The following is a 144,179-nucleotide window of genomic DNA, read 5'->3' as shown; positions in this document are numbered from 1 at the left end:
CTCTTCCTTCAGTTAGCCCTGACTAAAGGTTTCGGCCTGAAACGTCGACTGCATCTCCTCCTAGAGATGCTGCCTGGCCTGCTGCGTTCACCAGCAACTTTGATGTGTGTTGCTTTGATTTCCAGCATCTGCAGAATTCCTGTTGTTTTAGTTCCTCTAATATAGTTTTAAAAAAATCATTAAGTCAAGCACCTGTGTATTTTTAATATAAAAGCTATTTGACTGACATGCCAAAAGGTGCTGAGATTTTTTTTTCCAGATTCATTTAATTATCTTGTTTTTAAACATGGATGTGAAATAGAACAAAGTTGGTCTGAATTGAGCTCAGATCTTTTTCAGTGTATCTGAAGGATAATCCTGTGACAAGGGTTTAGAACAAACTTGTTGGCCTAGTGCCAGGGATCTGGGGATTCAGCACGTGCACAGGTTGATGACACTGATATTTTTTACTTTTGACTGGAGGAAGTTAAGAGGAACTTCAGTTCTGTTTAAAAATGAGCCGAAAGGTCGAAAAGCGAGTAGTAAGCTTAAACAAATTTTCAAAAAAGCCTGAGGAGTAATGGGACTAAAAGGATACAGTCACATGGGCTTTCACTGCAGCTATCTTTTGGTTGTCCAAACATATCCCTGTACACACCTTCGCCTTCCTCTCCCTGGCATCAATAATATCAGGGCTGCTTCATACTCTCGTGTGGAGCCCAACATTTTCATCACCTTTGTCACCAACTTTTATCTTGCCGCAGAGTTACCTGGATTTACAAATTTATTCTGACACTTCGCTTCCTTTTCTGAATCTCCAACAGCCTCTCATTGAGATCTTCTGCAAACTCTCCAACTCTTTCATCTATCTCCTCCACGAAGGGTGCTATTTCCTTACTTTCACCTCATCCCAGTATCAGGTTTAATATCACTGGCATACGTTGTGAAATTTGGTTGTTTTATGCCAGCAGTACAAAGCAGTATATAATTTTAAAATATTACTATATATATTAAATGTGTAGATATTTAAAAATTACTGAGGTAGTGTCCATGGGTTGATTGTGCATTCGGAAATCTGATGGCAGAGGAGAAGAAGCTGTTCCTGAAATATTGAGTGTGCCACCTGTACCCCCACCTTGATGGTAGCAAAGAGAAGAGGGCATATCTTGGGTGATGGGGCCCTTAATAGATGCCCCCTTTTTGATGCATTGCCTTTTGAAAGCGTCTGGATGCCAGACAGGCTAATGCCTGTGATGGAACTGGCTGATTTTATAACGACTTGCAGCCTTTTCTGATCCTGTGTCGTGTTCCCTCCATACCAGACAGCAATGCAACCAGTTAGAACATTCTCCGTGGTACACCTCTAGAAACTTGAGAGTGTCTTTGATGACCTGCCAATTCTCCTCAAACTCTGAATGAAATGTAGCCACTTCTGTGCGTTTTTTTTTGTAATTGCATTGATATGTTGGGCCCAGGACGATCCTCAGAGACTTTGACACTCAGGAACTTGAAACTACTCACCCTTTCCACAGTCCCCTTGATTGGGACTGATGTATGTTCCCTTGACTTCCCTTTCCTGACGTCCGCAATCAGTTCCTTGGTTTTACTGTCATTGTGGTAAATTTTGTGATGTAGTGCATTAATTAAATGCTGCTTAAAGCTTTTGATGGACTGGACCTTGCTGGTTCCTTCCCACTGCTGACTTCACACAGACCAGGTATGGTGTAGGGAGGTGGTGATTCAACTTCACCTTCCTGTGGTCCACAATCAGTTCCTTGGTCTGACTGACAAGTGCCAGATTGTTGCCACACCACTCAACCAGCTGATCTATCTCACTCCTCTTCGGCTCCTTGTCACCATCTGAAATTCTGCCAACAATAGTTGTGTCATCGGCAGATTTATAGCCCTTAAGAGCAGTCTCGGCCTGAAAGATCGACTGTTTATTTCATTTCCATAGATGCTGCCTGGCCTGCTGAGTTCCTCCAGTATTTTGTGCTGGGTTTCCAGCATCTGCAGAATCTCCTGTGTGTTTATAGTTTTTGAACCAGATGGTCTTTGTTCTCAGTATAAAACTTGTTGCCTCAGGCTTCCTCCTGGTGCTCCGGTTTCCTCACACAGTCCAAAAGCATTCCGGTTAGTATGTTAAAGGGTCATTGTAGATTGTTGCACAAGTTGGTGGCTTACTGGCGGTGCAGTTTGAAGGGCCGGAACAGCTTGTTGCGTTCTGTGTCTCCAATTAAATCTATGCCCTTTAGTCTTAGACTTTCCCAGCCTGGGAAAACACTCGGATCTATTGAAATCAACGTGCTTTTCTCACCGCAGTGTAATCCAAATCTTCAAGGTAAGGCACATTGCCTACATAGGTTAATTGCAAACAATAACAATCAGGTTAATATTATTTAACAATCAAGAAACATTGTTTAATGATTAAATAACATTATTTAGTTGTTTTTTTGACCTGAGAAACTGGCTGATTACAATTGCCCACGTTGTTGTCTGTGTACCATACTTTCGAATTCAGAGCCATCAACGACAATATTTTCTCAACTTTGCCTTTCTTTAAAAATTTAAAATTCCGTCTCTTAAGGCCAGAAAATTCCGGTCCCACCCCAAGGCATTGAGATTAAATCTTTCTGTTCTCTATGAGTGTAAAATCTGTACTGAAGCAGCTGGTTTATCTGTGGATATATTATCAAGGATAGATCATTACAGCTGTAGACACCAACAGAATCAACAAACTCATTCGTAAGGCCAGTGGTGTTGTGGGGATGGAACTGGACTCTCTCACGGTGGTGTCTGAAAAGAGGATGCTGTCTAAGTTGCATGCCATCTTGGTCAATGTCTGCCATCCACTACATAATGTACTGGGTGGGCACAGGAGTACATTCAGCCAGAAACTCATTCCACCAAGATGCAGCACAGAACATCATAGGAAGTCATTCCTGCCTGTGGCCATCAAACTTTACAACTCCTCCCTTGGGTCAGACACCCTGAACCAGTAGGCTTGTCCTGGACTTATTTCATAATTTACTGGCATAATTTACATATTACTATTTAACTATTTATGGTTCTATTACTATTTATTATTTATGGTGCAACTGTAATGAAAACCAATTTCCCCTGGGATCAATTAAGTATGACTATGACTGTGACTATGTTTTACCTGGGTAACACTAAAGAATACTACTTCTAAATGGACATCATTTATCTAACCATTCCCTTTTTCTCCCCTCTCATTTATTTCTTTACCAGAGCATGAGGTATCCAATCATTGATAAACATCTGAACACAACGGCAACATTTCTCTGGGTTTCTTTCCTCTTACCCCATGGCTTCACGTGACCCTGATTGCAGGTGGGGGGGTGGGGTTGGCTAAGCAGGTGCTACACCTTGCCCAAGGGTGACCTGCAGGCTAGCGGAGGGAAGGAACGCCTTACACCTCTCTTGGTAGAGATGTATTTCCACCCCGCCACCCATGATAAAATTACATAATTCAAAACTGTAAACCTAATCGAAAATTAAAGCAAATTACAGATGGACCGGTGTTCAAAAGGACACAGAAAACACAGCCATTTTGTCAGCTTAGGATTGTTACCCTTGGAACAGGCAAAGACTTTATATTGTTTGTCTTTATAAGATAACTAACCCGTGTTCAAAAATAAGCTCTATGTAAGGTAACACACACAAAAATGCTGCAGGAACTCAGCAGGTCAGGCTGCATCTAAGGAAGTGAATAAACAGTCGACGTTTTGGGCTGAGACCCTTCATCAGGACTGGAAAGGAAGGGGGAAGATGCCAGAACAAGAACGTCGGTGGGGGGTGGGAAGAGGAGAAGGGGAATATTCTAGAAAGTGATAGTTGAAGGAAAGTTCATGGGAAAGGGTTCACACAAAATGCAGGAGGAACTCAGCAGGTCAGACAGCATCTATTGAAGTGAATAAACAGTCACATTTTGGGCCAAGACCTTTCATCAGGACTGGAAAGGAAGGGGGAATATGCCAGAACAAGATAAGGGTTGCCAGAGCACTTGTGAAATTGGCACCAACCCATTATTGGAAAACAATTGCATTATACTGGTACAGAGTTTATTGTATTTATAATGTTCTGCTATCATTGCTAATGACAAACCATAACAAAAGGCACTTTCTATGCTCAAGACCACATATAAACTAATCTTGCAGTGAAGTCCGTAGCTAAAGTACAGTTCAGATTTTCAATTTTGAAGTTGCTATTTTCAGAGTACATACAGGTTTCCCCCGCCATTCGAAGGTAGAGCGTTCCTATGAAACGGTTCGTAAGCCGAAATGTAGTAAAGCGAAGAAACAATTACCATTTATTTATTTGGGAAAATTTTGTGAGCGTTTGCTAACCCAAAAATAGCCACCAAATTATGCCAAATAACACATAAAACCTAAAATAACAGTAACATATAGTAAAAACAGGAATGATATGATAAACACACAGCCTATATAAAGTAGAAATACCTTTCCACAATCATTGCCGGCAGTGTTCTCCGTAGCAAAAATCTCACGCAAGCGCCATCGGCAGGAAATCTCACGCAAGTGCTGTTGGCAAAAACACTCTCTCCACTAACCTTTAAGCTATGAAGCTGCCAAATCATACCAAATAACACATAAAAATACACAGCCGATACAAAGGAGAAATAATGTATGTACAGTGTAGTATTACTTACCAGAATCGGGAAGGCAGCGCCGAGCACACTGATGATGGTGTGTTAGGTTGAGTCAGAGTTTGGATGGTGCAGTGGCCCCCACCCTCCAATCTGCAGAGCGATACATTGCTGCGAAGCAGGCAGGAATGCAGCAGTAGCCGGGAGGCACACAGCACATCTTTAAGAAAAAAGCCGAAATAAACAAGCTAATTAATTAGGTGCCGCCCGACATGTAACTGTTGGCCCAGATCAGTGCCGATTTCCGATTGCGTCATCTCTGATCTGGGCCGGCAATTACGTGTTGCTGGCACCTAATTAATTAGCTTGTTTATTTCGGCTTCTTTCTTAAAGATGTGCTGTGTGCCTCCCGGCTACCGTTGCATTCTCCACAAATCGATATCTGTCCGTGGCCTGGGGGTTGGGGTGGTGGGATACTGGGGTGTCATCTCATCATCGTCTGTTTCCATTAGAGCGGGCAGCTCATCTTCTACCTCTGCCCGCCTCGGTGTCGAAGGTCGAGGTTCGTCGTCTGCTGTGGCTGATGTGGAAGGCTTGCTTGACTGCTGAGCCCTGCGCACTTTTCTATCACACAGTTCTTTGTAAGGACTCAAACCATCCTGCAAATATCTCCTAAACCGACGTACCCTTTCAAAATTAAAGTCGTACTTTATCATTACTCATTCGGTTTCCATTGTTATCCTTTTCTCTTCCAATTGCATCAGGTCTTCATCTGTCAGTTCTTGGTCATGGGATGCCAAAACCTCTTCAACATCATGTCCGTCAGCTTCCACAAGCCAAACTCACGTTGTTCTTACTTCGTTCACCACCATCGAAACGCTTAATTATGTCTAGTTTTACACTAAGTGTAACACCCTTACGAGCTCTTTCAGGCTTTTCCGATACCTTAGAACTCATCTTGCAAATGGCTGCTCACAGGCTCGTGTTTAAGCAATGCCATTCCGAATCCGGGGGAGAGCAGCTACTCAGATCGTGTGCTGCCTTTTATCGACTGCTGCCTTTTATCGCCCGCTGATTTTTTTTTCTTAACAGTGAAAACGCCTTCTGAAAGCGAAAACAGGGTACTAATCTAGGTCTTTCGTAACAGTGAGGTTACCACACACAACCCTGAGATTCATTTTCCTGTGGGCATACTCAGCAATTTCTATAGAATAGTAACTGAACAGGATCAATAAAAGATAAAGTACAAATGCAAATATAAATAAATAGCAATAAATAACAAGAGTATGAAATAACAAGATAAAGAGTAATTAAAGTAAGATCATTGGTTGTGGGAACATCTCAATCGAATGAGTGTACTTATCCCCTGTTGTTCAAGAACCTGATGGTTGAGGGTTAGTAACTGTTCTTGAACCTGGTGGTATGGGTCCTGAGGCTCCTGCACCTTCTACCTGATGATTGAGAGGTAGTAACTGTTCTTGAACCTGGTGGTGAGGGTCCTGAGGCTCCTGCACCTTCTACCTGATGGCAGCAGCGAGACGAGTGTGGAAAAGAAAGATGGTGTTGTCTTTGTGATTCCTCTGTTCACGTGTTAATGCACAGATTGCTGCTATTGAAACCCGCTCTATCTTTGTTACTCATTTACTTTCTCTTGCCTTTAAAGCTTCAGAAAACCGTGGGTCCTGAAATTGCGGAAAATGATCTGGTTCCTGCTTTCCAAAACCTGTTGAAAGATTGGGAGGCTGAAGTGCGAGCAGCTGGGGCCAACAAAGTTAAAGGTTGGTTGGGAATTCTCATTCTTGTCTTTTCCATCCGGTTTAAGATGTTGTTGGTGAAGCACCGTGACAACTTTCTGGCAGCAGAAACAACTATCAATTACTTTACTAATAGACTCTTGTTCTGGGCAATGACACTGCAATCTGTGCCTGTAACTTTCCTAGTGGAGACGAGCCTTTGATCCAGCTGTACAACCTGGCATTTTGCACCAGATACAATAGGTGATCCCAACAGACTCACGGGTGAAGTGTCTCCTGGCATGGAAGGGCTGTTTGAGGCCCTGAATGGTAGTGAGGAAGGAGGTGTAGGGGCAGGTGTGGCCCTTGTTCCGCTTGCAAGGATAAGCGCCAGGAGGGAGATCAGTGGGGAGGGATGAGTGGACAAGGGAGTCGTGTAGGGAGTGATTCCTACGGAAAGATGTGCTTGGTGGTGGGCTCCCTTTGGAGATAGCAGAAGTTGCAGAGAGTTACGTGCGGGATGCAGAGGCTTGTGTGGTGATAGGTGAGGACAAGAGAAACCCTATCCCTCGTGTGGCAGCAGGTGGAAGGGTTGAGGGTGATTTGTGCAATGTGGTTGAGGGCTGTGTTGATAGTGGAGGAAAGGAAACCCTTTTTTTTGAAGAAGGAGGATATCTCAGTTGTTCTGGAATGAAAAGCTTCATTCTGGGAGCAGATGCAGTGGAGATGGAGGACTGAGGCTAGAGAATGGCAATTTTGCAAGTGATAGGGTGGGAAGATGACTTTTCCAGAGAGCTGTGAGAGTCAGTGGGTTTGTAAAGAGTATCAGTAGATAAACTGTCTCCAAAGATGGAGACAGAGATCGAGAAAGGGGAGAGAGGTGTCAGAAATGGGCCAGTTGAGGGCAGTGTGGAAATTGGAGAAAGTTGAGGAAATTGATGAGCTCAGCATGGGTGCTGGAAGCAGGACCAATGCAGTTATCTTTGTAGCGTAGGAAGAGTTGTGGAGTGATGCCTGTTTAGGTTCGAAACATGGACTGTTCCACGACTGTTAACTCTTTTCCGTAGCTGTTGCTTGGCCTGCTGAGTTCCTTCAGCATTTTCTGGGTATTACTTTGGATTTCCTACATCTGCAGATTTTCTCATCTTCAATGAAGAGTTCAGCAGTTCCCCAACCAATGGATCTGATCAAAGTTCTGCCACCCTGGTTCACACAGTCGTGATGGTGATAGGTTAGCTAACATGAGGACACTTTTCCAGTAAAGATCCCCACCTTCAATTAAACCAGAGCCTGGAATGAACTTTGTGAAACTATATTCAACTGGAAGAACTGAGTGAATGATGCATCTGTGCTTCCTCCCAAAGTCCTCACTGTTATAATGGTAGTTTTCAGCCAAATCAAAGAATGAGCAAGTAGCAGGAACAGCAATAATAATGAAAATGGGTAACCTCCGATGTGCCGTGCTTAAAGTTGCACTTCAGAACTAAATGCCTAGCATGCCAAGCGTATCCAGTACAGGTCTGTCAGTAGCAACTACATGTCCCTAGTTACATTCTATCCACCAAAAACAGAGTATATCCGATCTGGCTAATTACTGTCCAATCATAAAAGTAATGGGAGGTGTCACCAACAGTGCTCTTAAGGGGCATTTGCTCTTCAGTAATCTGTTCCCCCATGCCCATTTTGACTTTCCATGGTCAGAGTTAGTGCAGTATTTACAGGTGATTTGAGTGACTGCCTTTAATGAGGCTGTATTTGACAGGGTGTGGGATTAAATAGCCCAAATCAAATTGAACTCTGGAAATCAACGTGAAAACTACACTGGCAAGATTTGTACCACACAAAGGAAAAGGTTTAAAAGCAGTGGTCAGTGAGTTCTAGCTTTGGTTAGTGAAATGTTGCATGTAATCTATTTTGCAGCAAGTGTTTCTCTGCCTATTGATGCAATGCTCACCATTAGCTTCCATTTTTTTAAAATCTGATTTTATATTTAAATTGTTTCCTGATGTTTCCCTGCTTATGATCTCAATGAGTCCACAACTGTATTTGCTGTTGAGAGTGTGAGCCACGTCTCCAACGAGGCCGTGACTCTGGCCGGTCAGTGTCCGACGAGGTTGGGGCTTTATGTGCGTAATTGGTATTTTGGGGGATATCAGTATTTCTTTCCTTCCCTGTTTGCCCTTCATCTGTCGGCTTACTGGGCCAATTAAGAAGACATTTAAGAGTCTATTGCTTTGCTCAGCTGTGTGTTAGTAGTACTCTGAGCTTTAAGAGTGCATTTAGTGAGTTATGGATCTGATTGCACTGTACAGTGACAGCTTTTGATTATATTTACAGGAGAATGGTACCAGGAGGACAGTGTCAAAATCAAAATGCATTTCCTGCCACTGGGGATCTCAGGACATGTGTGATAAACAAAACAAAATGGTATGTGAGAGTTTCCATTTAATTCTTGCAGCTATTACTGCATTGAAGCAGGTGGATTTTAATTGGAAATTTAAGCTTCAAGTAGCAATAAATGGATAGAAACTAAGTAAAATTGTTAGTTGATTTCACCCTGCTGAGATATGTATTTTGAGTGATAAATAATTGGTTGAATTGGAAGCTACTACCTATTATAACATTGATTTCATTGCATCCCTAACAGAGAAAGTATCTGAGCAGAGTGATATTGAGGGCAGGATTCATGCACTGAAAGATGATCTGAGGAAACATAAATCTGTTGTAAACAAATTGAAGAAAGAGCAGAAGCTTCGGAAGGAGAGATTGAAGGCAGAGGAGGCCAGTCTCATTAAAGAGCTAAGGGTAAGATTATCGTCGTACCTTCTTACCTTGACTGCCCTGCCAGTCTTTGATGAGGGCAATAAGAAAGTTGTATGTATATACTACTCCAAAATCAATTTGCTCTCCACAATATTCATTGTTTAACTTGGAAAATTGTTGAGGAAATTAAGTAACATAAAGTTTGCTGGTGAACGTTTATGTGTGTTGCTTGAAATTCCAGCATGTGCAGATTTCCTGGTGTTTGAGGAAATTAAGTATATGATTATTCAAAGGACTTGATCTACCTTTATTCTTTTTGTTTCTGTTTCATTGTTGGAAAATCCTTTATATCACCCTCAACTCATTGCTATATTGCTTCTGACTTCCAAAGGTCTTTGAAATGTATGCAGCATTCAATAGTGTGTTCGGTTGTCTCTCCTCAATTGCTGCTATTCTCCTGCTTTGTATCTGCTATGTTAAAGCAGCAGGAGGCAATGCTTTCTGAAAGTTTGGAGAAATCTGGATTGTTGCAGTCTTTACAATTTATTTTTTACAGCATTTAGCCAAATTGATTTGCCATCCTCTGAATATTTTCAGTTGTCAGCCTTGATTAATTGACCAACTAAAATTGGATTTATTAAGTTGAAAATGCTTTTGCTGATTTGTTGAGTTTGCAGCCACTGCCTTCGTATGCCGATGGAAAGCTGTTTCCAATATTCTGAGACATATGTGAATTTTGGACTGTACTTCATATTGGTTTCCTTCAGGTTTTTGGTGTTTTGTTAATTGTGGCTGGTTGGTGGGTGGGTGAGCTGTAAATATTTTGTGTGTAAGGTGGGGGTTGGGGGTTTTGATGTTACTGTCATTGGTCTGTTTTGCAGGTGAGGGGGTCGGGGATTGTTATTGTAATTTTTTTTCCTGTGGGGGAGCAGTGTGGATTTAATGCCATTGTCTCTGCTTTTTCTGCAAGTGAGCAGGTCAGGGATTGTTATTGTCGCTGTTTTTCTCTGTGAGTCAGGGGATTGCAGATTGTTATTGTCGCTGTTTTTCTCTGTGAGTCAGGGAGTCAGGGATTGTTATTGTTTCTTTTCTTTTTCATACTGATGGTGGGGGAGAGTTGGTGTCTTTCATCAACTCTCATGGTCTTTCTGTATTTCAGGACTATCTGGAGAAGACAAATATCAGAGTTGTACGTGCATACTTTGACAATAAAATGAACCTTTGAACATTTCACCGTTTTCTTTCTCTTGTATTACCAGTCCTGTGATGAATCGATTAAAAGGACTCCAGCAAAACTAAGCAAAGTGTCCAGTTCCACCAAACCACAAATCAAAACCCCTTCCTCCATTGCTGCTGAGAAGCCCAAGGTTAAACCACTTTCTCTACAAAGGTAATGTCACTGGGCAATACAGCCTTAGTTGGAAAAGGACTTCTCAGAATATTGGTAGTGTCACTGTTTTATAAGTTAAACATAATGGGATGCCTTCTCCCCTATTGAAAGTACTTTTTTTAAAATTAGGTTGCACGTGACTGTTGTTCATTTATTTAGCAGACTTCTTTAAAGAGTAGTACAGTACTTTCTCCTGAGGAGGTGGAGCATGAAACAATGACAGTGACTTTTGAAATATTATTTCAGCAATTCTGTTTCTCTCTTTTTAGACACTGCTTCACCTGCTGAATATTTTGTCATTCTCTTTACATTTCCAGCATCTGTGATATTTTGATTTCTGTTTTCAAAAAGTTTACCTAAATTTCTAGCAGGTTTTCTTTCAATAGCTGATTGTTCCATCCAGTGACATAATTCATTGTATTCTGCAGTTTAATGATAAACTGTAAAATTTGCTGTGCTTCTGAGACTGTGGGATTTGGCTCAGAAATGTTGTGAGTAGCTTGCTGTAACACGCACGGAATCAGGCAGAATTTGTGAAAAGAAAAGCAGTCTACAATGTCGATCTGCGATCCTTTGTCACTGCAAAATTCCAAAGACAATATGATATTTATCTACCAAGCTCTTAAGCTCAAAATTAGTTTTCTGCTTTTTGTTTTCAGGACTGAATCTGCAAAGAGCTGGAAAGGGTGAAGGATCTAATGTGTCATTGAGTTGCATTGTTAAAAAGGGTACATCTGCATCTCAAAATGTTCTCTCTGTAAACACCTGAGATGACACATTCCAAAAAAACTTGATAAAAGAAAGTTTTTTAAGTTGAAAGTTTACAAGTATAAACACTTTTAAAAATTAATTGAACAACTAAATTGTGTTTCGAAAAATAAAACTTACCTGCCTATTTTCTAAGCCAAGCTCATAGAACCATAAAAACTGTATCTGGGATGGTCGAGAAAAGAGCTACCCATTCTAATTCCACGTCCTACCTCAGGCTCTGTAGCCCAGTTGATCACAGCTCTTTAGATATTCATCTACTTTTTAAATATGCGTGGAATTCATGCCTTGGAAGTATTTCAGATCCCTCTACAATCCTCTGAGTGAAAATACTTTCAATACTACCAGCAGTTACTATGCTCCTCAGTTTTTTTTTTTATTCCCCGTTCGGGAAATAAGTCCTTCTCATTTCTGCCATTTAATCCTCCCAATTTTATACATCTCAAGACTAGAAAACAACCCAAACTTATCCAATCTTTCCTCCATAGCTACAATTTTCCAGGCTTAACTATATCTCTTGTAAGACCGACCTGGAGTCCCACAATCCAGGCTATTCACATGGTACGGTATTGAAGGATTACTCTACCAATAGAGATGCAATGGTATTCGGAAGCCTGTCTTGTTTTAGCAATGTAACAAATAATGTTATCCTAATTTTAAAAAGAAGTAGGAAGTGTTCTTCCTCCAGTTCTTGCCAATGTTTTTCTGGCAACCGACACTTAGAACATTATCTGGTCTGTAATCTCTCCATCACTTCACGTGGTCCCCAATTCTATCCAGCTATTAAATGATTACACTTTATATCTCTTATTTTGTTGTGTGGTTAGTAGAGAAACCAAATATAAAAGACAAAGACGCCACTCTTGTTAAAGTTAACAGTTTGTGCACAAAAATCGTTGGAGCTCACGCCTCCGGTGTTCCTCCTCAATGACCTCCGCCGAAACGTTGCCAATCTCCGGACCCTCGAATTCCCGTAGACTCCGTCCAGTGATCACCGAGCACTTCCCGCACTCGTTCCACCTCCTCACTCGCCTCGACCGAAAAACTGCAAAAGCTCGGTTCCCAGACAAACAAGATAGAATAATGTGTCTTACTACTGTCTTATAGAATTTCAACATAATGTGTAGTTAAAACCCAAATATTGCAGCTACAGAGAAACTATTACATCAGCAGTTAGCATTACAGAGACGCCATTTCATTAGCCTTAGCAGTTAACATTACCAAGAACCCTACATGTGTTAGTCGGTATGTGTTCTAAGACTGGGGCTCTCAGTACATGTGTGATAAACAAAACAAAATGGTATGTGAGAGTTTCCATTTAATTCTGGCAGATATTACTGCATTGAATCAGATGGATTTTAATTGGAAACTTAAGCTTCAGGTAGCGATAAATGAATAGAAACTAAATAAAATTGTTAGTTGATTTCTCCCTGCTGAGGTGTATATTTTGAATGATAAATAATTGGTTGAATTGGAAGCTACTACCTATTATAACTTTGATTTGATTGCATCCCTAACAGAGACAGCATCTGACAAGAGATCTATTGTAGACAATTTGAAGGAAGTGCATGAAAAGTATCAGAAGGAGAGATTGAAGGCACAGGAGGCCAGACTCAATAAAAAACTAGAGGTAAGATTATTGTTATACCTTCTTACCTTGACTGTCCTGCCAGTCTTTGATTAGGGAAATAAGAAAGTTCTATGTATATACTACTCCGAAATCAATTTGCTATCCACAATATTCATTGTTTAATTTGGAAAATTGTTGAAGAAATTAAGTATATGGTTATTCAAAGGACTTGATCTAGCTTTATTCTTTTTGTTTCTGTTCCATTGCTGGAAGATCCTTCATATCACCCTCAACTTATTCTTAAGGCCCTTTGCATTGCTATATTGCTTCTGACGTTCACAAGTCTTTGAAAAGTATGTAGCATTCAGTAGTGCATTAGGTTGTCTCACGGACAATGTAAACCGCATTTCAAGGGGGAGAGGGGAACCTTCAGGGACGGCTTCTGGGTCAGCCGTGACCGGACTCGTATCACACCCGAGCCCCGGAAAAAGACCGCCCACGCTGCACCCCGTCCGTCGGCGCCGAGTAAAACGAAGTTGTGGCCGGTAATTGCGCTGCGGGACTGTCTCAGGCCAACAGGTCCTGAGAACGACGCGTGTAGTGGGAGTTCCGGCACCGTCCACAGGAGGGCGCTGGAGCTGGTCAGCCCTCTCGGCGCCGACGCCTGCAGTGGGAGTTCCGGTATCGTCCACGGGAGGGCGCTGGAGCTGGTCAGCCCTCTCGGCGCCGACGCCTGCAGTAGGAGTTCCGGTATCGTCCACGGGAGGGCGCTGGAGCTAGTTAACTAACTCGACGCCGATGCGGCCCCACTGCCCCAGTCACAGGAACAGAGAAGACGCCAGGTGAGCCCCTCCCCAGCCATGAGCCCCTCGGAGAAGACGCAATCCAACCTAGGAGCAGGGGAACCCCAGCCCGCCACCCCCACGGCCTCCCCGACCCAAGACTCCAGGGAATCAGCACCCCACCCCACACCAGTGCGGATGGGCAGACAGACAAGGGGAGCCAGTACACGAGGACCGAGCAAGTCTTCCACCCCAGGGAACCACACAGCCCGAGAGTCGGAGGACGTGGGACAAACAAGAGGACAGGTAACCCCTATTTGCAACAACCAGGAGGGCCAAGTAAGGAGGCATCCTCACTCTAAACAGAAAAATGTAACTTGGGAACTAAGGCCCCTTAAACCTATACTAATTATAGGGGACTCTAACATTTCCAGGATCAAAAGATGCCCTAATAAGGATGTTCAATTGGACAGCTTTCCGGGAGCCAAATTCACCCATGCCACTGCTATCCTGACAAAGTTAAAGCCACAACTGGAAACTAAGAAGGTTATCCTTTCCTTTGGAATAAACAACAGATCACATCAACCAGCAACAGCGACTAAACAGCTTCAGCAACTATTAAGAATGGCCCATATTAAATTTCCCAATGCCAGTATCTGGGTGCCAGAACTGAACTTTAGCCACTGTTTGACAGAGGCAGAACAAGCAACCCTGGGCCAACTAAATGAGGTTATTAGAACTAAGAATTATATCCCTGCAGTCCTGGCGAGGCAGTTTAAGGTAGACAGAGACCACATCGATTGGACAGAGAACACAGCCCTGACCATAGTCAAGAGGTGGATGCAGTCTTTAAACTAGAGTGGAGACAAAGCCGAGAGAGGCAGGGTCCACGACTGGGAGAGACCATCGTGAACCTCTCCCGTACGTTCATCCCTACAGAAACCCAGCAAAAAGTTCTGAACAGGGGCCTCACTTTTGTACCAACTGCAAAACTCCATAAGGAGCAGATTGAGGAGGACATGGATAAGTTCGATAGGAGATTGGTACTCGTCCACTTTGTTGCGGAGGCAGAAGGTAGAAAGACCCATTTCACCCCTCGCTCAGACTGGAGCCCCAAGAGGAGGTACAGGTCAGAAGCGGTCCTACAATTCGAGAGCACACTGGATGAGATAATGGAGAGGGAGGGAGAAGTACAGGATAAGGCCAATTTAACTAGGAAGGAGAGAACAGCCCTGAAAGAGCTGAAGGAAAATATGGATATTGTTATCAAACCAGCAGATAAAGGGAGCAGCATAGTTATCATGGACAAACAGCAATATCTATTTGAGGCACACAGAGAATTAAACAACACCGAACACTGCACTAAACTAAAGGAACCCATATACTGGGAAACACACACAGAAATTAGGAACATTCTGCGAGAACTAGAAAGGACTAGATACCTGGGGAAGAAGCAGGTGGAGTACCTGACAGGGATACAGCCACGAGCAAGAAAGTTCCATATCCTCCCCAAAATACACAGGAACCCAGAGTCATGGACTGTTCCGGGAGAAATACCACCCGGCAGGCCCATCGTGTCGGACTGCAGCAGTGAGTCATACAGGATAGCAGAATACATTGATGCCTTCCTTAACCCACTATCGCAGAAACACTCCAGCTACATCAAGGACACGTACCACTTTGTCCGGATAGTCAATTCCATGTCAGTGTCCCCTGAGGCCGTACTCTTCACCATGGACATTGAAAGCCTGTACACCAATATAGAAACGGACAGGGGTATACCGGCAGTGAGCGATATCCTTCGGGAGAACCCTCAGCTGGAGAGACCAGACGAGGCCTTGATAGAACTCCTTCACCTCAGCCTAACTAAAAATGACTTTGAATTCAATAATGAATTCTACTTACAAGTCAAGGGCACAGCGATGGGAAAGAAGTTTGCTCCAGCCTATGCCAAAATATACATGGCAAAATGGGAGGAAACAGTTTATCCAAAGTGCCCCAAGATACCCATGTGTCTTTATAGATACCTGGATGACATCTGGGGAGTGTGGACACACTCGGAGGTAAAATTAGAGGAATTCATTCAAATCCTAAACACTCATCATCCATCGATTAAGGTTAAGGCCGCAATAAATAGGGAGAAAGTTGACTTCCTGGACACTACGGTATTTAAACTAGCACCAGAAAATGGCAGCCAGAAACTAGCCACCAAAGTATTCTTTAAAACCACAGACACACACACCCTCCTACACACAGGGAGCCACCATCCCAAACACACCTTCAGAGGCATTGTCAAGGGACAACTGACCCGGTTTCACCGCATTTGCACCAGGGCAGAGGACTTCCACCAAGCCACTACTATCCTCTTCTCTGCACTTAGACACAGGGCTGCAGCAGACAGAGACTCAGACACATCAAATCTGACTTTTTAAAAAGTATCACAAATCCCCCAACACAGGACAACACAACACGGAAACTACCCTTGATAACGAGATACAGTGGGATGGCAGTGAATATTCACAGACAGTTAAAACACACTTTGAAGAACTAAAAGTGGAAGGTAGGGACACTGGGACAATACACCATAGTCTCAGCCTTCAAAAGGGGTAGAAACTTAAAAGACATACTAGAACCCGAACCCGAACCCCGATGTGAGGTTATTAGCTTTGCTGCTCTCTTGACAGTCACTTGTATCTATCATCATCATCATCTCCTCCTCCTCCTCCTCCCCCCCTTCCTCCTCCTCCTCCCCCCCTTCCTCCTCCTCCTCCCCCCCTTCCTCCTCCTCCTCCCCCTTCCTCCTCCTCCTCCCCCTTCCTCCTCCTCCTCCCCCCCTTCCTCCTCCTCCCCCCCCTTCCTCCTCCTCCCCCCCTTCCTCCTCCTCCCCCCTTCCTCCTCCTCCCCCCTTCCTCCTCCTCCCCCCTTCCTCCTCCTCCCCCCTTCCTCCTCCTCCCCCCCTTCCTCCTCCTCCCCCCCTTCCTCCTCCTCCCCCCCTTCCTCCTCCTCCTCCCCCCCTTCCTCCTCCTCCTCCCCCCCTTCCTCCTCCTCCTCCCCCCCTTCCTCCTCCTCCTCCCCCCTTCCTCCTCCTCCCCCCCTTCCTCCTCCTCCTCCCCCCCTTCCTCCTCCTCCTCCCCCCCTTCCTCCTCCTCCTCCCCCCCTTCCTCCTCCTCCTCCCCCCCTTCCTCCTCCTCCTCCCCCCCTTCCTCCTCCTCCCCCCTTCCTCCTCCTCCCCCCTTCCTCCTCCTCCCCCCTTCCTCCCCCTCCCCCCTTCCTCCCCCTCCCCCCTTCCTCCCCCTCCCCCCTTCCTCCCCCTCCCCCCTTCCTCCCCCTCCCCCCTTCCTCCCCCTCCCCCCTTCCTCCCCCTCCCCCCTTCCTCCCCCTCCCCCCTTCCTCCCCCTCCTCCCTTCCTCCCCCTCCTCCCCCTTCCTCCCCCTCCTCCCCCTCCTCCCCCTTCCTCCTCCTCCTCCCCCTCCTCCCCCTTCCTCCCCCTCCTCCCCCCTTCCTCCTCCTCCTCCCCCCTTCCTCCTCCTCCTCCCCCCTTCCTCCTCCTCCTCCCCCCTTCCTCCTCCTCCTCCCCCTTCCTCCTCCTCCTCCCCCTTCCTCCTCCTCCTCCCCCCCTCCTCCTCCTCCCCCCCCTCCTCCTCCTCCCCCCCTCCTCCTCCTCCTCCCCCCCTTCCTCCTCCTCCTCCTCCCCCCCTTCCTCCTCCTCCTCCTCCCCCCCTTCCTCCTCCTCCCCCCCTTCCTCCTCCTCCTCCTCCTCCCCCCCTTCCTCCTCCTCCTCCTCCCCCTTCCTCCTCCTCCCCCCCTTCCTCCTCCTCCTCCTCCCCTTCCCCTTCCTCCTCCTCCTCCTCCCCTTCCTCCTCCTCCTCCCCTTCCTCCTCCTCCTCCCCTTCCTCCCCTTCCTCCCCTTCCCAGCATCCAGTGGCAAATGCTCAAATTAAAACTGAAGATGTTGTCCAATCTGAAACTGTTCTCGGATGGGGTGGCAGAGGAGGGGCCCAGTGAGGGGTCCACGTTGGATGGGTTTGGCTTGGGGAAGTGGTCCACATTGATGGGTCCTGACCCTGATGTAGGAGAGGGTTTTGCATTTGATGGGGCCTGGTGAAGGGGTGGAGTCCACATTGGTGGGTCCTAAGGTGGGGCCCACATTTAATGGGGCCTCATGTGGGGAAGGATGTCTGCACTGTATTGTCCCCAGGTTGCTGAATGATGTGCTATAAGTTTTGACCTACCTTCATTTCCCTTTAAATCATTTTTAACATTAAAAGAAAGAGTGCCCGTTAGACAGTTATTGAAATGACTTTCAATGCCGACCTCATTATTCCAGTGACTTGAACAGCAGTGCCAGTGGATGCTGTGATTACCTGATGGTTTGGTTAGGCAGCCATTGCTTCTGTACGTATTAGTTAAAGTAGATTTTTCAATAGCTGAGCTTCTCCTCCCGACCAGAACTACACAATATTGTATCATTCCAGTGGTCTAGTCACATTTGGGATGCCATTTCAATATTGCAAATCACGTAATTTAATGTCTGTTAGCTTTCTGAATGATTTTAGAGATTGTGTTAGGCACGTTTAACCTGTTACCAGTGGACATCTTTCTCCTAATTTGTACATTACATCGTTGTTTTGACTGGTTTCCCTAATAAAGTGGATTAGGGTAAATGCAAACAACAGGAATTCTGCAGGTGCTGCGTTCACCAGCAACTTTTATGTGTGTGGATTAAGGTAAACGCTGCCTTGTGTTGCACACCAGAGAGGTGCAGGATTTACCTCCTTGAGACTTTTGCAGAGCAGAAACACATAAAAAGCATGTCATGTGTTTCATTTCCTTGTCATTTTTTCCTTCTGTTAAATTTCTTTTTGAGGTAGCTTTCTGTGCTGTTCACCTGGTTTCAGAGAGCAAAGTCTTGCACACAAATCAGAGTTAGTCACTGAAGATTTAGTCAACGTGGAGAGACAAGTACAGCAGGGGAACGGGCCCTTCACCTCTTCTCTCTGGCGTCTTCTCTCTTCATCTCTTCCTAACAAAAGCCTCAAGCCCAACCTTAGTGCCCCTCACCAGAGAAACCTCCCCTTAATCATAAGACCATAAGGTGGAGGAGCAGAAGTAGGCCCATCAGCCCATCGAGTCTGCTCTGCCATCCAATTCTTCCGGTCATTCCCATTCCCCTTGCCTCCTCCCCATACCCTAGCTAATCAAGGACCCATCGATCTCTGCCTTAAATACACCCAATGATTTGGCCTCCACAGCCGCTCATGGCAACAAATTCCACAAATTTACCACCGTCTGACTAAAGAAATTTCTCTGCATCTCTGTTCTAAATGGATGTCCTTCAATCTTGAATTCGTGCCCTCTTGTCCTAGACTCCCTGACCGTGGGAAATAACTTTATCATATCTAATCTGTTCAGGCCTCTTAACATTTGGAATGTTTCTATGAGATCCCCCTTCCCTCATTCTCCTGAACTGCAGGGAATACAGCCCAAGAGCTGCCAGACGTTCCTCTTACGGTAACCCTTTCATTCCTGGAATCATTCTCATGAATCTTCTCTCAACCCTCTCCAATGTCAGTATATTCTTTCTAAAATAAGGAGCCCAAAGCTGCACACAATACTCCAAGTGTGGTCACACGAGTGCCTTATACAGCCTCAACATCACATCCCTGCTCTTATATTCTATACCTCCAGAAATGAATACCAACATTGCATTCGTTGCCTTAACCACCAACTCAACCTGGAGGTTAACCTTTAGGGTATCCTGCTCAAGGACTCCCAAGACCCTTTGCATCTCTGCATCTTGAATTATCTCCCTATCTAAGTAATAGTCTGCCTGTTTATTTCTTCCACCCAAGTGCACGACCATACACTTTCCAACATTGTATTTCACTTGCCATTTCTTTGCCCATTCTCCTGAACTATCAAAGTCTCTCTGCAGGCTCTCTATTTCCTTCACCAATCTTGGTATCATCGGCAAAATTAACCACAAATCCATTAATCCCATGGTCCAAATTATTGACATACATCGTAGAAAGCAGCAGTCCCAACACCGACCCCTGTGGAACTCCACTGGTAAGCGGCAGCCAGAATTGGATCCCTTTATTCCCACTCTGTTTTATGCCGATCAGCCAATGATCCACCCATGCTAGTAACGTCCCTGTAATTCTATGGGTGCTTATTTTGCTAAGCAGCCTCTTGTGGGCACTTTGTCAAAGGCCTTTTGAAATCCAAATACACCACGTCTACTGCATCTCCTTTGTCTACCCTGCTTGTAATCTCCTCAAAATCTTGCGGTAGATTTGTCAGGCAGGATTTTCCTTTCAGGAAGCCATGCTGGCACTGGCCTATCTTGTCATGTGCCTCCAGATACTCCGTAATCTCATCCCTAACAATCGATTCCAACAACTTCCGAACTACTGATGTCAGGCTAGCAGGTCTGTAGTTTCCTTTCTGCTGCTCCGACCCTTCTTAAATAGCAGAGTAACATTTGCAATTTTCCAGTCATCCGGTACAATGCCAGAATCTATCGATTCTTGAAAGATCATTGCTAATGCCTCTGCAATCTCTCCAGCTACCAAGGGTGCATTCCATCAGGTCCAGGAGATTTATCCACCCTCAGACCATTAAGCTTCCTGAACACCTTCTCAGTCGTAATTTTCACTGCACATACTTCACTTCCCTGACACACTTGAGTGTCCGGTATACTGCAGATGTCTTCCACTGTGAAGACTGATGCAAAATACTCTGCCATCTCTGCGTCTCTCATTACAATATCTCCAGCATCATTTTCTATTGGTCCTATAGCTACCCTTAACTCTCTTTTGCCCTTTATATACTTAAAAATGCTTTTAGTGTCTTCTTTGATGTTAGTCACCAGATTCCTTTCATAATTCATCGTTTCTTCTTCCATAAAACTGCAACTTTGAAGCACAGTCGTTGTATGCACAGACTTTCCCATCTCAGCCTCTGAAGCTTGTAACTTCTCCAGGGTTGTCACAGGTCTCTTCATGTACTCCCTCACTACTCCCCTTCTTGCACGGTCACTCAGTTTTCGAGAACGGCCTACTCCCTTCAGATTTACAGCTGTGCCATATCCTTTCCATTTCTTGATGATTGACTTAACTGTACTCCAAGGGCTATTCTGCGACTGAGAAATATTCTTGTATCCATCTGCTGACCTGTGCTTTTCAATAACCTTTTCGCGGAGTTGCCTGGAGTGTTCTTTTGTCTTCGTGGTGTAGTTTTTGCCAGGATACTGACTCACCAGCAGTTGGACCTCTACTACTTCTTCTTTTGTGTTTTATGGCGGTTGGCAACCAGTTTTTCAGTGCATTACCGCCATCTGCTAGACTCGTGGTGTTCCAACCAAATATGTCCTGGAGTTCTCTACTTTAGACAATCTAGTTCAGCCTGCAGTTCTCTATTAGCATCACTCTGTAGTTGCAATTCCTGGTGACTGCTTAATGTGCTCATTAGATAATGCCACAAACTGCTATCCCTCCCTAATTTTCTCACATGCTTTCATGTAGTTGCATTACCTCAATTACATTGATTTCATCTGCATCACTTGTAAGACTAAAATCGTCTTGTTAAAGAATAGTAACTATTGCACGTGATACTTTTAAAATTGCTGTTTTTCCAAGTCTGCTGCTTCTTCAGGTTTTCCTTTTCTTGGATCGTAGCCTGCAGTTGTTTACTGAGACCTCGGAGTTCTTCTTCATTTGCTTCCATGTTTTCATGTTATAATCCAAATGTAGATAATTCGCTTTGCAACACACTCCTTTTCTTTTTGTATCCTTGTAATAATTTCCTCCATTTTCCAATCTCCTTTCCAATTCACAGTTGTTCTTGTCGACTACTTCTATTTGTTGTTGCAGTTCTGCACCCTGGGCTTCAACCCTAAAATCTGAGTATTTTCCTTAAGTTCTAAAACATATTTCTTAAATTCTTTTTTTTCATATTATTTTTAATTTTTTTTATTGTACAAAAAAAAGCACATCTACAAAAACCACGACCTTAACAAAATCTAATTAAATATCGAGCAGCAAAAGGGAGAAAAATATGAAGGCTAAAGTAAACATACACAGCAGAGGTGCACCGCACCAAAAAACCTCAGTCCTCACCCCGTGAGAAAGTCCAATACAGGGCCCCATATCCTTTCAAAGATGTCCCCTCTGTCCTCATTACATAGTTTCAGTCTCTCCAAATGTATAGTATTTGCCAGTTCTCTCAGCCACAGATCGTACGTAGGCACAGAGTCCATTTTCGGCATTTGCAGGATTAACTTCTTAGCAATCACCCTGTCAAACAATACAGCCTTTTTTTCATACCTATTGGCTGAAGATAGGGAGCTTGTTGCTCCAAGGATGGCTATGAGCGGGTCTGGTTCCCGTCGCTTCCCATAAGCCGCAGAGAAAGAGTGAAAAATACTTTTCCAGTATGCATAAAGCTTACAACATGACCAGAATGAACGTGACAAGTTACTGCTCACAGATTTACATCTATTACAAACTGGGGAAACTTCAGGGTAGAAACTGTGCAACTTTACTTTGGAACAATGAAGTTTATGTATTGTTTTAAACTGTATAAGTCTGTGTCTGACGTTGACGGAACAATCATGTATACTCTTTAAACACTCATCCCAGACCTCCTCTGTCAGTTCTATACCCAGTTCATCCACCCATGCCTGTTTAAGACCTGCAGTATTCACCCGAGCTGCATTCTGTAGAATCTGACAAAGATAGGATACCGCACTACGAGTAACAGGATCAAATTTATTTATTGCCTCCAGGGACTCATGTTTGTCTAAAACTTCGAAGTTAGGTATATATTTCCTAACATAATCTGAATTTGTAAATATCTAAAAAAAACTAGATGCAGGGATATTATAAACTGCTTGTAACTGTGCAAATGAGGCAAAGCTTCCATTACTATATAGGTCACCTACACTACAGATGCCTCTCTGTTTCCAGGTAGAAAAAAACAGTATCATTCAGGCCAGGCAAAAAGGAATGATTGTCACAAATCAGAGTGTTAATATAAATTTTTGCGGCCTTAACGTGGAGTTGAATCTGCTTCCAAATTCTTGTAGTGCTGCCAACCACGAAGCTGTTACTAAAATGTGACTTATTAACTGCAGTGGGGCAAATAAGGAGAGCTTGTAAGGAAGTCATTTTACAAAGCACTCGCTCTCTGAGTAACCATGCTGGGCACGAGTCTGAGGTAGAGGGTGGGCCTTTTTTCCACCATGCAAGCATGGATAGGTGGGCAGCCCAGTAATACATTTTAACGTCCAGCAGGGCAAAACCACCTGCTTCCCTGGGCTTTGACAAGTGTTTTTTAGTAATTCTAATAGCTTTATAATTCCAAATGAAGGGTATAATAATTGAATCCAATTGCTTAAAATATGACAGAGGAATAAAACATGGAATTGACTGGAAACGATGAAGAAATCGTGGCAGTACAATTACCTTGATTGCATTAACCCCCCCCCACCAAAGAAATCGGAAGGGTTTTCCAAAAGTCAATATTGCATTTAACCTGCTCACCTTTGTTTCGCCAATTCACTTGCAAAAGGTCATCTGGGTTTTTTGTATTAGTCACACCAAGATAGGAAAGATTATCATGAATTATTTTAAAGGGAATGGACTGTAAATATGCTGTATTAAACCACTGCAGTGACTGGCATTAGTTCACGCTTATCCCAATTAACAGAGAAACCTGAGAAACTACCAAAATGATTAATTAGAGTCAGAAGGGCGGGTATTGATGTTTGTGGGCTGGAGATATACTCATAGTCATAGTCATACTTTATTGATCCCGGGGGAAAATGGTTTTCGTTACAGTTGCACCATAAATAATAAATAGTAAAAAAACCATAAATAGTTAAATAGTAATATGTAAATTATGCCAGTAAATTATGAAATAAGTCCAGGACCAGCCTTTTGGCTCAGGGTGTCTGAACCTCCAAGGGAGAAGTTGTGAAGTTTGATGGCCACAGGCAGGAATGACTTCCTATGATGCTCTGTGTTGGATCTCAGTGGAATGAGTCTCTGGCTGAATGTACTCCTCTGAAAACCCAGTACATTATGTAGTGGATGGGAGACATTGTCCAAGATGGCATGCAACTTAGACAGCATCCTCCTTTCAGACACCACTGTGAGAGAGTCCAGTTCCGTCCCCACAACATCACTGACCTTACGGATGAATTTGTTGATTCTGTTGGTGTCTGCTACCCTCAGCCTGCTGCCCCAGCACACAACAGCAAATATGATAGCACTGGCCACCACAGACTCGTAGAACATCCTCAGCATCATCCGGCAGATGTTCAAGGACCTCAGTCTCCTCAGGATATAGAGATGGCTCTGACCCTTCTTGTAGACAGCTTCAGTGTTCTTTGACCAGTCCAGTTTATTGTCAATTCGTATCCCCAGGTATTTGTAATCCTCCACCATGTCCACATTGACCCCCTGGATGGATACAGGGGTCACCATTACCTTAACTCTCCTCAGGTCTACCACCAGCTCCTTAGTCCTTTTCACATTAAGCTGCAGATAATTCTGCTCACACCATGTGACAAAGTTTCCTACCATAGCCCTGTACTCAGCCTCATCTCCCTTGCTGATGCATCCAACTATGGCAGAGTCATCAGAAAACTTCAGAAGATGACAAGACTCTGTGCAGTAGTTGAAGTCCGAGGTGTAAATGGTGAAGAGAAAGGGAGACAAGACAGTCCCCTGTGGAGCCCCAGTGCTGCTGATCACTCTGTCGGACACAGAGTGTTGCAAGCACACGTACTGTGGTCTGCCAGTCAGGTAATCAAGAATCCATGACACCAGGGAAGCATCCACCTGCATCGCTGTCAGCTTCTCCCCCAGCAGAGCAGGGCGGATGGTGTTGAACGCATTGGAGAAGTCAAAAACCATGACCCTCACAGTGCTCGCTGGCTTGACATCATCAGCGTATAACGAAAGGTGATGTTTATGTCCATGCATATCAATAGGAGCTATCAAAGGGTCCTGTCGGATGCTAACAGCCAGTGGCTCAATGATAACTGCAAACAAAAATGGAGAAAGGGGCAGCCTTGACGAGTCCCACGATGAATTGCAAAAGGGGAGGAAATATTCTGATTAGTGATAATAGAAGCAGATGGGTGTGAATAAATTATCTCAATCCATTTAATGAAAGATGGTCCAAATCCAAATTTCTTAAGTGCAAACATCATATATGGCCATTCCACTTGGTCAAACGCATGTTGCGCATCTAATGAAATGACTACAGCCTCTTCTGCATGTTTTGTGTATAAAGTATTGAAAGGATGTCGCAAATTAAACTGCATATATCTACCTGGCATAAAGCCAGTTTGATTTGGATGAATAATAGAACAAATGCATTGAAATCATCAAGAGATCCTTCATATGAAAAGGTATTCAGAAACCAAGACAGGGTCAGCAGGACTTGCGTCAACTTCTGACATGCTTGCAGAATCTTCTCCTGTTGCAGTCAAGGGTGTGGATGTTAGGGAGGAACACCGAGAAGTGGAGAGCCAGCAGGCCTCAGTCTTTGTCTCAGAACCCTCCAAGATCATCTTCCGACTCAGAATCCATTCCATGAAGTGGGATGAGATGTACTCACATTACCTCTTCCAAAAGGTAGAGGGGAGCACTTTGATTCACAGCTTTAAGGAAGAGGTCCGGTAGCACCCTTGCAAATGGCCATACTGAGGAGCTGCAAATGCTTCTATGCCATACTCCTTAGTTACTCCCATTGACTTCCATTGACTTGGCAATACAGGGGATTGATATCAAAATTCATGCACTTATTTACAAATCCTTCCATGGCTTCATCCCACCTAGCCCACTTAGCCTTTCCCGGCCAAGTATCCCAAATCTTGTCTTCCCCTGTTCCAGCTCTGGATTCTAATTCTCCAGATGTTCCCACACTCTGAGACTCCCACCTTGCATTGTTATCTCTGCACCTCCTTCCAAAAAATGTCAAACCACCTGTCCAATCTCCTGTTTAACAACTAACAATTTTTAATCGTCCAAAACACTGCTGCCTTGTTCTAACATGCACCAAGACCTTTCATCCATCTCTTCTGTCCTCACCAAACAACCTAAACTCCTGGTTAAACAACATTTCAATCTTAAGACTCTTGCTTTCAATCCCGTCTGTTTCTGCAACCTCTCCCACACCTACAAATCACCCCACCCCCAATCTCTGCACCTCCAATTCCAGCATCTTGTTCAACCATGACTTTAAGCACTCTGCTATTGATGACTGTGCCTTCAGCTGTCTGTGTCTCAAGCTCTGGAATCCCTTCCCAAAACCTTTCTGCCTCTCTCCCCACCTCTGTGATGCTCCTATGAAACTTCCCATCGACCAAACGCTGGTCACCTGTTCGAAAATCTCCTTTCACGGCCTGGTCTCAAATTGTGTTTGATGCTGCTGCTATGAGTGTCTCAGGACCTTTTGCTGTGTAGCTGTCAGTTCCAGTTCCGTCATAATTAACCTTTAGGCTCATCGGCCACTACAGCACAGAATCAGGTCCTTTGTCCTGTCCAGTCCGTACCAAACTATTATTCCACTTAGTCCCAGCTGCCTGCACCTGAACCTCGCCCTCTGTACCCCTCCTATCCATGTACTTATCCAAATTTCTCTCAAATGTTGAAATCAAACCCTTATCCACCACTTTCTCTGGCAGCTGATTCCACATTTGCACCACCCTCTGAGTGAAGGTTCACCCTTAAGTATTTCACCTTTCACCTTTAACCTATGACCTCTAGTTCTAGTCTCACCCTTCCACCATGAGAAAAGCCTGCTTGCATTTATCCTATCTACATCCCTCATAATCTTGGATACCTCTATAAAATCTCCCCTCATTCCCCTACACACCAGGGAATAAAGTCCAAACCTATTCAACCTTTCCCTATAGCTCAGTTCCCCAAGTCCTGGCAACGTACTTGTAAATTTTCTGTGTGCTCTTTCAATCTTACTGATATCTTTTCTTTAAGTAGGTAAACAGAACTGCACACAATACTCCAAATTCGACCTTACCTTTGTGAAAGATTGTTTCTTTACATTATAAACACCAGTTTTGTTTTTATCAAACGTATCTGAAAATGACTTCAGGCATATTACTATCTTTACCTGCTGGTTCTTAATTATTTTGGTCGGTTTCCTCTTTTGTGTTCCCAAGTCAGGTGGGTGTCACTTAAATGTTCCCTAGGCCATGGGAAAGGAGTTATGGGCAATTTATACTTCTGCATTGAATTAGTGCCATAGGTACGGCGTAACCACGTACCCTACGCTGTAGCCTGACGTGCATCTCCCCAAAAATGTAACCACGCGTTGCGGTGACGCAGACAGCAACAACTGATTGGTTGGCTTGATAGCATCGCATTTCCTCCTGTGCATTTCTGGTTGCTTCTTGTCTCTCAGTGGCCGGACAAGCACAGAAAATTCACCCTCCTTCTGCCTCAATCCATTCAATGCTCGTACACACCATCTCCTCCTGCGTCTTCCCTCCTTTCTACGTTGCAGTAACTTCAATAAAAGTAACTCTTGTTCAACATTTATTAGCTCCAACTGCAACATGATGCGCTCAGTTTCAGTCGCCACTGCTTGAAGTACACGAAGAACCTCAACACAGTGGCATAGAAACCCCATCGCCAACTAGCGTTTTGGCGGTGAATTGCAGAGCGACGCGGACACACCAGTGCAGAAGTATAAATGCTCACAAGGGCATAGACCACTTGCGTAGGCTACGGCATCGGCTACAGGTTAGAGCCGACGCAGAAGCATAAATCAGCCTTAAGGGTGGGGAGGGTGGAGAAGGGACAAGTGGAGGCCAAGTCAGTCAGATGACATCTTGCATCTGGCTTCGATCGGCTGTTTCTTTGTGGCAACTATTCACCTGTCTCTCTGCTGAGTGCACAGATTGTTCTTATTAGCACTTGTTGATGTGGAAATGTCTTTGGTACCATAGTATTATATGGGAGTTGAATTCCAAAACAGTCCAATTGGCTCAACTGATCTGTCTCAGTGTTTTACCCCCCACCCCATACAAGAAAATAGTACTGATCATATTTACCCAATCAGCTCCTATCTGTCTTTAGACTTGTTTCCATCATGCACCTGTCCAGTCTTTCTGCTGCAGCTGTGAACTATGAAAACAAATTCCATGGCTTCTCCAATATCTCCGGTCTTTTGTTTGAAGTTTCTTGCATTTACTGCTGTATCCATGGGCCTTTGCAGTGGATCCCATGACTACCACTGGTCCATCTTTGCAACATTTGAGAAAACACTGTCATTGCAGCATGCTGGGTTCCCTTTGTCCTTACCTACCAGCCCACGAGCCTCTGTGTCCAGCACTTCACTCTCCAAAACTTCTGCCATCTACAACGGGATCCTACCACTAAACACATCTTCTCCCTGCCCACCCCCCACTCTCGCTTTCTGCTTGTCCACTCATCGCTCCCCACTGATCTCCCTCCTCCACTTATCCCTGTGAACTGCCCCTAGACCACCTCCCTCACCACTATTCAGACCCTTAAACAGTCCTTCCGTGTGAGGCGATAGTTCACCAGCAGGTCTGCCTGGGTCACCTGCTGTAACTTGGTGCAGCCTCCTCTACATTGGTGAGATTCGGCGTAGATTGGGGTATCATATATTTGAGCACCTTCACTCTATCTGCCACAAAAGACAGGGTCTCCCAGTGGCTGTCCATTTCAGTTCAACTTCCTATTCCCATTTTGGAGTGTTGGTTGTCTCCTCTACTGCTTGAAGAGGCCACACTCAGATTGGTGGAGCAACATCTCATATTCGATCTGGGTAGCCTCCAGCCTAATGGCACAAACACCGAGTTCTCCAACTTCCAGTAATCTTTCCCCACTCCCTCCTTCTCTCTGTTTCCAGCCCTCATGCGGGCTCCCCTCTTACCCTTCTCTTCACTTCCTCTGGTTCCCCCCTCCTCCTTCCCTTTCTTCCATGGTCTCTATCAGATTACTACTTGTCCAGCCCTTTACTTCTTCCACCTATCACCTCCCAGCCTCTCACACCCCCCGCCCCCTTCCCCCTCACCTGGTCTCGCCTATATCTTTCCAGCTTGTACTCCTTCCTCTCGCCGCACCACTTTATTCCAGCTTCTGTCCCCTTCCTTTCCAGTCTGTCCTGATGAGGGGTCTGTTTATTCCTGTCCAGAGATGGTGCTTCACCTGCCAAAGTCCTGTGTTAGTGTGACCTGTGCTGTTCCAACAAGAAAGATTCCAGTTTCAAGGTCACTCAAGTTAAGAGCAGTGGGGTAATCAGGTTGTTCTCACTGAATCCTGGTCTTCATTGGTGTGTTTTCTTGCAGGGAGTGCTGTTGGAGAGAAGTGGAAACACACTAAATAAGGAGAAGTATGTGACCCAGCATGGAGCAGTGTGCAGGGGAGCCGGCTGGATTCGAGCTGGGGACCTTTCGTCCCCAAGTCCGACTCTGATGCCACTACACCACCAGTCGGGTCACAGAAGGAGTATAGATGGGGAAATGCAAGCAGGCTTTTTCCACTGAGGTTGGGTGGGACTGCAACTAGAGGTCGTGGGTTAAGCGTGAAAGGTGACAAGCTTAAAGGGGAAAATGAGGGGAAACTGAGAGGGTCATGAGTGTGTGGAATGAGCTGCAAATGCAAGTGGTGCACGCAGACATCCCACCCTGCAAAAACTCATTTCAGGGAGGTAGCACCATCAATTTGCGAGAGACTCCTGGAACTTTCCGGAGAGGTGGGATAGCTGCAATAGAGCAGCTCCTTAGCAGATAGCCGGCTAGTTTAAATAACGTTAGTTATGATAATGAATGAATGACACCTGTTAAACTCACCTCAACATGTCTTTTACAGTCTTAACCCACCATGGGCAATAGAAAAGTCACTGTTGCAAGCAGTGCAGCGAGCAACACTGTCATTATTTTTGACACCTGTTAGGCAGGGGTACACTTAAGTGTAGTCTGGGGTGAAGTACGTTTTATATTTTCTTTTTTCTTTTTTTGGAACACTCTGCCATCCATCCATCCTCTCTCCCTGCGCCCCCTCTCCCCCCTCCCTACCCCTCTGCCTCTCTCCCCCCTCCCCCATTTGTGTGTGTGTGTGTGTGAAAAAAATCCATTTCCAGGATATTGTACATAATTTGCAGCCATCAGGGAGCCGCTGTCAATGTGCGGGTGACTCCTGCAACTTCCGCGAGAGGCGGGATGTCTGTGCATGTGAGCTCAATTTCAACATTTAAGAGAAGTTGGGATGGGTACCTGGGTGGCAGTGGTGTGGAGGGCTATTAACCCAGTGCAGGTTGCTGGGAGTAGGCAGCTTAAATGGTTTTCTATGAAATAGATCAGCCTGGGGCCTGTTCCTGTGTTGTATGACCTATGGAAGGCTATCTTAAGTATGAAAAAACAGTTCCAAGGGAAGCTGGAGACAGAATTGGATGCACCTTAGCTTTGGCAGAGTTTGCATGCTATTACTAAATACAAGGTGAAACCTAACATCATAAATGGCTGAATTAAGATGAATGCCTTTTATGTACACTTTGAAAGGCAGAATAAAATTATACATGTGTAATTCCGTGCAGCATCTTATATCTGTCTCAGAGGCCGACATCTGAACAGCTTTCCAGAGGGTGAACTCTTACAAAGCTTCAGGCCCAATGGTGCACCTGGCAAGGCACTGAAAACCTGTGCCACCCAACCAACCAGTTCTATAGGGAATGAATCTCATTGGTACTGAAAACCTGTGCCACCCAACCAACCAGTTCTATAGGGAATGTATCTCATTGGCACTGAAAACCTGTGCCACACAACCAACCAGTTCTACAGGGAATGAATCTCATTGGCACTGAAAACCTGTGCCACCCAACCAACCGGTTCAAAAGGGAATGTATCTCATTGGCACTGAAAACCTATGCCACCCAACCAACCAGTTCTATAGGGAATGTATCTCATTGGCACTGAAAACCTGTGCCACCCAACCAACCAGTTCTATAGGGAATGTATCTCATTGGCACTGCACTCACCCTTGCACCAGCTGGTCAACAACAATGCCTACGTCAGCCTACTGTTTATTGATTATAACTCAGTGGTCAACACCATCATTCCTTCATTACTGATCAACAAGCTTCAAAACCTGAGCTCCTGTACCTCCCTCTGCAACTAGACCATCGACTTCCTGATCGGGAGATCAAAAATAACATCTCCTCCTCCAAGACAATCATCAAAAACTTATTGTAACTTAGTTATTTTGTTTTCTGTATTGCAGCCACAAAAAACAAATTGCACAACATATGCCAGTGATAATAAATTTGATTCTGATTTTATAATGAAGGTCCACGAACAACGCATCATTATGCATTTTAAACACTATTTATTTTGAAACTTGTAGCAATTTACTGTCTTTGGGCTGTACTTTTGCAACTTTGCACTTTACAATTGCTGCAAAGCAGCTAATTTCCTGTCATATGAGACAGTATTAATAGACCTGGTTATGGTCTCACTGGAGACTTTGCTCCAGGAGGTCGTCATGCCCTTAACAATAAGTACTGTAGAACTGGTGAGTAAGGCGAACAGATTGAAATTACAAATGAGGCTAGTATCTGGATCCAGACAGCACCAAGGAAACTCCAGTCCTTGTATCTATTCAAGAGACTGCAGAATGGATGAGCAAAATTACCATAGTACGATGGTAGAAAGAATACATTTTCCAAAATCCCACCTCTTTCTTCTTGAGGTTCCCCTCAACTGGAAGGAAGTAAACGTAACCCCACTACGTAACAAAGTTGGGAGAAGAAAATTGCAGAGAAAATACTTAAAGTCTATCATTGAGTGAGTGGCAAGAGCACATTTGAAAAAGTAGGACTGATCAGAATTGGCGTGTAACTTGTTCAAGTTTGCTGAGAATTGATGAGGAAGACAGCTATGCTGCTCATTAGACTTTCAGACCTTGAATAAAGTGCCACAGAAGAAATCATAAAGCACATGGGATTGAAGGAAATATTCTTGTGTGGGTTGAGGATCAGTTAACAAACAGAAAATAATGACTAGGAATAAATAGGTCACTTTGAGATTGGGAGGTTGTTGACTAGTGTTGCAGGAGTTGATGTTGAGCTCTAATATTCAGTCAATATCAATGATCTTGTTGAGAGGGTTTACAATAATATACAGTATCCATGTTTGCTAATGATACCAAGTTGGGGTCTGTATGGCTTGTAATGATGATGCAGTGAAGTTTTAAAGGGATGTACACACAAAATGCTGGAGGAACTCAGCAGATCTATGGGAATAAATAATCAGCCGATGTTTTGGGCCAAGACCCTTTATCAGAGCTGGAGAGGAAGGGAAAGATGCCAGAATATGGAGGGAGGGGTAAGGGAAGGAAGACAAGTTTGAAGGTGATAGGTGTAGACAGGCAGGTGGGGGAGGGGTGAGGGAGAGAGGAAGTAACAAGCTTGGAGATGACAGGTGGAAAAGGTAAAGGACTGGAGAGTGGACCATGGGAGACAGGGAAGGAGGAAGGGCACCAGAGGGAGGTGATAAACAGGGAGGAGAGGTAGTAAGAGGCCAGAGTGGGGAATGGAAGGGGCAAAATTTCCAGAAGTAATTCAAGTAAGAGAAATCAATGTTCATGCCATCAGCCCAAAGACTACTTAGTTGGAATACGAGGTGTTGCAGTGTGGGATAAGGGAACAATGAGGTTGGTGGCAGTGGATGGGAGATCTCCAGAGTCGATGAGGTTGCTGGTGGTGTCAGAGACAATATCCTGATGGTCCCAAGTGAGGTCCTTTTCAAGGGGTCAGTAAGAGGAGGTGTCCAGAGAATTGACACTTGGTCCCAAGATTCACAAAGCTGAATGGTTGGGTAGGCCCATTGTTTCTGCCTGCTCTCACATCCACATACCACAACTCCATTTTATCCCTCTTGTTTCAGTTGCATCCCACCGACATCTGCAAGTCACCTTCCAGCTTCTTACATCATTCCCCCCTCCCCCATCCACTTGGCTTCACCTATCACCTTCAAGCTCGGTCTCCTTCTCCTCTCCCTACACTTTTATTCTGGCATCTTCCCCCTTCCTTACCAGTCCTGATGGAATGTCCCAGCCTGAAGCATCAACAGTTTATTCATTGTTGTAGCGTGGACGAAATCACCAGAGAGACAGAGTCACTGGTAGGTACAAAGCAGCCTCTTTTTTCGACACAAGCTACAGCAGGCATCTTAAGGACGGAGACACCTTCCGCAGAAAGGTCTGCTAGCCCAATGCGGGCTCAATATTTATATGCTAAACACAAAGGCAATCGCTACTTAAAAAGTTAAAGACAATGCTTCCTTTTGAGGCTACATGCAAAATATCAGACCATCCTTTCCTTCCAACGCCAAAATGTCGACAGCCTTTAGGAATGTAAATTAAGTCTACGATACATTTATTTGGCATTTCCCATGCTAACATAGAAGACAATTAATATTTATAATGCATAGATAATACTGTCTTCAAAACTACAGCATCAGGTCAAACTACGGCGCCAGAAGCACAGGAAGTGCATTGTCAAGTAGAAGTCTGGTGGCCAAAGTCACTTAAATGTAAACAAATCATTACCCTCAAAAAATTCACTTTAACATTCATTTCCATAGATGATGCCTGACCTGCTGAGTTCCTCCAGCGTTTTGTGTGAGTTGTCCTGGATTTCCAGCATCTGCAGTATCTTTTGTGTTTCAAATGGATTCATGCAGGTTATGTGAATCTGCAAGGTCACAGCTGATAGAGTGTAATGTGGAAAAGTGCAAGAGGAAATTTGGTAGGGAAAATAGAAAAGTAGAGCAGTTAAATGATGAGAGACTGTAAGGAGTTGGTGCTCAGAGTGACCTGGGTACCAGTGTACGTGAATCACTGATGCCAAAATACAGCAAACAATTAGAAAGACAAATGGTTTGCTCGTCTTTATTGAAAGAAGAAGGAGTACAAGAATAATAACATTCAAGTGCAATTATATAAATATCTGGTAAGATTGTGCCTGGAATATTGTAAAGAGATCTGGTCTCTCGAGCTAATAAAGGATATGAAAACAAACGAGACTGTAGATTCTGGGATCTGCCAGCAAAAACTAAACTCTGAAAGAACTTAGCTCATCAATTAGTATCTGCAGAGGAAGAATACAAGTTGATATTCCAGGCTGAGACCTTGCACCAGGAGTGGACTGGGTGTGAATAAATGATATACTGTACAGTGGATTCTGGTTAGTTATTCTATCGGTTAATCCAGACAGCCACTTATTTGGGACAACTCTAAATTAACATAAACTAATCAAAAAAATAGCCAGAATTTCCTCACTTATTTGGGACACAATGCCTCTGAACTGGGACGGGAGAGTATTGCCAAACAGTTTCTAACTAGCGTCAGTTGTGTGCACTTGTGTGCCATTAAATACTCCACCGTGCTTAGAGTGAACAGTTTTTAAATATCATCAGCTTGTGTTCAAAAAAGCAGTGGTTCATGTCAGGGATAGGTAGCGAGAAATAAGCAGTAAGACAATTCAGAACTGTTTTTCTCACTGCAGTTTCAAGCAGTCAGGCTTGGAGATGCAAGAAATGGCTGGGAATGAAAATGAAACAATTTCACTGCTTCAACAAATTAGAAACCACGAAGGAAGTTAAGATATTGATAATCATCTTGAATGCTACAATGAAAATGAGGATTTGGAGAATGCAACAGTTTCTAACTAGCATCAGTTGTGTGCTTGTGTCTGGCCATGTGACACTACAGCATGCTTAGAGCAAATAGGTTTTAAATAGCATCAATTGCGTATGCTTGTGCTATGGTATTCATTTGAGCCTACTGATGCCAAATGACAAAGCAACAATTTTTGACACGACTTCAACACTGATTTTGTTCATTTACAGTCAATCAAAAAGAACAGAGCAGCGTACACTGTATGAACTCTGCTGTCGAGAACTATTAGGTGTTATCATAGTACTACAGTTATATTGGTAATATTCTAATTTGTTCTGTATTTATTTAAATACATAATTTGTTGCTCAGTTGAACATAGTTTGCCCTTTCAAAACTATTTTCATGAAAATTTGGCTAATTGTGGCAGCCACTTAATTGGGCCAAAATGTACTGATCCTGATGTGTCCCCATTAACTGGAATCCACCATTCTGATAAATGGATGCAGGGTTAGTAAGGTAGAAGATCAGCCATGATTGCACTGATTGGTAGGGCACACATGAAGAGGCAAAGTGACCTACTTCTGCTTCGATGTTTTTAATGATCTCAAAAGCACGGTCAAGATCAATGAGCCTACCTTCAAAAGTCATATTCCATTAACTGCACCAACAGCCTAATTGACTATTAAATCACCAGTTTTACATCAGACTATAAATCAGGCCTCATATGTAACATTAGAGTACATCACCTGTTCTATCCATGCACCAACAATTGACCCCCAAATCCAAATCTCACAGGTTACACAAACTGCTCGTTTCAACCAAGATAGCCATGTCAACCGGGTGACACTTACCGACAAATTGTATTGCCCCTTGCAGAACAGGATGGTGCAGGGTCAGAAGCACTGGGTGCTTACTAAATGGGATAGGTGGACCACCACAGAATGAAAGTATCATGACTGCATTTAGTATGCTGGGCACTGACCTACATGATTCACTGCCAATGGTCACGTCAACTGGAACTTGAGGAAATGATATGACCTTCTAAAATATACCAGTGTTGCCTGCAAATTATGTGCATGCAGTAATTGTGCCCTGTACCCTAGTTCAGCTTGCAACTCCAGTGAAATTCCTGCACATTCTCAGTAAATTTGAAAAGTCTTAATATCTCTTCCACAGCAGAGGACAACTAACTGTGAGTTATTAAAAACAGCTCCAATCTGAGAGAAGCCAAACGCTAAAGATTTGTCAGCACATTAAAAGGCAATGCTGTTCTTTCCCTGTTGTTGTAATTGTAGCTGGTGATTTATTTCAGTGAGGACTTTGTGTAAAGCAACCTGCACCTCAACTTGGTATCTTACTGAAGTTCAGAGAAGAGAATGTTCCATAAAGATTCTGGGCGTAAACAAACTTCTGCAATGAGCCTTTCTCCACTTCCCCTCATGTCAGGATGAGTGGCTGTCCCAGCTCTGCTTGGTCCCTGTTATTAGTCACAGAATTGTACAACATAGGGACCTTGTACATTTGACCCATTGTGTCCGTTCTGTCAAAGAGCTCATTTACACTAATCTGATTTCCTGTTATAATAATCAATTAACCTAGTAACTCACACATCTTTTGAGTGTGCCTCAGTAGCAGCACGGCAAGTTCCTAATGGGAATGGATGCATCTGGTGGGATCTCAGAATGAATGTGTAGCCTCCACAGACAACACTAGAGATCAGGAAGGAAGCTAATGTTTGTACCAGACCTCCAAGGTAATCAGTTTCTCTCTGTTTGATCCTGTACCATTCCCTCCTACCATAACACACATCAAAGTTGCTGGTGAACGCAGCAGGACAGGCAGCATCTCTAGGAAGAGGTACAGTCGACGTTTCGGGCCAAGACCCTTCATCAGGACGAACTGAAAGGAGAGCTAGTAAGAAATTTGAAAGTGGGTTGGGGAGTGGGAGTGGGAGGGGGAGATCCAAAATGATCGGAGTAGACAGGAGGGGTTGGGATAGAGCCAAGAGCTGGACAGTTGATTGGCAAAAAGGATATGAGAGGATCAACTGTCCAGCTCTTGGCTCCATCCCTCCCCCTCCTGCCTTCTCCTATCATTTTGGATCTCCCCCTCCCCCTCTCAAATCTCTTACTAGCTCTTCTATCAGTTCATCCTGACGAAGGGCCTCGGCCCGATATGTCAACTGTACCTCTTCCTAGAGATGCTGCCTAGCCTGCTGCGTTCACCAGCAACTTTGATGTGTGTTGCTTGAATTTCCAGCATCTGCAGAATTCCTCGTGTTTGCTCTACTACCATAATACCATTCTCCTCCCTTCCAACCACCATTCCAGCCTTCGCCACAACTTGTCTACTTTGACTCTCCTTCATTATCTTTAAAATTCTTTAAGAAAACCTAAGACAAAATATTAATTTGCATACAAGAAATATTTTGCTGCTAATCATTTCCCCACCATGCTGTATATAAATAGCGCACATCCCGCACACTGATTCGGTTTGAGCGTTGAACCAAGCTTGAATGAGTAAGACATGCCCACTTCGCTTGTTTGACTGAAAGTGAGAAGATGGAGCAGGGCCTCATGTAGTTTCAGGTATCTGCAACAGGTAGACAGATACTATTTCAGAACAGACATTGCCAACCTCGGGAAGGCGCCGAACAGCAAGGACAAACGCTACATTCGTAGTCTAACCACGGCAACAACATTTTCCTGAGTTACCGCCTTTAAAAGCCCTTGCAACGATCAATGCACACCGAAACCAGGACTGACCCTGTACCTCAAGATGAGAGGGGGCGAACTACTTTTCTTATCCTTACTATGTAATATTATTGCTATTAAATTGATATATTCGACACATCTCAATAGCATTTTCGAGATTAATCACGGAACATTAAAGCGTGGACACGAGCGCATTTCCAAATATATTACCAGTGTTTGAGGGTCTTGGATTCGGTTCCCGGCCAATGTAATGACGTCAGATCATCAGAACTCAGGCGTCAGCGCAGCGTTAGGGCGAGTCTGCGAGATGTTAATGTAGTGGACGCAATATATTAGCGTAAAAATGGGATGCAATGGTGTGGGAAGCGGTGGAGTCCAATGACATAGTAGTGGTTACGAATAGGAAGGATGACAAGTTGGGGTGCCGATGGTTAATGACCCTACCAAATTGGGCAGAAATACGAATGCGATGTGAAACAGGGTCAAAGACGCTTGGAGAGGGGAGGTGAGCAGGATGAAAGGATTCCCTTATATTTGCCACATTATCTTTCCTCTAGTTTGTCAGTGACCTCTCTCTGCATTATCTCGTACTGATCGGTAAGCTCTTGGTTCTTCTCCAGCAAGGCTTTGCCGAGCTTAGCCGCCAGGATGAGATCGTTATCCTTTTGCCGAAGCTGAGAGAGCAGGTGTTCGATACCGGGGCTACCGGCTGCTACTTCCTCGCTGTAATTCTCCTGGCGGCTGGTCGCCAGCACAGGGAAGCGTTCGTCGAACAGCAGGTTGGCACTGCCGTCGCCCTCAAGCCCTGGAGGTGTTGGGAGTGGAGAAATGGGTGGCAGTCTCGGCTGATTGCTGGCCTGATGGTGCTCGGCCTCCTCAACGCCAAACGAGTGGTGGGGCTCGTCACCCTGCTGAACCTCCTGCAGCCATAAAGCCGCCATAGTTCCACCTGCGCTGGGCAGATTATAATGGGCTCCGATCCCGGCTCAGCTCACAGATTGCACCGAATCCCATGGACCTTTCTCCCGTGTCCTGGCCGGGGATCAGGATGGCGTGACCCAGTTCCCCTGCTCGCAGCACTCGGTGTCTCGTGTGGTGATATCACGTGTCAGAACGTGATTGAACAGTGTTCGGAGAAATCATCGAGAAACTTCTATGGTAAACGTGGTTGCAGTTGCTGCAGTAAATAGAAGTTCGAGTTCTATTCTTCCAGAATATGTTTTGTTATTGTTAAACCACGATGCGTATAAAGAACACAACATGGTGTCAGAAGTCGGTCTGGAAGAATAATACGTTCGCTAGTACGGGAGAGTCGAAGATGATCCAAAAGAAAACCGCACGAACTGTTTTCGAGGTTTGCTAACAGCTTTAAAAATGGAACATCTACAATCCCCACCGACACTTCAGCTGACTAGGAATGCAGCTGAAAACTGGAGGAAATATAAGCAACATTTTGAAATCTATTTATCGGCGATCAGAGCCGATAGAAAACCAGAAAACATGAAAGCGGCGATTCTACTCCACGTAATAGGTGACGACGCAATTGAAATATAATCATTCTATTTCTGAAGATGAAATTAATTTCAATTTAAAGTCGATGATGGACAAATTGGAAGCATTTTGTATACCGAAGCGTAATGTGACGTATGAGGTGTTCAAGATTTTCACGTGTAAGCAGAAAATAGATCGATATGTTACGAAGTTGAAACGCCGAAGTAAATCATGTGCGTTTGCAGAACTGGAAGACTCTCTCATTGGAGACAGAATTGTTTGTGGCATTCGGGATAATGGTCTGAGAGAAAGGCTGTTAAGAGAGCAAGACCTGGATTTGGAAAAAGCTTTGATATTTTGCAAAGCTTCGGAAACCGTAACGACACAGGCTGAACACCTTTTCATTGAAAGCTGCAGCGTAGATACTGTAAAAAAGCGCGAACATATTAGAAGAAATATTAAAAAGGCAACGAAACCGACAGAGAGCAAGACGTCTTGTGATTGCTGCGGACAGCAGCACCAGGCAAAAAAGTGTTCAGCGTACGGAAAAATATGCATGCAATAAGAGTAATCATACTACTTTTCACACTGTTGCAGAAATAGGAATAAAATGAAACAAGTAAATGCAGTGATTGAAGATGAACGTGAGGAATGTTATATTGTCACGGTCCTGATTGTTTATTCCCTAGTTTCCTCTAATTTCCTTTAATTGTGCCATGGTTCTGACCGTTAATTTCCCAATTACTTCTAATTTTCTTTCATGATGACACACCTGGTTTCCATCAGGACCTGCAGTATAAGAACCCCCCGGCGTTACAAAACCGAGTTACCAGATCGTGGTCTTTTTCCTGTGTGATAACTAACGTTTCCCGACCGCTTAGAACTGTTTGTTCTAAGTTAGCTGCAATTTCAAGGTTTATCTATGAAACTCCGTCTCTCTGAGTCAAGGCTCCATGTCAGGGCTCCGTGTCAAGATCCCTGCTGTTTGCTGTTCGGCGTTTACACCCGTGTAAGCATCCTACCTTAATCTCCGTGCCTGTGTCCTGCACTTGGGTTCGCCGTAGTCGCTCCTTGCAACAGAACCATCTGGCCACTATGGACCCAGCGGACACGAATACCCTGCAACAAGCCCTCGCCAGCCAGGGCTCCCAACTGGATCTGCACGATCAACTTCTCTGGGATGTCATGGAGAACCTCCGTTCCCTGTCTGCTGACGTAAAGAAGATCAGTGACCAGGTGGACCGAGTATCCGTTCATCTTACCCGATCCACTCCTGGAACTCTGTCAGCCCAGCCCAGACAGCCGGAAGTGGCAACCCCCTACGTGTCGGTAACACCACCGCCAAGAGAGCCACACATACCTGAACCAGAACACTATGCTGCGGATTTGGGGAAGTGCCGGGCCTTCCTTCTGCAATGCTCCTTGGTGTTCGAACAGCAGTCATCCAAGTACTCCACAGACAAGTCAAAGATGGGTTATATGGGTTGTAGCGGGGAAGTGCCTTAGTGTGGGCTACAGCTATCTGGGATAATCAACCGGCTAACTGCTCTTCATTCCCCACCTTTATCACAGAAATGAGAAGGAGCTTTCACCACCCTGTCCGTGGTAAAGATGCCGCTAAGCGACTACTCACTCTCCGTCAGCGCTCACACAGTGTTGCCGCCTATTCCGTGGATTTCCGGATGTTAGTGGCTGACTCGGGGTGGAATGATGAGGCACTCCAAGGGGTATTTTGGAAAGGCCTCAGCGACATGGTGAAAGACGAGTTGGCGGCAAGGGATGACACCAACAGCCTGGATTCTTTGATCTCCCTAGCCACCAGGTTGGACAATTGTCTTCGAGAACGCCATAGGGAGAGAACTGGTCGTCCACTCCCTTTAGCAACTCCACGACACTCTTTACCGTCTCCCACCAGCCCTAGCCTCTCTTCCCCTCCCTCTCCTGGAATAGCTCCCAGTCCAGCCGTTTCCACCACCCAGGAGAGGAACCCATGCAGCTGGGACGGAACCGCCTTTCTCTCACAGAGCGACTCCGGAAATTGAGAGCGGGGAAATGTCTCTATTGCGGCCAGTCCCGCCACTTCCGTGCTACCTGTTCCCTTCGGCCAAAAGGGAGGGTTGACCAGTAGAAAGGGGGACCCTCGTGAGTCAGACAACATTCCCTTCTGTCCCCCGAACCCGGGTGCAGATCCAACCTCCTATCGTTTTTGTGTACCCCTGGTTAAGCGGGGGGCGGGCGGGGCATCCCAGATAATCTGAAGGAAACACGGCCTCCTGGAGAAGGTAGAATCCCGGTGGCTGTTGCTGTAAGAGAGTTACGCTAACCGCTATGCTACTGTGCTTCGAAAAGAACAGAGGAATATCCATTTAAAACAGGAAAGACGAGAAATTCCTTTAACCTGGAGGCGGCGAATCTGCGGTATTCGTTGCCACAGATGGGAGGAGGAGGATTTTAATTGAAAGTCGATGACCAGGGTTTTCCTGATAGACGGTAATGGCTGTCTCGAACGAGAATGCAGAGACTATGGTGGATGAAGAAACGAAGTAGAACATTTGGAAAGCTCATGGGCAGGTTACAGGAAAGACATGCAGGAATGTGAGTCTTGTGCAGAAGAAATGCAGGCTATCTGGACAGATTGTCATCACTTTCTGACGAGGTGGGTGAAAAGCCCCGCTTTCGTGATTATATATAACGAGATTTCCACGAGACCCCTCTCTCGTTCTTTTGCGAATATGAATCGAATCGAATCGAATCAATCCCTTGACGGACATCAGTCTTGTCAGCCCAGGAATAAACCTGGCGAACCTTTGCTATAATCCCGATTTTGAACACTTTTCTCAGACAGGGAGACCTGCAGTAAACACTGTAATCATGGTGTACTTATGAAAACCTCTATCCCTACTTCTGGACTCAAATTTTCTCGTCATTTGGACTTAGCATTTTCATCCTTATTCGCCTTCTAGTTCTGTATATCCGTTGTCACTGACTAGAGTCATAGTGCTATACAGCAGAGATACGGGCCTTTTGGCCAAACCGGACCATACCAACCAAGATACCTATTTACCTTTGCAAATTTGTCCACATTTGGCCGATATCATTCTTAACCCAGTGCGCAAGGATACCAAAGGCTGTTTGCATTTTCATTACATAATCTTTCGCTGTTTATTTAACAACCTGCCTTTAAATTATTGCTACTAAAAGTGATAACACTGCATCTTTCGTGTAGTTCCCTGGCAATGAAATTGTACAAAGATACCCTCCCATGTAATATATCCCGCACATAGCCCACATCCAAGCTTCATAAAGAAGTGTTTTGGATTTGGCTAAAATTAGGAGCTATTTTTTCCAACTTAGGAATGGTGTGCCAGCCATTCGGTGCTATTTTTGAGGGAGAACAGGAATGCAGATCCTTGTTCGAGGGAGAACAAGAACTCAGCCTTGGTCGAGGGAGAACAGGAACGCAGAGCTCAAGGTAGTGGGAAACGGCTGGATCTACCCAGCGGAGGCGAGAGCACGAAGAGATGGTTCCCAACACAAGGTAGCAGCAAACAGCCAGACCTACCTAGCGAAGGCTTGGACACAAAGAGACAGTTCCAAACAAAGAAAGATAGTTCTTTATCTAGTCACAGCAAGGCCCCAGTCTTGCCCTGGCGGTTGAACATGACGGTGTTACAGGCGAAGGTAGCAGGCGAGGCTACAGAAGGATGGGGAAGGAACAGTCAAGCAACTGAAGCTGAACCCAGGAGCTGTTTATGTAGCCAACCAAAAATGGGAATCATGTGCTTGGATTGAGGCACACAACAGGACAAGGGAAAACTGGAAAACCTGGAATAAGGAACCATGGACCGGACTGTGAACTGGAATGCGACCTTCACGGACCGGACCATGACATGTATACAATATACGTACATCATGAAAATTTTTTTCTTCACAAGCATGCACGAAAACAGAGCATTGTCCCAAAGAGTGAATGATATTTAAATGTTAGAACTTCAAAGTCCCCGAACTTCCCCCACCCACGCATAAGCAGCAGCAAAGCAACGCAATCGCCAGCATAAAAAAAGCATCTGCTCCCTTCACGGAGCAGTCAAACGTGCAGCAAAGCAGTAATAAAGACACAGAATTTCAGTACCCCCGAAGACTTCTCCTTCGCCCTGTAATTCGCGAAGTCACAGGCTCTCTGTCTCTCCCTAATAAGGGAATAGCAGGTGTCCCAGTTTCACTGAGAGAGGGGAAACATAACAAAATGACTCACAGATTTATGGTGTTAAAGGTGTTTTGCGTCGTTTTTTCCCCGAGTTCTGTGTCCAAGGAAGTCTGGTCTCTGGTCACATAGACAGCAGCCAGCTCTCTGCTTTCGATCTTCCACAGCACATTAGGCGGTGACACCGACCTCACATCTGCCTGCCTCCAGAGCTATGAAATTCCGGCACCCTGAAGGCACGCTATTCTTCCAGGCTGTGTCCTTGGCGTATTGAAAAGCGGACAGTCATGAAGCCCTGAGATTTGTGATTTTTGTGTCCTCTTTGTGGTTTTTATATATGACTTCGATGAAGAAGTAGAAAGGTGGGTTGGTAGGTTTGCTGATGACACGAAGGTTGGGGGTGTTGTCGATAGTCAGGAGGATTGGCAATGGTTACAACGGGACATCGATAGGATGCAGAACTGGGCTGTGAAGTGGCAGATGGACTTCAAACCAGATGTGTGAAGTGGTTCATTTTGGTAGGCCAAAATTGAAGACAGAATATAATAGTAATGGTAAGACTCTTGGCAATGTTGATTATTAAATAATCTTCCAGAAATAGTAGGGGACAGAGGGACCAGTAAGATGGAGGAACTGAGTGAAATACCTGTTAGTAGGGAAGTGGTGTTAGGTAAATTGAAAGGATTAAAGGCAGATAAATCCCCAGCGCCAGATGGTCTGCATCCCAGAGTGCTTAAGGAAGTAGGCCAAGAAATAGTGGATGCATTAGTGATAATTTTTCAAAACTCATTAGATTCTGGACTAGTTCCTGAGGATTGAAGGGTGGCTAATGTAACCCCACTTTTTAAAAAAGGAGGGAGAGAGAAACCGGGGAATTATAGACTGGTTAGCCTAACATCGGTGGTGGGGAAACTGCTGGAGTCAGTTATCAAAGATGTGATAACAGCACATTTGGAAAGCGGTGAAATCATCGGACAAAGTCAGCATGGATTTGTGAAAGGAAAATCATGTCTGACGAATCTCATAGAATTTTTTGAGGACGTAACTAGTAGAGTGGATAGGGGAGAACCAGTGGATGTGGTATATTTGTATTTTCAAAAGGCTTTTGACAAGGTCCCACACAGGAGATTAGCGTGCAAACTTAAAGCACACGATATTGGGGGTAAGGTATTGATGTGGATAGAGAATTAGTTAGCAGACAGGAAGCAAAGAGTGGGAATAAACGGGACCTTTTCAGAATGGCAGGCAGTGACTAGTGGGGTACTGCAAGGCTCAGTGCTGGGACCCCAGTTGTTTACAATATATATTAATGACTTGGATGAGGGAATTAAATGCAGCATCTCCAAGTTTGCGGATGACACGAAGCTGAGCGGCAGTGTTAGCTGTGAGGAGGATGCTAAGAGGATGCAGGGTGACTTGGATAGGTTGGGTGAGTGGGCAAATTCATGACAGATGCAATTTAATGTGGATAAATGTGAAGTTATCCACTTTGGTGGCAAAAATAGGAAAACAGATTATTATCTGAATGGTGGCTGATTAGGAAAAGGGGAGGTGCAATGAGACCTGGGTGTCATTATACACCAGTCATTGAAAGTGGGCATGCAGGTACAGCAGGCAGTGAAAAAGGCAGATGGTATGCTGGCACTTATAGCGAGAGGGTTTGAGTACAGGAGCAGGGAGGTACTACTGCAGTTGTACAAGGCCTTGGTGAGACCACACCTGGAGTATTGTGTGCAGTTTTGGTCCCCTAATCTGAGGAAAGACATCCTTGCCATAGAGGGAGTACAAAGAAGGTTCACCAGATTGACTCCTGGGATGGCAGGACTTTCATATGAAGAAAGACCGGATGAACTAGGCTTGTACTCGTTGGAATTTAGAAGATTGAGGGGGGATCTAATTGAAACCTATAAAATCCTAAAGGGATTGGACAGGCTAGATGCAGGAAGATTGTTCCCGATGTTGGGGAAGTCCAGAACGAGGGGTCACAGTTTGAGGATAAAGGGGAAGCCTTTTAGGACTGAGATTAGGAAAAACTTCTTCACACAGAGAGTGGTGAATCTGTGGAATTCTCTGCCACAGGAAACAGTTGAGGCCAGTTCAACGGCTATATTTAAGAGGGAGTTAGATATGGCCCTTGTGGCTACGGGGATCAGGAGGTATGGAGGGAAGGCTGGTGCAGGGTTCTGAGTTGGATGATCAGCCATGATCATAATAAATGGCGGTGCAGGCTCGAAGGGCCGAATGGCCTACTCCTGCACCTATTTTCTATGTTTCTATCTGAGAGATCTTGCGGTCACATAGGACACTCAAAGCTGCTGCTCACTTTGACAGTATTGTTAAGAAGGCCTGTGGTATGTTGGCATTCATCAACCGTGGGAATGAGTTAGAGACGTGAGATAATGCTACAGGTATGTAAGACCTTCATCAGACCTCACTTAGAGTATTGTGCTCAGTTCTGGTTACCTCACCGCAGGAAAGATGTCGGTACTATAGAGGGTATGTAGAGGAGGTTTCCAAGGATGTTGCCTGGATTGGAAGGCGTACCTTATGAGAATAGGTTGAGTGAACTTGGCCTTTTCTCCTGGGAGCGATGGAGGATGAGAGGTGGACTGATAGAGGTGTATAAGATGATGAGTGTCATTGATCGTGTGGATGATCAGGGGCTTTTTCCCAGGACTAAAATTTCTGGATTTTCATATTTTGCTACTGGAAAACGGGTAAGCCTGCGTTACTCGGTGTCTCGGACTTTCACACAGCAACGAAAACTAAAGACCTATTATTAAACTGTGCTAGCGACGAGGCTATACATCAGTAGGATATAATAAAACCGGATTTTTTTAAACTGATGTAAGATTTCTGTGGAAAACTATATATAGTAAGATCTCAGATTTGTGTAATTCCCAATTGAATTCCTCACTGCTCAACATCAATTCTCGGAAAGCTTGCAAGGTAAATTCAAGTAAATGTGTCAGTAAATTACATCTCTGAATAATTCTAAAAGTAAATAGAAGATAGAATATAATATAGATAAATTTGAAGTGATCTAATTCCAAAACATGTTGTTTTAGTTTCCCAAAGATTGGTCTTTTTTCAGTTAATTGGAACCTCGTTGTCCTGGAACACAAGTCATGTCATCGGGAAGGGCGATCCTTGTATAAGCAGACATTACAAGAAAGTTCTAGTACCGGACGAACTCTGATTTGTTCAAATTATGCGAGGCCTCCCTCAGACCTTAACTGGAGTTTTATTCATCGTCTTGGTTTCCCTACCTAATAAATGAGTAGCTCTGGAAAAAAAAGCAAGTGTACTTTGGCAGTGTAAAATGCTATTAGTCGGGGCCGGGAAGGGCGAGGTGTTTCGAAACCAGGAACATAATCTCCAAATATCATGAGGTCATTTATAACCAGTATGGAAATAAATATGCTGAATTAATTCAGCGCAGCATGCAGGCTCAGTCATTGAATCATCCGAAACACACACCGGTGTTTTTACTGCGTATTACGAATATAGAGGCGAGCAGGAAAATGACAAAAATGTGGATAATAAGCAATGATTTCGACTGAGTGGGCTCGAGTGTTGAAGCGACTCGTATTTATGACTTTTCCTATGAGAACGCCGGTTCATGCATATACGTTCTCTAACCTAACTTATTTAACTTAAACTTTTCCATTTTCATATTACCATGAGCGTTTTACGTGTCAGAGTTCTAAAATGTATATTTTTCTTGTCTATGTACTGCTGCTGTTGACAGTCTATGGTATAAACATCCGTGTCTCCCTTTCTTTTCCCTAAAGCTAATTTGGTGGCGATTCTGATCCTGTCCCGCGGGAAGTGTAGCCTCTCTAAATGCATCACTCGCTATTTGGTCTCCATGGCAGTAACGGATTTGCTCCTCATTATTACCGCTGTGATTATCAACCGCATTTGTGGCATTTATTTCCCAGGAAGTTTCCTCTCCATCACCCCAGTGTGTAGTGCCATTATTGCAATAACCTATGCAGCCAGGGTCAGTTCTGTTTGGTTAACCGTCGCTTTCACCTCTGACCGTTTTGTCGTCATTTGTTGCCAGAAACTGAAGGCGAAGTATTGCACCGACAAAACGGCATCTGTGGTCATAGCAACTGTTTGTTTACTTAGTTGTTTTATCAATATTCCATGCTACTTCATTCATGAACCCAGCTATATAATTAACAATGTACCATGGTATTGCAAACTGAAAGCTGTCCGTTATACTTCTCTATTGTGGGGCGTTTATGATTGGTTCGACCACCTCTTCACTCCTTGTTTCCCATTCCTTTTGATCCTTTTGCTCAATCTTCTCACTGTCAGACACATTTTAGAAGCTAGTAGAGCCTGGAAGAGACTCCAAGTCCAAAACAGTGGGAACAATCAGACTGACGCAGGGATGGAGAGCAGGAGGAAGTCTATTGTGTTACTCTTCGCCGTTTCAGGCAGTTCCATACTATTGTGGATGACACATTTGTTACAGTTCCTATATGAGAGAATTTCCAATGACCATCAAGTTAGCGGTTACAGTGATCCCAAGTCTATATTTATTGAAACTGTCAATATGCTCCAACTATTAAGTTGCTGCACAGACACATTTATCTCTGCAGTCACTCAGAGAAAGTTCAGGGAACAGCTGCAAACCACGGTACAATATCTAGTAAATATAATAGGTAAATGTATGAAATAATGGATGAAGCTAATTCAACCACGAATGTGCAACATTGTTTTAAATATAACTTGTCTTGTGTTAAATGTGAACCAGAAACTTTTATCTTCGATCACAAAACCACTTCTGCAAATACAGGGATAAAAATATTAGAATGAAATTGTTGTGAAATGGCCAAGTTGGATATATTTCTCTAATAATGTAATGACAGCAGCCATCCCTAATATTTGTCGCACAAATATTTCATTTGACTAACTGATGATCTATTTCGTACTACAGAAGCCGTGAATGATAGTTCAAGGCGAGAAAGAGCTACAAGGCGAACAAAAGGCAGTAAATGCCATAAAGCATATGGTTGATTTTTTTATGGTAGAAGAAATGGCTGTATTAATTTACTGCAATATGCATCAATGTCTGCGTTTCACAACTCCTTACAAATCGGCAGAAGTACATCACGTACTTTTTTTTTACAAAATCATATTATTATATAACCTCTCCATTCGAAAAATATCTTTATATATCCTCGTTGGAACAAAGAGAAATTCTGCCCCAACACTCCATTCTCTGGAAGCCGGAACAAAGATAAGAGCATTTTGATCGTCCTTTATTAACAGACAACTAATCTCCGGAGATACAGCTAATCACTTCGGGCACAACAACAAACCTATCGCATGTACAGGTTAACAAACTCAACAAACCCAACAAAATCAACAAACTCATTCATAAGGCCAGTGATGTTGTGGGGAAGAAACTGGACTCTCTGACGGTGGTGTCTGAAAAGAGGATGCTGTCCAACTTGCATGCCATCTTGGACAATATCTCCCATCCACTACATAATGGACTGGCTGGGCACAGGAGTACATTCAGCCAGAGACTCATTCCACCGAGATGCAACACTGAGCGTCATAGGAAGTCATTCCTGCCTGTGGCCATCAAACTTTACGACTCCTCCCTTGGAGGGTCAGACACCCTGAGCCAATAGGCTAGTCCTGTACTTATTTCCTGGCATAATTTACATATTACTATTTAATTATTTATTATTTTACTACTATTTAATCATTTATGGTGCAAGTGTAACGAAAACCAATTTCCCTCGGGATCAATAAAGTATGACTATGACTGAACCTTCAAGCTAGATAGAGCAAAGATAATTGTGCAGATTAGTAAAATATGATTTGTCATCTGTGAAATCCACTTTGTTTTTTGAACAGAGATTTCAGCTTTTGAGGAGAGCAGACCTATAGAGAAGTGAGCTTCAGTGATTTAGTGATACCTTTGAAATAGTGAAGCCCGTAAAAGTTGTTATGGAAAAGTAGATCGAAAGGCTTCCAGGAAGATTCAGCTGGTTGGATACAAAATTAGATTGATGGTAGGAAGCAGAGGACAATGGTGTGAGTTTACGTTTCAGACTGGAGGTCGATGCATAATGGAGTTCCTTAGGGATTGGTTCCAGGCCTGTTTTCATCTGGAAACTAACAGTCGAGTTTCATCGCAGCCCTAAGCCTTGACTGTACATTTCCCACTTTTAATGCTGCCTCACCCGCTCTGTTACTCCAGCATTTTAATGCATTGCTTAAACTAAGGATTCCCAGATCCTTATATGTTTTCCCACTGAATTAACAGTCACCTGGCTAGGTTCATTTCCCTACAGCAGATCCTACCTCACCCCTCCCCTCTACCCGGTTCATGGACTGTCGATATGTTGATATATGCAACCCTCGTGGATGTACGTAATGAATTCCACCAAGCGTGAAGGCCTTGCACTGAGGATGTTGCAGTTAATATTGGAGATGCTGAAGTCACCCACTGCAACAAACGTGTTGCTTTTCGATCTTCCCCATATTTACCTGTGCATATCTCAGTATCTATATGCTCAAACTCTAGTTCGCTAATAGGAAGCGGGTAGTACAAAGCCACCTGAGTGTTTGCACCTTCGTTAACATTAATGTCTAGTCTAGTAGTCTGAGTGGATAAATCCTCTAATGTTTCCTCACTGAGAGCAACTGTGACATTGTCGCTGATTTGACAACACACCTCTCCTTTTATCTCCCTCTCTATCTTTATTGGTGCTGTTGTGGATAGTGTAGTTGACTGGCAAAAAAATACAGAGAGTAATAGATCAATTGTACGTATGGGTGGAGAAATGGCAGATGGAGGTTAACCGGGACAAATCCTGTACCTTGGTAGTCCAAATGGAAAGAGATAATACTGTCAAGGGCAATCTTAGCAATCTTGATGAGCAGAGGGATCTTGGGGTCGAAGTCCGTAGATACCGGAAAGTAGCTACACAGCTTGACAGTGTGGTTCAGGAGGCTTACGGAACACTTGCTTTTATTAGTCGAGGCATTGAGTTCAAAAGTCAAGAGGTTATGCTGCGACTTTCGGGCCACATCTGGATATTCCATACATTTCTGGTTGCCCCATTACGGAAAAGATGTCGAGGCTTTGGAAAGGGTGCAAAAGAAGTTTACCAAGATGCTATCTAGATCAGAAGGCACGCGCAATGGAGGTTATAAGATCATTGGATGCATAGATAGAGTAGACAGACTATCTCTTTCCTAGGGCCTGCATTCGGATAGAAGTGTAATCTCAGAGGAGATGTGAGGGGCAATATTTTACACGGAGACTGGGTGGTGCCTGGAATGAGCTTTCTGGGTTGATGGTACAGTCCGACACCTTAGGGATTTTTAAGCAACATTTCAACAGGCACATGAATGTGAGGGAAATAGAAGGATATTCACATTCTGTAGGCAGAACAGAGCGGTTAGTCATTTGATTGTCAGTTTAAATAGTTCAGCACAACGTTGTGGGCTGAAGGGTCTTTATATAAGGATGTAATGTTCTATGTTCTATGATAGAACCATGCATGATTTCAATAATTCCCCCTGTTTCTGGCCAGCCTTCCCCCCTCAGCTCTAATGAAACACCATCGGAATGAAGCGATAGCTCTCTTTCTCTCTCGTCAGGTATTAACGGACCTGTTAAGTATACCAAAGGTAATCTCTTTTTATTAGGGATATCCTTCCTCAGCATTTTTTAGCTGTAGAAATTGTTTTTTTTTTGTTCTTTCGTTACCTTAAGACCATAAAAGCAAAAGACATAGGAGCTGAATTGGGCCACTGCTCTGCCATTTGATCATTGCTTATCGCTTTTCTTCTCAATTCCATTCTCTTGCCCTCTCCTGTAACTTTTCAGCATTTGACTGAACAGGAACCTAGCAACTTCCGCCTTATCTACACCGAATGACCTGGCCTCCACAGTCGCCTGTGTTGTGCTAATGAATTCAACATATTCACAACTCTGAGGCTAAAGGAAAACCCCTTCATCTCCGTTGTAAATGCACGTCCCTCTATTCTGAACCTGTGCACGTCGGTGCTAGACTATCCCAGATAGAGGCAACATCCTTTCCAATCCCAGTCCATCTGTGCCTTTCAACATTCGATAGCTTTCAATGAAATTACACTAACCACACCACCCCCGTCTAATCCTTGAAATTCCAGTGACTACATGACCAGAGACGTCAAACGGCACTAATATGGCGAGCCTGTCATTTCCGGAATCATTTTTGCATTTTTCTGAACCTTCTTGGAAACCAGTCAAACGGCAGTACATTCTTTCTTTGATAATGGCCCCAAGACTGCTCACGGGACTCCAAGTGTGGTGTCACCAGTCCCTTATAAATTCCCAGCGTGATATGTTTCTTTTTTCTCTTTTTGTCCTCTCAGAATGAATGCTAAAATTGTATTTACATTCCTAATCACAGACTCAACCAGCAAGACCATTAGGGAGTCCTGCACGAGGTCTTCCAAGTCCCTTTTCACCTCGGATTTTTGAATTTTCTCCCCTTTTAGTCTACGCTTTTATTCCTTTTACCACAGTTCATGATCATGTTCTTCCCGACACTGTATTCCATCTGCCACTTCTTTGCCTATTCTCCTAATTTGTCTAAGTCTTCCTGCAGCCCCTTTGCTTCCTCAACACTACTTGCCCGTCCACTTATCTTTGTGTCATCTGCAAAATTGGCCACAAAACCATCACTTCAAATCATTGAAGTAGAACGTAAAAATAAGTGGTTCTAACATTGACCACTGTGCAACACCACCAGTCATCGGCAACCAATCGGAAGAGGTTTTGCTTATTCACACTCTTTGCCTCTTGTCAATCTGCCAGTGTTCTACCCATGCTAGAATCTTCTCTGTAGTACCATGGGTTCTTAATTGCTTAGCAGCCTCATGTGCGGCACCTTGTCAAAGGCCTTCTGAAAATCAAATCCACAACATCCACCGTTTCTGCTTTGCCTGTCCTACTTGGTATTTCGCCAAATAATTCCATAAGATTTGCCTGGCAAGATTTCCCATAAAGAAACCCATGTCTATTTTACCATGCCTCTGGTACCCTGAAACCTCTTCCTGAACAAGCGACTCCAAAGTTTTCCCAACCACTGAGGTCAAGGTAACTAGCCTATAATTTCCTCTCTTCCCCCTCGCTCACTTCTTGAAGAGTGCAGTGACATTTGCAATTCTGCATTTCTCTGCAACTATACCAGAATGTAGTGATTCTTGAAAGATTATTATTACTCCACAAACTATTCAGGTACCTCCTCTGAACCTTGGGGTGTAGTCCATCTGGTCCGGGTAACTTACTTGCCTTCAGACCTTACAACTTCCTGGGCACCTTCTTCCTAATAATAGCAACTACGTTCACGTATTCCCTCTGACACTTCCGACCATACGGTGTGCTGCTAGTGTCCTCTACAGTGAAGATACTGCAAAGTACTTATTCAGTTCTTCCGCCATTTTCTCGTCCCTCATTACTACCGTTCCAGTGTCATTTTCGGGAATTTGATATCTACTCTCGCTTTCCTTGTAATCTTTGTATATCTGACAAAAACAAAATACTGTTGACATCCTCTTTGTGTCATTGAGTAGATTCCTTCACATTTCAACTTTTCTCTCCCTATGGCTTTTCAGCTGCCATCTGCTATTTCTCAGAAACTGCCGAATCTTCTGACTTCCCACTAACTAATCTAATTACATAGGTGATTTCTATCTGAAAGACTGCTGACATTTTCGAAGCGTTTGTATTTTCTTTTTACATTTGCCTTCTTCCAAACTTAAGAGATCTCAGATCGTTGTCCAAGTTTATCCCTCACTGTGAACCCATTACTTTTGGTATTGGGAAATGTGTTGAGGGTTAATCTGGCTTCTCAGATGAATCGACCTCACATCAAAAGCATTATGACCATGTTTCATTTCATGAAAAGGGAACCGATAGTCCTTTCGAACGTGATCGACTTTGCAGGCTAAAACAATTGACAATAGTGATTGGTCTCGTTTGCATTTCGTACACTTATAGCTGCTTTCAACTGCTTTATTCGACCATGTGAGATTTTAGAGAGCCGAAGGTGCAATGTCCAAGTTCAAATTCTAATTTTATTGGCATAAACATGGATCAGAATTAATGAGACCCAGGTTAACATATTCTGACAGGACTTTACTCTTTAAAAACTTATAAAAACAAAATCTTGATTTGAACTCCTCCCTCTCCATACTTGTCTATCTTCCAGCCTAACAACTCCTCTGCATGTGCAAGTAGACAAACGGCTAGGAATTGTAGGATTTGAGTAAGAATAAGTATGTTTTCAAGTGGCAGGCAGTGGCCAGAAGGGATACTGAAGGAATCAGTAATCCATGCATTCTTAATATATTTTCATGTCGAAGATCAGAAAAATAAATGTAATATCTGCGGTTCTGCTAACAACACAACTGTACAGCAGGGGTCCCCAACCTAGTTTGCAACGCGGACCGGTTTCTTATTGACAATATTCTTGCGGACTGGCCGACCTGGTGGAGGGGTGGGGTGTAGGGTTACCAACGGATACGTTGTGTTTACCTCGAGATAGGCTACAATGACCATGAAGACTTGCGTGGGCACCAGTGCGCATGCGTGACTTGCGCATGTGTGTACGTGCCGATTTTTTTTCTACAAATCGTTTTTGGCGATTCTGTACGGGGGCGGGGTGTTAATCACGACCGGAATATAGGTGATAAGTGGCTAATACACTGAATTTCATTTCTAAAAGTGTTTATCTAACAAATTTAATATTAAGCACACAGCGCATATTTTCCTTGCATGAATAAGTCAATTATAGGGGAGGACAGGGGAGATTGAAGTAAGTATTGAACGAACTTCCAGTGGAAGTGGTAGAGGCAGGTTCGATATGATCATTTAACCTTAAATTGGATAGGTATATGGACAGGAAAGGAATGGAGGGTTATAGGCTGAGTGCAGGTCGGTGGGACTAGGTGAGAGTAGCGTTCAGCACAGATTAGAAGGGCAGAGATGGTCTGTTTCCTTGCTGTAATTGTTATATGGTTATATAAGTCACTTATAAGTCAATAGCATCATAACATTTTAAGTAACATTTGGATATTAAACACACAGCACATATTTCCCCGCATATAAATTAATTGCAACACACAAATATCGCTGAATCAGTGGGAGCCCTGGGCTGAAAACTTGTTCCCTTCAACAACACGGTCATATCGAGGGGTGATGGGAGACAGCGATACTCGAAGTGGGTTCCCTATGTCCAGTCTATTCTGCAATTTAGTTTTTGTTGCATTCATTGCAGAGATATGTTGGAAATGGAAGCACCGTTTTCAGTGCTTTTGTGGCTACCTCAGGATATTTAGCCTTGACTTTGATCCAGAATGCCGGCAGAGATGTTATGTCAAACATACTTTTAAGTCCGCCTTCATTTGCAAGCTCGAGGAGTTGATCTTCTTCCTGTGCTGACATGGATGACGCGCGGGTAATGACCTCGCGTGTGTTCAAGCTCAGCAGTGGGTGAGGGGGGATGAGGAAAGGTGAAGCTGACTCATATCGCCAAATCATATCGTTTCCTCGCGGCCCGGTAGCACATGCTTTGCGGCCCGGTACCGGTCCACAGCCCGGTGATTGGGGACCACTGGTCTTTGTTACGTACCCCGTAACTGGGTTGCCAAACCAGCAGAAATGGATCACTCAGTTGGAGTCTGGATTACTAGAACTAAGAAAGTTTTATTAAAGAAACAAGCAACACAGTACTCTAATCAAAAGGATAATGAATGCAACAGTTCAGCAATGATAAACATGCATGTACACAGAATTAAGATAACAGGATCAATCAAGCTCTATCGTTGTCTAGGGGTAAATGCCCAGTTTCAAAGTGACGCAAAGTTCAGTTCAGTTTAGTTCAGTTCAGTTCGCAGACAGTGGAGGGAAGGAGAGAGAGAGCAAAATGAATGAATATTCAAAAGGGCTTCCACACACAGACCTTCGCAGTCAGCTTTCGGGCGAGCCCTTTGTGATGTCATCTGAGGTCACTGACCGTGACCCCCTCCGTTTCGAGATACGATCGTTTCTCTGCGGTGAACCCGGCACCCAGGCAAGGGTGGACACACACCAGGTTCCCGCCGATCATGCCTTTCCACCCTGTGCGTCTATGGCCTGGTCCCGCAACCGGCCTTCCAAAACTTCCCACCGACTTGTGAGAGGCGCACCGCTTCCAGGGTCTCGTTACCTCGGGTGTCGTGTGTGTGCTGCCTTAGTGAACCTGTCCCTTTTTATCCCCCTGCTGGGGTATCGCCTGTCCATCACTTCAAACAGTTCAGGGTTCAAAGGGGGAGCCGATCTTGACAGCTCTCTCCTTCTGTTACTCTCTCTCCCGTCCCTTCATTACACATCTCCCAATGCTGCTCCATTGTTTTCCTTATCTCTCTCTCTCCTGAAGACAGGTGGCAGACCAACTGCTGATCCCACTGGTGCCAACACAGGACAGCTACATCTTAATCTATGTGTATTCTTGTCACACTTCCCCCCTTTAAGGATTTTTACCGGGGGTAAAAATTACAAACATGAATACATTATTTGGTACACACAGATATACATCTTTATCAGCTATTTGGCTAATACAGCGAGTTTGAAGTTGTCAACACCTGACAGACAGTCAGCCATCACATTTTCTGTTCCTTTTATATGTGTTATTAATAATCCCTCTTACCAGGCTCCAACTTAGCAAACTTCATAGTGGCCAAAAACACTGATGAATTGCGATCAATGTACCTCTCATTGGGTTTCGTCCCGGACCACAATAACAAGGGTCGTCCCATTCCGACTTAGTTTTCTCTCGCAAGGGCTTAGTCGGAGGGGGAGGGGTGGTAACCGCAGAGTTACTGCAAAACTTCCTACAGTACCCCACCATCTCCAAGAGCCTTCTGAGGGTCCTCTTGTCTGTCGGGGTTGGGATGTCAGCGATAGCCTGCACCGTAGCTTGCATCGCCGCCAGCTGCCCCTGTGTCACCACAATTCCCAGGTAAGTGACCTTCGTGTGGCCGAACTCATTTTTTCCAAGGTTCACTATCAAGCTGGCTTCAGACAGCCGTATTACATCGCCAATACACACCTCTGTGTTCGTCAGCCCTTTCGTCACTGAATTACCCAACTGTCAATGTCCTGGAGGGGCCAACATTGTCCAGAGTCTCAGCAGGACAGCCCACATAAATACTGTGGTACCAGAGCAGATTGGATGTTGTGAACTCAATGAAGACCTTCCCATCTTCACCCTCTTCCCTTCCTAATCCCCCTTCTCCCATGGCCCACTCTCCTCTCCCATCAGATTCCTCCTCCTTCAGCCCTTTAACTCTTCCACCTCTACCAGGGGTTCCCAACCTTTTACTTGCCATGGACCAGTACAATTAAGCAAGGGGTCTCAGAGTGAATGTGGAGAGGATGTTTCTTATGGTAGGGAGTCTAAGACCAGAGGACAGCCTCATAATAGTGAGGTGTCCTTTTAGAGATGAATAGGAAGATGAGAAGAAAGTTCTTTAGCCAGAGAGTGGTGAATCTGTGGCATTTATTGCCACAGTCAGCTGTGAAGGCCGAGTATTTTTGTATATTTAAGGCAGAGGTTGGTCAGGTCATGAAGGGATAAAGGGAGAAGGCAGGAGATTGGGGCTGAGAGGGAAAATGGATCAGCCATGATGAAATGCAGAGCAGACTAATGGCCTAATTCTGCTCCCATATCTTGTGGTTTTAGGATATTGGGAACCCCTGACCTAAACACTTCCAGCTTCTAACTTTATCCATCTTCCCCCTTACCTGGTCTCACCTATCACCTGCCAGCTTGAAGTCCTTCCCTCCATGCTCCCAACACCTCCCAGTCTTATTCTGGCTTCTTCCCAGTTCCTTTCCAGTCCTGATGAAGGGGTCTCGGTTTGAAACATCGACTCTTTATTCCTCAGCAGAGTTGCTGCCTGACCTGCTGAGTTCCTCCAGCACTTGGTGTGTGTGTTGTGGGTTGGAAGCAAAATATGCTTGACCCTGATGGACTGAGAGAGACACAATCTCCACCTACTGGCTGTTTATTAATACGTAAACCAGTACAGGAAAAAAAGAATTGTGGTCAGCATAGAGCAGACATGATTACATCGCACGGCAGGGCAGGCTTCTGACAACCAAGTCCAGCTCCTGGCCTTCACGTCTGGCTGAGCTACTAAGATTGGCGGAACCGTTTCTACTGACAGGAGAAGGCACCTAGGTGGGTTACTGACGCCTTAAAACAAGTTGCTTTGGGCTGATGCCAAACTATCGACCTCTGCCATTCCTTTGCATTCATCTGCTGCGTGGAGAGAGCTAGCCTGCTGTGTGGGCAACAACTTGCTCTCCGTGTTGTACTTCCTTGGCTTGCACATCATGTAGACAGCTAGGACACAACATCCATGGTCCATTCTGACCAATGCAGAACCTCCAGGCCTAGCTCATTAACAGACTCCTTCAGCGGACTGGAGGACAGCCTCCATATGAAAGACCGGAAGAACTGAAGACATTGGAGTAGAGTTAGGCCTTTCAGCCTATCGAGTCTGCTCCGCCGTTTCATCATGGCTGATCCATTTCCCTCTCAAACCCATTTTCCCTTTAACCTTTGACGCCCTATCTAATTATTTGGTGATGCGTTGCCTGAGCTGCCTATTCAAACATCCAATGTCAGTCCATCCTTTCTGAGATAAGGGGCCCAAAAATGCACACAAGACTCCAGGTGAGGCCTCACTACTGCCTTATAAAGCCTCAGCATTACATCCTTACATGCAGAAAGACTGGAATCCTCTCTCTCACTCACACTGACACCAAGCTGTCTGGCCAGGGCAAACATCTGCCAACAGGTTTGGTTGTTAACTTGAAATCCAGCTCACGTTCCCAACCTCCGAACCAAAGCCCTGCTTGTGCTGAAGGCTAAAGCAGTGAAAAGACCCGTTGGCGTGACCCTCCGACGTTCCTTCAAAGATATCCCTGCAGCTGAGGGCAGGAGTCCTTTAATAGAACATACAACAGTATAGTACAGGAACAGGCCCTTCGGCCCTCAATGTTGTGCCAGACCAATTAAATTAGTAATCAGATAGCTAACTAAGCTCATCTCTCCTGCCTACACAATGTCCATATCCTCCCATCTTCCTCACATTCATGTGCCTATCTAAACGTCTCTTAAAAATCTCTAATGCATCTATCTCTACCACCACCGCAGGCACCCACCACTCTCTGTGTAAACGATCCGCTCTCACATCTCTGAAATTACCCTCACTCACCTCCTCCTCTCCTTGGACTCCCCGCTCTGGTTCTCTGCCTGCTCTGGATCTTCTCATCTCGAATTGCCGACGGGACATCGACTTCATCACTCCTTCACTCCTCCACTGAATGCACTGCCCTCTACTCTCCCCGCACCAATCCCAACCTGACCATCAAACTGCCTCCAAAGCCAGTCTATCCTTCCTCAAGTATGGAGACCCAAACTGCATGCAGTACTCCAGGTGCAGCCTCACCAGTACCCTGTACAGTTGCAGCATAACTTCCCCGCTCTTCAATTCAGTCCCTCTAGTAATGAATGCCAATACTGTATTCCATTTGCTTTTGTGATAGCCTGCTGCACCTGCAAACTAACCTTTTGTGATTCATGCACAAGTACTCCCAAGTCCCTCAGCACAGCAGTATGCTGGAAATTTTCACCGTTTAAATAATAATCTGCTCTTCTATTTTTCCTAACAAAGTGGATGACCTCACATTTACCAACATTGTACCCCATCTGCCAGACCCTTGCCCATTCACTTAACCTATCGATATGTATCTCTCTGTATCTTCTGCACAATTTACTTTTCCACTCAATTTGGTATCATCAGCAAACTTAAGCGATACACTACACTTGGTTCCCTCTTTGAGGTGGTTAATATATATTGTGAACAGTTGCGGGCCCAGCACCGACCCATATGGCACCACTGCTCACCACTGATTGCCAACCAGAGTAACACCCATGCATCCGAACTCTGCTTTCTTTCAGTTAACCAATCCTGTATCCATGCTAATACATCACCCCAACTCTTTGCATCCTTATCTTATGGATAAGTCTTTTATGCAGTACCTTATCAAACACCTTCCAGAAATCCAAGTAAATAACGTCCATCTGTTCCCCTCTATCCACTGTGCTCGTTATATCCTCAAAGAACTCCAGTAAGTTTGTCAAACAGGATCTGCCCTTGCTGAATCCATGCTGCATCTGCCTGATGGATCCATTTCTTGCCAGATGCCTCGCTATTTCTTCTTTAATGATAGCTTCAAGCATTTTCCAACTACAGATGTTAAACTAACTGACCTGTAGTTACCTGCTTTAGCCTACATCATTTTTTGAACTGTGGCGTGACATTCGCCGTCTTCTAATCCACCAGAACCTGCCCACAGTCCAGAGAATTTTAGTTTATTTTCTTTCCTTATTCCCTTTCTTTATTAATTGCTTGATGGGTCTTTGTTGCTGTTTGAAATTTTCCCAGTCTTCCAGTTTCCCACTACTCTTGGAGGCTTTCTATTCACACGCTTTTAGTTTGACACCTTCTTTAATTTCCTCAGTTATCCAAGACTGGCTCTCCCCACCCTTACTGTCCGTGCTTTTAACTGGAATGTACTTTTGTTGAGCACCGTGAAAAATCTCTTTGAAAGTCTTCCACTGCTCCTCAATAGTCCCACCATATAGCCTGTGTTCCCAGACTACTTTTGCACCCTCCATTTGTATGGGAAACTCAGTCATACTGTGATCACTCTTCCCGAGAGGATCCCTAACTACAAGATCACTAATCTTACCTTTCTCATTGCACAGGACCAGATCTAAGATAACACATTCTCTTGCAGGTTAAGTAACACGCTGTTCAAGAAAGCCATCATTTATGCGTTCAATGAAGTCCTCCACAAGACTGTCTCGACCAATTTGATTCACCCAATCTCTGTGCAAGTTAGTCTCCCATGATAACTGCTGTTCCATTCTCCCGTGCCTGAGATATTTCTGTTCACTGCCTGTGCCACTGTAATGTGATTATTTGGTGGCTGATCGACAACTCCCACTAGGGATTTTTTTCCATTACTGTTCCTAATCTCTACCTAGATGGACTCAACGTTCTGCTCCTTAGATCTTATATCGTCTCTCACTGTCGCACTGATCTCATCCTTACAGCGCTACCCCACCTCCCTTACCTTCCTGCCTATCATACCGTATAACCTGATATCCTTGGATATTTAATTCCCAATCTTGACTTAGCTGAGAGGTTGCTTTGAGCTGAGCTGTAAATCATCTACAAGATGTCAGCTCAGCTGAAATCATCTACATCTCGTAGATTAAATCATTCGTCCCACCTAAGACGACTTAGCACGTCAACCAAGAGAATGGTTATCAAACTGATTGTTCATTTGTATCAATAGTCCATTGACTTGGCCGGAATGGTTATCAAGCTGATTGTTCTTTGTATCCATAGTCCATTGACTTGGCTGGAATGCTTATCAAATTGATTGTTCTTTTGTATCGGTGGCCTTATAACCTCTGACAATTCTGACATCAGGCAGTGAATTAGTTGAACTGCTGGGGAGATCAGAAAGGTTCTCTCCCTGATGTCAGGTCCAAATTCACTCACCGGCTGAGCTCGAAGAACTAAACGGGTGGAAAGATAAGTAACGATCTTTTTGTACTGTTGTTATTTGATCCAGCAAAGTTACGTTTACAAACCTCCTCTGCACCTTTCCAATCCTGAGGCAACCGGAACGCGACACAATTGTGTTGTGGGTAGTGGGGAACTGGTGTGGGATCAGAAAGAGGGCGATAGGATTGAGGAGGGATTATAAAGGGGTAGTAGAGAATGTGGTTAAGAGCATAAGATGCAGATCAGAATTAGGCCACTTGGCCCATCAAGTCTACTCTGCCATTTCATCATGGGTGATCCATTTTTCCTCTCAGCCGCAATCTCCTGCTTTCCATATAACCATATAACAATTACAGCACGGAAACAGGCCATCGTGGCCCTTCTAGTCCGTGCCGAATGCTTACTCTCACCTAGTCCCATCTACCTGCACTTAGCCCATAACCCTCATTCCTTTCCTGTCCATATACCTATCAAACTTTTTTTTAATGACAAAATTGTACCTGCCTCTACCACTTCTACTGGAAGCTCATTCCACACAGTTACCACTCCCTGAGTAAAGAAGTTCCCACTCTTGTTACCCCTAAACTTTTGCCCCTTAACTCTCAACTCATGTCCTCTTGTTTGAATCTCCCCTACTCTCAACGGAAAAAGCCTATCCAAGTCAACTCTATCTATCCCCCTCATAATTTTAAATGCCTCTATCAAGTCCCCGGTCAAACTTCTACGCTCCAAACAATAAAGACCTAACTTGTTCAACCTTTCTCTGTAACTTAGGTGCTGAAACCCAGGTGACATTCTGGTAAATCTCCTCTGTACTCTCTCTATTTTGTTGACATCCTTCCTATAATTTGGTGACCACAACTGTACACAAGACTCCAAATTTGGCCTCACCAATGCCTTGTACAATTTCAACATTACATCCCATCTCCTATATTCAGTGCTCTGATTTATAAAGGCCAGCATACCAAAAGCTTTCTTCACCATCCTATCCACATGAGATTCCACCTTCAGGGAACTATGCACTATTATTCCTAGACCACGCTGTTCTACTGCATTCTTCAATGCCTTACCATTTACCATGTATGTCCTATTTTGATTAGTCCTACCAAAATGTAGCACCTCACACTTATCAGCATTAAACTCCATCTGCCATCTTTCAGCCCACTCTTCTAACTGGCCCAAATTCTCTGCAAGCTTTGAAAACCCACTTCATTATCCAAAATGCCAACTATCTTAGTATCATCTGCATACTTACTAATCCAATTTACCACTCTATCATCCAGATCATTAATGTATATGACAAACAACATTGGACCCAGTACAGATCCCTGAAGCACACCACTAGTCACCGGCCTCCAACCTGACAAACAGTTATCCACCACTGCTCTCTGACATCTCCAATCCAGCCACTGTTAAATCCATTTTTCTACTTAAATATTATACCTAACGATTGAACCTTCCTAACTAACCTTCCGTGTGGAACTTTGTCAAAGGCCTTACTGAAGTCCATATAGACAACATCCACCACTTTACCCTTGTCAACTTTTCAAGTAACCTCTTCAAAAAATTCAATAAGATCTGTCAAACATGACCTTCCATGCACAAATCCATGTTGACTGTTCCTAAACAGCTACCCTGTCTATCCAGATAATTATATATACCATCTCTAAGAATATTTTCCATTAACTTACCCACCACTGACGTCAAACTCACAGGCTGATAATTGCTAGGTTTACTCTTAGAACTTAGCAATTTACTCTTAACTTTACTCTTAGAACACCTCCACCACCATCGCCAGCAGCTCATTCCACGCACTCACCACTCTCTGCATAAAAAGCTTAGCCCTGACATCTCCTCTGTACCTACTTCCAAGCACCTTAAAACTGTGCCCTCTCATGCTAGCTGGGAAAAAGCTTCTGACTATCCAAACGATCAATGCCTCTCATCATCTTATACACCTCTGTCAGGTCACCTCTCATCCTCCGTCGCTCCAAGAAGAAAAGGCCGAGTTCACTTAACCTATTCTCATAAGGCATGCTCTCCAGTCCAGGGAACATCCTTATAAATCTCCTCTGCACCCTTTCTATGCTTTCCACATCCTTCCTATAGTGAGGCGACCAGAACTGAGCAGAGTACTCCAAGTGGGGTGTGACCAGGGTCCTATATAGCTGCAACATTACCCCTCGGCTCTAAACTCAATCCCACGGTTGATGAAGGTCAATACACTGTATGCTTTCTTAACCACAGAGCCAACCTGCACAGCAGCTTTGAGCATCCTATGGACTCGGACCCCAAGATCCCTCTGATCCCCCACACTGCCAAGAGTCTTTTTCTTCATTAATCTTTTCATTGATTTAAAAAAAGCTTAAATACAAATCAAGAGGAGAATTCATTCAAATATATATATCGGTAACAATATAATCCAAGATTAAGATAGACATTGTCAAAATCATAGATATTGTTAAACTAGTATAAAATATATAATAAAAAATGAAAATAACAATTGTCTTAGCAGTTTATGAAGAGAAAGGAAAAAACATTGGGTTTTAAATGAAAAGGAAAAAGAACCCACTACACTAAAGAAACAAAAAAAAAGAGGACTGGGCAGTCCATTTTCAGGATACGATCAAGAAAGAAAGAAAGACTTTCTGATGAAATCTAAAACTTTGAAAAAAAGACTGAAAGAGTAATAAATAATTAAATGAAAATATTGGATAAAAGGTCACCGTATTGCTAAGAGCCTTACCATTCATACTATATTCTGTCATCATATTTGACCTACCAAAATGAACCACCTCTCACTTATTTGTGTTGAACTTCATCTATCACTTCTCAGCCCAGTTTTGCATCCTATCAATGTCCCGCTATCCACACTATCCACAACCCCGCCAACCATTGTGTCATCAGCAAATTTACTAACCTAATCCTCCACTTCCTCATCCAAGTCAATTGGTGGCCACCAAGAGGTCCTGGTTTCTTCTGCTGAATGGACTGTAGGTGCTCGTCAAAGTGGTCTCCCAATCTGGGCCGGGTCTCACAGGTGAAATGTTGCCTCACCTGGAAGGACTGTTTGGGCCCCGAATGGTAGTGAGGGAGGAGATCCAGGGGCAGCTGTGGCACTTCTCCTGGTGGCCACCAATTTTAATTCTACCTCCATTTTCCCATTCCAACATGTTGGTCCATGGCCTCCTCTACTGCCGCGATGAGGCCACACTCGGGTTGGAGGAACAACTCCTTATTCCGTCTGGGTAGCCTCCAACCTGATGGCATCAACATCAATTTCTCCTGCTTCCGGTAATGACCCCCCCACCTCACCATTCTCCATTCACATTTTGCTCCCTCACCTTATCTCCTTACCTGCCCATCACCTCCCTCTGGTGCTCTTCCCCCTTCCCTTTCTTCCATGGCCTTCTGTCCTCTCCTATCAGATTCCCCCTTCTCCAGCACTTTATCTCTTTCACCAATTTCTCAGCTCTTTACCTCACCACTCCCCATCTCCTGGTTTCACCTATCACCCACAACCTTGTACGTCTTCCCCACCTTCTTACTCTGATCTCATCTTTTTTTTTCTAGTCCTGATGAAGCATCTTGGCCCAAAACGACAACTGACTGGTACAAGCTGACAGGAAGGTGACAGTAACTCAAATCACCTCACGTTACAACAGTGGTGTGCAGAAGAGCATCTCTAAACACACATGTCGAACCTTGAAGTGGATGATGAAGAATACCATTTTCACAATACCAGTAATATTGAAAAAAAATATAACGTTCACTTGCAGTCTATGCAGAAGTAAACATCATGGTACCTGCAGCTGCCTAAATTGACATACAGTGGCAGGAAAACGTTTGGGCACCCCGGTCAAAATTTCTGTTACTGTGAATAGTTAAGTGAGTAGAAGATGAACTGATCTCCAAAAATCATAACGTTGAAGATGAAACATTCTTTTCAACATATTGAGCAAGATTAGTGTATTATTTTGGTTTTGTACAATTTTTGAGTGAAAAAAAGGAAAGGAGCACCATTGAAAAGTTTAGGCACCCCAAAAGATTTGAGTTCTCAGATAACTTTTACCAAGGTTCCAGACCTTAATTAGCTTGTTAGGGTTATGGCTTGTTCACAGTCATCATTAGGAAAGGCCAGGTGATGCAAATTTTAAAGCTTTATAAATACCCTGACTCCTCAAACCTTGTCCCAACAAACAGCAGCCATGGGCTCCTCTAAGCAGCTGCCTAGCACTCTGAAAATTAAAATAAATGATGTCCACAAAGCAGGAGAAGGCTATCAGATGATAGCAAAGCATTTTCAGATAGCCGTTTCCTCAGTTCGTAACGTAATTAAGAAATGGCAGTTAGCAGGAACGGTGGAGGTCAAGTTGAGGTCTGTAAGACCAAGAAAACTTTCCAAGAGAGCTACTCATAGGATTGCCAGAAAGGCAAATGAAAACCCCTGTTTGACTGCAAAAGACCTTCAGGAAGATTTAGCAGACTCTGGAGTGGTGGTGCACTGTTCTACTGTGCAGCGACACTGAAGAAATATGACCTTCATGGAAGAGTCATCAGAAGAAAACTTTTCCTGCATCGTTACCACAAATTTCAGCATCAGAAGTTTGCAAAGGAACATCTAAACAAGCCTGATGCATTTTGGAAACAAGTCAATGGTAGAATTGAGTTTTCTTCAGTTGGCAATTCTTCTAGAAGTGCCAGGATTTGTTTTCCTCAAAGACCATTTCTATATTTTAAAGATTCTTTGCTTCCTGCAGGGAGGAGGTGTGAGGCTATTTGGCTAACCATTGGTGGGAAGGTAATTTAGATTAGGAATCAATTAAAGCCAATTGTACGGACAAATGTCAACTTTCCCCTTATTATTCTTTTGCCTCGGAGAACAATTTAGAGTGATTTCTTTTTTTTAATCCTAACTTGCCCAAAGAGGTGAATATTAATGCACTGGGATCACGAATGTAATTCTGTGTCGTTTTCTTTTCTGTGTACATTGGAACAAAAAGTCTGTCAGACACAACTGTTTCATTCAATAAATCACAAGACCCACCCCAACTGAAATTTGTGGCCAATGATTATAATCAATGATGGGAAGGTTCAAATAATGAAGTGCTTCAAATATTTGGGATAGCATGTTTTAATTAGTTTTAATCAGTGGCTGATGTCATCACAGTGGGTCATGACATCACAATGGCTGATGTCATCACAGTGGCTGATGACATCACAATAGCTGATGACATCACAGTGGCCAAATCAGAAACCATGAGAAATATTTTGGTGTTGATATCAGATAAGAAGCACAAACTGTTGTGTCTCAGTCTTCAGCTAGGAAATAATAGAGAGCTAAAGAGGTGATAACTCCCGAACAAAATGGGGTTGAGATGGACCAGATGCTTGCTCAGGCAGGATGAAGAGGAAAGATCTCAGGTAATTCCAAACTTGTCAGCAAGTGTTCAGTGTCCAGCTGGCCCCCGTTTTTTGAACGTTCACTTTACGACTCCTCGCTGTTGTGAAAGACCAAATTAGTTACCGGTTTTCGCTGACAAGAAGGTGTTTTCACTGTTACAAAAAAATGCAGCATGCACCCCGAGCAGCGAGAGTGGTGAAAATAGCGTTCAGCGTTTCTTGTGAAGCGAGCCGTTATAGAGGCAGCGCGCACCCTGAGCAGCGAGAGTGGTGAAAATAGCGTTCAGCGTTTCTTGTGAAGCGAGCCGTTATAGAGGCAGCGCGCACCCCGAGCAGAGAGAGTGGCGAAAATAGCGTTCAGCGTTTGTTGTGAAGCGAGCGGTTATAGAGGCAGCGCGCACCCTGAGCAGCGAAAAGTGAAATAGCGTTCAGCGTTTGTTGTGAAGCGAGCCGTTATAGAGGCAGCGCGCACCCCGAGCTGCGAGAGTGGCGAAAAGCCAAGCTTCTTCCCCGGGAACTACACTCAGCATCTCAGCATTAAGCTGCCATAGCTTTGAACTGAGTGAGATTTTCGCTACAATTGACAATGCTGCAATGATTGCAGAAAAGTATGACTTTAACTTTGAAAGGGCACGTAGGTTCAGGGCAGGTTTGCAGGATGTTTTGAGTGCTTACAAAGAACTGTCTGATAGAAAGATGTGTGAATGTTCCAGCGTGCTGGCTGTCTTCTTGACTCTGCTAAGTGAAACTACGCTGTACATCAGTGGTCCCCAACCTCCGGGCCGCGGACCGCTACTGATCCGCGAAGCATGCAGTGGTGCAGCGATAGCCGGAACGCACCCAGAAAAAAGCCAAAATAAACAAGCTAATTAATTAGGTGCTGCCTGGCATGTAAATGTCGGCCCAGATCAGAGACGATGCAATCAGCACCTAATTAATTAACACACATAAAAATTGCTGGTGTACGCAGCAGGCCAGGCAGCATCTATAGGAAGAGGTGCAGTCGACATTTTGGGCCGAGACCCTTCGTCAGGACTAACTGAAGGAAGAGCTAGTAAGAGATTTGAAAGTGGGAGGGGGAGGGGGAGATCCGAAATGATAGGAGAAGACAGGAGGGGGAAGGATGGAGCCAAGAGCTGGACAGCTGATTGGCAAAAGGGATATGAGAGGATCATGGGACAGGAGGCCTAGGGAGAAAGAAAGGGGGAGGGGGGAAGCCCAGAGGATGGGCAATAATGGATGGGGTACGAGGGGGAGGTGGGGCATTAACGGAAGTTAGGGAAGTCACTGTTCATGCTATCAGGTTGGAGGCTACCCAGTCGGAATATAAGGTGTTGCTCCTCCAACCTGAGTACGGCTTCATCTTTACAGTAGAGGAGGCCATGGATAGACATATCGGAATGGGAATGGGACGTGGAATTAAAATGTGTGGCCACTGGGAAATCCTGCTTTCTCTGGTGGACAGAGCGTAGGTGTTCAGCGAAACGATCTCCCAGTCTGCGTCGGGTCTCACCAATATATAGAAGGCTGCATCGGGAGCACGAGACGCAGTATACCACCCCAGCCGACTCACAGGTGAAGTGTCGCCTCACCTGGAAGGACTGTCTGGGGCCCTGAATGGTGGTAAGGGAGGAAGTGTAAGGGCGTGTGTAGCACTTGTTCCGCTTGCAAGGATAAGTGCCAGGAGGGAGATCGGTGGGGTGGGATGGTGGGGACGAATGGACAAGGGAGTCGCGTAGGGAGCCATCCCTGTGGAAAGCGGAGGGGGAGGGAAAGATGTGCTTAGTGGTGGGATCTCGTTGGAGCTGGCGGAAGTTACAGAGAATTATTTGTTGGACCTGGAGGCTGGTGGGGTGGTAGGTGAAGACAAGGGGAACCCTATCCCTAGTGGGGTGGTGGGAGGACGGGGTGAGAGCAGATGTGCGTGAAATGGCAGAGATGCGTTTGAGAGCAGAGTTGATGGTGGAGGAAGGGAAGCTCCTTTCTTTAAAAAAGGAGGACATCTCCTTCGTCCTGGAATGAAAAGCCTCATCCTGAAAGCAGATGCGGCGGAGATGGAGGATTTGCGAGAAGGGGATGGTATTTTTTCAAGAGACAGGGTGAGAAGAGGAATAGACCAGATAGCTGTGAGAGTCTGTAGGCTTATAGTAGGCATCAGTAGATAAGCTGTCTCTAGAGATAGAGACAGAAAGATCTAGAAAGGGGAGGGAGGTGTCGGAAATGGACCAGGTATTCAAGGACTCGGCAGCTAACCTCAATGAGTATGCCTCAGCTGTCACAGACTTCTTTGGAAGTGCACGGAGAACTGTGTGTCTCACAAGACGATCCAGGTATTCCCTAACCGGAAACCATGGATGAATTATGAGGTCAAATCCCTTTAAAGGCTAGAGCTGCGGCTTTTAGGTCCGGGGATACCAGTGGCTACACAGAATCCAGGCGTGAACTCCGGAAAGCCATTAGGGGCGCCAAGAGGCAATATCGAGCCGAGTTGGAAGCCCAGGTTAACCAAAGGGATGCCAGTAGACTATGGCAGGGTCTAAATGAGATCACTGGGCACAAAGAAAAGGCTGGGAATTTCTTGTGTGATTCTTTCAAGGGTAACATGTTTGAGATGAACATTAAACTTTGAGGGTTTGGGCTAATAGGTTGCAGCAGGTTAGTGAAATATATGGAAGGATATAATGGGATGCATTGAAAGGGCAGGGAGGGGGCAATCCAGTGGACGGATGTACAGAATTTATGTTGCTGGATGTTAAATGTTTGCAAGCTTCCTGCCCATCTAATCTTTATTTTATCAAATCAGAAAATACTAACAGCTCGGGAACTAATCTATTTCCATTCTCTTGCCCTTGTGCAGTCTGCTTCCTCAGAAGACAGTGCCCCTTCATCAAACGAAGCTGATAGAAAGACTAACACCAGCCCTAGTTTACAGTCATGCCAAGGATCCTGCAGCTCGTCTGACGAATCTGTATCCATGACACAATCAGGTATGAAGTTTCTGACAGCTATGTGTGAGCTTTTCAGTATTTATACTCGGTAGGTACTCACAGAATTCCATGTAAGCACAGCTAACGTTACAGCTCAGTACTGATGGGAGAGTCTCAGCAAATCTAGTTGCTCATGAAGGGTTGCAATTGTCCATATCAGCAGAATTGTATTCAGCTGCAAACTGTAATCTCGAGGCCTGGTCTATCACTCCTTTTGACCATTACTATCAAGCTAGGGACCAATGCCAGTTCAGTGGTGAGTATAGAAAGAAGTTTTACAAGTTGCATTGGGTGGATCTGAACTGAATAGAGCTGCTACTCAGAACCATCAGCTTGTTAAATGGCAAAAGCAGCATGCAGTAAACAGATGCATCACACACAATGCTGGAGGAACTCAGCAGGCCAGACAGCATTAAAGGAAAAGAGTAAACAATCGATGTTTCAGGCCGAAAACCTTCACGACTGGAACGGAAGGAAGAAGGAGTCAGAAAAAGAAGGTGGGGGAAAGGAAGGAAGAGATACAAGTTGGCAGGTGATAGGTGATACTGGGAGAGATGGAGCGGTTAAAGTAAAGAGCTGGGAAGTTGATTGGTGAAAGGGGTAAAGGGTTAGAGTAGGGGGTATTTGATAGGAGAGGACAGAGGACCATTGAAGAAGGGAAGGAGGAGGAGCCCCAGTGGGAGGTGATGGGCAGGTAAGGAGATGAGGTGAGAGAGGGAAACGAATGGAGAGGAGGAGGAGGCAGTTACTGGAAGTTTGAGAAATTGACGTTTGTGCCATCAGGTTGGAGATCACCCAAACAAAAAATAAGCTCTTTGCCGCTCCAACCTGAGGGTGGCCTCACAGTGACAGGAGACCATGGACTGACATAATGGAATGGAAAGTAGAGTTGGAATGGCTGGCCACCGGAAAATCCCGCTTTTTGTGGCAGATGGAGCGAAGCTGCTTGACAAATGTCTCCCAGTCTGGTCTGATCAATATATAGGAGGCAACACTAGATACTATAGGTGATCCCAACAGACTCACGGGTGAAGTGTCGCCTGGTGTGGAAGGGCTGTTTGAAGCCCTGAATGGTAGTGAGGAAGGAGGTGTAGGGGCAGGTGTGGCCCTTGTTCTGCTTGCAAGGATAAGTGCCAGGAGGGAAATCAGTGGGGAGGGATGAGTGGACAAGGGAGTCGTGTAAGGAGTGATTCCTACGGAAAGATGTGCTTGGTGGTGGGCTCCCTTTGGAGATAGCAGAAGTTGCAGAGAGTTACGTGCGGGATGCAGAGGCTTGTGTGGTGATAGGTGAGGACAAGAGGAACCCTATCCTTCGTGTGGCGGCAGGTGGAAGGGTTCAGGGTGATTTGTGCAATGTGGTTGAGGGCTACGTTGATAGTGGAGGAAAGGAAGCCCTTTTCTTTGAAGAAGGAGGATATCTCAGTTGTTCTGGAATGAAAAGCTTCATTCTGGGAGCAGATGCAGTGGAAATGGAGGAACTGAGGCCAGGGAATGGCATTTTTGCAAGTGATAGGGTGGGAAGATGTCTTGTCCAGAGAGCTGTGAGAGTCAGTGGGTTTGTAAAGAGTATCAGCAGATAAACTGTCTCCAAAGATGGAGACGGGGATCGAGAAAGGGGTGAGAGGTGTCAGAAGTGGGCCAGTTGAGGGCAGTGTGGAAATTGGAGAAAGTTGAGGAAATTGATGAGCTCAGCATGGGTGCTGGAAGCAGGACCAATGCAGTTATCTTTGTAGCGTAGGAAGAGTTGTGGAGTGATGCCCGTTTAGGTTCGAAACATGGACTGTTCCACGACTGTTAACTCTCTTCCGTAGCTGTTGCCTAGCCTGCTGAGTTCCTTCAGCATTTTCTGGGTATTACTTTGGATTTCCTATATCTGCAGATTTTCTCATCTTCAATGAAGAGTTCAGCAGTTCCCCAACCAATGGATCTGATCAAAGTTCTGCCACCCTGGTTCACACAGTCGTGATGGTGATAGGTTAGCTAACATGAGGACACTTCTCCAGTGAAGATCCCCACCTTCAATTAAACCAGAGCCTGGAATGAACTTTGTGAAACTATATTCAACTCGAAGAACTGAGTGAATGATGCATCTGTGCTTCCTCCCAAAGTCCTCACTGTTATAATGGTAGTTTTCAGCCAAATCAAAGAATGAGCGAGTAGCAGGAACAGCAATAATAATGAAAATGGGTAACCTCTGATGTGCCGTGCTTAAAGTTGCACTTCAGAACTAAATGCCTAGCAAGCCAAGCATATCCAGTACAGGTCTGTCAGTGGCAACTACATGTCCCTAGTTACGTTCTATCCACCAAAAACAGAGTATATCCGATCTGGCTAATTACTGTCCAATCATAAAAGTAATGGGAGGTGTCACCAACTGTGCTCTTAAGGGACATTTGCTCTTCAGTAATCTGTTCCCCCATGCCCATTTTGACTTTCCAGGGTCAAAGTTAGTGCAGTATTTACAGGTGATTTGAGTGACTGCCTTTAATGAGGCTGTATTTGACAGGGTGTGGGATTAAATAGCCCGAATCAAATTGAACTCTGGAAATCAACATGAAAACTACACTGGCAAGATTTGTACCACACAAAGGAAAAGGTTTAAAAGCAGTGGTCAGTGAGTTCTAGCTTTGGTTAGTGAAATGTTGCATGTAATCTATTTTGCAGCAAGTGTTTCTCTGCCTATTGATGCAATGCTCACCATTAGCTTCGATTTTTTTTAAAAATCTGATTTTATATTTAAATTGTTTCCTGATGTTTCCCTGCTTATGATCTCAATGAGTCCACAACTGTATTTGCTGTTGAGAGTGTGAGCCACGTCTCCAACGAGGCCGTGACTCTGGCCGGTCAGTGTCCGACGAGGTTGGGGCTTTATGTGCGTAATTGGTATTTTGGGGGATATCAGTATTTCTTTCCTTCCCTGTTTGCCCTTCATCTATTGGCTTACTGGGCCAATTAAGAAGACATTTAAGAGTCTATTGCCTTGCTCAGCTGTGTGTTAGTAGTATTCTGAGCTTTAAGAGTGCATTTAGTGAGTTATGGATCTGATTGCACTGTACAGTGACAGCTTTTGATTATATTTACGGGAGAATGGTACCAGGAGGACAGTGTCAAAATCAAAATGCATTTCCTGCCACTGGGGATCTCAGGACATGTGTGATAAACAAAACAAAATCGTATGTGAGAGTTTCCATTTAATTCTGGCAGCTATTAATGCATTGAATCAGGTGGATTTTAATTCGAAATTTAAGCTTCAAGTAGCAATAAATGAATAGAAACTGAGTAAAATTGTTAGTTGATTTCACCCCGCTGAGGTATGTATTTTGAATGATAAATAATTGGTTGAATTGGAAGCTATTACCTATTATAACTTTGATTTGATTGCATCCTGAACAGAGAAAGCATCTGAGCAGAGTGATATCGAGGGCAGGATTCATGCACCTAAAGATGATCTGAGGAAACATAAACCTATTGTAAACAAATTGAAGAAAGGGCAGAAGCTTCGGAAGGAGAGATTGAAGGCACAGGAGGTCAGTCTCATTAACGAACTAAGGGTAAGATTGTCGTCGTACTCACCTTGACTGCCCTGCCAGTCTTTGATTAGGGCAATAAGAACGTTGTATGTATATACTACCCCAAAATCAATTTGCTATCCACAATATTCATTTTTTAATTTGGAAAATTGTTGAGGAAATTCAGTAACACACATCAAAGTTGCTGGTGAATGTTTATGTGTGTTGCTTGAAATCCTAGCATCTGCAGATTTCCTGGTGTTTGAGGAAATTAAGTGCATGATTATTCAAAGGACTTGATCTACCTTTATTCTTTTTGTTTCTGTTCCATTGCTGGAAAATCCTTTATATCACCCTCAACTCATTCTTAAGGCCCTTTGCATTGCTATATTGCTTCTGACTTTCAAAAGTCTTTGAAAAGTATGCAGCATTCAATAGTGCGTTCGGTTGTCTTTCCCCAGTTGCTGCTATTCTCCTACTTTGTATCTGCTATGTTAAAGCAGCAGGAGGCAATGCTTTCTGAAAGTTTGGGGAAATCTGGATTGTTGCAGTCTTTACAATTTATTTTTTACAGCATTTAGCCAAATTGATTTGCCATCCTCTGAATATTTTCAGTTGTCAGCCTTGATTAATTTACCAACTAAAATTGGATTGATTAAGTTGAAAATGCTTTTGCTGATTTGTTGAGTTTGCAGCCACTGTCTTCGTATGCCGATGGAAAGCTGTTTCCAATATCCTGAGACATATGTGAATTTTGGACTGTACTTCATATTGGTTTCCTCCAGGTTTTGGTGTTTTGTTAATTGTGGCTGGTTGGTGGGTGGGTGAGCTGTAAATATTTTGTGTGTAAGGTGGGGTTGGGGGTTTCGATGTTACTGTCACTGGTCTGTTTTGCAGGCGAGGGGGTCGGGGATTGTTATTGTTTCTTTTCTTTGTCGTACTGATGGTGGGGAGAGTTGGTGTCTTTTCTTTCATCAACTCTCATGGTCTTTCTGTATTTCAGGGCTATCTGGAGAAGACAAGTATCAGAGTTGTACGTGCATACTTTGACAATAAAATGAACCTTTGAACATTTCACCGTTTTCTTTCTCTTGTATTACCAGTCCTGTGATGGATCGATAAAAAGGACTCCAGCAAAACTAAGCAAAGTGTCCAGTTCCACCAAACCACAAATCAAAACCCCTTCCTCCATTGCTGCTGAGAAGCCCAAGGCTGAACCACTTTCTCTACAAAGGTAATGTCACTGGGCAATACAGCCTTAGTTGGAAAAGGACTTCTCAGAATATTGGTAGTATCACTGTTTTATAAGTTAAACATAATGGGATGCCTTCTCCCCTATTGAAAGTACTTATTTTTAAATTAGGTTGCACGTGACTGTTGTTCATTTATTTAGCAGACTTCTTTAAAGAGTAGTACAGTATTTTCTACTGAGGAGGTGGAGCATGAAACAATGACAGTGACTTTTGAAATATTATTTCAGTAATTTTGTTTCTCTCTTTTTAGACACTGCTTCACCTGCTGAATATTTTGTCATTCTCTTTACATTTCCAGCATCTGTGATATTTTGATTTCTGTTTTCAAAAAGTTTACTAAATTTCTAGCAGGTTTTCTTTCAAGAGCTGATTGTTCCATCCAGTGACATAATTCATTCTATTCTGCAGTTTAATGATAATCTATGATATTTGCTGTGCTCCTGAGTCTGTGGGATTTGGCTCAGAAATGTTGTGAGTAGCTTGCTGTAACACGCACGGAATCAGGCAGAATTTGTGAAAAGAAAAGCAGTCTGCAATGTCGATCTGCGATCCTTCGTCACTGCAAAATTCCAAAGACAATATGATATTTATCTGCCAAGCTCTCAAGCTCAAAATTAGTTTTCTACTTTTTGTTTTCAGGGCTGAATCTGAAAAGAGCTGGAAATCGCTTCCTGAGGGTGAAGGATCTAATGTGTCATTGAGTTGCTTTGTTAAAAAGGGTACGTCTGCATCTCAAAATGTTCTCTCTGTAAACACCTGAGATGACACATTCCAAAAACACTTGATAAAAGAAAGTTTTTTAAGTTGAAAGTTTACAAGTATAAACACTTTTAAAAATTAGTTGAACAACTAAATTGTGTTTCTAAAAATAAAACCTACCTGCCTATTTCCTAAGCCAAGCTCATAGAACCATAAAAATAAATATGCTGGGAATTGCATCTGTGATGGTCAAGAAAAGAGCTACCCATTCTAATTCCACGTCCTACCTCAGGCTCTGTAGCCCAGTTGATCACAGCGCTTCAGATATTCATTTACTTTTTAAATATGAGGGGAATTTATGCCTTGGAAGTATTTCAGATCCCTCTACCATCCTCTGAGTGAAAATACTTTTAATACTACTAGCAGTTACGATGGACCTCAGTTTTTTTTTAATCCCCCTGTTCAGGAAATAAGCCCTTCTCATTTCTGCCATTTGATCCTCCCAATTTTATACATCTCAAGACTAGAAAACAACCCAAGCTTATCCAATCTTTCCTCCATAGCTACAATTTTCCAGGCTTAACATTATCTCTTGTAAGACCGACCTGGGCTCCCACAATCCAGGCTATTCATATGGTACGGTATTGAAGGATTACTCTACCAATAGAGATGCAATGGTAACCGGAAACCTGTCTGGTTTTATCAATGTAACAGATAATGTAGTCCTAATTTTAAAAAGAAGTAGGAAGTGTTCTTCCTCCAGTTCTTGCCAATGTTTTTCTGGCAACCGACACTTAGAACATTATCTGGTCTGCAATCTCTCCATCACTTCAATCACTTTCAGTTACTTGGCCCAGATCACTTTATTTTCACTATGGGTTTAGTGTTTATACATTTTCATCCCCTTCCAGGAAGTCCTTAATGTTCTGCTTCTTTCTAGACAACAGACCTCATCAGTTCCCCTTCATCACCATCTTTCCTCACCTGGTAGAACTAGTTCTTACTCTCAAGTTTGACTTAGGTTTCTCCCACTTTCTCCAAACTAAAGGTGAAGCCTCGGACAGTTGCATGGGCCCCAATTAAACATGCCTTTTCAGCAGTTATATGGGACAATCCATGTTTCAAGCCTTCACTAGTAACGCCTTGGCTTCCTGCATATGGCGTGCACGCAGTAGCTTCATTTCGGGTACAGTGAACCAGATGCCCGATATGTTAACTCCACCTGCTCTCCTTGCTGATCTCCAGGGTCCCAAGCTTAAACCTCTCAGGCTGGGGATTGCCCTGCAGGTGATAGGGCATGGTCCTCAATTTCTCAACTCCCAGCATGCCCAGTAACTCGTAGATGAGTCTACTGTCGAAGTCCCATCCCTGGTCGCTATGTATCCGCCTGGGGAAGGCCATAATGCATGAAATACTTCTCCCATAACACTTTTGCCACCGTAGTCGCCTTCTGGTCCTTGATAGGAAAAGCCTGAGCATATCCAGTGTAGTGGTCCGTGATGACTAAGACATTGGCCGTGTTGCTGGCATCGGGTTCTATAGAGAGGAAGTCCATACACACCAGGTCCAGGAGCCCTGCACTCTGCAGGTATGACAGAGGAGCTGCCTGCACAGGCAGTGTCTTCCAGCGTATGCAGCGAATGCACGACTTGCAGTACTCTTCAACTTCCAACTTCATTCAGGGCCAGAAAAACCATAGGTCTTTTCCACCCCCAAATGTCCAGAATCATCATGAAGTGAACTCAACGCAATGCTCCGATACTTCTCAGGCAGAACCAGCTGGCAACGCCGAGGTCGGTCCGGGGCTGACATGACCGGTATAAAATTTGGTTCTTTAACTTCAAACGAGGCTATTCTCTCAGTAATGGAGGTACTGAAGCTGGTTTTGTCTTCTCCGCCTGCGCCATATCCCCCTTTCCAAATACATACCAGATAGTGCCAGTGCCCGGATCACCTCACTGAGCAGCTGCCACTCCTCCAGAACTCAATTCCGGCAGCTGCTTGCTCTTCAGAGCAGTCAGGTTACAGTAAACTGGAGGTAGGGCATCATCAGAAGCCCCCAAATGATCCACTGCTCAATCCGCCCTTTCCTTTTCGTCGGCCTTCACGGTGATGGCAAACTGACCCATGGCCTTTATAACCCTTATTTTGTTGTGTGGTTAGTAGAGAAACCAAATATAAAAGACAAAGACGCCACTCTTGTTAAAGTTAACAGTTTGTGCACAAAAATCTTTGGAGCTCACGCCTCCGGTGTTCCTCCTCAATGACCTCCGCCGAAACGTTGCCAACCGCTGGACCCTCGAATTCCCGTAGACTCCGTCCGGTGATCACCGAGCACTCCCCGCACTCGTTCTACCTCCTCACTCGCCTCGACCGAAAAACCACAAAAGCTCGGTTCCCAGACAAACAAGATAGAATAATGTGTCTCTCATTTGGTTAGTTCCCTGTTATCTGTAGTTAAAACCCAAATATCGCAGCTACAGAGAAACTATTACATCAGCAGTTAGCATTACAGAGACGCCATTTCATTAGCCTTAGCAGTTAACATTACCAAGAACCCTACATGTGTTAGTTGGTATGTGTTCTAAGACTGGGGCTCTCAGTACATGTGTGATAAACAAAACAAAATGGTATGTGAGAGTTTCCAATTAATTCTGGCAGCTATTACTGCGTTGAATCAGATAGATTTTAATTGGAAACTTAAGCTTCAGGTAGCGATAAATGAATAGAAACTAAGTAAAATTGTTAGTTGATTTCTCCCTGCTGAGGTGTATATTTTGAATGATAAAGAATTGGTTGAATTGGAAGCTACTACCTATTATAACTTTGATTTGATTGCATCCCTAACAGGGACAGCATCTGCCAAGAGATCTAGTGTAGACAAATTGAAGGAAGTGCATGAAAAGTATCAGGAGGAGAGATTGAAGGCACAGGAGGCCAGACTCAGTAAAAAACTAGAGGTAAGATTATTGTTATACCTTCTTACCTTGACTGTCCTGCCAGTCTTTGATTAGGGCAATAAGAAAGTTGTCTGTATATACTACTCCAAAATCAATTTGCTATCCACAATATTCATTGTTTAATTTGGAAAACTGTTGAGGAAATTAAGTATATGGTTATTCAAAGGACTTGATCTAGCTTTATTCTTTTTGTTTCTGTTCCATTGCTGGAAGATCCTTCATATCACCCTCAACTTATTCTTAAGGCCCTTTGCATTGCTATATTGCTTCTGACGTTCACAAGTTTTTGAAAAGTATGTAGCTCATTCCACACTCTCACTACCTTCTGAGTGAAGAAATTCCCCCCTCATGTTCCCCTTAAACCTCTCACCTTTCACTCTTAAACCATGGCCTCTGGTTGTAGTCCCACCCAACCTAAGTGGCAAAAATCTGCTTGCATTTACCCTAGATCCTTCATACCTCTGTCAAATCTCCTCTCAATCTTCTATGTTCCAAGCAATAAGGGCCTAACCTATTCAATCTTCCCTCATAACTTAGGTCCTCCAGTCCTGGCACCATCCTTCTAAACCTTCTCTGTACTCTTTCAACTTTACTGACATCTTTCCTGTGGGTAGGCAGCTGAAAGTGCACATGACACTCCAAATTAGGTCTTACTACTGTCTTATAGAATTTCAACATAACATCCAAACTTACCTTGATTTATGAAGCCCAAGGTGCCAGAAGCTTTCTTCATGACCATATCTACCCATGGCACCACTTTCAGTGAATTATGGTCCTGTATTCATGGAAATGGATGACCAAAGCAGAGGCTCGGCATCTGTAGAAAGAGAAACCATTTAATGACTGGGCTCGGGACTTGTGCTGACGAGAATAATGTTGTGCGGTGCCCAGTGGAGTGGCCAGTAATATCTTTTTTTTTCCAGAATTCTGTTCAGGGTTGGATGGCATTGATCAATTTCATTTCTTTCCTTTCCCCAGTCACGGTTGAACAACATAAAGCAACTGTCCACAATTGCCTTGGCCTTGGGGGTAGAGCATACCCGGAATGAGCTGCTCCCACTTCTGACTGGTAGGTACAAAGCTGCGTGTGGTTGGGCTGCTTCGGTTTGAACAATCGCCTCTCAGAGTCACCTTGCCACTGATTTCTCGTCTAGATGCAGACACCATTTTCGATGAAGACGAGGCACTGCTGGCATTAGCGGAGCAACTAGGGAGCTTCACGGTGCTCGTTGGCGGACCGGAGTATGTTCACTGTTTGCTGGTAAGAGCGGTCGTACATTTACAAAGCACTGCACAAGACGGACACGCGGTTAATGCCATTGAAGTGGTATTACTGTCTTAATAAAGGTTAATTTCCAGAAGATGATTCTCAAAGCAGCAGGGTTCCACAGGCAATGATAAAGTAAGTGACTTTATAATGAGTCATAGAAAAGTTCAGCACATGTTCCCCTTAAACATTTCACCTTTCACCCTTAACCCATGACCTCTAGCTGCAGTCTCATCCAACCTCAGTGGACAATGACTGCTTGCATTTACCCTATCTAAACCCCTCGTAATCTTGTCTCCTTCTGTCATATCTCTTTGCAATCTTCTATGTTCCATGATAAAAAGAAGTCCTAACATATTCAATCTTTCCATATAACTCAGGTCCTCCAAACCCGGCAATGGCCCTGTAATCTTTCTTTGTTATGATGGGTTGCATGAATGAGGGGTAAACGGACACATACAGAACCCTCTCTGCTTTTATTGTTTGCAATAAAATCTTTGAGGCAGATGAGGCTTTGTGCCACCCCAACATATTTGTAGGCACGAGAAAGTCTGCAGATGCTGGAAATCCAAATCAACTCTCACAAAACGCTGGAGGAACTCAGCAGCTCAGGCAGCGCCTGTGGAAAAGAGTAAGCGGTCGATGTTTCTGGCCGAGACCCTTCTTCAGGACCTGGTTGAAATATTGGAGGGGTGTATCATTGAGAATTGCTACAGTGAAGTGTAGTTACTCTACCCCTGATCCAGGTTCACCCACGCAGCCTGTTGGAAAACATACACGGACTGATACCGTCCCCCGAACACTGAAACCTCTGCTCTGTATTGACCAAATATACGTTCAACATGAGCCCAACTGGGGGAAACAAAACACAGATTTTAATGCCCAGATGCAGTGGTCCTATGCATTAAATATTTATTTAAAATAACGTACTTGTATTGTTTTTAAATACCCGTAATGGGGAACAAGATTCTGAAATTAAATAACGAGGGCCTCAGGCTATTACAGGGCATAGATCAAATTGAAATGATTTTCAGTGATCAGTTCATCATAGGACAATTCAGAATTAAAACAATGAAATCAATTTATGAAACCACCAAAGTAGCTCGATCAATGAGGTTTAACCAGGATGCTGCCTGCTTTAGAGGAAGTGCTGCAACTTTATCAGACTCTGGGTGGGCCACGTCTGGAGTATTGCATGCAGTTCTGATTGTCCCACTATAGGAAAGATGTTGGGGCTTTGGGGTCGATGCGGAAGAGGTTCGCCAGAATGTTGCCTGGTTTAGAGGACGTGTGATCATGAGAGCTGGATAAACTTATGTTGTTTTCTCTGAAGCGCTGGAGGCCGAGGGGAGATCTGCTAGAGGTTTGTAAGATTATGAGGAGCATGTGCATAGATTAAGTAAAGAGGAGTATCTGTTTCCCAGGATTTAAATGTCTAATACCAGAGGTATGCATTAAAGGTGAGAGTGGGTAGGTAGGTTCAAGGGGGATGTGAGGGGTAAGTTTTTTTTACCATCAGAGTGGTGGATGCCTGGAATACATTGACTGGTATGATGGTAGAGACTTTTCAGAGACTTTTGGATAGGCGCATGGGTATGAAAAAGATGGAGGGAGATGGACATTGTGTAGGTAGGAGGGATTAGTTCTTGGTGGTTTTTGATTTTCTTTTTAGCTGGTTCAGCACAACATTGTGGGCCGAATGGCCTGTTTCTGTACTTTACTATTCCATGTTTTACTTTATTGTTTGCAGTGGTTTCAAATTAGACATTCCAGCGTCAGTATGTTGCGTATAGAGTGTGTACGTTCTTTTGTATTGATACTCCTTTCAAAAATGTTTTCTTTTTGTGTAAAATTACCTGCGAGTACAGGCAGAGAATTCTTAAAGCATTTACGTAAGGAATCCAATTTGCTCATGTGTGGGTGGGGGCTGTATATAAAATATCACAAACTTTTAGCAGTGTTTCTTGAAGAACGCTGAGATGGGGTGGCTTTGTATTATAGAAAATAGCAATTCAGAAACGTTTTCTCGGAGCCCCTGTGATGCCTGCAATTCTAAACTGAAACGTGGGCACAGTTGTTGTTTGAATAGTTATATAAGATATAGGTGCAGAGTTAGGCTATTTGGCCCATCGATCCATTTTCCCCTCTCAGCCCCAATCTCCTGCCTTCTCCCTGTATCCTTCCATGCTGCGATTAATCAAGAGTCTTATCAATTTGTCTTTCAATCATGGCTGATCCTTTTTTCGCCTCCTTTGCCCCACTCCCCAGTCTTCTTCCAGTAACCTTTGATGCCATGAACCTATCAAGAACCTATCAATCTCTGCCTTAAATATACCCAATGACTTGTCCGCCACAGCCACCTGTGGCACAGAATTCCACATATTCACCACCCTCTGGCTAAAGAAATTCCTCATCATTTTCATTCTAAAAGCATATCCCTCTATTCTGGGGCTGTGCCCTCTAGCCTTAGACTCCCCTGCCATAGGAAACATCCTCTCCACATCCACTCTATTCAGACCTTCCAACATTTGATAGGTTTCAATGAGGTCTCTTCTCATTCTTCTGAACTCCAGCGAGTACAGGCCCAGAGCCATCAAAGGCTCCTCACGTGACAAGCCTTTCATTCCCAGTATTATTTTTGTGAATCTCCTTGAAACTCTGCACACTGTCAGCACCTCCTTTCTTAGATGAGGGGCCCAAATCTCCTCATAATACTCTAAATGATGCCTCACCAATACATTATAAAACCTTAACATTACATCCCTGCTTTTATATTCTAGTCCTCTCGAAATGACTGCTAACATTGCATTTGCCTTCCTCAGCCTGCAAGTTAACCTTTAGTGAATGCTGCACGAGGACTCCCAAGTCCCTTTGCACCTCGGATTCTTGAATTTTCTCCCAATTTAGAAAGTAGTTTACACTTTTATTTCTTCTAACAAAGTGGATGACCATGGACTTCCCTCAAACTTTGGCAAAATTATTCTGACAGGCAGCTTCATGTTTATTTGCATATTAAAACCTCATAGGATGAACAATTATTGGTACTTAATTTGAAGATGAAATAGTAATTACTGGTAATTAGGAATGTGTCAGTGTAATTTCCATTTAATATTAGTACAGAGTTTTCTGGTTAGGAACCTTGGGAATTTCTGTGATTGAGAAAATATGTCCTTTGATTTATACAGTTTTTGGTAGTTTGTGTTTTGTCCTCCAGCATGGCTCTATATTCTTCTGCCTTTAAATGTTTCTCTGTCTCATTTTCTTTAAGAGAATTCCTAATTCTCAGCAATGTAAGAATTTATCTTAAAGATTGTTTCTAAATATTGTGTTTCTTAGAAGTAGAGTAAAAAGAAGATGTGTTTCAGTTTAATTCTTTCCCACTAATCAGCCTCCCTTGGAGAACCTGGCAACGGTGGAAAAATCGGTAGTACGAAATAAAGCCATCGATTCATTGCGAGCCATCTCCCACGAGCACTCTCCTACAGACCTAGAAGTCCACTTTGTGCCACTGGTCAAGCGCCTGACTTGTGGTGACTGGTTCACGTCCAGGACTTCGGCATGCAGCCTTTTCAGTGTCTGCTACCCTCGGGTATCCAGCTGTGTAAAGACCGAGCTGCGTCAGTAAGTACTTTCCTCCCTTGGAATGCTGGAGATGAACATGATTGAAGTTGGCTAGGAATATTACAGTATTATTGTAGAAAATCTACATCCTGTAGTATCGCTCATTATGTACCGTGTCGTATGGTGTGGGCGATCGTGGGTCTTTCCGTGGACAGGATTGTTCTTGGCGAAGTTTTCTACACAAGTGGTTTGCCATTGCCTTCTTTCTGGGCAGCGTGTGTCTTTACAAGACGGGTGACCCCCAGCCCATTATCAATACGCTTTAGAGATTGTCTGCCTGGTGTCAGTGTCAGGAGTTGAGATCTGCACCTGCTGCTAATACAACCGTCCACCACCTGCTCCCACGGCTTCACGTAGTCCTGATCGGGGAGGCTAAGCGGGTGCTACACCTTGCCCTAGGGTGACCTGCAGGCTAGTGGAGGGAAGGAGTGCCTTACACCTCCTTTGGCAGGGACGTATTTCCTTCCTGCCACCCAATTTCGGTATAATTTGGTTTTATTGGCGATAACATGCTACCACCACGGTGGACAGGACCTTGTTTTAACTGAGTGGGTAGAAGTTTCTAGTTTAGAGAATAATCAGCCCCAAAATAGCACAGAAAGTGTGGCATTTTTGTTTTTAATGACATAAACTGAAGGTTTTTTGTGTGTTTTTAGTGAGAAAGGAGCAAAAGCCGAGGTGCATCATAGTCGAGTGGTGCTCATCGCTTACTCTCGGCTGTGGGGTTGAAGTGGCCTTGTCATTTACAAAGGCGTGCTCTTTTTGAGAGCCGTGTCTTGTCAAGCCTGTTGCTCTGCTTCAGGGCCATTTTGATTAATCTGGCGCGCAGAGGATTTCACTTGTTCGGAGGTGTTTGAGTTTTGTCGGACGAGAAGGTTGCTTTGGTAACTGTGTGCCCCTGCAGTCCACAACCAATGGCTCTGTTCTGCTCCAAGTGCAGGAGTCCCACATCTGGGGTTCACTTCCAGCCGCTTTACTCCCTGAATTAAAATTTTTTGTGGTGTCATTTGTGTAAACTTTCAGATACAGTCAGTTGTTTCAGAAAAAGAGAGGGCTGTATGGTGGGGAAATTCTAGGCAGCTTCTAGAGTAGGTTACGTGGTCAGCACAACATTGTGGGCTGAAGGGTCTGTAATGTGCAGTAAATTTCTATATTCTGTTGCTATCTTGAAGTATTTCTCAGGATAAAATCTGAATACCACAAATATTGGATTTTTGGGTGGTGTGGTGGAGATGCGTCTCTACCAAAGGAGGTGTAAGGCTTCCTTCTGCTGGTCTGCAGGCCACCCTTGGGCAAGGTGTAGCTCCTGCTTCGATACCATCGACCCCTCCCGACCGCCCCCGCCCCGATCAGGGTCAGGTGAAGCCATGGGGTCAGGTGGTGGATGAGCAGCCGGTGCAGATCACAAGTCCCAGTTATGCGACACCTGACGCCAGGTAGACAGTTTCTGAAGTGCATTGATAATGGGCTGGGGGTCACCCACCTTGTAAAGACACACACTGCCCAGAAGGCGGAAATGACAAACCACTTCTGTAGAAAACTTTACGGAGAACAATCAGGGTCATGGAAAGACCGTGACCACCCATAGCATATGACACAGCACATAATGATGATGGGTTTAGCAAAATATTTTAGTAGCTTCTGATTTAGAAACATTAATTGCAAAAATGTCAATTTTTAGTGCTTGTATTTCTGCTTGCGAATTGTTAAGTTCTGCATCAATGGGCGACTACTCCTATGTGACCTTTAATTTTATTTTTTCTGCAGACTTTTCCACAGCTTGTGCTCAGATGACACACCAGTGGTCCGCCAGGCAGCAGCATCAAAGTTGGGTGAATTTGCAAAGGTTGTGGAGCTGGAGTTTTTGAAAAGTGACATTATACCCCTCTTCACTTCCCTGGCTTCTGATGAGCAGGTATGTAGTTGTAGAGCAGATACTGGGGTGGCAGCGGGAAGTCGAATTGAAGTGGGTGGCCATTGGGATACCCCGGCTGTCTCAGCGGACCCAGAGAAGGTGCTCGATGAAGAAGCCCCCCCCAACCCCATCTGTGTTGGTCCTCCGATGTCGAGGAGGCCACGGCAGGAGCTCCAGATACAGCGAATAGCCCCGAGAGGAAAGCACCGCTTCGCCTGCAAGAACTGTTTGCAGCCCTGAACGGAGGCAAATGGGCGAGTGTAGACCTTGTCTTGCTTTCGGGGAGAGCGACAAGGATGAATGAGTGGCGTGGAACCCTGAAGGGTGGGGTGGGGAAAGTGGGGTGTGATTAGTGGCAGAGACCTCTTGCAGATAGCGGAGGATTGAGATTAGTCTAGGAGTCTATTGTGGATGGTGGGGGCTACAGACACTGATGCGCTGGAAAGGCTTGTGGGGTGGGAATGCAGGTGACGTGGATGAGGGAAGCGTGGATTATAGTGAAGAAAGGTGATCTTATTCCCCATGGCTTGTCATGATTCATCTTGCTGAAGCTGCTGCTGTCACCTTGGCTTTATGTCACATGTGTATCAATAGCTTGTACTGAGGAGCCTCTGTATCCCACACGTCATGGCAGTGTGTGAAATAACGGAGAGCACTTGGCTCGTTCCGGTAACAGGCTGTCTGTCATTCCGCTCACTGGAGCAATTGCATGATTTCACACCTCCCCCCCCAACATTACCGCTTGCATTTTACTGTATGGATGAGCTGGAGGTGGGAAAGATTAGTACGGATGGTGTGTCCGTGGCAAAGAACTGAGTTGCATCCGGTTAATACGTCCATGTACTCAATATGCTACGCCTTGTTAATGCCACTTCCTGCTTGCAAAGTTTCTGTTGTCGTAGTCTGCACCATCTGTTCACCTTTGTAACCGGGGTTCACAACCCTCTTTTACGCCATCGACCCCCTACCATCAACCGAGGGGCCCCAGGTTGGGAGCCTCTGCTTTATAAAGTTCCTTTGTCCACAGCAGATGGAAGCGGTGCCTGTCAATCTATTGGCATGATTACACCATTCCAGTACTCCAGCTGGAGATGCTCCTCCAAGAAGGTGGTTATCTTGAGGCTTTTGCCTGAAGAGCCAACTGTTTAATCAGTGTGTGTCCTTTCATATTCCTCCAACCTCAAGTATCCCGGGCAAAAGGCTTGACGCAGTCCGCAGTATCCTCGTGTACTAAGGAGCCAGAGTCGTACAGAAATGGTACGCTGAAGGGGAGCTGGGATGGACACTTTGACCCTCACCTAGCTTCTGGTTAACGGTTGGACGTGTGCTCCTTGGTGTTGAGTAAGCTTCTCTTCTGGTTACTGTCCAGTGACTCCTGGAAATAAACCTTCACATCTGTAGCCAAGGAGATGTTCACACTTGCTCCAGGTTCAGACCCCACCAATGATGGCTAGCGTATCAAAACAAGGATGTAATGTTCACATTTTATAAGGCTTCACTTGGAATATTGAAGGTAGTTTTGGGCCCCTTATCTAACAAAGGGTTTGCCAAGACAGGAGTGGGTTCAACGGAGGGTCACGAAAGTGATTGAAAGGTCCAGGATTGAAAGGCTTGTCGTTCAAGGAGCATTCGATGGCTCTGTTCCTGTAGTCATTTGAATTCAGAAGAATGAGGGGGAGGGATCTCATTGTAACCTGTCAAATACTAAAAGGCCTCTAGAGTGGATATGGGGAGGATGTTTTTTATGGTGGGACAGCCTAAGACCAGAGGAAGCAATCTCAGAGCAGAGGTTTGTCCATTTAGAATGGAGATGAGGAAGGATTTCCTTATCCAGAGAATCTGTGGAATTCATTGTCACAGAGGAGAAGTCATTGGGTATATTCAGGGCAGAGAGGTTGATAGATTCTTGATTAGTCAGGGCATGAGAAGTGACCTGGTTGAAGCGTGTAAGATGATAAGAGGTATTAATCGTGTGGATAGCCGGAGACTTTTTCCCAGGGCTGAAATGGCTAACATGAGGGGGCATAGTTTTAAGGTGCTTGAAAGTAGGTATAAGGGGGACGTCAGAGGTAAGTTTCTCACCTAGAGAGTGGTGGGTGTGTGGAATGCACTGACAACAAAGGTGGTAGAGATGGATACAGGGTTTTTTAAGAGACTCTTAGATAGGTACATGGAGCTTAGGAAAATAGAGGGCTATGCGGTAGGGAAATTCTAGGCAGTTTCTCGAGTAGGTTACTTGGTCGGCACAACTTTGGGGCTGGATAGCCTGTAAAGTGCTGTAGATTTCCCTGTTTCGATGAAGAGATATGGGGAGAAGGCAGGAGATTGGGCTGAAGGTGAAATGGATCAACCATGATGAAATGTCAGAGGAGACTCGATGTGCCAAATGGCCTAATTCAGCTCCTACATCCTACGGTGAAAAGTGACCACTTGGGTGATTAGCTTGGAGATTCACTCAGCAGAGAATGGTGCTTCAAGAGCAGGAGAAAGAAAATTGATTTATCAATAAATTTTTGCACTGTCATGACATTTGCTAATATACTAATCCAAGGAATGCTTCCATCAAAGGTTGCATGTTGATACACTCCAAATTTCCATTCCAGTACTTGTATCCTGGGAAGATTCCAGCACACATTGCAAAGTAATGAAACCTGTTGCTACTTTCTAGGTGATCTGAACGGATATCATCTGGGAAACAATTGTTATATTGTCAGTATTTATTTTTATGATTTTTTTGATGAGATTAGTTCTTCCTAATGTTAACTTCAGGAAATTAATTTTGTTTTTTAATGAAGAACCAGCTCAAACCCGGTTTGAACATCTTTTTCACAGGATTCGGTGAGGCTGTTGGCAGTTGAGGCTTGTGTGAGCATAGCCCAGCTGCTGCCCCAGGAAGACCTGGCAACGTTGGTGATGCCGACCCTCCGGCAGGCAGTGGACGATGAATCCTGGCGTGTTCGCTATGTGGTGGCAGACAAATTTTCTGAGGTACGTGTTATTGCTAAAGCACAAAATGCATCTCTTTGGTATGATGATATGGTGCATTTATGTTTTAAAGCTAGTCTTTAAGTTTTCTGTTCCAGCTGGAATCCCTTCTGATTCTGTCAAAAGTCATGAAAACACGATTAGTTCCTCTAATATAGTTTTAAAAAATCATTAAATCAAGCACCTGCGTATTTTTAATATAATTGACTGACATGCCAAAAGGTGCTGAGATTTCTTTCCAGATTCATTTAATTAGCCTGTTTTTAAACATGGATCTGAAATAGAACAAAGTTGGTCTGAATTGAGCTCAGATCTTTTTCAGTGTATCTGAAGGATAATCCTGTGACAGGGGTTTAGAACAAACTTGTTGGCATAGTGCCAGGGATCTGGGGATTCAGCACGTGCACAGGTTGATGACACTGATATTTTTCACTTTTGACTGGAGGAAGTTAAGGGGAACTTCAGTTCTGTTTAAAAATGAGCCGAAAGGTTGAAAAGCCAGGACGATCCTCAGAGACTTTGACACTCAGGAACTTGAAATTACTCACCCTTTCCACAGTCCCCTTGATTAGGACTGACGTATGTTCCCTTGACTTCCCCTTCCTGACGTCCACAATCATTGGTTTTACTGTCATTGTGGTAAATTTTGTGATGTAGGGCATTAATTAATTAATTTAATTAAAATTTTGATGGACTGGACTTTGCTGGTTCCTTCCCACTGCTGACTTCACACAAACCAGGTATGGTGTAGGGAGGTGGTGATTCAATTTCACCCTCCTGTGGTCCACAATCAGTTCCTTGGTCTGACTGACAAAGTGCCAGATTGTTGCCACACCACTCAACCAGCTGATCTATCTCACTCCTCTTCGGCTCCTTGTCACCATCTGAAATTCTGCCAACAATAGTTGTGTCATCGACAGATTTATAGCCCTGAAGAGCAGTCTTGGCCCGAAACATCGACTGTTTATTTCATTTCCATAGATGCTGCCTGGCCTGCTGAGTTCCTCCAGTATTTTGTGTTAAGTTTCCAGCATCTGCAGAATCTCCTGTGTGTTTATGTTTTTTGAACCAGATGGTCTTTGTTCTCAGTATAAAACTTGTTGCCTCAGGCTTCCTCCTGGTGCTCCGGTTTCCTCGCACAGTCCAAAAGCATTCCGGTTAGTAGGTTAAAGGGTCATTGTAGATTGTTGCACAAGTTGGTGGGTTACTGGCGGTGCCGTTTGAAGGGCCGGAACAGCTTGTTGCGTTCTGTGTCTCCAATTAAATCTATGCCCTTTAGTCTTAGGCTTTCCCAGCCTGGGAAAACACTCGGATCAACTGAAATCTCCGTGCTTTTCTCACCACAATGTAATACAAGTCCTCAAAATAAAGGCACATTGCCTACACAGGTTAATTGCAAACATTAACAATCAGGTTAACATTATTTAACAATTAAGAAGCATTATTTAATGATTAAATAACATTATTTAGTTGTTTCTTTTGACCCGAGAAATTAGCTGATTACAATTGCTCACGTTGTTGTCTGTGTACCATACTTTCGGATTCAGAGCCATCAACGACAATATTTTCTCAACTTTGCCTTTCTTTAAAAATTTAAAATTCCGTCTCTTTAGGCCAGGAAAATCTGGTCCCACCCCAAAGCATTGAGATTAAATCTTTCTGTTCTGTATGAGTGTAAAATCTGTACTGAAGCAGCTGGTTTATCTGTGGATATTTTATCAAGGATAGATCATTACAGCTGTTTTACCTGGGTAACACTAAAGATTGCTGCTTCTAAATGGACACCATTTATCTGACCATTCCCTTTTTCTCCCCACTCATTTATTTCTTTACCAGAGCATGGGGTATCCACTCATTGATAAACATCTGAACACAATGGCAACATTTCTCTGGGTTTCTTTCCTCTTACCCCATGGCTTCACGTGACCCTGATTGGGGGGGTGGGGTTGGCTAAGCAGGTGCTACACCTTGCCCAAGGGTGACCTGCAGGCTAGCGGAGGGAAGGAACGCCTTACATGTCTCTTGGTAGAGATGTATTTCCACCCTGCCACCCATGATAAAATTACATAATTAAAAACTGTAAACCTGATCGAAAATTAAAGCAAATTACAGATGGACCAGTGTTCAAAAGCACACAGAAAACACAGCCATTTTGTCATCTTAGGATTGTTACCCTTGGAACAGGCAAAGACGTTATATTGTCTGTCTTTATACGATAACTAACCCGTGTTCAAAAATAAGCTCCATATAAGGTAACACACACAAAAATGCTGGAAGAACTCAGCAGGTCAGGCTACATCTATGGAAGTGAATAAACAGTTGACGTTTTGGGCCAAGACCTTTCATCAGGACTGGAAAGGAAGGGGAAATATGCCAGAACAAGATAAAGGTTGCCAGAGCACTTGTGAAATTGGCACCAACCCATTATTGGAAAACAATTGCATTAGAACGATACAGAGTTTATTGTATTTATAAAGTTCTGCTATCATTGCTAATGACAGACCATCACAAAAGGCACTTTCTATGCTCAAGATCACGTATAAACTAATCTTGCAATGAAGTCTGTAGCTAAAGTATAGTTCAGATTTTTAATTTTGAAGTTCATATTTTCAGAGTACATACATGTCACCACATAAAACCCTGAGATTCATTTTCCTGTGGGCATACTCAGCAATTTCTATAGAATAGTAACTGTAAACAGGATCAATAAAAGATAAAGTACAAATGCAAATATAAATAAATAGCAATAAATAACAAGAGTATGAAATAACAAGATAAAGAGTAATTAAAGTAAGATCATTGCTCGTGGGAACATCTCAATTGATTCAGTGTACTGATCCCCTGTAGTTCAAGATCCTTATGGTTGAAGGGTAATAACTGTTCTTGAACCTGGTGGTGTGGGTCCTGAGGCTCCTGCAGCTTCTACCTGATGGCAGCAGCGACACGAGCGTGGAAAAGAAAGATGGTGTTGTCTTTGTGATTCCTCTGTTCACGTGTTAATGCACAGATTGCTGCTATTGAAACCCGCTCTATCTTTGTTACTCATTTGGTTTCTCTTGCCTTTAAAGCTTCAGAAAACCGTGGGTCCTGAAATTGTGGAAAATGATCTGGTTCCTGCTTTCCAAAACCTGTTGAAAGATTGTGAGGCTGAAGTGCGAGCAGCTGGGGCCAACAAAGTTAAAGGTTGGTTGGGAATTCTCATTCTTGTCTTTTCCATCCGGTTTAAGATGTTGTTGGTGAAGCACAGTGACAACTTTCTGGCAGCAGAAACAACTATCAATTACTTCATTAATAGACTCTTGTTCTGGGCAATGACACTGCAATCTGTGCCTGTAACTTTCCTAGTGGAGACGAGGCCTTTGATCCAGCTGTACAACCTGGCATTTTGCAGTGCAGTCCTGAACATTATTTGCTTACTTTTCTTGTCTGCACAATTTGTCTTTTTTTCCTGCGCATTGTGTGATTGATGGTTTTCTGTCTTTAATGGGTTCTGTTGGGTTCCTTTGCTTTGTGGCTGCCTGTAAGGAGACAAATGTCAAGGTTGTGTATAGTACGCATGGTGGTTGCACATTTTGTCCGACGATGACAGGAAACCTGTGCGGGAGAGTTTTTAAAATGGAAAAGCCTTTGCACTGTGGCAGTTCCACTCTCTTGGCCTCAGAAGTCCGGGTCCAGTGGTATGAACAAGCGCCAGAAGAAACAGGGGTCTTCTTGTTTGCAGTGGATGACCAGGACGCTTTCTGTGTCTTTTCATGCCCCTCGCTCTCCACAGCGCGATGCAGAGCCACCTTCCTGGCCGTTGGGCTTTACTGTAGATCGCACCCGCCCAGTCCGCTGAGGCTGACTTTGCGTGCTAGGACTGGCTTGTCCGAATCTCACTGGAGTATGAGACTGCTGTCACGTGCAAATGGCTGCTTGCAGCCACAGGGGAGAGATGAGTGTCCGGTGGCGAGCAAAGGTGAGTGAGCTGCCCCGGAATGGACACGACAAGCCCCTTCACCAGAGGTGCGACCCCTTCCCTGGACACCCCTGAACTTTGAACTCCTGTGAAAGATGTAAACAAGGTTGAAAGAATGCAGAGAAAATTTACAAGGATGTTTCCTGGTCTGGAGGACCTGACTTAGAAGGAAAGATTGAATAGGTTAGGACTGTATTCTTCAGAATGCAGAAGACTGAGAGGAGATTTGATGGAGGTACAATATTATGGGGGCGTATGGATGGGATAAATGCAAGCAGGTTTTTTCCACTGAAATTGGGTTGGACTACAACCAGAGGTCATGGGTTAAGGGTGAAAGGTGACAAGCTTAAGGGGAACATGAGGGGAAACTTCTTCACACAGAGGGTCATGAGAGTGGAACGAGCTGCCAGCACAAGTGGCCCATGCAGTTTTGATTTCAATATTTAAGAGAAGTTTGAATAGGTACATGGATAGTACGGATATGGGGCGGGGGGGTGGTTGTGGTCCTGGTGCAGGCAGATGGGAGTAGACAGTTTGAATTGTTCAGAATGGACAAGAGGGACCAAAGGGCCTTTTCTGCGCTGTGCTTTTCTATGACTCTATTTAATGTGGTACCACATATCCAGGTGACACTTCTCCAAGTGAGAACAGCATGCCAGCATGCCTCCCCTTTGGCATCCTGATCTGATCCCAGAACTGGATGACAGCAAATGGAAAGGAATTGTGTGCCACTTGACTTCATGTTTCGATGGTGGCTGCTCCTTACAAAGTGCACTTCATTGCTTGTGCAGAGTCTTGAAAGGTTGTGAGATTGTGAAAAAGAGTGAATGCTGTTCTTTACGTTTGTACCACTGACTGCCTAACCCGAGGCCCTCCGTTGGTCAGGGTCCACCATGGATGTTACGTGCAGCTGTCTACGTGATACGTAAGCCAGGGCAGTATGATATGGAGAGTAAGCTGTTGCCCATGTAGCAGGCTCCCCCTCTCCACGCATCTGATGAGTCCAAAGGATCGGCAGAGACCGATACAGTTTGGTACCAGTGGCATCGCAGGAGTTGCCAGTCAGCGTTGAACTCAACGTAGGATTGCCTCGGAGAATCCGGCTCCGGATTTTTCCCTCGGGGTTTACTCCCGGGAAAATGTACAGATGTACCAAAATTGAACCTGTGCTGACTCTTGATGTTTACACTGTAGGTGCTGGCCTTGCTTTTCCTTGTGCGACTTAAATAGTGCTTCAGAATGTATGTTTTCTCTTGCCACTATCTTGTGAGAAGATACAAATATTAAGGCAGATGCTTTTCAGCAATTGCTTAATCTGTTAAACTTTATTGATTTATCATTGTGGTGAGAGTGTGGAACGAGCTGCCAGCGCAAGTGGTGCGTGCAAGCTCGATTTCAACGTTTAAGATAAGTTTGGATGGGTACGCAGATGGTAGTGGTATTGAGGGCTATGGTCCAGATGCAGGTTGATGGGAGTAGGCAATTTAAATGGATCGGCACAGAATAGATGGGCTGAAGGGCCTATTTCTGTGCTGTACTTTTCTCTGACTCCATTGTTTTGTTTGAGAATAACTCTCTAACATGCAGTACTCTATCTTGCAGATTTCTGTGAAAACTTGCCAGTAGATTGCAGGGAGACTGTCATAATATGTCACATCTTGCCGTATGTTAAGGTAATATGCCTTCTCAAATTCTTGGCTGGTTATACAGTCTATCTAAAATTAATGTAGCAACTCATCTCATTCACTTCAGAAAAAAGTCCCTCAGTATTTTGGGTGGGTCTGAAACGAGGATTCAGGCACCATTTATCAGTGTGAACTGTTTGTAACTGGAAAAGCTCAGTGTCCAAGCACGAGTCACATCTTGCCCCCTCTCCCGTCCCATTCTCCTCTCCTGTCCCATCCCCCTCTCCCACTCCCTCCCCATCCCCCTCTCCTGCTCCCTCCCCCTCTCCCAAAGGGCTGAGTTCTGCCGAAGGGTTTTGGACTGAAATGTCGACTGTCCTTTTCTCCATAGGTGCTGCCTGGCCTGCTGAGTTCCTCCAGCATCTTGTGTGTGTTGCTGGTTTTTTAACATGGTGTTGGCTGCCTGGAGTGATGGTAGAGGCAGATATATCGGGGACTTTTAATGACGTTTAGATAAGCACACGAATGTGAGGAAAACGGAAGAATATGGACATCGTGTAGATTAGATTGCCCACTTGATTAGGAATTTAAGTATAATATTGTGGGTTATGGGGCCGGTTCTGTTCCATGATTTATATAAACTAGAATATCAAACTGTAAAAGAAATTATTTAAGAATGATCCATGACTGACCAGGTGGATCATAAGAACGTGGATCAGGATGGCATCATGAGTGAGATATCAAATGACAAACAAGAGAAAATCTGCAGATGCTGGAAATCCGAGCAACACACACAAAATGCTGAAGGGACTCAGCAGGCCAGGCAGCTTCTATGGGGAACAGTACAGTCGACATTTCTGTAGGTGCTGCCTGGCCTGCTGAGTTCCTCTAGCATTTTGTGCGTGTTGACTGAGATACCTGTCTGGGTTTTCATTTGATCATTTTTTGTGTTTCTTTTCCAGGAACTTGTGTCTGACACCAATCAACACGTGAAGTCAGCTCTGGCCTCTGTTATTATGGGCTTGTCCACCATCCTGGGCAAGGACAGCACTGTTGAGCACCTGCTTCCCCTGGTCTTGGCTCAGCTCAAAGATAAGGTAATTTTATCATGAAGTACAAACTTTAACATACCCCTTGCGTGACTGGTGGCCATCGTGGATAATATTTGATTAGCCTACCGAAATCAGGCTAACACCAATGGAGAGCTTTCTTCTGTGTGCTGTTTGGAAGCTGTTGTCAAGTCCAGAGTGCTGAGGAAAGGTCGCTTATTGTTCATTAGGCGATCAAAAAGTTGGTTGTCATCTCTGGAACTTGTACATCTGCTGAAGGTGACGAGCAGTCCATGCTCCACCACAAGATACAGGTATCTGGATAAGTGTGCCAGAATGGGACGTGTTGCAACACAGACTGATGTGTCTAGGCTTTTACTCTCACTGATATCGATTCCTGGAAGGGGACAGCAGTTGGCCCATGTTCATCTGCTTTCTTTCCTGTTGACAAACATTGTAACTGCCGTTTGCTTGGAGCTGTGCGGTGATGTCCAGCATTCTAAAGTGTTATAATCACAGATTCTGCAGATGCTGGCAATCCACAGCCACACGCGTGCACACACACATACACACACACACAATGCTGGAGGAACTCAGCAGGTCAGGCAGCATCTATGGAGGGGAATGAACCCTTGGGCTGACACCCTTCGTCAGGACTGGAAAGGAAGGGGGAAGGCACCAGAATAAGAAGGTTGGGAGGATGGGGGGAGTACAAGCCGGTAGGTGATAGGTAGACCAGGTGATGGGAAAGGTTGGTGTGTAGGGGAGGGGAGTTGAAGGCAGGTGATGGGTGGGAAAGGTAAAGGGCTGGAGAGGATAGATAGTAGGTGAATTAAGGGTTATGGGGAAAAGGCAGGTAGGTGAAGCTGAGTTTATGGACAGGTCAGCCATGATCTTACTGAATGGCGGGGCAGGCTTGATGGGCCGGATGGCCTACTCCTGCTCCGATTTCTTATGTTTTTATGAATCATGAATGGAATAACAACTGTTTCTTCCACCGGAGTCTCTCGAACTGTTCTTTTAGTTTGAGAGCTTCAGATAAGAGCAAATGTGCAGTGCGTTCTTTAGAAGCAGTGATGTGAGCTGGTTTGTAATCTGAGTGCATATTGGATTAAAGATGAATCGGTTAATGGTGTGATGGAGCTGTTATTTCTCCATCCATCAAGTTCCTTGTTTATTTTGGCGTGAACTTAAACAAAACTGTTGCATGTGCAAATTCTGGATTTTTTTAATTTATATGGAAATTTGCATTCTTTCATTATTTTTACAGAATTAAGATTATTTTTAAAAATGTAAAAAAAATCTCTCCCCTCTCCTCTCCTTCCTCAATTCCCCACTCTGAGCTTTTACTTCTCACCTGTCTATTACTTCTCCCTGGGTCCCCACCTCCTTCCATCTCTCCTGTGGTCCACTCTCTTCTCCTCTCCTCTCTCAGATTCTTTCTTCTCCAGCCATTGACCTTTCCCACCCACCTGTCTTCACCTAACACCTTCCAGCTGGCCTCCTTCCCCTCTCCTCACCTTTATATCCTAGCATCTTCTGCCTCCCTTTACAGTCCCGATAAAAGGCCTCGGCCTGAAACACCGACTGTTTACTCATTCCCATAGATGCTGCCTGAGCTGCTGAGTTCCTCCAGCGTTTTGGGTGAATTGCTCTGGATTTCCAATGTCTGCAGACTTGATTCCCTTCATGTGCTACACCCGAAAAGATTCCCCAAATGTCAGAAATGCCTCGATTTTCCAGGCACAGCTGACAGATTCAAAGTGTACATCTTCAAATTGGCAGCTGTTAATTCAAGCCTTGAATTATTTGTTAGTTTGAAATGAAATCAAGAAAAAAGCCTGCCGAATCATGATTTGAACTGTTGGATAATTTAATAGTAATTAGTATCTTGCATCTATTTATGCCAAAGGTGCAGAAAGATTTCTCAAACGCAGAAATTCAAGTGTTTTTCTTTTGTGAAATGCAGCTTTTCACAAAATGACCGTTGTTTCCTCCCATGGCCCTCCCGAGGAGCTCGCCTGCACTCAGGGAGAGTGAACGGACAATAAATTAAGACTCAGGAACAGAATTAGGCCACTCAGCCCATCGTGTCTGCTTAGCCATTCCATCATGGCTGGCTTATTACCCTCTCGGCCCCATTCTCCTGCCTTCTCCCCCGTAACCTTTAACACCCTGACTAATCAAGAACCTGTCACCCTCCACGTTAAGTATACCCAATGACTCGTCCTCCACAGCCTTCAGCGTTGATGGATTCCACAGATCCACCGCCCTTTCCTGAAGAAATTTCCTCTCAGCTCTGTTCTAAATGGACGTCCCTGTATTCTGAGGCTGTGCCCTCTGGTCACAGGAAACCTCCTCTCTGTTCTAGGCCTCTTAATATTCCATAAGTTTCAATGAGATTCACCCCTCTTCCTTCCCGTCTGAACTCCATCGAGGACAGAGCCGGAGCCGTCAAGCACTCCTCCTGTATGTTTCATTCCCAGGATCATTCTCGTGAACCCTCTCTAATATCAGCACATCTTAGATAAAGGGCCCAAAGCTGCTCACTATACCCCCAACTGCGTTCTGACCAATGCCTTATAAAGCTTCAGCATTACCCTTATATCTTTTCTAGTCCTCTCAAAATGAATGCCAACATTCCATTTTCTTTCCGTACCACCAACTCAGCCTGCAAGATAACGTTTAGGGAACCCTGCACGAGGTCTCCCAATTGCCTTTGCACGTCTGATTTCTGAATTTTCTGCCCATTTGGAAAATAGTACACGTCTTTACTCCTTCTACCAAAGTGCATGGCCATACGTTTCTGGTAGTAGGCACCCTTCGATCCCGGGGATGATGGGTTTGTGCCTCTGGTGGACTGTGTCCTCTCCTGGGCAGGAAGGTTTGAAGGACCGGCTCTTCCCATGCAGCAGGCTCCCCCTCTCCACATCACTCATGTTGTCGAAGGGAAGGGCAAGCGCCAATACAGCTCGGCACCAGTGTCATCGCAGAGGTTGCCAGAGTGAAGCTGTAAACAACATCAAACTGCCTTAGGGGTTTACCCCCAAAGCCTTTCCCATGGGTGGGCATGACTGCAAGGCAGTGGAGGTTTAAAATCAGGGTTTTCCCTCTCCTAAGCGGGCTGCCGCCCAAGGCTGAGAAATCCTACCTACCAGAAACACTTTCGGTCAGTGCAGTATATTCCAACTGCCACTGCCTTGCTATTCTCCCAATCTATTAAGTCCTTCTACAGACTCTCTGCCCCTCCACCTATCTTGGTATCATCCACAAATGTGACCACCAAGCCATCAATTCCGTTGTCCAGATCATTGACATCTGCTTGAAAAGAAACGGTCACAATACCAACCCCTGTGGAACACTAATGGTCACCTGCAGTCAACCAGAAAAGGCCCCTTTCATTTGCAACTCTTTGCTTCCCGTCAGTCAGGCAATCTTCTATCTTTACTAGGATATCTTCTGTAATACCATGGGCTCTTAACTTGTTAAGGAGTCTCATGTGCGGCATCTTGTCAAACTCCAAGTAAACAGCATCCACTGACCCTCCCTTGTCTATCCTGCCTGTAATTTCCCCTTAAGGAAACCATGCACCTCCAAGTACTGGGAGCCTCGTCCTTAATAATGGACTCCCAACATTTTCCCAACCACTGAAGTCAGGCTGAAGGGCCTATAGTTTCATGTCTTTTGCCTCCCTCCCTTCAGAGTGAAGTGACATTTGGAAATTTCCAGTCCTCTGGAACCATTCCAGATTCTAATGACTCTTGAAAGATTATTACTAATGCCTCCCCAATCTCTACAGCTGCCTCTTTCAGAACCCTGCGGTGTAGCCCATCTAGTCCAGGTGACTTGACTACCTTCAAAACTTTCAGCTTCCCAAGCACCTTCTCCTTAATAAAAGCAACTGCACTCACTTCTGCTAACTGACTCTCGAATTTCTGGCATACTGCTGGTGTGACCATAACTTGGACCATAATGTATAGTACTGTGCAAAAGTCTTAGGCTGGTGTATATAGCTAGGGTGTCTGAGTTTTGCACGGTCCTGTAGTAATTCTTATATACTGCACTGTGCTGCTGCTGCCGCAAAAAACAATCAAATTTCTTGACATCTGTGAGTGATGATAAACCTCGCAGATGTCTGATATGGGTCTCTGATGTGGACTGAGAGTGGGAAGGGGGCAGGGAGAGGGGAGTTGTGTCCCTGTCCCCCTCTTTTGGTGAATGTCGGTGATAGCGTAGGATGATATCCTGGTTCTGCATTTGTGTTTATGGACTGTGGACTTTTTCAGATTTAGGGTTTTTATATTCTGTTTTCTTCATCGCCTTATTCTTTTCGTTTTGTTGTGTGAGGGGAGGGTGTTTGGGGGTAAAATGCTCTGTTAGTTTTTCGTGCGGGGGATGGATTGGGGGGGGTCGCTGTTGCTATTCCATTTTGTGTGTGGCGGGAGGGGTAGTTTTGGGGATCAGATGATCAGGATGCCATTATTTTTTGTACCAGGGCTGGGGAGGTGTAGGTTTCATGCTTCTCTCTGAGTGACTTTCATCTTCTTTCTTTGCTTCGTGGCTATCTGGAGAAGACAAATTTCAGGGTTGTATTTGGATACGTGCTTTGATCATAAACAAACCTTTGACTCTTTGGTTGGGAAAAGGGGGAAGGGAGCGGGAAGCACCAGAGAGACATTCTGTAATGACCAATAGACCAATTGTTTGGAATCAAATGCCCTTGCTTGTGTTCTCAGGGCTGAGTGTGTCTCCACTCGCACCACACCCTCCTGCCCCTGGCAGTCCACCTCAGCCACCTCTCTCACACCCCTCCCGTGGGTGCTCCACTCTCACCATTCCCAACATCCTGTGCTCCCGCCAGATTTACAAACTTGCTCTCCACTGCACGTTGGCAAGTACAGTTCTGTGCAAAAGTCATTGGCACCCTGGCTAGATGTGCATGTGCCTAAGTACTGTAAGTGTGAAAGTGGCATTCATATTTCTTTTGTGGGATTAATATTTCATAAATGTCCAAGATGATACTTTGAAAGCAGAGAGTCTGGGGAGCGCCAGTGTGTTTGTCAGACAGCGTTCGCAGTATGAATGTTTTTCACCTTTGCTGTACTCAGAAAATTGCCTTTCCTTCCTAGTGCCCTGAGGTCCGTTTGAACATTATCTCCAATCTGGACTGCGTGAATGAAGTTATTGGAATTCACCAGTTAGCACAGTCTCTCCTGCCAGCCATTGTAGAATTAGCAGAAGATGCCAAATGGAGAGTGCGCCTTGCGATAATCGAGTACATGCCTCTGCTTGCAGGGCTGCTGGTGGGTGGTTTATTCTAAAATGTTTTTATAGTCTATTAGCAATGCTTCCATATGGATGATTTGCAGAATGGAAATGATTGCCCATATCAAATTGATACTTTAGTTTAAAGACGGAAATAACTTTGAACATCTTCTTTCCTTTTGCACCAGAAGCAAATGTGCGATAGTAACAATTATACTTGTAGCCCACTGACATGGGTAGTCTTACTTTAGACTCGGGGCTCCCAACCTTTTTTTTAATTGACCATTAACCAAGTAGGGGTGGAAACCCCTGGTTTAGACAATCAGGTTTAGACCCCTGTTTAAGGACTGCGGACTTTGTCAGACTTGGGGATTTTATATTCTGTTTTTATATTGTCTGTTTCTTTTCATTTTGTTGTGCGAGGGGAGGGTGTTTCAGGGTAAAATGTTCTGTTAGTTTTTGTGTGGGGGGTGGGCTGGGATTGTTGCTGTTCCATTTTCTGTGTGGAGGGAGGGGTGGTTTTGGGGGGGGGGCTGATGATCAGGATGCCATTCAATGACTTTCATGTTTTTTCTTTGTTTCATGGCTATCTGGGGAAGACAAATTTCAGAGTTGTACATGATAATAAGTGAACCTTTGGCCTGCACATCAAACAGACACAAACAGAAAGGGCAATAAACTCCATACAATCAGATGAGGGGGTGACAACGGTTGTCGCAGAGGAAATAAACAATATCTTTTTGAGATTTTACCAAGATCTGTACAGCTCAGAATATTCAGATTCAGCTCCACAAATACAAACGGAATTTCTCGACTTGTTACAATTTATACCCCGAGATGAAACGTCCTTGACATCACTGGAGTTTAACTTAGAGGCTAAAGAATTGTCTGCAGCTATAACTAACATGAAGGGAGGGAAAACTCCTGGGCCCAATGGAAATTCCGATTGAAATATATAAAATCTTTAAGACTAAACTAATACCACCTCTGCTTGATATGTATCAGGAGTCATTTGACAATGGATCCCTTCCCTCCTCTCTTAATATGGCAGCAATCACACTACTGTTAAAACCTGGAAAACCACCATCCCTTTGTGGATCTTATAGGTCAATCTCACATCTGAACAATGATCTCAAAATTCTCTGTAAGGGATTAGTTAGGAGGCTGGAGCCACTCTTGCCAAAAATGGTCCACCCTGACCAAAATGGGTTTGTAAGGGAAGGCAGGGCTTCCACAACATTCGAAGAGTGCTTAATATACTTTATGAAAAATCTGGAAGCTCCGATAGCGCTATTCTGTCATTGGATGCCGAGAAAGCCTTCGACAGAGTGGAGTGGAATAGGGGGAAAATTTCTAAGATACAGCTTCTGTATTCTAACCCACAGGCTGAAGTTTTAACTAACCTGCTTTTTTCGGCATCTTTTAAACTCCAACGGGGAACAAGACAGGGATCTCCCCTCCTGCTTATCCTGGCCATTGCGCCACTTGCTATGGCAATTTGAAAACAGGCTAACATAGCAGGAATAACTATAGGAGATGTAGAACATCGCATAGCCCTGTACATGGATGACGTAATTTTGTCAGAACAGGGTTTACCTATTTGGGTGTTAAAATTACTCCTACTATTGGTAAAATTATCCCAACTAATTATAAACCTCTCACAGACTCAGTTACTCAACTTACAAACAGATGGACGAAATTGCTCATAAATTTGATTGGACGCATAAACGTTCTAAAAATGTCAATTTTACTGAAGTTCCTGTACCTTTTCCAATCTATCCCACTTTCTCCTCCATCATCTTTCTTTTATTTATTTTTTTTTAATTTTATTTTTATTTGGATAAGGAATTCACAAATATCACGTACTTTTTTCACACATATAACCTTTTCCATTTTTTTATATGTATAAAACTACAATTATTTATACATTCTTAAGTACACATTGAGATGATATAAAAGGAAAATAAACATTTAAATAGATAATTATGTACTGTGGTAAATCTAACCAATTAGGCTAAGTAATGGAATTAGTTGTTAAGAAAAATGGTAATAATAGTTTCCATATAACCCTTCTGGACCATTTCCACTGGTCCAAAATGTTGTATATAAGCCTAAGTATCAACCATTGCAGGTGTTTATATCCTAATTTGTTCATGCTTGCTCCTGCCCGCAGACATAATTATCCAATCCCTATGTAGTTATTTACTCTTTCTTTTATTTATTAAAGAAATGTTTTTCTAATTTCATCTGGAATAATAGATGTCCAAGACTCAGGCTTTCCCTGTTATATCTGCCGTATGATAGAGGTGGCTTACAGCTACCAAATCTTATATGGTATTTCTGGGCGGCCCAAATTAGAGCAGGAATGTTTTATTTTGTTAAGGATCACTCCCCTCCTTGGGTCTCAATGGAATCCCAGTTGATCAATATCCCTCTAGAACTATATATGTATTCAGCAAATAAGAAAAACCTGGTCACACAATCTAAAATCCCTTTCTTAAAAAATACAACAATGATTTGGCACGATGCTCTTGCGTAAATGGGTGAGACATCACAGTTATCCCAGTTTACTCCTACCTTTGGTAATGATAGCTCCAGCCCGGCAGAGCGGATCCTAGTTTTAAAACTTGGTCGCCCCGAGGCATAGCTAAGGTGTCTGATCTTTATAATGGCAATTCACTTATGTCTTTTGAAGAACTCAAGGCCACATATGGAATTCCAACAAAACACTTTTTTAAATGCCTTTAGTTGCAAAGTTTTATTATGTCCAGGCAAAGTTACAGTTTGAAGCTCCCTCCTTTATTTACCCTAGAAGACATCACTCTGAAATTATCTGAAGCTAGGGGACAAGTGTCTGAATTATACATGTAGGGTTTCTTCTTTTATGTTACTTGCTAAGGCTAATAAAATGGCTTCTCTGTACTGTTAACTGCTGAGACAGTGGTTCTCTAGAGCAGCTTGTTTGGGTTATAATTACTGATACAGGAATTGTATTCATTTGCTAACCAATTGGGATAGATGGTATTCTTTCTTGTGTGTCTGTAAGCTATTCTTTTTCGTGGGCTTTGGGCAGAAGGCGTGATGGGGACAGAGAGAGGAGACGCGAGGAGAGAGATGCTGTAAGCTGGGCAACGGCACGGACCCCGAGCGGGAGTCCGAGGCCCAGGGTCTTCAGCGAGGATAGGAGACGAGGACAGACTCGTGTGGAGTGTTTGGTGGATCACCGAGGGTGGTCCCATTCGTGAGTTGGCGGAGTTCAGAGGACATTGATTGGAGGAAGGGGGACCCGGTTCTGTAAGAGCTCCAACGAGTGTGCACCGAACTGATAGTTACTGACTTGGCACCTTTATTCTATTTGTTTCTACTAACCCATCACCAAGAAATACTTATAAAGTGTAATCATTTAATGGCATATGGCGTACTGTCGGTTAATTGGCGGTGTGGGGTACATCACACAGCATCCACACAAACTTGATCTCCCCGTTTGGCGGGGCTGAAAGCTGCTCCCCCTAGACGAAAGCGAGCTGAGCGAGTCTAGGCTTACCAGGGGGCTACATACAAATTGTTTGCAAGTAAATGCAAAGAGTCATCAAACAACATGCTACAAGCATGGAGAACTGATTTGCATGAGAACCTGTCAGAAAAAGAGTGGTCAGAAACTTGTTCCTTCGTTCAAACCCAGTCAGTGAACACTCATTCTAAGCGGATAACCAGACAGTACATTACTCCAGTCAGGTTTCGTCACTTTAACCCCAACATTCCAGAAACATGCTTTAAATGTAATCACTAAAAGGGGTCTCTGTTCCATTGTATGTGCGAGTGCCCCCAGATAATCTGCTTCTGGAAGAAGGTGCTGGATTTGATTAGTCAGATTATTGGAAAAAAGGTGCTCCTTGATCCTAAATTATGTATTCTGAACATTCATCCAAAGGACTTTGTAACCTCCAAAAATGCAAGGTCTCTGCTTAATATTTGTTTTTTGAAAGCCAGACGTTGCATAGCCTATTCATGGAAGAAACCCACAACCAGTGGACTTTCACAATGGCTGAAAGGAGTGACTTTGTATCTTGCTCTAGAAAAGATCAACTACATCACAGAAAAACAAACTTGGCAAATGTCGGGAAATTTGGGATATTTTCTACAAGTTTCTGGAGAACAATATTTGGAATATGAAAGTAACAAATTGAATTGACAGCTTGGTTTTAATGGCCGGGTGTTTGCTTTTTTTGTGCGTTGTTTTTCCTTTTATTTCTGATGTATTTTATTTTTCCCTTTTTCTTTAACCTTGTTGCACTTTCAAACCTATGGATGATCGAATGTGTTTATTTTTCATTCTGTAAAAGCAATAAAGAGATGTTTGAAAACAAATAAGTGAACCTTTGAATCTTTGATTGGGAAAAGGGGAAGGGAGAGGGAAGCACCAGACAGATATTCTGTAATGATCAATAAACCAATTGTTTGGAAGCAAATGACCTTGAGAGCAGAATTAGTCCATTCAGCCCATTGAGTCTGCTCCAACATTCCACCATGGCTGATTTGTGATCCCTCTCAACCCTATTCTCCTGCCTTCTCCACATATCCTTTCACACCCTGATTAATGAAGAGCCTGTCAGCCTCCATCTTAATTATACCCAATATCTTGGCCTCCACGGTTGTTCATGGAAATCAATTCCACAGATTCACCACCCTCTGGCTGAAGAAATCACTCCTCATCTCTGTTTCTGCCAGGTGCTCCGATTTCCTCCTCCATCCCAAAGACGTGCTGGTTGTAAACTGGTTGTTGTAGATTCCTCCTCTGTGTCGGTAACTAGCAGGAGTACTGAGGTAGTGTTCATGGGTACGGTGTCCACTCAAAAATCGTATGGCAAAGGGGAGGAAGCTGTTCCTGAATCAGTGAGTGTGTCTTCAGACAAATTGTCCCTCCTTTCTGGTAGTAGCAATGAGAAGAGGCTGGTGGGGCCCTTAATGATGGACAGTGTCTTTTTGAGGCACCGCTCCTTGAAGATGTCCTGGATAATACGGAGGCTGGAGCACACGATGGAGCTGACTAATTTTATAACTCTCTGTAGCTTACTTAAGCTCTCCTGTATCATACCGGATTTAGTATGTATTTGGTTTTAAGGAAGCAAATCGCTCTCAGTTTCGGTGTGCAAACACAAAGTAGATTTTCTTCAGTAAGGCCTTTGACAAGGTCCGGCATGGGAGGTTAGTTAGGAAAATTCAATCGCTAGGTATACATGGAGAGGTGGTAAATTGGATTAGACATTGGCTCAATGGAAGAAGCCAAAGAGTGGTAGTAGAGAATAGCTTCTCTGAGTGGAGGCCTGTGACTAGTGGTGTGCCACAGGGATCAGTGCTGGGTCCATTGTTATTTGTCATCTATATCAATGATCTGGATGATAATGTGGTAAATTGGATCAGCAAATTTGCTGATGACACAAAGATTGGAGGTGTAGTAGACAGTGAGGAAGGTTTCCAGAGCCTGCAGAGGGACTTGGACCAGCTGGAAAAATGGGCTGAAAAATGGCAGATGGAGTTTAATACAGACAAGTGTGAGGTATTGCATGTTGGAAGGACAAACCAAGGTAGAACATACAGGGTTAATGGTAAGGCACTGAGGAGTGCAGTGGAACAGAGGGATCTGGGAATACAGATAGAAATTCCCTAAAAGTAGTGTCACAGGTAGATAGGGTCGTAAAGAGAGCTTTTGGTACATTGGCCTTTATTAATCAAGGTATTGAGTATAAGAGCTGGAATGTTATGATGAGGTTGTATAAGGCATTGGTGAGGCCGAATCTGAAATATTGTGTTCAGTTTTGGTCACCAAATTACAGGAAGGATATCAATAAGGTTGAAAGAGTGCAGAGAAGGTTCACAAGGATGTTGCCGGGACTTGAGAAACTCAGTTACAGAGAAAGGTTGAATAGGTTAGGACTATTCCCTGGAGCGTAGAAGAACGAGGGGAGATTTGATAGAGGTATATAAAATTATGATGGGTATAGATAGAGTGAATGCAAGCAGGCTTTTTCCACTGAGGCAAGGGGAGAAAAAAACCAGAGGACATGGGTTAAAGGTGAGGGGGGAAATGTTTAAAGGGAACATTGGTGGGGGCTTCTTCACACAGACAGTGGTGAGAGTATGGAATGAGCTGCCAGACGAGGTGGTAAATATGGGTTCTTTTTTAATATTTAAGAATAAATTGGACAGATACATGGATGGGAGGTGTATGGAGGGATATGGTCCTTGTGCAGGTCAGTGGGACTAGGCAGAAAATGGTTCGGCACATCCAAGAAGGGCCAAAGGGCCTGTTTCTGTGCTGTACTTTCTATGGTAAAGAGTTGTCAAGGTCTGAGTCAGAGTCACGGGCAGAGGTTGTGGTTGGGCTACTCAGCCACGTGGTTACCCTGGGAATTGTTAGCTGTGCTGGATATGAAGCAAAGTAACCTGAGAATTATGCAAAGGCTAACTTGTTCCCAGTGACTGAATGTAGAAAGTGGAATGTTTTAACCACATGGGAGACGTGAATGTAGAATGCTGCACTGTCATGACGAAGAGAGATACTGTGCGGGTCAGGAGTGTGGGATCTGTAATCTAAATAATCCAGCACATGCATAATTACGTTTAAATGGTGAAGTTGAAATAGCACCCTGCTGTGGATGTGGTAGCATAGGATTCACTGGGTTATTTATTTAAAGGTACATGGAGGAATAAGGCCCTTCCTGCCCTTCGAACCGTGCTGCCCAGCAATCTCTGATCCAACCCTAGCCTAAACAGGGACAGGTAACAGTGATGAATTAACCTCCCAACTGGTGCGTCTTTGGATTGTGAGAGGAAACCCGCGCGTTCCGCAGGGAAAATGTACTGGCTCCTTACAGGTGACATCAGAATTCCCAAGCTGTAACAGTGTCAGGCCAACTGCTACGCCACCGATAGTGGTCAGTAACGTTCTTAGTGTCTGCATTAAACCATCGGACACTTTTAAGATTTTTCCTATTTTTCATGGATCATAGTTCTGGTATTGACACAAAGAAATTAATTAAGGATAGTCAAAATACTAGATGCAAGTACCTTAGATAGGGTATCTTCTGTGTAGCCTTCTGCCACGGCACAATCTAGTTTTGTGCAGTTTATTAGAGCACGTTGCCAGTCTTTCTTGTGTGACCCCTTCACCATTGGCTCAAAGGAGTTAGCAAACTGTACTGGTAAGTAGCGAAAGGTGAAGACGGCTAGAATGCAAATGTGGCAAGTTGGCATGTTCTACTAGAAATTCGAGGGGTTATTTTATCAACATTCTTTCTTTTGTCAAAACCTGTTTAGGGAGTGGAGTTTTTTGATGAGAAGTTGAACTCCTTGTGCATGACGTGGCTGGTGGATCGCGGTGAGTAAAGCCTTGATGAATCGTTACTTTTGTTGAACGAAAGTCCTTCAAAGTTGTCCATGTCATCTTACTGGTGCTTCCATGATGCTGAGTGACCCTAGCAGGTGCCGAACCAAAAATCCTTCATTGTGCTTTGTCACATCCTCAAAGGATTGGGTCAGGCTCAAGACACGACATGCCCCTCACAAAGCCATGCTGACTCTCCCGAATCAGACTATGCTTCTTGTAAATCCTGTCTGTAGGAATCTTCTCCTGTAATTTGCCCACCGGTGAAGTAAAACTGACTGGTCTATAATTCCCAGGGTCATCCCCACTCTCTTTCCTGAACAAGAAAATAACATTTGCCAACTTCCAATCATCTGGTACTTCCTCCGGTGAGGACTGGCCAGTGAGGATGCCCAGATCGTCACTAAAGGTGCAGCAATCTCTTCCCTTGCTTCCCGTAGTAACCCTGGGGTATATCACATCTGGCCCCGGGGACTTATCTATCCTAGGGCTTTTCAAAATTCCAGAACATCCTCTTTCTCAATGTCAACATGTTGCAGCATATCACTGCCCTCGCAAGCATCAAGGTCCCTCTCACTGCTGATTACTAAAGAAAAGTATTCATTGCGGATCTCCCCCAAAGTCCACCGACTCCAAACATTTTGCCTCTTTTAGCTCTGGCCGGCCCAGACTCTCACTCTGGCCATCCACCTGTTCTTCAAGTTTGTTCTTCTGAATCCAACTCGCCAAGTCCTTCTCGTGGCCCCTCCTAGTTCTCCGAAGTCCATTCTTCACTCCCTCCCTGGCCACATTGTAACCCTCTGGAGCCCAGGCTGATCTTTGCATCCTATGCTTCTAGACTAGCTGTTGCGCATCTCTTGTCAAGCATGGCTCCTTCACCCTTCTGTTCTTTCCCTGTCTCAGTGGGACAAAACTCTGCAGAGCTCCATCCAAGTGAAGCCCAAAACGACTTCCACATTTCAATTGTGTGTTTCTGAGTGCATTCATCCCAGTTTGTACTCCCAGGTTCCTGCCCAATGTCCAATACCATCATAGTTCAAACACCGGCGCCCCCCTCCCCCCCAGTTATTACTGCTGCAAGCAATCTTGTCGTACTCTTGTACACATGGCAACAAGAAACAGACTTGACTTTGACCGATACGTTTATTTATTTAATTATTCGAGAATAGCATGGAACAGGCCCAACGAGACGCACTGCCCAGCAACCGGCCGATTTAACCCTCGCCTCATCACAGGACAGTTTACAATGACCAATCAGACTACTAAGTAATAAATAATGGTAATCTATTCGAAGTATTTTTTAAGTATCTAATGGGGCAACACAGTGGCGTCTGGTTAGCGCAACACTTTGCAATTGGGTTCGATTCCCACTGCCACCTGTGAGGAGTTTATACGTTCTCAGCCTGACTGCGTGGGTTTCCTCCGGGTGCTCCTGTTTCCTCCCAGAGACCTACTGGTTGGTAGGTTAACTGGACATTGTAAATTGTCCTATAATTAGGCTAGGGTTAATCGGGGGTGGCTCACAGGGCAAGAAGGGCCTGTTCCACGCTGTATCTCAATAAATAATCAATGATAAATAAGTATATTAAAATGCTACTTTCCAAGTGCATAATTTCCTCCACTGTGTGTAACTTGGTATGGAACAGGTTGACACTTTGAAGAAGGTGGTACGAGCATTTCATTTCGGAACTTTGTATTTTATCAGCAAGGTACATATTTGAAAATCAAGTAGTAACAGCGATCAGATCATTTCTTGACCTGTCAATGCTGTCTTGCAGTGTACGCCATTCGCGAGGCCGCGACCAACAACTTGACCAAGTTGGTGGAGAAGTTTGGCAAAGACTGGGCAGAATCCGCCATTGTGCCGAAAGTACTTGCCATGGCCAGTGACCCCAACTACCATCACAGAATGACCACCCTGTTCTGCATTAACGTGAGTATAGCTTTGACAATGTACTTGCCCATGGCCAGTGACCCCAACTACCATCACAGAATGACCACCCTGTTCTGCATTAACGTGAGTATAGCTTTGAAAATGTACTTGCCCATGGCCAGTGACCCCAACTACCATCACAGAATGACCACCCTGTTCTGCATTAACGTGAGTATAGCTTTAACAATGTACTTGCCCATGGCCAGTGACCCCAACTACCATCACAGAATGACCACCCTGTTCTGCATTAACGTGAGTATAGCTTTGACAATGTACTTGCCCAAGGCCAGTGACCCCAACTACCTTCACAGAATGACCACCCTCTTCTGCATTAACATGAGTATAGCTTTGACAATGTATTTGCCCATGGCTAGTGACTCCGACTACCATTGCAGAATGACCACTCTGTTCTGCATAACGTGAGTATAACTTTGACAATACTTCCATTACACTTCACAAGCTGCTAAAATATTTCATGAATAAAACGTACAGTTAGAACACACACTAAAGAATAAAGAATTTAACAAAAATAATATGGATTTGTTTAAAATGTTCTTTTAATATATTCTTTGTGAATGTTTAGATTCTGCAAAAAATCAATTAACACTTTGCCAAAGCTGCTCCTTCCAATATTGACATCTGCTTGATACGAGCTTCTGTGCTTGCGTTATTTGCTGAGGTGTAGTGGTGTTTTGTGTTTAATCTGCAAGGTGTCTGGAGTAAAAATTGAGTTGAGGGTGAGACTTTTTATGATTTCGTGGAGCAGAGTTCCTAACCGTCCCTGTGGAAATGGACTGATGGTGTTAGCTGAAGGACAACTGATTTAATGACCTGTTGACCCACCAGATGGCTTACAGCTTTCAAGTTTTATTTCACAAGGGTCTGTTTCCGTGCTGTAGTGGACTATGGCTCTGTCTTTTGCTTAGAGATCTGAGTACCTTGAAATGGACATTATACATTATCTGGCTGAGGGAATTGTAAGTTTTTTGACGCAACTAGTTTCAATTTACAAGTGTACTTAAAGGCCCCCACAGTCATTCCAGTTGCGGAATTAACTTCTTTCCCTGGATTTATTTTATGGGCCTGGGCTTTGCTGGAGTTTGGACAAGGTGATGGAGAGATTCAGTTGAAATGCCCAGATAAAATGGATGTTTCTAAAGTGGGTGAGTCTCGGACTGGAGGGCACAGCCTTTGGAACAGAGGGATATCCCTTTAGAACGGAGATGAAGAATTTCTTTAGCCGAAGCGTGGTGAGTCTACAGAATTCATCGCCACAGGCGGCGATAGGAGGCCAAGTAATTGGGTGTATCTAAAGTGGAGCTTGATAGGTTCTGGAGGGTGTCGAGAGGTCTGCACAACCTGGCATTTTTGCGGTATCCTCAAGGATTTGGCAAGCTGGACTCTCAAGAATGCAGGTGCAGCGGCCGCGGCCATTGCTGGGAGTGGACTTCAGGTTGGATGAGAGTGGCCTGAGAGGGGAAAATGAAGTGGTGTTCAGTCGATTTCAACAATGAGCCAGGTTAAAAAGTTTAAAGAGTCGCAGGGGGAAAGACTAACTTCTCTGTGAGGCTTTACATACCTCAGCAGTGAACCGACTGTCACTGTCAGCACTTGTCTCCGCACTGAATTGACTTGCTGGCTGTGCCCTGCGACCATTGGGACCCTGGCTCAGATAAAATGCTGAACTGGCTCCTTGGCTGTGGACTGCAACCATTGGGCCCCTGGACTGGTTTCACTTCTCTCAGCACAGAACTGACTCCCTTGCTGTGGCCTGCAGCCATCTACTGATCTGAACTGGCTCCCTGCCTGTGGGCCTAATTTCGGCGACCCTGCGGTTCATGTTCTGTTTCTTACTGGTTTACTATTTTTTTATTCTTGTTTGCCCGATTTGTTCTTTTTGGGCACATTGCGTGTCTGACAGTCTTTGCTGTGTAGGATTCTTTCTTTTTCCATGGATTCTCTTGTGTTTCTTTGCTTTATGGCTGCCTGCAAGAAGACGAATCTCCTGCTTGTATATGGAGTTCATACTTTGGTAGCAATGTACTTTGAACTTTAGACCTCTGGATCAGCAGGAACACCTCAGAAAGATATGCCTGCGCGGGCTGGACCAAAACAGGGCTAACAGCCTGCGGGAGTGCTCGCTGGGATTCAAACTCATAGGGATGGGCCACAGGCCACATTTACAGTTGAGGTGGCAGTGGAGTTAAATATCGAAGGGAAACAAAGCAAGCCCAGTAAGGAGAGCAAACCTCAGTCTGATAAGAAATGCAAGATTATATTTATTTTGGTGTAAGCAACGTTACTAGTAAAGCAAATGAGCTCACAGGAGGGTGATATTGTTACTGTCATAGAGAGGGTTGAATGGCTGAACGATTCACTCAGTGAATGGTGTGGTGGGCGTGGCACCGTAATATTGATATATTACTGAAATATCAAGGAGGAGGACATTCTGGGACACACCTTACTAATCCACAAGCCTCTACTGGTGAACTTCCGGTAAGATGGCAGTGTGCTGGGGTGCGGCGGGTTCTACAGGGCCAGCCAAACGTGTTACTATCTTTTGTTTATTTCTTTACAATCTCAAGACCCTGCTGGAAGTTAAGCACTTAAAGAGTGCTGCGGCCTACCCCAACGGCGTAGAAACTGAAGAAGCTGGACTTGGGGCAGATCGTTCTGCTCCCTGTGTCAGAGAGTCAGCAATGTGGTTGGCGTGCAGACTGGCAGCGAGCAATTGTCTTAGTCTGTTTTCTTGTGATTGCAAAACCCTGTTTGGCATTGTTAATGTGTAATGCTGCAAGTCTGGTCTTCTGATTTATTGCGGACTACAGGGGCTGGCAGCAGGGGTGACTGACACCCCTGCAGGGTGAGCGGATGTGGCCTCAAGCCATGGGGCCGCTTGTTTGCAGCCACCCAGGAGAGAGGCATCAAGAGCTGGCACTGGAGGTGGTGTAGCGCAGCGTTTAAGCTAACGTTGGTGCTGTCCCTCTCCCCCAAAGTGTTTGCTTGGCAGAAGGCAGGATGTATGTGTTCGACTACAGACTGCTGCAACGTTCATGGACTCAGGGACTTGGACTATATTTGTTGTGTGACTATATTTTACTGCTATATGTGCCACGTGCTGTGTATGACTGTTGGTACTGTGTTTTGTACCTTGACCCTGAAAGAACACTGTTTCGTTTGGATGTATTCATGGGTATTCATGAATGACAATTAAACTTGAACTTGATGTAAACAGCCAAGAACAGCAAAACATTGGAATATTACCTGCAAGCTGCACACCAACCGGACTTGGAAATATATTGCCATTACTTCTGAAACCCCCTTTTCACTGGGCGTCTCTGGAAATGCAGCCTTTTAGCCCCTCGCAAACAGCCACCGGACTCCGCGGGGAGAAACTTCAGGCTTCGTACATCTAAGGTGTATGTGACTTTGGTCCCGCAAAATCCGTGAGGTTGGGATGTCTCGCCTACCCAAACCCCGGTTTGTGTGAATGCTGTGTGATTTACTGCCCCTGGCAATCGCCTGTCAGCAAAAAATAGCAGATTGTTCACTGCATAGAATTATTCAGGAGTATATTTAAGAATGTTAACTTAAGCAAACAGTTATTAAAGGAAAGAAAGAGAGAAAAAACAAGAAGGGCCCATTCTACTTAAAAAGTCACAACTGCACAGTGGAGCTCAAATCTTGAACTTCTCTGTAAATCGCGCACTGGACCCTCCCTCGGCCTGCGTGAAAGCACACAACACCTTCCGAAGGTAACTGGAAATCCATCGTGAACAAAGAGGCTTTCCCACAGGATTATTGGTCCTTCCTCCTTGAAGCCATTCATCTGCAGAAAGCACCCTCATCGTCCACCATCTCTCCTCCTGTCTTCTCCCAGCTCCGGCCAAACAAAGACCCCTCTGCCCAGTAATCTCTAGCACCTTCTCCCAATTCTACCATCCTGATTGGATGACACCTCATTCCTGAGCTCAGACCCAAACAGGCTGAAAGCAGAACAGATTGCTCTTACAGAACTGCTAAAATGAAATGCCTACAGCATAGCAGTAAAAATCTGAACCAGGGCATTGACACTGACTGGGTCAGAATCCTGGATCACCCACCCTAACTGCATTGTGGGTGCACCCAAACCTCAAGGGCTGCAGCCCACCACAAAGGAATTAAATACCACTTCAACCTGTGATGCCCACACATTCCTTGGAGGAATATGCAAAAAGAGCTTTAAATAACAGTGTACAGGTAGTCCCTAGGAGTGGTCACATGTGACAGCTCTCCCAGTATTCAGCATGAGGTACAGAAGCAAGGATATCAGAATCAGGTTTAACGTCACCGGCATAATGTCGTGAAATTTGCTGTCTTTGTGGCAGCAGCACAGTGCAACACATAATAATAGAGAAAACTGTGAATTACAGTAAACATATAAAATAATAGTGCGGAAACAGAAATAAAAAGTAGTGAAGTAGAGCATGGGTTCAGTGTCCATTCAGAAATGGCAGAGGGGAAGAGACTGTTCTGGAATCGCTGAGTGTGTGCCTTCAGACTTCTGTGCCTCCTTCCTGAGGGTAGCAGTGAGAAGAGGGCATGTCCTGGGTGGCAGGGGTCCTTCACCATGGATGCCGCCTTTTTGAGGCATCGCTCCTCAAAGATGTCCTGGATACGAAGGAGAAAGGCAAAACACAGTTGTGCGAGTTATCAGGTTATAGCAGTACAGAACCTCAACTTCTCTGATATCAGCACGAACGATTTCAAAGGGAATGGCCCAAAGGAGGGGGGATCCAGGAAAACTTCGTGAGAAACAGAGTGAGAGAAGGATGTGGCTGGAAAACTCGAGCAGGGCAAGAAACCGAGTTATTAGGAGTCTTTAGTGGGGTTGGATATGGATATGTTTCCAAGGCCCGATGAAATGTATCCTTGGCTGTTATGGGAAGGAAGGGCTGAGCTCCCAAGGTCTCTTTGAGAGTTTAGTGAAACCCTCTCTCATTGCTCCCCCTCCGTGATCTCTGCTTCCCTTCGACGGGAGTCAGTGAAACCTTCTCTCACTCTGTGATATCTGCTCAGCTCTTTACGTCATCCCTCCCCCCTCCTGGTTTCACCCAGCACCTTGTATTTCTTTCTCCACTCACCTTCCACCCCCCCCCCCACAACTTTTAAATCTACTCATCTTTTTTCTCCACTCCTGCCGAAAGGTCTCGGCTGGAAATGTCGACTGTACTCTTTTCCACCGATGCTGCCTGGCCTGCAGAGTTCCTCCAGCATTTTGTGTGTGTTCAAGGATCCTGGTTGTTTAAAATCCTAAATTGTCACAGAACAGGTGCCAGGTAACTGGATCCCAGCAGTACGGTGCCGTTCTTCGACGAAGGCAGCAACTGGTAACTACAGAGCTGTGAATCTAACATCACTGGTAGAAAGGGTGTTGTAAAAAGTCTCGAGGGACGGGATTCAGCTGCACTTGGGCAGAGCTTCATCAGAAATGGTCAGCGTGCAAGCGGTGATTCTGTCGGCCAGTTTGAGTTTCTTGGAGTTACGGGTGTACTCATGCAGTTGGTGTTGTCTACAGGGACTTCGGTAAATATTTTGACAAAATCCCCAAATGAGCAAGAGACCGAGGGATCCGAAGTAACTTCACAAATTGGGTTCAAAGTTGATTTGCTGATCAGCTTTTGTGATTACCCCGTGGCGTACCACAGGAATCTGTGCTGGAACTCTCCTGTAAATGATTTGGATGTGGCTAGAAGTTTAGAAGATGACATAAAAATGTGAGCTTTGTCTTGCAGTGTTAGTGCTAATGATGGTGAATTGGTTAGTTGGCAAACTAGGCAGAGCAATTGTACCTAGAACATAGAACGTTAAAGCACTGTGTTAAAGTGCTGTGCTGATCTTTTAACCTACTCTGAGATCAATCTAACCGTTCCCTCCTACATAGCCCTCCATTTTTCTATCATCTGTGTGCCTATCTAAGAATTTGTCAAATGCCCCTAATGCATCTGCCTCTACCATCACGCCTGGCGGGGCATTCCACACACCCACCCACTCTGTGTGTGTGAAACAAAAATCTTACCTGTGTACCTTCCTCCAATCATCTCAAAATTATGCGTCTGGTATTGGCCATTTCTGCCTTGGGAAAAAGTCTCTGGCTGTCCACTCTATCCACACTTCTCATCCTCCTTCACCCCAAACAGAAAAAGCCCCAACTCACTCAACCTTTCCTCATAAGACACGCTCTCTAATGCAGGCAGCCTCCTGGCAAGTCTCCCCTGTGTCCCCTCTAGATCTTCTCCATGCTTCCTATGACAAGAAGGAAGAAAAAGAAAATATTTAAAGAAAAACTGGATAGGTATATGGACAGGAAAGGAATGGAGGGTTATGGGCTGAGTGCAGGTCGGTGGGACTAGGTGAGAGTGGAGTTCGGCACGGACTAGAAGGGCCGAGATGGCCTGTTTCCGTGCTGTAATTGTTGTATGGTTCTACAAGTGACTTATAAATCAATAGCATCATAACATTTTAAGTAACATTTGGATATTAAACACACAGCACGTATTTTCCCCGCATGAGCATATAAAATCATTGCAACACACCAATATCGCTGATTCAGTGGGAGCCCTGGGCTTGTTTCCCTGCAACAAGACGGTCCTATCACGGGCTGATGGGAGTCAGCGATACTCGAAGGGGGTTCCTTATGTCCAGTCTTTTCCGCAATTTAGTTTTCGTTGCATTCATTGCAGAGATATGTTGGAAATGGAAGCACCGTTTTCAGTGCTTTCATGGCTATCTCAGGATATTTAGCCTTGACTTTGATCCAGAATGTCGCCAGAGATGTTATGTCAAACATACTTTTCAGCCCACCGTCATTTGCAAGCTCGAGGAGCTGATCTTATTCCCATGCTGACATGGATGATGTGCGAGTAATGACCTCGCGTGTGTTCAAGCTGAACAGTGGGTGAGAGGGAATGAGGAAAGGTGCAGCGACTCCTATCGCCAAATCATGTCGTTTCCTCGCGGCCCGGTAGCACATGCTTTGTGGCTTGGTACTGGTCCGCAGCACGGTGGTTGGGGACTGCTGCGCTAGGGAAATTCTAAGCAGTTTCTAGAGTAGGTTACCTGGTCGGCACAACATTGTGGGCCGAAGGGCTTGTAATGTGCTGTGAATTTCTATGTTCGGAAACATGTGGTTAAACCTCCCAGCCCTCTCGTGCTTTCCCACTTATTTCTGCCTTCTCTGCTTACCGGACCTGCCTGTTCAGTGAGTTTGACATAGAATTCTGAGTTAACACCTGCTACACTAGTATCCTGTGTCCCAGCCCTGCTGCCTCACCAGCTTAAACCCTCCCAAAGTGCTCGAGCAAAGGTATGGATAAAAGGGACGCACAGAGGCGGTTTCCAATAGCGCAAGAGTCTGGGGCCAGAGGGCACAGCCTCAGAATAGAAGGACGTCCCTTTACAGCAGAAGTGAGGAGGAATTTCTTTAGCCAGAGGGTACTGAATCGGTGGAATTCATTGTCACAGGCGGCTTTGGAGGCCAAGTCATTGAGTATATCTAAAGTGGAGGTTGATAGATTCTTGATTTGTTAAGGGCGTGAAAAGATATGGGAGGAGGCAGAAGAATGGGGTTGGGAGGAAAAATAAATCAGCCATGATGGAATGGCAGAGGAGACTCATAGAAACAAAGAAAACCTACAGCACAATACAGGCCCTTCGGCCCACAAAGCTGTGCCGAACATGTCCTTACCTTAGAAATTACTCCGCTTACCTATAGCCCTCTATTTTTCTAAGCTCCATGTATCCATTCAGGTGTCTCTTCAAAGACCCGATCGTTTCCGCCTCCACCGCCGCCTCTGGCAGCCCATCCCACACACTCACCACTCTCTGCATAAAAAAAACTTGCATTGAAACATAGAAAACCACAGCACAATACAGGCCCTTCAGCCCGCAAGGTTGTGCCGAACATGTCCCTACCTTAGAAATTACTCGGCTTACCTGTAGCCACCTATTTTGCTAAGCTCCATGTACCTATCCAAAAGTCTCTTAAAAGACTCTATCATATCTGGCTCCACCACCGATGCCGGTAGCCCATTCCACACACTCACCACTCTCTGAGTAAAAAACTTACCCCTGACATTTCCTCTGTACCTACTCCCCAGCACCTTAAACCTGTGTCCTCTTGTGGCAACCATTTCAGACCTGGGAAAAAGGCTCTGACTATCCACATGATCAATGCCTCTCATCATCTTACACACCTGTATCAGGTAACCTCTCATCCTCCATCGTTCCAAGGAGAAAAGGCCGAGTTCACTCAACCCATTCTCATAAGTCATGCTCCCCAATCCAGGCAACATCCTTGTAAATCTCCTCTGCACCCTGTCTATGGCTTCCACATTCTTCTTGTAGTGAGGCGACCACAGTACTATACGTGGGGTCTGACCAGGGTCCTATATAGCTGCAACATTACCTCTCGGCTTCTAAATTCAGTTCCATGATTGATGAAGGCCAATACAGCGTATGCCTTCTTAACCACAGAGTCAACCTGCGCAGCAGCTTTGAGCGTCCTATGGACTTGGACCCCAAGATCCCTCTAATCCTCCACACTGCCAAGAGTTTTACCATTAATACTATATTCTGCCATCATATTTGACCTACCAAAATGAACCACTTCACACTTATCTGGGTTGAATTCCGTCTGCCACTTCTCAGCCCAGTTTTGCATTCTATCAATGTCCCGCTCTAACCTCTGACAGCCCTCTACACTACCCACAACACCTCCAACCTTTGTGTCTCAGCAAACTTACTAAGCCATCCCTCCACTTCCACTTCCTCATCCAGGTCATTTATAAAAATCACGAAGGGTAAGGGTCCCAGAACAGATAACTGAGGCCGACCTCCATACAGAATATGACCTGCCTACAACCACTCTTTGCCTTCTGTGGCAAGCCAGTTCTGGATCCACAAAACAATGTCCCCTTGGATTCCATGCCTCCTTACTTTCTGAATAAGCCTTGCATGGGGTACCTTATTAAATGCCTTGCTGAAATCCATATACACTACGTCTACTGCTCTTCCTTCATCATTGTGTTTAGTCACATCCTCAAAAAATTAAATCAGGCTTGTAAAGCACGACCTGCCCTTGACAAAGCCATGCTGACTATTCCTAATCATGTTATACCTCTCCAAATGTTCATAAATCCTGCCTCTCAGGATCTTCTCCATCAACTTACTGAGGTAGGACTCTTTGGTCTATAACTTCCAGGGCTATCTCTACTCCCTTTCTTGAATAAAGGAACAATATCGGCAACCCTCCAATCCTCTAGAACCTCTCCCATCCCCATTGATGATTCAAAGATCATCACCAGAGGCTCAACAATCTCCTCCCTCGCCTCCCACGGTAGCCTGGGGTACATCTCATCCAGTCCTAGCGATTTATCCAACTTGATGCTTTCCAAAAGCTCCAGCACATCCTCTTTCTTAATATCTACATGCTCAAGCTTTTCAATCTGCTGCAAGTCATCACAACAATCACTAAGATCCTTTTCTATAGTGAATACGGAAGTATTCATTAAGTACCTCTGCTATTTCCTCTGGTTTCATACATACTTTCCCACTGTCACACTTGATAGGTCCTGTTCTTTCACGTCTTATCCTCTTGCTCTTCACATACTTGTAGAATGCCTTGGGGTTTTCCTTAACCCTGCCTGCCAAGGCCTTCTCATGGCCTCTTCTGGCTCTCCTAATTTCCTTCTTAAGCTCCTTCCTATTAGCCTTGTGCTGTGGTAAAGGAGATAGAATTATGATCACTATCTCCAAAATGCTCTCCCACTGAGAGACCTGACACCTGACCAGGTTCATTTCCGAATACCAGATCAAGTACAGCGTCTTCTCTTATAGGCTTATCTACATATTGTGTCAGGAAACCTTTGAACACACCTAACAAATTCCACCCCATCTTAAACCCCTTGCTCTTGGGATCCACCAATCGATATTTGGGAAATTAAAGCCTCCCATCATGACAACTCTGTTATTATTACACCTTTCCAGGATCTGTTTCCCTATCTGCTCCTCGATATCCCTGTTACTATTGGGTGGCCTCTGAAAAACACCCAGTAAAGTTATTGACCCCTTTCTGTTCCTAACCTCCACCCACAGAGACTCCGTAGACAATCCCTCCATGGCGTCCACCTTTCCTGCAGCTGTGACACTATCTCTGATCAACAGTGCCACGCCCCCACCTCTTTTGCCTCCCTCCCTGTCCTTGTTGAAACATCTAAAACCCAGCAGTTGAAGTAACCATTCCTGTCCCTGAGCCATCCTAGTCTCTAATGGCCACCACATCATATCTCCAAGTACTGATCCACGCTCTAAGCTCATCCGCTTTGTTCACAACACTCCTTGCGTTAAAATAGACGTATCTCAAACATTCGGTCTGAGAGCATCCTTTCTCTATCACCTGCCTATCCTCCCTCTCGCACTGTCTACAAGCTTTCTCTATTTGTGAGCCAACCCCCTCTTCCCTAGTCTCTTCAGTTCGGTTCCCAGCCCCCAACCATTCTAGTTTAAACTCTCCCCAGCAGCCTTAGCAAACCTCCCTACCAGGATATTGGTCCCCCTCAGATTGAAGTGCAACCCGTCCTTTTTGTACAGGGCACAACTGCCCCAAGAGAGGTCCCAATGATCCAGAAATCTGAATCCCTGCCCCCTGCTCCAATCTCTCAGCCACGCATTTATCCTCCACCTCATTAACCACTGACATCTCCTCTGTACCCACTCCCAAGCACCTTAAAACTATGCCCTCTCGTTCTAGCCATTTCAGCCCTGGGAAAAACCCTCTGACTATCCACACAATCAATGCCTCTCATTATCTTGTTCACCTCTATCAGGTCACCTCTCATCCTCGTACGCTGCAAGGAGAAAAGGCCGAGTTCACTCAACCTATTCTTATAAAGCATGCTCCACAATCCAGGCAACATCCTTGTAAATCTCCTCTGCACCCTTTCTATGGCTTCCACGTCATTCCTGTAGTGAGGCAACTAGAATTGAGCACAGTACTCCAAGTGGGGTCTGACCAGGGTCCAATATAGCTGTAACATTACCTCTCGGGTCTTAAACTCAATCCCACGATTGATGAAGGCCAATGCACCGTATGCCTCCTTAACCGCAGAGTCAACCGCATAGCAACTTTGAGTGTCCTATGGACTCTGACCACAAGATTCCTCTGATCCTCCACAGTGCCAGGAGTCTGACCACTAATGCTATATTCTGCCATCATATTTGACTCGATAGCCGAATTCCGCTCTTGCGTCTTATAATCCTGGTTCCCTCTTGGCTCGGGTCACCTTGTCATGGAAGAGATCCCAGTGATGCTGTCTGCTCTGCACCCACACTTTGTACATTTCAGCCGTCCTGCCTTCCTGTTTCTAAACTCGCTCGTACATGGCAGAAGGGGTAGTCCAGCGATTACAATATACCAGCACTTTTTCTTTACAACTTGTCTATTGATCTGTAAATCTCCGTTGCAGGACCTCATCTCTCTCCTTGCGGGTGATCATTGGTGCCAGTGTGGACTATGCCTTTTTATCATGGGGCAAAATACATTCTGAGCGTCGCACAAATCAGATCGATGATCTTTTCTTCAGTCTTGCTTCGTGAAGTTCGGGGCTGTGAATGAACGTTTGCATTTTCTGCTGTTTTTTTTTAGGTGTTGTCTGAAGCCTGTGGCCAAGAAATCACAGCAAAGCACATGCTGCCGACGGTTCTCCTGATGGCAGGCGATCAGGTGGCAAACATTCGCTTCAACGTGGCTAAATCATTGCAGAAAATAGGACCGGTTTTAGATGCCAGGTAAGTATTTGAGTTGGGGCTTATAACCCGGCCTGTGGAGAATGTTTCACCTCCAGTTTGGAATGGAAATTGAGACGCCACTGTGGTGGCATTTAGTGATGGAGTCGCACCGTCTTTTGTACCCACAGGTCCAATCCGGCCAAGACCACCGTCTCTGCCGGTCCCATCGTCCCAGGTTCTCAACCTGGGGTTCATGGACCCCTAGCGTAATGATCCATGACACCAAAATAGTTGTGCACCCTTGCTCTAAACCTTTCCTGCCCGCGTACCTGTCCTTATTGAAGTTGTTAATGTGCCTGCCTCAACCAGTTCCTCTGGCAGCTCATTCCATGTACTGTGTGGGGGAGAGGCATAAACTTAACCCTCGGGCCTCCCTCTCCCCTGTGGTGTTTGCCTCACTTTCCTGCTTGACCTTGATCCTTTGGTACCCTTAAACGATCTTCTTCTCTATCCAGAGGTTAAGGCCATAAGACACAGGAGCAGAACCAGGCCGTTCGGCCCATCGATACTGCACGGCCATTCTATCATGGCTGATTTATTATTCCCCTCAACCCCACTCGCCTGCCTTCTCCCCTTTTTTTTAAAGAAAGGACATCCTCGCCAAGAACATTTAGTAGCCCGTTTCTACCCTCCAAATTACCTGTTTAAGGTCTCTCCACTGCCTTTGTATTCCAAGGGCCTCATTTTACTACAGCTTTCCCAAGCAATGCGCAATATTCCTTTGGGTTCTGGATATAGTCAGTTGTACTGTATAGAAGCATGACCTCTTGTCCATTGCATCTATACTGACAATCACTCCTTGCTATTGTAAACCCACTCAGCCACACTAACTCCACATCCCTCTGTCTTGCTCACTGAACCTGTAGAACAGGCCCGTTGGCCCACAATGTTGTACCAAACTAATTCTTCCTTTTCAGTCCGGACGAAGGGTCTGGGCCCGAAACGTCACCTGTTTATTCATTTCCATAGGTGCTACCTGACCTGCTGAGGTCCTCCAGCATTTTGCGTGTGTTGCTCTGGGTTTCCAACACCTGCAGACTTTATAAATAAAGCAGCGCCTAATTGAACCGTGTCCTTTTGCCCGCACGTGGCCGATATCCTCCATTCTCTGCACGTTCATTTGCCTGTCTAACAGTGTCTTAAATACTTCAACGCTCACACAAAACGCTGGAGGAACTCAGCAGATCAGGCAGCGTCCATGGAAATGAATAACCAGTCGACGTTTCAGACCGTGACCCTTCATTGGATCGTAAACACTTGTTCTTGTTTCATACCTGCATCCACTTCCACCAGACCCGTCGGTGTGTTCCAGGTACTCAAATCCTCAGCACATCTTTGAGCTGTTCTCTTCTGGCTTTTACATCTCAACTGTGAGCCGTCTGCCTTTGCCTCAGAATTTTGTAAACTTCTGTCAACTCGTCCCTCCCTCAGACTCCATCACCCTGGAGAAAGCAACCTCTCCGGTAACATCTGCAGTACCAGCCAGCATGTCTTCTGTACCTTTTTCAGATCCTTTAAAGGGGAGGCCAGAGCTGAATTCAGTACTCCAAATGTGATGTAAGCAGAGATTTATCACAGGCAACGTCCTGTAAACATCTTCTATACCTTCTCCAAAGTCTCCACACCCTTTAAAGAGCTGGCCAGAGCTGAATTCAGTACTCCAAATGTGACCTAACCAGAGGTTTATCACTGGCAACGTCCTGTAAACATCTTCTATACCTTCTCCAAAGTCTCCACACCCTTTAAAGAGCTGGCCAGAGCTGAATTCAGTACTCCAAATGTGACCTAACCAGAGGTTTATCACTGGCAACGTCCTGTAAACATCTTCTGTACCTTCTTCAAAGTCTCCACACCCTTTAAAGGGGAGACCAGAGCTGAATTCAGTACTCCAAATGTGACCTAACCAGCGGTTTATCACAGGCAACGTCCTGTAAACATCTTCTGTACCTTCTTCAAAGTTTCCACGCCCTTTAAAGGGGAGACCAGAGCTGAATTCAGTACTCCAAATGTGACCTAACCAGAGGTTTATCAAGTGACTGTCCAGGTTTTTGTTCCGGCCTGCACCACCACCACCTCCTTTGGCAGCTCAGCTACCAACTCCTGCATGAAAAGTTTGCTCCTCCAATCTTCTTTAATACATCTTCCCTCTCTCCTTCAACCACTGATGGATAAATCCTGGTTAGAAGTGAAAACCGCACAGTGAGATTTCAGTTAACGCCACCACCATCTTCATCAGCATGTGACGTGGGCGATCGTGGTCTCTCCATGGCCACGGTTGTTCTTGGCAAATTATCCTGCAGAACTGGTTTGTGCCATTGACGCCTCCTGGGCCGTGTGTGTTTTTACAAGACGAGGTGACCCCCCCCCCCACCCCCCAGCCATTATCAGTGCTCTTCAGAGATTGTCTGCCCGGCATCAGTGGTCGCACAACCAGGACTTGTGATCTGCACCGGCTGCACACATCACTGTCCACCATCTGCTCCCACGGCATTGCGTGACCCTGATCAGGTGGGGGGGCTTAAGCAGGTGTTGCACCTTGCCCAAGGGTGAGCTGCAGGTCTGCGGAGGGAAGGAGCACCCTGCACCTCCTTTGGTAGCAACGTATCTCCACCCCGCCAACCCGTCCGGTGAACGATTTTTGTGAAATTGTGCGTTTGTGATTTGATTGGAATTTGTGTGGAAAGCAATAACAGACGGATTGCATTAAAAGGAAGTTTATGCATTCAGTGCCCCCTCTCTTCAACGGCATAAAAATGCGGCATCCGAATTATTCTCCTTTTGCATCCACTAACCCAAATGAGCTCAGCTGCAGTTTGTGACTGTACTCTGCTAGTTGAGCTCTAACCCGTATCTGGCCAGTAAACGATCAGTTGTTGTAGTGGGAGCCTGCGTGAGAGGCAGAAAGAGGAGATTTTAATCTGGGTAATATCCAGTATCGCTTTAGATTTAAGTGAATGTGCTGCTGTCTTGTTTTGAAGGTCACAGGTACTAAAACTTGCTTTTAAATCACAGCACTTTACAGAACGAGTTCAAACCAATATTGGAGAAATTGGGTCAGGACCAAGATATGGACGTAAAGTACTTTGCGCAGGAAGCCATGACTGGTAAGTTGTGGCTTTGGACCCAGCTCGGTACGAGCATAAGCATTCTCCCTTCGAGCAGTTGTGGCCTGCATTGTCCCAGAGTCTGTCACTGGGTCTCTGAAGATGAGCACAAGACAAGATGGGTGTCTGCTGGGTTCCTGCTGTGGGGGCACTGATGGTAGAAAAGGCTCTTTAAGCTAAAGATGTGTGTTTTGTAATCTGCACGTGTAACGAGTGAGGGTCGGGGAAAAACATGCAGTCCTCAGCACGTTCATTAAAGGGGATAAAACACAAATTATGGATTCAAAACTCTGAACCAGCAAGAGGGTTATTCGAGCTGCTGGAACAATGCTGTGATATTTGGAACTGTTTCCAGTTAAAGGGATTTACTAATTGTTCAGAATTATAAACCTTGTTATAGAGCCAAGCATGAAGTTCTCAGTTCTGTCTCTTAATTGCCTCCCTGTTTCTGTAAGCTGAATATTTTAAGAACCAATCCAGAGTTTTGAGTACAATCCTCAGTAAAGAGTTCTGTGTTTATATTAGGTGATTTTTAGGGTTTAGGAACGGGTGTTAAAATCTAGTGCCAGACATCCCACCCTGCAAAAACTCATTTCAGGGAGGTAGCAGTACGATATGGAGAGCAAGCTGTTGCCCCATGTAGCAAGCTCCCCGTCTGCATGCACCCAAAGGAACGGCAGATTGAGTTTGGTACCAGGAGCACCACAGGAGTTGTCATTCAGCGTAGGACTGCCTTAGGGACTCCAGCTCCGGGTTTACTCCCGAAGCCTTCCCTGTGAGTGGGTACAGCCGCAAGGCAGCAGAGGTTTGAGATCAGAATTTTCCTTCTCCTAGATGAGCTGACGAGTCCCATCTCCCCGAATAGGTCTTGAAGCAACAGGAATTAAGAGTTGGCAATGTATGAATTCACTTGCAATATCTTAGAAATGACATACTCCATCGCTAGAATTCCCACAAGTTGTCGTCATAGCTTACAGATAGATGCGTGTTCTGATTATCTTCAGAAACGTTCCCATTTTGTCTCCTTTTAATATCTAATCTGCATGTTTTCCTTCTTATCTAGTGCTTGCCTTATCATAGAAAGGAGTGAAGAAACGGCTGTCCAGACTTGCAACGAGATCTGCCGCTGACATCTTTGAAAACCTTCTTCACTCTCTCTTTGTACCGTATAGGAAAAAGGAAAGTTACGTCACATCCGGAGTTTCTCCAGTTGCCGGACGATTTCCCTCCACGCCTCTCTGACGGAGTGGGGAACCGCGTACGAGGCAAGTGACAGCAGTGGTTTGCCATTGCCTTCTGCCGGGTGAGTTTCCAAAGAGATCACCAGCTCGTAACCCAGCATGGATGGAAAGCGTGCATGGGAGCCGGCTGGATTCAAACTCGGGGTGACGCCACTACAGCATCAGCCGGGTCAGCCTACTATATAATATGGGGACTACTTTATGTTGTAGTAACACATCGTTGCATGCGCTATTAGGCGCACATTGATACGTATGAGTGTGTTCTGCATCATTTTCTACTAGTAAAGAACCATGAAACTTCGCTCCTGTCTCCAGCATTTTTATTAATAGCATTGTTGTGTAGCCAGGCCACATACACAACACTCTTTAAAGAATTACCCCTGGAAATGTAAATGTCTCGTACGTAGTGTCACTGGATTTTAGCTGCCTTGTAGATTCTAGTTCTGCAGTCTTTCTGCTGTCTCAATTTAGCTTGAGATATCAAGCTGTCTACTTCCCCTATTTATTTTCATTGACTGTAGTGTACCCAGTGGCATTGTGTATCCGATGGGTTTAACTGTTAACAAGGATGTGAGGTTATTAGCTTTGCTGCTCTGTCGACAGTCACTTGTATCCAGTATGCCTCCTCCTCCTTTCCCAAAACACCTTCGCTTGTATTCCCAGCATCCAGTGGCAAATGCTCGAATTAAAACTGAAGATGTTGTCCAATCTGAAACTGTTCTCGGATGGGGTGGCAGAGGAGGGGCCCAGTGAGGGGCCCACATTGGATGGGCCTTGGCTTGGGGAAGTGGTCCACATTAATGGGTCCTGACCCTGATGTAGGAGAGGGTTTCGCATTTCATGGGGCCTGGTGAAGGAGTGGGTTCCACATTGATGGTTCCTAAGGTGGGGCCCACATTTAATGGGGCCTCATGTGTCTGCACTCATTGTCCCCACGTTGCTGAATGATGTGCTAAGTTTTGACCTACCTTAATTTCCCTTTTAATTGTTTTTAACATTAAAAGAAAGAGTGCCCGTTAGACAGTTATTGAAATGACTTTCAATGCCGACCTCATTATTCCAGTGACTTGAACAGCAGTGCCAGTGGATGCTGTGATTACCTGATGGTTTGGTTCGGCAGCCATTGCTTCTGTACATATTAGTTAAAGTTGATTTTTCAATAGCTAAGCTTCTCTTCCCGACCAGAATTACACAATATTGTATCATTCCAGTGGTCTAGTCACATTTGGGATGCCATTTCAATATTGCAAATCACGTAATTTAATCTCTGTTAGCTTTTTGAGTGATTTTAGAGATTGTGTTAGGCACGTTTAACCTGTTACCAGTGGACGTCTTTCTCCTAATTTGTATATTACATCATTCTTTTGACTGCTTTAATTAATAAAGTGGATTAAGGTAAACGCTGCTTCGTGTTGCACACCAGAGAGCTGCAGGATTTACCGCCTTGCGACTTTTGCGGAGCAGAAACTCGTAAAAAGCATGTCATGTGTTTCGTTTCCTTTTAATTTTTTCCTTCTGTTACATTTCTTTTTGAGGTAGCTTTCTGTGCTGTTCACTGGGTTTTAGACCAAGGTCTTGCACACAAATCAGAGTTAGTCAATGAAGATTTAGTCAATGTGGAGAGACAAGTACAGCAGGGGAACGGGCCCTTCACCTCTTCTCTCTGGCGTCTTCTCTCTTCATCTCTTCCTAACAAAAGCCCCAAGCCCAACCTTAGTGTCCCTCACCAAAGAAACCTCCCCTTAATCATAAGACCATAAGATGGAGGAGCAGAAGTAGGCCCATCAGCCCATCGAGTCTGCTCCGCCATCCAATTCTTCCAGTCATCCCCATTCCCCTTGCCTCCTCATGATGCCCTGGCTAATCAAGAACCTATCTATCTCTGCCTTAAATACACCCAATGATTTGGCCTCCACAGCCACTTGTGGCAACAAATTCCACAAATTTACCACCATCTGACTAAAGAAATTTCTCCGCATCTCTCTTCTAAATGGATATCCTCCAATCTTGAAGTCGTGCCCTCTTGTCCTAGACTCCCTGACCATGGGAAATAACTTTATCATATCTAATCTGTTCAGGCCTTTTAACATTTGGAATGTTTCTATGAGATCCCCCTCCCCTCATTCTCCTGAACTGCAGGGAATACAGCCCAAGAGCTGCCAGACGTTCCTCATACGGTAACCCTTTCATTCCTGGACTCATTCTCGTGACTCTTCGCTGAACCCTCTCCAATGTCAGTATATTCTTTCTAAAATAATGAGCCCAAAGCTGCACACAATACTCCAAGTGTGGTCACACGAATGCCTTATAGAGCCCCAACATCACATCCCTGCTCTTTCATTCTATACCTCCAGAAATGAATACCAACATTGCATTCGTCGCGTTCACCACCAACTCAACCTGGGGGTTAACCTTTAGGCTATCCTGCACAAGGACCCCCAAGTCCCTTTGCATCTCTGCATTTTGAATTATCTCCCCATCTAAATAATAGTCTGCCTGTTTATTTCTTCCACCCAAGTGCATGGCCATACACTTTCCAACATTGTATTTCACTTGCCACTTCTTTGCCCATTCCCCTGAACTATCCAAGTCTCTCTGCAGGCTCTCTATTTCCTTCACCTATCTTGGTATCATCGGCAAAATTAACCACAAATCCATTAATCCCATAGTCCAAATTATTGACGTACATTGTAAAAAGCAGCAGTCCCAACACCGACCCGTGGAACTCCACTGGTAAGCGGCAGCCAGAATAGGATCCCTTTATTCCCACTCTGTTTTATGCCGTTCAGCCAATGCTCCACCCATGCTAGTAACGTCCTTGTAATTCCATGGGTGCTTATTTTGCTGAGCAGCCGCTCGTGGGCACTTTGTTAAAGGCCTTTTGAAAATCCAAATACACCAAGTCTACTGCATCTCCTTTGCCTACCCTGCTTGCAATCTCCTCAAAAATTTGCAGTAGATTTGTCGGGCAGGATTTTCCTTTCAGGAAGCCATGCTGGCTCTGGCCTATCTTCTCATGTGCCTCCAGGTGCTCCGTAATTTCATCCCTAACAATCGATTCCATCAATTTCCGAACCACTGATGTCAGGCTAGCAGGTCTGTAGCTTCCTTTCTGCTGCTCCGACCCTTCTTAAATAGCAGAGTGACATTTGCAACTTTCCAGTCATCCAGTACAATGCCGGAATCTATTGATTCTTGAAAGATCATTGCTAATACCTCCGCAATCTCTCCAGCTACTTCCTTCAGAACCCAAGGGTGCATTCCATCAGGTCCAGGAGATTTATCCACCCTCAGGCCATTAAGTTTCCTGAACACCTTCTCAGTCGTAATTTTCACTGCACATACTTCACTTCCCTGACACACATGAGTGTCCGGTATACAGCAGATGTCTTCCACTGGATTCTAATTCTCTAGATGTTCCCACACTCTGAGACTCCCACCTTGCATTGTTATCTCTGCACCTCCTTCCAAAAAATGTCAAACCACCTGCCCAATCTCCTGTTTAGTGAGTAACAATTTTTAATCGCCCAAAACACGGCTGCCTTGTTCTAACATGCACCAAGACCTTTCATCCATCTCTTCTGTCCTCACCAAACAACCCAAACACCTGGTTAAACAACATTTCAATCTTAAGACTCTTGCTTTCAATCCCGTCTCCTGTTTCTGCATCCTCTCCCACTCCTACAATTCACCCCACCCCCAGTCTCTGCACCTCCAATTCCAGCATCTTGTTCAACCATGACTTTAAGCACTCTGCTATTGATGACTGTGCCTTCAGCTGTCTGTGTCTCAAGCTCTGGAATCCCTTCCCAAAACCTTTCTGCCTCTCTCCCCACTTCTGTGATGCTCCTATGAAACTTCCCATCGACCAAACTCTGGTCACTTGTTCTAAAATCTCCTTTCATGGCCTGGTCTCAAATTGTATTTGATGATGCTGCTGCTACCAGAGTCTCAGGACCTTTTGCTGTGTAGCTGTCAGTTCCAGTTCCGTCATAATTCACCTTTAGGCTCATAGGCCACTGCAGCACAGAATCAGGTCCTTTGTCCTGTGCAGTACATCCCAAACTATTATTCCGCTTAGTCCCAGCTGCCTGCACCTGAACCTTGCCCTCCGTACCCCTCCTATCCATGTACTTATCCAAATTTCTCTCAAATGTTGAAATCAAACCCTTATCCACCACTTCCTTTGGCAGCTGATTCCACATTTGCACCACCCTCTGATTTAAGGTTCACCCTTAAGTATTTCACCTTTCACCTTTAACCTATGACCTCTAGTTCTAGTCTCACCCTGCCAGCATGGGAAAAGCCTGCTTGCATTTATCCTATCTACATCCCTCATAATTTTAGATAACTCTATAAAATCTCCCCTCATTCCCCTACACACCAGGGAATAAAGTCCTAACCTATTCAACCTTTCCCTATAGCTCAGTTCCTCAAGTCCTGGCAACGTCCTTGTAAATTTTCTGTGCGCTCTTTCAATCTTACTGATATCCTTTCTTTCAGTAGGTAAACAGGACTGTACACAATACTCCAAATTTGACCTTACCTTTGTGAAAGATTGTTTCTTTACATTATAAACACCAATTGTGTTTTTATAAAACGTATCTGAAAGTGACTTCAGGCATATTACTATCTTTACCTGCTTTTTATTAATTATTTTGGTCAGTTTCCTCTTTTGTGTTCCGAAGTCAGGTGGGTGTCACTTACATGTTCCTCAGGCCAAAGGAAAGGAGTTAAGGGCAATTTATACTTCTGCATTGAATTAGTGCCACAGGTACAGCGTAGCCGCGTACCCTACGCTGTAGCCTGACGTACACCTCCCCAAAAATGTAACCACGCGTTGCGGTGACGCAGACAGCAACAACTGATTGGTTGGCTTGATAGCATCGCATTTCCTCCTGTGCATTTCTGGTTGCTTCTTGTCTCTCAGTGGCCGGACAAGCACAGAAAATTCACCCTCCTTCTGCCTCAATCCATTCAATGCTCGTACACACCATCTCCTCCCACGTCTCGGCTCCTTTCTACGTTGCAGTAACTTCAATAAAAGTAACTCTTGTTCAACATTTATTAGCTCCAACTGCAACATGATGCGCTCAGTTTCAGTCGCCACTGCTTGAAGTACACGAAGAAACTCAACACAGTGGCATAGAAACCCCATCGCCAACTAGCGTTTTGGCGGTGAATTGCAGAGCGACGCGGACACACCAGTGCAGAAGTATAAATGCTCACAAGGGCATAGACCACTTGCGTAGGCTACGGCATCGGCTACAGGTTAGAGCCGACGCAGAAGCATAAATCAGCCTTAACGGTGGGGCGGGTGGAGAAGGGACAAGTGGAGGCCAAGTCAGTCAGATGACATCTTGCATCTGGCTTCGATCGGCTGTTTCTTTGTGGCAACTATTCACCTGTCTCTCTGCTGAGTGCACAGATTGTTCTTATTAGCACTTGTTGATGTGGAAATGTCTTTGGTACCATTGTATTATATGGGAGTTGAATTCCAAAACAGTCCAATTGGCTCAACTAATCTGTCTCAATGTTTTGCCCCCCACCCCATACAAGAAAATAGTACTGATCATATTTACCCAATCAGCTCCTATCTGTCTTTAGACTTGTTTCCATCATGCACCTGTCCAGTCTTTCTGCTGCAACTGTGAACTATGAAAATTAATTCCATGGCTTCTCCAATATCTCCGGTCTTTTGTTTGAAGTTTCTTGCATTTACTGCTGTATCCATGGGCCTTTGCAGTGGATCCCATGACTACCACTGGTCCATCTTTGCAACATTTGAGAAAACACTGTCATTGCAGCATGCTGGGTTCCCTTTGTCCTTACCTACCAGCCCACGAGCCTCTGTGTCCAGCACTTCACTCTCCAAAACTTCTGCCATCTACAACGGGATCCTACCACTAAACACATCTTCTCCCTGCCCCCCCCACTCTCACTTTCTGCTTGTCCACTCATCGCTCCCCACTGATCTCCCTCCTCCACTTATCCCTGTGAACTGCCCCTAGACCACCTCCCTCACCACTATTCAGACCCTTAAACAGTCCTTCTGTGTGAGGCGATAGTTCACCAGCAGGTCTGCCTGGGTCACCTGCTGTAACTTGGTGCAGCCTCCTCTACATTGGTGAGATTCGGCGTAGATTGGGGTATCAAATATTTGAGCACCTTCACTCTATCTGCCACAAAAGGCAGGGTCTCCCAATGGCTATCCATTTCAATTCAACTTCCTATTCCCATTTTGGCGTGTTGGTTGTCTCCTCTACTGCTTGAAGAGGCCACACTCAGATTGGTGGAGCAACATCTCATATTCGATCTGGATAGCCTCCAGCCTAATGGCACAAACACCGAGTTCTCCAATTTCCAGTAATCTTTCCCCACTCCCTCCTCTCTGTTTCCAGCCCTCATGCTGGCTCCTCTCTTACCCTTCTCTTCACTTCCTCTGGTTCCCCCCTCCTCCTTCCCTTTCTTCCATGATCTCTATCAGATTCCCTGTTCTCCAGCCCTTTACTTCTTCCACCTATCACCTCCCAGCCTCTCACACCCCCCTCCCCCTTCCCCCTCACCTGGTCTCGCCTATCACCTTCCAGCTTGTACTCCTTCCTGTCCCCGCACCACTTTATTCCAGCTTCTGTCCCCTTCCTTTCCAGTCTGTCCTGATGAGGGGTCTGTTTATTCTTCTCCAGAGATGGTGCTTGACCTGCCGAGCTCCTGTGTTAGTGTGACCTGTGCTGTTCCAATCAAGAAAGATTCCAGTTTCAAGGTCACTCAAGTTAAGAGCAGTGGGGTAATCAGGTTGTTCTCACTGAATCCTGGTCTTCATTGGTGTGTTTTCTTGCAGGGAGTGCTGTTGGAGAGAAGTGGAAACACACTAAATAAGGAGAAGTATGTGACCCAGCATGGAGCAGTGTGCAGGGGAGCCGGCTGGATTCGAACTGGGGACCTTTCGTCCCCAAGTCCGACTCTGATGCCACTACACCACCAGTCGGGTCACAGGACTATAGATGGGGAAATGCAAGCAGACTTTTTCCACTGAGGTTGGGTGGGACTACAGCTAGAGGTCATGGGTTAAGGGTGAAAGGTGAAAAGCTTAAAGGGGAACATGAAGGGAAACTCAGAGGGTCATGAGAGTGTGGAATGAGCTGCAAATGCAAGTGGTGCACGCAGACAACCCACCCTGCAAAAACTCATTTCAGGGAGGTAGCACCATCAATTTGCGAGAGACTCCTGGAACTTCCGGGAGAGGTGGGATAGCTGCAATAGAGTAGCTCCTTAGCAGCTAGCCGGCTAGTTTAAATAACGTTAGTTATGATAATGAATGAATGACACCTGTTAAGCTCACCTCAACATGTCTTTTACAGTCTTAACCCACCATGGGCAATAGAAAGGTCACTGTTACAAGCAGTGCAGCTAGCAACACAGTCATTATTTTGACCCCTGTTAGGCAGGGGTACTCTTTAGTGTAGTCTGGGGTGAAGTACGTTTTATATTTTCTTTTTGCTTTTTGTGGAACACTCTGCCATCCATTTATCCTCGCTCCCTGCACCCCCTCTCCCCTCCCACCTCCTCCCTCCACCCTCTCCCCTCCCCCTCTCTCCCCCCCTCCCATCTGTGTGTGTGTCTGTGTGTGTGTGTGTGTGTGTGTGTGTGTGTGTGTGTGTTTGTGTGTGTGTGTGTGTGAAAAAAATCCATTTCCAGGATATCGTACATAATTTGCAGCCATCAGGGAGCCGCTGTCAATGTGCGGGTGACTCCTGCAACTTCCGGGAGAGGCGGGATGTCTGTGTGTGTGAGCTCAATTTCAACATTTAAGAGTAGTTGGGATGGGTACCTGGATGGCAGTGCTGTGGAGGGCTATGGACCCAGTGCAGGTTGCTGGGAGTAGGCAGCTTAAATGGCTTTCTATGAAATAGATCAGCCTGGGGCCTGTTCCTGTGTTGTACTTTTCTATGACTCTATGACCTATGGAAAGCTATCTTAAGTATGAAAAAACAGTTCCAAGGGAAGCTAGAGACAGAATCGGATGCACCTTAGCTTTGGCAGAGTTTGCATGCTATTACTTCCTACAAGGTGAAACCTAACATCATAAATGGCTGAATTAAGATGAATGCCTTTTATGTACACTTTGAAAGGCAGAATAAAATTATACATGTGTAATTCCCTGCAGCATCTTATATCTGTTTCAGAGGCCGACATCTGAACAGCTTTCCAGAGGGTGAACCCTGACAAAGCTTCAGGCACAATGGTGCACCTGGCAAGGTACTGAAAACCTGTGCCACCCAATCAACCAGTTCTACAGGGAATGAATCTCATTGGCACTGAAAACCTGTGCCACCCAACCAAACAGTTCTATAGGGAATGAATCTCATTGGCACCGAAAACCTGTGCCACCCAACCAACCGGTTCTATAGGGAAAGAATCTCATTGGCACTGAAAACCTGTGCCACCCAACCAACCAGTTCTATAGGGAATGAATCTTATTGGCACAGAAAACCTGTGCCACCCAACCAACCAGTTCTATAGGGAATGAATCTCATTGGCACTGAAAAGCTGTGCCACCCAACCAACCAGTTCTACGGGGAATGTATCGCATTGGCACTGAAAACCTGTGCCACCCAACCAACCGGTTCTACAGGGAAAGAATCTCATTGGCACTGAAAACCTGTGCCACTCAGCCAACCAGTTCTACAGGGAATGTATCTCATTGCAACTGAAAACCTCTGCCACTCAACCAACCAGTTCTATAGGGAATGATTCTCATTGGCACTGAAAACCTGTGCCACTCAACCGACCAGTTCTATAGGGAATGTATCTCATTGGCACTGCACTCACCCTTGCACCAGCTGGTCAACAACAATGCCTACGTCAGCCTACTGTTTATTGATTATAACTCAGTGTTCAACATCATCATTCCTTCATTACTGATCAACAAGCTTCAAAACCTGAGCTCCTGTACCTCCCTCTGCAACTAGATCATCGACTTCTTGATCGGGAGATCAAAAATAACATCTCCTCCTCCAAGACAATCATCAAAGATTTATTGTAACTTATTTATTTTGTTTTCTGTATTGCAGCCACAAAAAACAAATTGCACAACATATGCCAGTGATAATAAATTTGATTCTGATTTTATAATGAAGGTCCACGAACAACGCATCATTATGCATTTTAAACACTATTTATTTTGAAACTTGTAGCAATTTACTGTCTTTGGGCTGTACTTTTGCAACTTTGCACTTTAAAATTGCTGCAAAGCAGCTAATTTCCTGTCATATGAGACAGCATTAATAGACCTGGTTATGGTCTCACTGGAGACTTTGTTCCAGGAGGTCATCATGCCCTTAACAATAAGTACTGTAGAACTGGTGAGTAAGGCGAACAGATTGAAATTACAAATGAGGCTAGTGTGTGGATCCAGACAACACCAAGGAAACTCCAGTCCTTGTATCTATTCAAGAGACTGCAGAATGGATGAGCAAAATTACCATAGTACGATGGTAGAAAGAATACATTTTCCAAAATCCCACCTCTTTCTTCTTGAGGTTCCCCTCAACTGGAAGGAAGTAAACGTAACCCCACTCTTTAACAAAGTTGGGAGAAGACAATTGCAGAGAAAATACTTAAAGCCTATCATTGAGTGAGTGGCAACAGCACATTTGAAAAAGTAGGACTGATCAGAATTGGCGTGTAACTTGTTCAAGTTTGCTGAGAATTGATGAGGAAGACAGCTATGCTGCTCATTAGACTTTCAGACCTTGAATAAAGTGCCACAGAAGAAATCATAAAGCACATGGGATTGAAGGAAATATTCTTGTGTGGGTTGAGGATCAGTTAATAAACAGAAAATAATGACTAGGAATAAATAGGTCACTTTGAGATTGGGAGGTTGTTGACTAGTGTTGCAGGAGTTGATGTTGAGCTCTAATATTCAGTCAATATCAATGATCTTGTTGAGAGGGTTTACAGTAATATACAGTATCCATGTTTGCTAATGATACAAAGTTGGGGTCTGATGATGCAGAGAAGTTTTAAATGGATGTACACACAAAATGCTGAAGGGACTCAGCAGATCTATGGGAATAAATAAACAGCCGATGTTTTGGGCCAAGACCCTTTATCAGGGCTGGAGAGGAAGGGAAAGATGCCAGAATATGAAGGGAGGAGTAAGGGAAGGAAGACAAGTTTGAAGGTGATAGGTGTAGACAGGTGGGTGGAGGAGGGGTGAGGGAGAGAGGAAGTAACAAGCTTGGAGATGACAGGTGGAAAAGGTAAAGGACTGGAGAGTGGACCATGGGAGACAGGGAAGGAGGAAGGGCACCAGAGGGAGGTGATAAACAGGGAGGAGAGGTAGTAAGAGGCCAGAGTCGGGAATGGAAGGGGCAAAATTACCGGAAGTAATTCAAGTAAGAGAAATCAATGTTCATGCCATCAGCTTAAAGACTACTTAGTTGGAATACGAGGTGTTGCAGTGTGGGATAAGGGAACAATGAGGGTTGGTGGCAGTGGTTGGGAGATCTCCAGAGTCGATGAGGTTGCTGGTGGTGTCAGAGACAATATCCTGATGGTCCCAAGTGAGGTCCTTTTCAAGGGGTCAGTAAGAGGAGGTGTCCAGAGAATTGACACCTGGTCCCAAGATTCACAAAGCTGAATGGTTGGGTAGGCCCATTGTTTCTGCCTGCTCTCGCATCCACATACCACAACTCCATTTTATCCCTCTTGTTTCAGTTGCGTCCCACCAACATCTGCAAGTCACCTTCCAGCTTCTTACATCATTCCCCCCTCCCCCATCCACTTGGCTTCACCTATCACCTTCAAGCTCGGTCTCCTTCTCCTCTCCCTACACTTTTATTCTGGCATCTTCCCCTTCCTTACCAGTCCTGATGGAATGTCCCAGCCTGAAGCATCAACAGTTTATTCATTGTTGGAGCGTGGACGAAATCATCAGAGAGACAGAGTCACTGGTAGGTACAAAGCAGCCTCTTTATTCGACACAAGCTACAGCAGGCATCTTACGGACGGAGACAGCTTCCGCAGAAAGGTCTGCTAGCCCAATGCGGGCTCAATATTTATATGCTAAACACAAAGGCAATCGCTACTTAAAAAGTTATAGACAATGCTTCCTTTTGAGGCTACATACAAAATATCACACCATCCTTTCCTTCCAACGCCAACATGTCTGGGTTGGTATCGACAGCCTTTAGGAATGTAAATTAAGTCTACGATACATTTATTTGGCATTTCCCATGCTAACATAGAAAACAATTAATATTTATAATGCATAGATAATACTGTCTTCAAAACTACAGCATCAGGTCAAACTGCGGCGCCAGAAGCATAGGAAGTGCATTGTCAAGTAGAAGTCTGGTGGCCAAAGTCACTTAAATGTAAACAAATCATTACCCCCAAAAAATTCACTCTAACATTCATTTCCATAGATGATGCCTGATCTGCTGAGTTCCTCCAGCGTTTTGTGTGTGTTGTCCTGGATTTCCAGCATCTGCAGTATCTTTTGGGTTTTAAATGGATTCATGCAGGTTATGTGAATCTGCAAGGTCACAGCTGATGGAGTGTAATGTGGAAAAGTGCAAGAGGAAATTTGGTAGGGAAAATAGAAAAGTAGAGTAGTTAAATGATGAGAGACTGTAAGGAGTTGGTGCTCAGAGTGACCTGGGTACCAGTGTACGTGAATCACTGATGCCAAAATACAGCAAACAATTAGAAAGACAAATGGTTTGCTCGTCTTTATTGAAAGAAGAAGGAGTACAAGAATAATAACATTCAAGTACATTTATATAAATATCTGGTAAGATTGTGCCTGGAATATTGTAAAGAGATCTGGTCTCTCGAGCTAATAAAGGATATGAAAACAAACGAGACTGTAGATTCTGGGATCTGCCAGCAAAAACAAAACTCTGAAAGAACTTAGCTCATCAATTAGTATCTGCAGAGGAAGAATACAAGTTGATATTCCAGGCTGAGACCTTGCACCAGGAGTGGACTGGGTGTGAATAAATGATATACTGTACAGTGGATTCTGGTTAGTTATCCTATCAGTTAATCCAGACAGCCACTTATTTGGGACAACTCTAAATCAACATAAACTAATCAAAAAAATAGCCAGAATTTCCTCACTTATTTGGGACACTATGTCTCTTAACTGGGACGGGAGAGTATTGCCAAACAGTTTCTAACTAGTGTCAGTTGTGTGCACTTGTGTGTCATTAAATAGTACACTGTGCTTAGAGTGAACAGTTTTTAAATATCATCAGCTTGTGTTCAAAAAAGCAGTGGTTTATGTCAGGGATAGGTAGAGAGAAATAAGCAGTAAGACAATTCAGAACTGTTTTTCTCACTACAGTTTCAAGCAGTCAGGCTTGGAGATGCAAGAAATGGCTGGGAATGAAAATGAAACAATTTCACTGCTTCAACAAATTAGAAACCACGAAGAAAGTTAAGATATTGACAATCATCTTGAATGCTACAATGAAAATGAGGATTTGGAGAATGCAACAGTTTCTAACTAGCATCAGTTGTGTGCATGTGTCTGGCCATGAGACACTACAACATGCTTAGAGCAAATAGCTTTTAAATAGCATCAATTGCGTATGCTTGTGCTATGGTATTCATTTGAGCCTACTGATGCCAAGTGACAAAGCAACAATTTTTGACATGACTTCAACACTGATTTTGTTCATTTACAGTCAATCAAAAAGAACAGAGCAGCGTACACTGTATGAACTCTGCTGTCGAGAACTATTAGGTGTTATCATAGTACTACAGTTATATTGGTAATATTCTAATTTGTTCTGTATTTATTTAAATACATAATTTGTTACTCAGTTGAACATAGTTAGCCTTTTTAAAACTATTTTCATGAAACTTTGGCTAATTGTGGCAGCCACTTCATTGGGCCAAAATGTACTGATCCTGATGTGTCCCCATTAACTGGAATCCACCATTCTGATAAATGGATGCAGGGTTAGTAAGGTAGAAGATCAGCCATGATTGCACTGATGGTAGGACATACATGAATAGGCAAAGTGACCTAATTCTGCTTCGATTTTTTTAATGATCTCAAAAGAACGGTCAAGATCAATGAGCCTACCTTCAAAAGTCATATTCCATTAACTGCACCAACAGCCTAATTGACTAGTAAATCACCAGTTTTGCATCAGACTATAAATCAGGCCTCATATGTAACATTAGAGTACATCACCTGTTCTATCCATGCACCAACATTTGACCCCCAAACCCAAATCTCACAGGTTACACAAACTGCTCGTTTCAACCAAGATAGCCATGTCAACCGGGTGACACTTACCGACAAATTGTATTGCCCCTTGCAGAACAGGATGGTGTAGGATCAGAAGCACTGGGTGCTTACTAAATGGGATAGGTGGACCACCACAGAATGAATGTATCATGACTGCATTTAGTATGCTGGGCACTGACCTACATGATTCACTGCCAATGGTCACGTCAACTGGATCTTGAGGAAATGCTATGACCTTCTAAAATACACCAGTGTTGCCTGCAAATTATGTGCATGCAGTAATTGTGCCCTGTACCCTAGTTCAGCTTGCAACTCCAGTGAAATTACTGCACATTCTCAGTAAATTTGAACAGTCTTAATATCTCTTACACAACAGAGGACAACTAACTGTGAGTTATTAAAAACAGCTCCAATCTGAGAGAAGCCAAATGCTAAAGATTTGTCACCACATTAAAAGGCAATGCTGTTCTTTCCCTGTTGTTGTAATTGTAGCTGGTGATTTATTTCAGTGAGGACTTTGTGTAAGGCAACCTGCACCTCAACTAGGTATCTTACTGAAGTTCAGAGAGGAGAATGTTCCATAAAGATTCTGGGCGTAAACAAACTTCTGCAATGAGCCTTTCTCCACTTCCTCTCATGTCAGGATGAGTGGCTGTCCCAGCTCTGCTTGGCCCCTGTTATTAGTCACAGAATTGTACAACATAGGGACCTCGTACATTTGACCCATTGTGTCCGTTCTATCAAACAGCTCATTTACACTAATCTGATTTCCTGTTATAATAATCAATTAACCTAGTAACTTGCACATCTTTTGAGTGTGCCTCAGTAGCAGCACAGCAAGTTCCTAATGGGAATGGATGCATCTGGTGGGATCTCAGAACGAATGTGTAGACTCCACAGACAACACTAGAGATCAGGAAGGAAGCTAATGTTTGTACCAGACCTCCAAGGTAATCAGTTTCTCTCTCTTTGATCCAATACCATTCCCTACTACCATAATACACATCAAAGTTGCTGGTGAATGCAGCAGGCCAGGCAGCATCTCTAGGAAGAGGTACAGTCGATGTTTCGGGCCAAGACCCTTCGTCAGGGTGAACTGAAAGAAGAGCTAGTAAGAGATTTGAAAGTGGGGAGATCCAGAGTGATTGGAGAAGACAGGAGGGGGAGGGATAGAGCCAAGAGCTGGACAGGTGATTGGCAAAAGGGATATGAGAGGATCAGCTGTCCAGCTCTTGGCTCCATCCCTCCCCCTCCTGCCTTCTCCTATCATTTTGGATCTCCCCCTCCCCCTCTCAAATCTCTTACTAGCTCTTCTATCAGTTCATCCTGACGAAGGGCCTCGGCCCCGATATGTCGACTGTACCTCTTCCTAGAGATGCTGCCTAGCCTGCTGCGTTCACCAGCAACTTTGATGTGTGTTGCTTGAATTTCCAGCATCTGCAGAATTCCTCGTGTTTGCTCTACTACCATAATACCATTCTCCTCCCTTCCAACCCACCATTCCAGCCTTCGCCACAACTTGTCTACTTTGACTCTCCTTCATTATCTTTAAAATTCTTTAAGAAAACCTAAGACAAAATATTAATTTGCATACAAGAAATATTTTGCTGCTAATCATTTCCCCACCATGCTGTATATAAATAGCGCACATCCCGCACACTGATTCGGTTTGAGCGTTGAACCAAGCTTGAATGAGTAAGACATGCCCACTTCGCTTGTTTGACTGAAAGTGAGAAGATGGAGCGGGGCCTCATGTAGTTTCAGGTATCTGCAACAGGTAGACAGATACTATTTCAGAACAGACATTGCCAACCTCGGGAAGGCGCCGAACAGCAAGGACAAACGCTACATTCGTAGTCTAACCACGGCAACAACATTTTCCTGAGTTACCGCCTTTAAAAGCCCTTGCAACGATCAATGCACACCGAAACCAGGACTGACCCTGTACCTCAAGATGAAAGGGGGCGAACTACTTTTCTTATCCTTACTATGTAATATTATTGCTATTAAATTGATATATTCGACACGTCTCAATAGCATTTTCGAGATTAATCACGGAACATTAAAGCGTGGACACGAGCGCATTTCCAAATATATTACCAGTGTTTGAGGGTCTTGGATTCGGTTCCCGGCCAATGTAATGACGTCAGATCATCAGAACTCAGGCGTCAGCGCAGCATTAGGGCGAGTCTGCGAGATGTTAATGTCGTGGACGCAATATATTAGCGTAAAAATGGGATGCAATGGTGTGGGAAGCGGTGGAGTCCAATGACATAGTAGTGGTTACGAATAGGAAGGATGACAAGTTGGGGTGCCGATGGTTAATGACCCTACCAAATTGGGCAGAAATACGAATGCGATGTGAAACAGGGTCAAAGACGCTTGGAGAGGGGAGGTGAGCAGGATGAAAGGATTCCCTTATATTTGCCACATTATCTTTCCTCCAGTTTGTCAGTGACCTCTCTCTGCATTATCTCGTACTGATCGGTAAGCTCTTGGTTCTTCTCCAGCAAGGCTTTGCCGAGCTCAGCCGCCAGGATGAGATCGTTATCCTTTTGCCGAAGCTGAGAGAGCAGGTCCTTGATACCGGGGCTACCGGCTGCTACTTCCTCGCTGTAACTCTCCTGGCGGCTGGTCGCCAGCACAGGGAAGCGTTCGTCGAACAGCAGGTATCACGTGTCAGAACGTGATTGAACAGTGTTCGGAGAAATCATCGAGAAACTTCTATGGTAAACGTGGTTGCAGTTGCTGCTGTAAATAAAAGTTCTAGTTCTATTACACTTAAATGAAAGGGTGGGCTGGGGAGTTGGCAGCTGATACCGGCGAGGAGACCAGGGCGTGGTGGCTGAGGCTGGAACTGGAGTTGGCTCGACGGGAAGCTGGCTGTGTTTTGCTTGATGCGTGAATGTGGTTTGGAACCTGTTGAGGGAAAGAGAGTGGGGAAGGAACGGAAATTGTTGGGAGGGGGTCGTGTGGGTCCGGTAATGGCGGACAAGATAACAGGTGGGGTTGAGGGCAAGAAAGTGGAGAAGGAGAGGGATAGGGACTTGGGATCAGAGGTAGGCAGCTGGGGAGAGGTGGATTATTGTGAAGGGAGAAATAAAGGGAATGAGGAGGTACTGAGGGGTCGGATGAATAATAACCAAGACAAAGGGAATAGAAGAATAAGAAATGATAGTGGAGAAAGCTCTGAAAGTGAGGAAGATGAACAAGCTCAGAGAGGAGGTGTTGTCATAATTAGGTTTAATGAGAAGGCTCAGGGACATATGAAGAAAATTAACCCGTTTGTGCTAACAACAACTCTGGCAAATAAGATAGGGGAAATAGTATTTGCAAAAGTCCTTAATGATGGCAACTTATTGGTAAGATGTGCGAATGAGGAACAACTTGAGAAAGCACTCAAGCTAAAAGAGATAGGAAAATGCAAGGTGGAATACACTGGGAGGGTGGGAGCACAAAACAGTGGTTGTGAAGGAGTGATCATGGGGGTACCAATGAGTATAAATATGGAGGAGATAAAGAGGAATATCAAAGGAGGGAAAGTAATGAATGTTCAAAGACTGAAAACAACAAAGGAGGGAGTGAAAAAGGAAAGTGAAACAGTATTGATTGAATTTGAAGAAGAAAGAGTGCCAGGAAGGTGTTCCTGGGTTTCATGAGTTACCCAGTAAGGGTGTATGTGCCAAAGCCACTGAGGTGCTATAATTGTCAAAGGTTTGGACACATAGCTAAAAACTGTAAAAGGTAGAGGAGATGTGCTAGATGTGGGGGTGATCATGAATATGGAAAGTACAGAACAGGAGTGCAACCAAAATGCTGCAATTGTGGAGGAGCTCATAATGTTGCATATAGTGGGTGTGAGGTTGTCAGACGGGAGACTAAAATTCAAGAAATAAGAGTGAAAAGAAAGATCACTTATGCAGAAGCTGTAAGAATGTCAGGAGAATAGAATAATGCTCCTAATGAACAGGAAGCAATAGGGATACGAGAGATGCAACAAAGAACAAATGGCAGGATTTATGTAGACAAAAAGGCTCTAGTAACATTCATTGCAGGAGTAGTTAATAGTACGGCTGAGGTAAAGTCAAAAAGTGACAAAATTCAGCTGGTGGTAAAAGCAGCAGTAAACCATTTAGGGTTAGTAGGACTGACATGGGAGGAAGTGAGGGAGAACCTCACTAATCAGTCAAGCCAGGAAGTGTCATGTGTTGGTTAATACTAATTATGGTGATTCTTTTACAATGGGATGCAAGGAGCTTACTGGCCAATAGCCAGGAATTCAAGCACTTTATTAAAGAAATGGTTGTAAAACCGGATGTAGTGTGTATTCAGGAAACTTGGTTGAAACCAACTTTAGACTTTGTGGTATATGGGTATACAATGATAAGGAAGGATAGAAATCTAGGAGGAGGAGGGGGCTGTGCTATGTTAATCAAGCAAAGTATACCATATAGGGTACTGGAAAAAGGAGATGATCAGGAATACATGGTGGTGGAAGTGTGGGAGAGAGGGGAGGGAGTGGTTATAATTAACTACTACAATTCATGTAAAAGGTTGGATTTGGACAGCCTATTAAAGATACAAGGACAAAACAGACATAAAGTAGTGTGGTGTGCAGATTTCAATGCTCAACGCACAATATGGGGGGATCAGATTACAGATCCAAATGGAAAGGTAATTGAAGATTTGATGGAAGAAAGGGATTTGGTGTGTATGAATGATGGTAGAGGCACAAGGATAGACATAACAACAGGAACTGAGTCAGTGTTAGATATTACATTAGTGTCTAATACCTTGGCTGGCATTAGTAACTGGGGAGTTTGGACTGCTTCAACAGTAGGCAGTGATCACTACCCAGTTTTATGTTCAGTGGGTGAAAGAGTTGAAGTAAGACCAGGTGGCAGAACCCCAAAGTGGGTGTTTGGAAAAGCAGATTGGGGTAAGTTCCAGAAGTTGAGTGAAGAAGGGTTGACAAAGATTGATATTTCTGGAAATGTAGATGAATTAAACAGTCAGGTGACTTCAGCAATTATCATGGCAGCAGAAGGATCTATTCCCAGGAGTAAAAATAGGATGAATAGGAAATAGGCATGGTGGACAGAGGAATGTTGTCAGGCTGTAAAAAACAGAAATAGAGCATTCAGGCTAGTTAAAAGAACCCATAATATGCAGCATTTGGTTCAATATAAGAAAGCACAGGCAGTGGTGAGAAGAACTATACGTCAAGCTGAAAGGGCAAGTTGGAGGAGTTTTTGCGACAAGGTAGGAAGAACAACACCTGTGGGAGAGATATGGGGGATGATTAAGAGGATGGGAGGAGATAGAAGGGAATGGGAATATCCAGTAATGATATCTGAGGAGGAAACTGCAGTCTCCAGTAGGGATCAGGCTGAGGTCATGGCCAAGTCATTTGTACTGATACACAGTTCAGAAAATTTGTCTTAAGAAGGGAGAAGGAGAAGGGAAAGAATAATGAGTTAACACCCAGGTGTGTTAAACAGGAGGGAAGGGACAGATGATATAATTGATGATCCATTTACATTAGCAGAAATAGTGAGAGCAATAAAGAGATCGGGACCAACCTCCCCAGGGAAAGATCTGATATGCTCTGTGATGCTAAAAAATCTCGGAGAAGGAGCGCTCTTGAAGTTGCTGCATTTTTATAACAGAGTGTGGGAGGAGGGAAGATTACCAAGTGCATGGAAAGAAGCAGTAGTAATTCCAGTAAGGAAGCCTGGCAAGGATCCGTCAAAACCCACGAGCTACAGACCAATTGCATTAACATCAAGTATATGTAAGATACATATATGTAAGATACTGGTACAAAGGTACCAGTGGATATAGGTAGGTCACTGTTTGCGGATGATGGGGCCTTGTGGAAAAGAGGCAGGAACATGGACCATATAATCAGGAAACTACAAGAAGCAATTGATGAAGTGGTGGAGTGGGGTTATGATTGGGGATGTAGATTTTCAGTAGATAAAACTCAAACTGTATTTTTTACCAGGAAAAAGGTTGAGGTAGGGAAGAAGTTAAGGATGTATGGGGTTGAATTAGAAAGGGTTGTATCATTTAAATTTCTGGGAGTTATATTTGATTCACGATTAACATGGGCAGACCATATCAGGAAAGTTGAGGAGAAATGTAAAAAAGTAATAAATGTGATGAGATGTTTGACTGGTAGGGAATGGGGAGCAAGTTGTTCAGCGTTGAAGAGAATGTATGTGGTCTTAGTGAGATCTGTATTGGATTATGGAAATATAGTATAAGGATCAGCAGCTAGGTCTCTTATAAGGAAACTGGATGTGATTCAGGCTCAGGCCTTGAGAGTGTGCAGTGGGGCTTTTAAAACGTCACCAGTGTCACCCTACAGGTAGAATGGGAATAATGCCTTTGGAGCTAAGAAGGATGCAACTGATGACAAACTACTGGGCTAACTTGCAGGGGCACAATGATTCTCACCCTGCTAAAGGAGTGCTGGGAAAATGGGAGGTTTCAGAGGGATACCTTTAGTCGGGTAGGGAATGATATCGCGAAAGAATGTGGTGTGTTT

The 144,179-nt window shown here is 44.5% G+C and overlaps 1 protein-coding gene and 1 long non-coding RNA gene across 2 annotated transcripts in view; both read left to right on the top strand.

Moving 5' to 3' along the window:
* LOC140204488 (uncharacterized) overlaps positions 1-6,388 on the top strand; it is a 7,458-nt gene extending 1,070 nt beyond the window's left edge. Inside the window, exon 2 of the long non-coding RNA XR_011887648.1 lies at positions 6,273-6,388. This is a non-coding gene — a long non-coding RNA (uncharacterized lncRNA). The remainder of the gene's footprint in view (positions 1-6,272) is intronic.
* Positions 6,389-40,112: 33,724 nt separating this feature from the next.
* On the top strand, positions 40,113-140,316 carry LOC140203634 (serine/threonine-protein phosphatase 2A 65 kDa regulatory subunit A beta isoform-like). Its single transcript, XM_072269682.1, has 17 exons — positions 40,113-40,185; positions 70,639-70,734; positions 72,153-72,310; positions 78,159-78,249; positions 78,341-78,441; positions 81,836-82,068; positions 83,836-83,983; positions 86,816-86,971; positions 90,037-90,151; positions 92,529-92,599; positions 93,514-93,648; positions 98,730-98,903; positions 106,183-106,243; positions 108,028-108,182; positions 119,866-120,008; positions 123,021-123,112; positions 140,141-140,316. The coding sequence occupies exons 1-17, from the start codon at positions 40,113-40,115 to the stop codon at positions 140,314-140,316; spliced, it is 2,178 nt and encodes a 725-aa protein (XP_072125783.1).
* The last annotated feature ends 3,863 nt before the right edge of the window (positions 140,317-144,179 follow it).

The sequence above is a fragment of the Mobula birostris genome, chromosome 10 (assembly GCF_030028105.1).
Source record: "Mobula birostris isolate sMobBir1 chromosome 10, sMobBir1.hap1, whole genome shotgun sequence".
Classification (NCBI taxonomy): Eukaryota; Metazoa; Chordata; class Chondrichthyes; order Myliobatiformes; family Myliobatidae; genus Mobula; species Mobula birostris.
Note: the sequence above shows the minus strand (reverse complement) of the source record. Positions and strands in the feature narration are given on the sequence as shown.

Coding starts and splice junctions, on each gene's coding strand:
- LOC140203634 (XM_072269682.1), top strand. CDS start 40,113: ATGCCGCTAAGCGACTACTCACTCTCCGTCAGCGCTCACACAGTGTTG. Junction 72,311..78,158: donor GTCTCATTAACGAACTAAGG/GTAAGATTGTCG, acceptor TCCTTTCCCCAG/TCACGGTTGAACAACATAAA. Junction 123,113..140,140: donor TGCGCAGGAAGCCATGACTG/GTAAGTTGTGGC, acceptor TTCTCCAGCAAG/GCTTTGCCGAGCTCAGCCGC.